Here is a 144,179-nt window from a genome sequence, read left to right as displayed (position 1 = left end):
GAATTAATCCTTCGGTTTCCTGATATTGAATTGTTTGTGTTTGTTTACATGATTAAGGGGCCTATTCATCAACACTAAAATAATGTTTTTAAGGACATTTTCCTTAAATAACGTCATTTTGGTATTCATGTAGCCACTTAGCACAGGAGATATCACAGATATCTCCTTGATAAGTTCCCCTGCATTAATTTCCACACTCCCCATACATAGCATGGGGATGTGGAAATTATGGTATTCATCAAATTCCGAAAATTATCAATTTTCGGAATTTGATGCAGTTACTATTCGCCACTGTGAGGTGGAGAATAGCAGGTGAAACTTACCTGTATCCGCGTGTGCAGGTCCCCCGACGAGTCCCTCCGGCGCTCTGCTCCGTCCTCAGGCTCCGGAGGCTGGTCGGACATGTGTGCTCCCCAGCAGAGCACAAGAAAGTTCAGACAAAAAAAAAAAAGTTTTTTTTTTTTTCTAATCTGTCATGTGGTCTGCAGGGAAACCACATGACAGACCAGCAGGACGGAGCCGGAGGCTGCTGCGCGGACAGGTAAGTCGGGGGGGGGGGGGGGGGGAAGGTGAGCGGAGGGGTGTGGGGAGGGGATCGGGGGGGGTACGAAACTTAACGCATCTGTAGGCAGTGCTGCACATGCGCTGGTTTTACAGATGTAACAGCGCATGCGCAGCACTGTTTCCAGATGCGATAAGGTAGTGTAGGCAGGGAAAAGTATCTATTTCCCAAAAAGCTGTCATCGCAAAAATGACAGCTTTTCGTAATAGATACTTATGGAGAGGTGGAATGATGAATTCCACCTATAATTAGCTAGAACTCCATGAGAGTTCTAAAGCTAATTATCTCCAGAGAATTTTAATGTTTAATGAATAGGCCCCTAAGACAAGTAAAGAACATTGATGATATTTAATTGTTTTGGTTTTGGTATATGATTAAGACAAGAGAAAGAACATATATGAGCATAACTCAATTGCTTCTACAGATTTTTTTTTTTTTAACTGGAAGCTACAGTAGCTTACACAAGCCATATACATGGGGAATGGCCACAGAAAATATTAACTCAGAGCTGTAGAGACATCAGCAGGGCCCAGGTTTTGAGGGGAGAGTGACAATCCCTACCAAAAACCCCCTTAATCTAAGGTACTTTGCGTGGCTCCGTGTAGCTGCGCCGTGTGCTGCAAAGGGGCATATTCTTTCCCCTCGCCAGCTGGCCCTGGCCTGGTAAGCAGTACCTGCATCCCCCCTCTATGCGCCCCTGTAGCTCAGCACAGGTGGGTGTATGAACAGTAAAGTAAATGACTGAATTAGATAGCTGCTACATAAGTATTCTTCAATTGGTAATGTGGAGCCTGTGGCATAGGGAGTTGATTGATATAAGAAAAAAATAAGGAAGAGAATTCCTTACTTATTTAGGAATACAGCTCTGTGCTTAACAGCCTGGAGCTGTGTTCTAGTATTACAGGCGGACCCCATGCTGTGGGTTCCCCAATTATAGTGTGGCTAGCCCAGCCAGACATAGCCTGGTGCTCGCTGTGACTTTTGCAGAGGAACCCCGTTCTCTTTACATTAGTGGCAACCGGAAGCGGTATGAAATACCGCCGGCCGCATGGCCGGGAGTTCGAATCCCGGCAGCGGCAGGCAGACAAATGAAGAGCGCTGGAAATCCCGATCGTCCGTAGGTGAGTACTTACTAACCTAACCCCCCTAACCCTAATCCCCCCTCTAAGTGCCTAAACCTAACCCCCCCTTCCCCGCTGCCTAAACCTAAGTCCCCGGGGTGGTGCCTAACCCTAACCTCCCCCCGGGGGTGCCTAACCCTCCCTCCTCCTAGCCTAACCCACTCAGGGGGTCCCTAACCCTAAGTCACCCCTGGGAGCCCTAAAGCTATCCCTCCCCCCCCCCCCGTAGCCTAACCCTAACCCACTTGGGGGGGTCCCTAACCCTAAGTGCCCCCCGGGAGCCCTAAAGTTAATCCTCCCTCCCTCTAGCCTAACCCTAACCCACTCGGGGGGGTGCCTAACCCTAAGTCCCCCCCGCGGCTGTCCGCTCGCGGCGCCTGGTATCCCTTCGATCGGGATGCCGGGCTCCCGGCGTCGGTAAAATGACAGGCGTCTAGATTTAGACGCCTGTCATTTAACCCTCGCCGGGATACAGCAGTCCGGAAGCGGGCTGTCGGGCTTACCTCTGCCGACTTCCCGATTGCATCCCGTGGCAACCAGCCAGGCTATGTGTGTTAGCGCTTAATTCACTTTTTTTTTTAGGGGGGGGGGGTGGGTACCTTTTTTTTAAGAAACAAAAAAAATGAAATCTTTATTTACATGTTTTTCATTACACTTCTAAGGGACCAGGAATAGAGCACCTGAAACTGATGCATGTCCTGACAGGCATATCTATGGCTGTGTCCACCTCTAACTATATAACAAATATGTGAACAGAGGCGCTGCAAGGGTACTAATTACCTGGACCCAGGTTTTTTAAGGGGCCTGGGGGGGGGGATGCAGCAATATGAGCTGTGGCTGTATACTGTTCACTAGAATTGAGTGTCTATTGTATCCTTACCAGCAAAATGGCTCTTACTGGCTGTCAGATTATGTGGTTTTGGATGGTATATTACACTACACCTGTTTCCACTGCGTGCAGGAGGGAATATAACTCTCTATTTCCTGTATATCAGCACAAACGCTCTTCCTAGAGTATTATTAACCTCAAAAATATTCTTTTCCAGTCATTTACAGTCAATTTAGACCACCTCACAGTTTAAATTATAGTTTTCACCATTATTGGCCAAAGGTTGCAGTGAGCTGACTGGTTACCAAGCGACAAAGCAGCGGCACAGACACCACAGTTTAAAGCACATCAATGATACATTGCCACACAGCAGTGGCAGAAATTAAAAGTAGTGCACCCACCCAGTGGGGTACGGCCAGCAGAATCACAGTACTTGTTTACAAAGTGGGCTACGGCCCTAGGAGTCACAGTGCACAATCTTATTCACATTACACCGCACATAGGACCGATCGTTGCGGCCGCACGGTCGAACGCCACCGATGTTCGCTAAACTGTGCATGCGTAAAATTCGCAATGAGCGTGCGCAAACTAGCTATTATGATCAGAAGTTTCTCTCTCCTTCAATTTGGCCAGGTCGTTAGTTTGAGTGACAGGATGAGGCGTTTGTGGGTGGTAACAGGGGAAGGTGCTTGTGAACGGGGGAGTGGAGATCCGAACGCAGGCGTGCCTGACTATGCAAATGGCGTTTTATGGGAGTGCATAATTAACTAAGTAGTGTCATGGCACATGTGACATGGAAGTTTTTACACTGACTTGATCGTAGTGCTTAAGAGAGGGTATGGTCAACCTTAAGCTCTACGACCAGCTCCGATGGTTACCGATGGTCTCGATTAATCCTTATATGCCCGGAGATGACGTGTAATGCAAGCGAGAAGGGAGCGTATTTTTAGTCTTACGGCCGCATCCTCCCCTCGCTCGTCCAGCTAACGATCCCATCTTAACGACGCAACTTGCGAGCGCTTCATTTGCATATCCGGCCCCTTTTACCTTACGACCGTGCGGCCACAACGACCGACTCTGAATGAGGTCCATATTGTCCCTGATTCACATTACACCATAAAGTAGTGTCTCTTATTTATGTTACGACACACAGTAGTGACCCTTTTACACAATGCCCACAGTAGTGACCCTTATACACAAAGTCCACAGTAGTAATGCCCCTTATACAATGCCCCCAGCAGTGGTGTCCTTTACACAATGCCCCCAGTAGTGGTGCCCCCTAAGGCAGTCCCCTTAGTAGTAGGGCCCCCTATGCAGTGCTCCCAGTAGTAGTATGCCCCCCAGTAGCAGTGCCCCCATTAGCAGGCCCCCAGTAGTAGTGCCCCCATTAGCAGTGCCCCCATTAGCAGGCCCCCAGTAAGTAGTGCCCCCAGTAGTATGCCCCCCAGTAGCAGTGCCCCCAGCAGCATGCCCCCCAGTAGTAGTGCCCCCATTAGCAGGCCCCCAGTAGTATGCCCCCAGTAGAAGTATGCCCCCCATAGCAGGCCCCCAGTAGTAGTGCCCCCAGTAGCAATGCCCCCAGTAGTATGCCCCCCAGTAGTAGTGCCCCCATAAGCATGCCCCCAGTAGTAGTATACCCCCAGTAGCAGGCCCTCGGTAGTAGTGCCCCCATTAGCAGGCCCCCAGTAGTAGTGCCCCCATTAGCAGGCCCCCAGTAGCATGCCCCCAGTAGCGCCCCCTTACAAACACACACATAAAAAAATAAAAATAAAAAACTTACCTGAATCCCCGTTCCTGCCGCCGTCTGTTCTGCTGTATTACGTGCGAGGAGGGAGCCGGAAGACGGATATCATGAGTGAGCTCCAACCGGCTCCCTCCGTGCAACAGCCAATGAGAGTCTGCCTGACTCTCATTGGCTGCTGTTACAAACACACAGCGGCAGCTGTGTGTTTGTTTCTGTGTAGAGCACTGCCCTACACTAGAGGAGCCCTGACGTTGGATTCTCTCACGAGAATCCGACATCCGGAGGCCGCCGTTCGGCCCCGAACGGGGACCCGAGTCAGGCGGGGAGTTCGGGTGGACTCGGATCCCCTATGTTTGGAGCGGTTCGGATTCCACAGAATACAAACCACTCATCTCTAGTTTTTCAGAGCATCCACCAACCTGCAAACCTAATTGCTAATATACAGTAAGTAACATTAGGGATGTGGCAAAGACCATGAAGTAGGCGCTCTGTATTGTAGTCTGTAAATCTTGCAGGTCGTAAATGATGTTCAATTTGCTTAGTACAGGAAAAGAGCTGCCTTTACCAACTACTTTTATTAAAATGTGTCTAAATTTAGTAAAGTTCAGCAAACTATGAGCTATCCTATGGCTATTTAAATGACAGATTTAGTAGAAATAGAACATCTGGACCTCTACAAGTTTTGGTGATTATAGTGCATGTGCTCAGGTATATTTTTTCTATCTTTCATTATTTTATTTGTGCACCGTAGCAAGAGCCGTTTATTTATTAACTCCCTGGCCAATAAGGTTGAAATCAATATGGCTGCATAAAGCCTGTTTCAGCTGTTAATGCTCTTTGAGGTTGGATGACATGAAAGAACACATCAGAAGAACGAGTCCCTGAGGACACACTCTGACATCTGGCTTATAATAAAGGGTGGGTGAGTGCTGGAAGTACTTACAATTGGCAAACATGGGAATAATAAAAGTAAAGCTCTATGTTGCTAATTAGAGAACTATCTGCAAGAATAAATGGTAATAGTGCAATGCTCATTGAATATAATAGGATGATGCAAGTTGTACAAAACTTATTTTGTTTTATAACCATTGACCTCTTCCCTTATCTACTATCTTCTGTAACCAAGTGTCTCCCTGCTGTCTCCACATGTATGTCCCAACGCTACCTAAAGCTAAAGTCAGGGCCGGCTCTAGGGGTGTTCGACCAGTGCGGTTGCACAGGGACGCCACCCATAGAGGGAGCACCCCTCCCCAACATCCTGATTTCAGCGGGACAGTACTGTCCCGCTGTTCCGCCCGTGGGCCGAAGTGGCCCGCGGGTGGTCATATCGGGAGGTTGGGGACCTCCACCGCCGCAGCTGTGCGACGGTGCGGACCCTCAGAGTTTGGATGTATGTAGCGCGGCGTATGCGCGCGGCATCCATTCACTGGCGGGAGAGGGCTGGGGGAAGCCCAGCCAGTGACGGAGGGCTGGGGTCTACCCCCAGCCTGACGTTATAACGCCACTTAGGGGGCGTGGCCTATGGTAATGAGGCTATGCCCCCAATTTCCGGTCCGTTACTATGCGCCGCGTGCGATTACAGGGCGCATAGTAATGGGCCGGCACAGGGTGCTCGGACCCCTGGAGCCGGCCTTGGCTAAAGATGTCCAAAGCCTTATCACATTTCCTCCTCCCAAAGCCACCACCTCCCCTCTAATCTCCCTCACTCTCAATAACACCACCATTTCTTCAGTCTCCCAAGCCCACTGTCCAGCCTGCTGAACATACAGGTATGTGTGTAAAACGAACAATACTGTCCACTTGATGTGTTAAAGTCACGCATGCTGAATGTATTCCAACACCCAGAAAAAGGTGCTGTTTGTTAATTTTCTCCCAATCACCACTTACTCCCACACTTGGGCCCTCATTCAGAGCCGCTCGCTATTTGCGGTCGTTCGTTCTAAAACAAGGGGTGGCTATGCAAATGTACCGTTCGCTAATTGCGGGCTGTTCACGCCTCTAAGTCTGAACGAGCGAGCAAAACTTGCGGTTGTGATTTTGAAAAATACGCCCCCTTGCCGCTCGCACCATACGTCATGTCCGCTATTTATTAGATTAATCGAGTACATCGAACAGCGTATGAACTGCTCGCTATTCTTGTGGCTGGTTTTTTCAACCGCTATTTTGCGAGCAGTTCTGAGTAAACAAAAACCAAGTGGCGTGGTCAATGACGCTGCTGTATTAATTATGCACTCCCTTAAAACACCCGTTTTGACCTTTAAGCACGCCTGCGTTCGAATTCCACACCCCCGTTTTCAAGCACCTTCCCCTGTTACCACCCACATACGCCTCATTCTGTCACTCAAAATAGCAGGCATTCGCTATATAGCGAACAAACGATTTTCGGCCGCACTGACTGGTTCGCGCATGCGTATTAAAATCCGTACGCATGCGCAGATGTGCGAACATCGGTCAGAACGAACGAGTGGCTGCTTACGAGCGGCTCTGAATCAGGGCCTTGAGCTTTGCAGTGCAGACTGGCAGTCACTGGATATGCTCCCCTACACTCCAGCAGTCATGATAAAATACCTAATGCTGGGTACACACTTGCCTATATGTACCTGGGCGATGTCGGCCCGATGGGCCAACATACTGTACATCAGGTACACATTGGACAATGTAATGAAGACCCCTCCTTCATTACCTGCAACAGCATCACATGCGATATCGTCCGGTTGGCCATGCAGCATGGCCGACCGGACAATATCACATGTGACCACGGGAGCACACATATAGTCCGTACACACTATGTGATCCGCACGATCGATCTGGCTTAATTGATAGGACTGTCAGGCTTTTACATCAAGATGGATCCAACTAAGGGGTCTATTTACTAAGTTTTACTAGAAGATAAAGTGAACAAAGGTAAGCTGGGCATCCACTATAGAATTTTCTGTCAGATATCTGTCCAATCTGGCTGGTTGGTATGAAAACCTGGTAATGTATGGGACAAATAACAGTTGATCATATGGTTTTAAACACTGAAAAAAGGACAAAAAAAATTGTTCAAATTGGTTAAATTTGTGTGTTTTAATTTTAACCAATTTGTCTGAACGACCATTTTTGGCTATTTTCAATGTTTGTGAGCAAATGGACGATTGTCATTGGCTCCCATACATTACCAGATTTTCATTCCAACCAGCCAGATTGGACAGATATCTGACAGAAAATTCTATAGTGGATGCCCAGCTGTAAGGTACCAGCCAATCAGCTCCTAACTGCCACTTTTCAAACACAGCCTGTGACATGGCAATTAGGAGCTGATTGGCTGGTACCTTATCACCTCTCACTTTATCTCCTAACAATGCTTAGTAAATAGAACCCTAAATCTGGACAGTTGGGATATATGCCCTATCTATTCTTAGAGAAAAATGTAATATTTTACCCAATGAAATAGATGTCACAACAATGTGAATTTAGGTGTAACCAGAAAAAAACCCCGATAAATCCTGTGGTCATTAAGGATCTGATTTAGGAGGTAGGGCCCCATTTACAAATGAAATATAACCCCTTTAGCGCTCGCGAAAGGGGTTATACCATCTTGCTGTATTTAGTATACAGCGGTAATCTTAGATTACCGCTGTTTGTACAGCATCGCTCTCGCCATCTAAAAGATGGCGAGAGCAATGCGGGCCCCATTGCCGGCAATGGAGACCCGGCGGTGCCTTTCCGGCTTCAACAAAGCCTTCCAGACACTGCCGGGTCTCCCTGTCATGCACATGCGCAGACGGACCGTCGCGCATGCACATGACCCTGGAGCACCGTCGCTGGCAGCGTTAGGCTGCCAGCAGCCCAGCAGAGGACCTCTTCGAGGACGAGTATTCCGCTGGACTTCGCGGGACCTCGCCGGAGGGGTAAGTATTACTAAATACCAGTGGAATTTTCGTTTGCATCACAGTGATACTAAACTAAAATTCCCGCTGGTATTTCCCTTCGTTTGTAAATGGGGCCCGTACTCCTCTACCAACCGATTACTTTCCAATACAGGATGGAGACCACATGGAAAGATTTTACTTCCCTTCTGGACATCGATGAACTGTGGTGAACAGTGGTTTGGGAAGATTATTCAAAGAAGCAGCATAGGTAGTGTCTCACAGCACAAAGAAAGGTCTCTAATGTTTGGTCTGCTGTTTGTTAGACCCTTCCTCTGAAGGGTTTGTTTTACATTTGAGGAATAAGGGTACCTACTATATGTGTTTGTGATTAAGGAGTTGCGGTCTGGTGTATCCTTTTATATTACTAGACATTTATTATTGTGTAGAGCACATATTGAGTGACTTTGGACTTGATTCCAAGGGGCTATAAGGTTGGATATTATTTCACCTATTCTGAAAGATTTGCTGTATGCATTGGGAGAGTACGGTAGTTTAGTTTAAGTCAGGCTTTTTGGTTGCAATTTTTCTATGCTCCTCTCTTGACCAAATTAAACTTTCAAGCAAAGTGTTATGATGGAGGTGATTAGTGAAAGGTAGACAGGTTGCGGTATTGTTTTTTTGTTTTGTGATGAGGTAATCCAAGGTAGATTAATCAAGTAAGAGGCCTATGCTGGGCTCTCTTTATGAGGAAGATGGTGCGGGAGCTCACAGGTTGTAATGACTTCAATCTTGTCAAAAACATACAGCAAAGATTTAGCGGTGTCTATCTGCTGGGCTAACCATCAGCATTGTTTGGCTTACAGCACATAATGTTTAGTGTTGAGAGTGAAATGAAAGGTTGAACTGGTGGATGGCAAACTACGTTAGAATGGTTGTGTGTATGTAATATTACGAATCTAAAGTATATGTCCCTTATATGGATTATGGTGAGCATTTAACTGAAATCAGATAAGAGCTGATCAATTTTTCTCCTCAAGGGACATTGGAGAGGATTCAGTTGTTGGCGCAGTGAGCAAGTGCAATTCAATTATTATAATTCCCAGGCCATGGTGGTGAAGTGTAAGGTGGAGCAGAGTGAGCTTTACCAACTTCTTTGTGCAGGAGGAGGTCCAGGTGAAAGAGGCAAGTGTTCGGTGATGCGAATCGTGTCATCATAGCCCCAGCTTCTGCAACGTGTTGCTGCAATTTTCCCCATTACATTACACTGGGCAAAGTCATCAGGACAATTCTGGAAAGTGGGTGGGATGAGGGAGGGCTGTCTATGCTCATGGGAGCTGGAAGAACTTAGCCAAATTCTGGTGGAGAGTAGGCAAGTAGGTGTTAAGGAGCAGGGCCGGTTCTGTTCGATGTGGAGCCCAGGGCAACTCACAGCATGCAGTAAATAGTTTCACCTCAAGACATAACCTGCAACTCTATGTAATAGTATATAACATTCATTAACATAGATACACACTGTTATCTTTTACAAATACCATACTATATATACCACTCCCCCCCTCCCAGTCCTCATCTGGAAATTAATGAAAATTGCGGATCCATCCTGGAGACTGAGCATCTCACACACAACACACTGCTGTCAGTCGCAACAGCAGGCTGACACCTGCTGAATCTCCTGTTGGCCGAGCCCCAGCCTGCTTTCAATTGACAGTACGCCAAAGTGGCTGAAGTTGACAAGGGCTTAAGAACGTGGTGGCTAGCACTGTTGCCAACTCTGAAATGAGAAACAAGCAACTCTTGAGTGAAAAACAAGCCCAAAACAAGCCCAACCCAATCTGATAAAACCCAAAACATAATCCCAATGTAATATGGTGGTACTGGGGTGGGGGTAATTTAATGAAAACCACAAAGTTGTTGTTCATTTTATTAAAATACATATAAATATTTGCAAAACACGGCTTTTCCCTGCTCTACGAATAGACTACACTGTGCGAAGTAAAGCGCAGGGCACTCGGGGCCTGATTCGGCATAGGATGGAATTGCAAAGCCGCACACAAGCAGCTTTGTAGTTCTGTCCTTCCTAAAATGCAAATACAGCAGAAGGTGCCTGAAATCTCCTTGTTGCATCTGTGATCCCAAGGTTGCAGTCTGGGATCACCATTGCAACCATCGATCGTGATGGTTGCACGTTTGGTCAGGCTGCGGTAGCTGAAGCTGGCCGTGTTCGGTCATCCTGCAAGGCCAGGAAGTCTGCGTCCATGGAAGCAGATCCTAGCCTTGCCACTCCCGGAAAACGGGGACTATATGCCCCCGTTTCCGGGAATGCAGAAAACAGAGGCAACATGCCCCCGTTTCCAGGAACGTAGGCCATCTCTGCCCCACAAACAGGTGCCTGTGTGATATAGCAGGACCCATTCTGCACATGCACAGAATGGGTCCTGCGCAGATTCCCAAGCAACTAGTGTGCACTGTTGAATCAGGCCCTCTGTGTGTGGTAAAGTACAGGACAAAAGAGTCATTTAAACAAACACGTCAAAACAAAATAACTGACATATGGGAAAATGTAACTTCTATAGATCGTTTAAACGAGTCATTCTAGTTAACCAAATCTATATAACTACATATACAGAGAGATATACATACAGACAGAGAGCTAAACGTAAATGGATTGCTGAAGGAGCTATATAACATTTGCTCACCTTAGTAGTGGGACCTGGCTATCAAGCCCAAAAACAAGCTACTGTACCTAAAAAAAAAAAAAAAAAAAGCCCCAAAACAAGCAGCAAGCAATCATACAAAAAAACAAGCAACTGGGGAAAAAAAACAAGCCCAATTCCGCTTGTTATAAGCGGACTTGGCAACTATGGTGGCTACGGCCGAGTGGCTCCTCTCTTACCACGCTCCTTATGAATGTCAGGCGTGGCATCATCAAATTCTGGGGGGAGAGAAGTCCAAACCAGACTTTTATATCCCAGCGGTGGCAGGCATGAACTTAGCAGTCAATGATTGCGCTAGTCAGTGCAACTGAATTCACCCGGCTACCAGACTAGACAGCGGCGGTGGGGTGACTGCTGCTGCACCGCCAGGTCACATCACCCAGGACAAAAGCCCTGCTATTCCGGCTCTTTCCCACATATAGTCATATCCAGGGAGAGATTGGCCGGACGACTAACAGGGCTTTGTGGAGGTCGCAGACACTCTTTTTCCTGGTGGCTAGTCCCACCACAGGTAATGGCCACATACATATTGAGCACATCCCCATCTGAGTCTGGGAGGAACCCAGCTTATCATATGAATGATAACTTAGGTTCCATATTCTGTATATATGGGACCTCACAAATTATTTGCCCTGGGGCCACCAAAAACCTTAATCCAACCAAGCTAAACTCCTTGTCTACCAGTGAGCTTGGAAAAACACCAGGGTTTACGTCCCTATGTTCTGTTGTGTTCAGTTATTTGAACACTAACATAATAGCATCAATGTAGAGTTACTAAGCAATAACAAATACCTATTAAAAACTAAATAGCAAAGGACTGAAATCAACACAACATGTATGTATGTCATCTGTTTGGAAAAGATGGCACTGAGGGCCTGATTCAGCAGTGATTGCAGATCTCCGATGTTCGGTAATCTGCCTGCGCAGGTGCCAGACCCATTCTGCGAATGTGCAGAACAGGTCTGCGAGGCCACACGCAAACTGGCAGCAGACTGTCAGTGATTGATAGTCTGCTGCCGTTTGTGGGCGGGGAGGGGGTGGCGATGCCCTCCACTTCCCGAAACGGAGGCATGAGGCCGCTGTTGCTGGGGAGGAAAAAAGTCTCGGGTGACGGAGATTCCTAGCCTCTTCCTGTAAACTGTGGCGGCCAGCTGCGGGACCCCATGGGTCACCGCAGGCGGCCGATGGTACGCAGATTTACCGATGCTGCGTTGTACAACACAGCTCGGTTAAGTAATGCACAGGAGGCGTGATGCCTCCTGCTGCTATACCATATCTGCAAAGGATCGCAATTGCAAAGCTGCCTGCGTGCATACATCATATATCTATAGCCTGCGTGCAGCTTTGCAATTACAATCCTTACAGAATCTGGCCCTGTGTTCTTTCTTAATGGTCTCATAATAACATATTAGCACTACGTTTGCTTACATTCATATGTCTGATTGCAATGTAAGCAGATGGAAGAATGTCTTTGTGTCCAGCACTATGCTAGACTGTGGGCCTAATTCAGAGATGTACGGAACTGTGATGTTCACATAGATCTTGATGATTTGAGATCTGCACGTGCTCAGAAGTCGCACTGCGCACAGGCAAATCTCGTCTTGCACCGTCGCTCGCAGTGCCCTGGACACTGCAAATTGATTGACAGGCTGCAGGCGTTTGGGGGTGGTGGTGGGAACAGTTTCCCAAAACGGAGGCATGTCGGATCTGAGATGCCGGCAGTCAGTGGTGTGGCGGATTCAGAGGGGGGGAGGCACCCAGGCATGTGCCCCCCATCGTTTAGGAGTGTTTGTTTTTACTTTTATTGCAGCTGCATGGCCGCCATGAGGATGAGGCTGTTGCTGTCAGCCCTCCCTGGGCCTTGCAGCTCCTAGGATTGTCGATATGCGCGCCCGCCGGCGGTGTGCAATAAAGTTGTTGTTTTTTTACCTGGCGTGCGTGACGTCCTGATGTCGCACCACTGAAGAGAGGACTCAAGAGGAGCCACGTGAGCAGCAGCAAGGTAAGTGTGGGGGATATACAGAAGGGGGGCTGCTGGGGCTGGCTCTGGATACAGAAGGGGGGCTGCTGGAGCTGGCTGGGGACATAGAAGGGGGGCTGCTGGCTCTGGACATAGAAGGGGCGCTGCTGGGGACACAGAAAAGGGGCTGTTGGGGCTGGCTCTGGATACAGAAGGGGGCTGCTGGAGCTGGCTGGGGACACAGAAAGGGGGCTGTTGGGGCTACAGAAGGGGGGGCTGTTGGGGCTTGGGACACAGAAGGGGGACTGCTGGGCCCCTGCTAAACACCAGACCTGTGCCGCCCACGGCTTCTGCTACTGAAGGTTAGCTAGGTCAGTCATCTGTGAGGGGCAAGTGTTTTATTTTTTCCTGTGAGGGGCAATGGGTTTGTTTTTCTTTCCCTTGGAAGCCATTGTGTGTGTTTTTTTTATATTAAAAATTGTAAAAGTATTAATTATGGATATAGTTCGATTAGAGGGCTCAAAAATGTCTCATACAGGGTGCTAGTGGGGCGTGATGTGAGGTGGACATTGGATGGGCCGAGGGGGTGCTGTGAGGTGGTTGTCAAAGGGGCTGGGGGGTGCTGTGCGGTGGACAATGAAAGGGACAGTGAGTTCTGTGAGGGAGCCAGTGAGTGCTCTTGGTGCTGTTAGGGGGCAGTGAGGGAGTCAATGAGTGAACTGTGAGGGGTCAGTGATATATGGAAGGAACTGGCAGTGAGACAGCTATGGAGGGGGCAATCTCCCTGATAAACACCGGCATTGTCATTGATTTTATTTTCCATACAGTAGTTATGAATGATATTTAACTCAATTTACTAATCATCCCTTATACAAGTATCTGTAGCTCATCTCTGGCATCAATAGCTCTGTGCATAAACAGACTGCAAAATGCAAAAATAGGACATAGGACGGTGGAAAGTACAAACCCTTCCTTGCCCCAATAATGTGAATCAGATAATTCCCTGGATCAATTTCACCCATAATGTGCACACAGAAATTATTTTCATAATAAAAGTAATAAGCTGTATACTATAGTGTATGTTAATAACTCTTGATACTTGAAATAGGAATTCTTTTTAAAAGCTCAAACACACAGCTGCTGCAATTTGCAACATGCTGTCAATGGGATGCAGTTATCAGACCGACGGATGGCATGCTGCCGGTCTGAATCCCGACACGGGACTTAAGATAGGCGTCAAAATACAGACACCTATCTTAATTCTGACGCTGGAATCCATAAGGATGCCAGCCCGAACGTGGTTATTCTAGCATGTTACAGTACCCAGATAAATGATTTCAATAAGGAAAAATATTTTTTGAGAGGAGGTATAGTTTAAAAATTGCAATATTGTCAGAGTTAAGGATTATTGAGTGTAAAGGTGCCCACAGACATTTCCCCTGAACTCTCCTCGGGAGCTCCCTGGCAGTCGTGGTCACGTTTTGGTCAAAAAAGCTGCCAATTTGATTCACGATCGTGAGATCGTGAATGATAAATTGTGAGGTTACCAAAACACCACAAGAGGCTCTTCACGATTGTTGGGAAATTTAAATAATAATGACAATGGGAGGGGCTAGCCAGGAGGTATAAAAAGCAGGCACCATTTTAAACCTGTACACATTCTGCTCTGCTACTAGTGAGGCTAGGTGTATACCTGCTGAACCCTGTACATTGCTACTGTGCTTTTTATATTTGGCTCGCCTTTTACAAAGTGTCTTCTACCTGCAAGTGTGTGCTACCTGCATTCTATCCTGTTCCTGAATTCTGTGCTGATGGATCCCTATCGGTATAAAGTGTTGGTCGTCCAGGCTGGGGTCAAGGTGATCCAGGAGAGTTCCCAGTGAAGGAGGAGGAGAACATGCTGGACCAAGGAGTGGCTGCAGCAAAGGAATACTCGCTCTCACATGTCCCTGCTGATGGAAATCAAGGATAACAACTCGGACGACTACCGCAACTACCTGCACATGGATGATGCCACCTTCCAGGAGTTGCTGCATCTGTTGACCCCCCACATCCGGAGGCAAGACACAAGGTGGCGGAGGGCAATCCCTGCTGAAGAGAGGCTGGTGGCTGCCATGAGGTACCTGGCTACCGGAAGGTCATTTGAAGACCTGAAGTTTGGGACACTCATCTCACCTCAGTCCATGGGCGTCATCATCCCGGAGACCTGCAAGGCTATCGTTAAAGTGCTGCAGTACCAGTATTGCAAGGTAAGAAAAAACAACAACATACACATTTGTTATTTGTCAAAGAAAAAAAAGTTTATTTTTTTTCATTTTTTTTTTTTTTTTAATTTAACTCTTTATAATAACTGTGAAAGCCAATAAGGCTGCATTAACAAGACTGTGCTGCATAGCAGTCATTAACAATTGTGTGGCAACAACACTACACTACGTTATTTGTAATATATAAAATAAACATGTATATAAATTGTACAAAACAGCATTATCACCAAATTTTATCAATCCCAATAGGTAGGTTGCTGTATGTTGTACGGTGGGTCAGACACCAGATTGAACAGGCCAATACACACATGGCACAAGTACAGATTGTGGCTCCGGTTTCCAGCAATCTGTACTTGCGCCATGTGTGTAGTGACTTTGTCCAGTTAGTGTCATCACCACCGTATAGCATACAGCCAGCACCTATAGGGAGTGATAAAATTTGGTGATAGTACAGGCAAGAAGAAGAAAAAATAAATAAAAATTAAGAGTAATGCGGCAAATGTTCCTCTGACTCCAGCAGGGCATTATAAATGGTTTGGCTTGTGGTTGGGGTGCTGGGTGGGGGAGTAATCTCCAACTGGGCTGGGGGGGCCTGACATAGGCGGTTGGGGCAGGCGAATAAAGCAGTGGGTCAGTAATATAAGTGGAGTTGTGTAAATTGCTGTTCAGTGACCTACTTAAAAGCTCATAGGTGAGCCTGTGGAAATTTATCCTAGTTAGCTCATCCATTTTTCTCATGCGACTGTTAATATGTGCAGTAAAATCGTCAATATCATCTGGCGGTTTCTGAAGGATGCGTTCAGCATGTTGGACTGTTCTGTGTGCTGCTGCTTTCTACCCTGTTTTTTTTTTTTTGGGGTGGTACCGAAGAAGATGATGGTCCTGGTAGAATGGGTGTTGGAACTGGAGTCAAATTATCTACCTTGCTGTCCCCGAGCAAACTTTGGTCTGGTGTGGACGACACATCAGGCTCTTGGGTGGGAGTCTTTTTATATATATATATATATATATATATATATATAAATATATATACATTATTGTCATGTTTTAACCCATTTTTTACTATTTTTCCAGTTTCCTAACACCGTGGATGAGTGGAAGAGCATCGCTGAAAAGTTTGAACAACGTTGGAATTTCCCTAACTGCGGAGGAACCATTGATGGAAAACACATCCGCATCAACCCACCTGCCAACACCGGATCATATTACTACAACTACAAAGGCTTCTTCAGCATCGTTCTCATGGCAGTGGTGAATGCAAACTACAAATTTTTGTTTGTGGATTTCGCCAAGAATAGCCATGCTTCAGATGGTGGATCCTTCAAACAGACGGCTTTCTACCAGAGACTCACCAACAAAACCCTCAACTTGCCGTCACTGGATGAGACAAAGCATGGCCTAAATTATGTTTTCATCGCAGACGAGGCTTTTGCATTACATGAACATGTGATGAAGCCATTTGCACAGAGGGGCCTGACCAGAGAGAAGAGGATCTACAACTATCGTCTATCTCGGGCACGGCGCATTGTGGAAAATTCGTTTGGAATACTCAGCAACCGGTTCCGCATTTTTCACACCACCATAAACCTACGTGTGGAGAAGATAGACTGGGTCGTGATGGCGTGCTGTGTGCTGCATAACTTTCTGCAAAGGAAAACTACACAACGAGGACCAGTCCCAGCTAGACCAGAAGATGTAGGACATCTGTAGATTGCCCAGTTTACATCAGTGTCTGCACCACCAATTCCTACAACATGACAGCACGTGCCAAAGAAGTGAGGGAGAAGTATATGGCCTATTTCAACGGACCAGGTGCAGTGCCATAGCAGGAGGACTGTCTGTGAGATAAATGACTATAGTGGACAATTGGGATTGAGCTGCAAAAACAATAAAAGGTTTTGGTTTATGAACTGTCTACTTACCAAAATTTCCTCAGACGTCCACTCACTTCTGCCGCCTCCTCTTATCGCTTGGCCATCAGGACAACTGACTGGCGTTGTGGCTCCTGTTCGCTGATGAAGCTTATCAGGTGACGGTACCACAGTGTTGGCTGGTGTCGGTGCCTGCTCCGGACCTTTTTGAATCGACCAGTTTTTTCTTCTCCTTTATGTAGACGGTGCGCAGGTTCTGGATTTTGTGTCACACTGTTTTAAGGTCAGCAGTCGCAATGAACTTTTTGGTGTAGTCCAACAACACCCCCAAAGCTGCCAATTTCTGAGACTTGTTGTGGTATTGTCTACAGGATATCCGCCATAGACACTCCTTTGATTGTAGGATCTTGAGGAATCCAGTCACAAACTCACGTTCACTATCCATAACATTGCTAGGAAGAAAACATAATAAGGACATTTTATTAAGCTACAATTGTAAATTGTTTTGTACATTTTTAATGTTTTTTTCTACAGTTTTTTTTAAGATTTTTTTTACATTTCTTTTTTTCCAGGATTTAATTATGTTTTTATTTGTATGTTTTAACGCTTTATTTTTTATTTTTAAATGTATTGTAATATGTTTTTTTTCAGGATTTGAATGTATTTTTATTGTATAGTAATGTTTTTTTTTCAGGAATGTAATGTGTTTTTAAAAGTATTGTAATATATTTTTTTGTTGTTGTTGCAATGTATTTGTTTATGGTGGTATATTCAAACATCATAAACAAATGTATCACAAGAACAAATACAAATTTAATATATGTATTGATATTGTTGTAATGTTTTATCCTTTGTTGTTGAACTAAATTTTGTTTTTGGCATTTTATTATATTTTGAGTGTTTTATGATTTTGAAGGTATTTATTAGGTTGTCTGTGACATTAGTGGCCAGGTGGGTGGCACACATTGGTGGTCAGTGGGAGGTTAATGCATGACCCAGCCACCGCCCGCCTCATTTCGGCGGGCGGTGGCTGGGTCATGCATTTATAGGTGGGAGGCACACATTGGTGGGCAGTGGGGTAGCATTAATACAGTACAAATATACTTACCAAACTGCAGAAGTCAAGATGTGCAGGCTCTATCGTGCGTCCGTCTCCTTCTATCCACGATGCTGCACAAGATGGCAATTGGGCATGTACAGGATCCTGTCAGTCAAAATACGCGATGTACGATGAATCATGAGTAAAAAGTACTCACGATCTGCATCACATCGTGTCCCAGATTGGCAAATCTGCCCTACAGCACTGCAGATCTGAAGATGTGATGTACGACGTGCGGGGACGCGCATCGGCATCGTGATCATGAGTAGAAACTCACGATTTGAACATATTTTACACAATTTGTCTTCACGCTTCGTCGAAATCGCCCAAATCGGGTAAAATATCGCTATGTGTGTGGGCAGCTTTAAACTTTTGGAGAGATCTTTTATGAAGAATTTAAGAACGTAACAGGATATGTTTTTTACTACTAATATGGATGGTGGAAAACGTAAAAGAATTGTACTTGTCTTTTATATGTAAGTAACGGTGGCTATACAAAATCAATTTTACGTATCTTTTAAGGTCACTGTGACACAATAATATAACAGGCATTGTCTTTTCATCAAAAATATCCCAGTCATTTATTTTATACAAGCAGGATGCCGACACCCATATTTTAGCCTAACTGTAATCCAATTGCAGCCTAGCCCTAATGCTGGCCATACACGGGACAATTGATCACACGATTTGGGCAGTTTCTACAGGTTGGACAGACCAATCATTTGAAAATATTTATATTTTGAGTCTTCTGCGACCCCGATGCGCGTCCCCGCCGTCGTCTAGTTGGATCGCAGATCAGATGGTTTTGCAGAGAGATCTCAACTGATCGTGTACGAATTGACACACATTACGTGATGTGATTGATCAAATCGTATGGTCTTATGTGAAATAGTTGCATTTTAAATCCTGTATCTGAAGGGAAGAAGTTTCAAGGGAAATCGTACAACTGATCTGATCAACTTTTGAATCTCACTGGGTATGGCCACTTTAATCCTATAAAATGGGCACACACTTAACGATTAACAATTTCTAACAGATTGGAACGACAAATCGTTTAAATCGTGCAGTGTGTACCTAGTTGCTGTTGCGCGCTCCGGTGGGGTCGTCAGCTGCATCATCAGGTCATCCCTACATGCAGCTCAATCTGACGATGCGGCTGACGACCCCATGCAGTGGGATGCGGCAGGGGCTGACATATCGGGCGGTCAGGCACTGGATAGTCTAATGTGTACTGGCCACCCGATATGTCGGTCCTTCGGCGGGGAGGTGACCCATTGAATCACTGGGTACACACATCGTTTCAATTCGCCTATGAATAGGTGTCGAAAAAAAGTGCAGAATTGGGGTTTTGGGGTGCAAACTTTGGAAAAAAACCCTGAACCTTGGGACAGTCCCCCAAAGGTAAACTGCATCAAAAAAAAGCTTTTTACTTTAGATCACCTCAAAACAGTACTTTCATTTTGGGGGCGAAGAAGTCCAAAGTTGGGGGATAAATTTAAAAACTAGCGAAATAGACTCCAGGGGGGTCCCCAAGGATGCCCCAGATGTTTTTAAGTTTGCAGGTGGTTGCGGCAGGTGGTTTTTTTTAAAACTTCACTTTAACAACTTTAAAATATGCTAACACCCATTTTCATGTACTCCAAATTTGCTGGGACTACTTATTTTCTGCAAAAAAACCCCTGCTAAATGTTATTCTTCACCACTTCTGCAAAGACGCTAATTAGCAGCTATTGAGAGCATTTAAGTACCCAAAATACCTTCAGCAGGCCTATTCGGGGGGGATTTATAGTGATCCTCAATGTCAGTGCATCTTTTGGGGGGTGTCAGGCTGATTTCCCCAAATCTGACAGTACTTTTCGCCAGGTTCGAATTCGCAGGGTCCTGGTTTCGCCAATTTGTAACTGAATACGGGGATAAGCGTGGACAAGCGCGATACTTTTTCGCATGGAAAACCAGCCATGTTGGCAAAAAGTCCAGCATGCGAAAAGTACGGGACTTTTTGCGTCTAATTGAATATGCCCCTTACGGGTAAATTTACTAAAGTGAAAGTTTTTAGAAGTGAAGATGTTGCCCATAGTAACCAGATTCTAGCTATTATCTAGAAGGTGCTAGATAAATGTTAAGTAGAATCTGATTGGTTGCTCTGGGCAACATCTCCACTTCTAAAAACGTTCATGTTAGTAAGTTTACCCTCTAGAATATTCGAGTGTCTCATCTTGAAGAATATTCCAATAGATTTCCATATGCACGCATTATGGCTAAGTTCCCTATTACTTGAGGGTATAGAGCCATTTTGAAAAATAGAATCAGGTGTCCTCACTTCTACTGCGCATCAAGTAGGACCCCACAGCCTATGAATCCAGGTTGCCTAACCAGATTTTAGTTTAAACTGAGATATGCTGCTAAGATGGTACTGCCACTACAGTGCAGCTCCCAATTTATCTGCTGTGCGACTGCCAGACCAACGCTGATACTAACAGGCTGCCTTATCCAGAATGGAGACCAGACAGTGATATGTTGCCAAGCCGGCGCTGATACTACACATAGCACGCCCTTTGATTGATCTGCCAAGTAGCCATAAGGCTGACGCTGACATCACTACACAGGAGAGAGCCTATGGATATCCCTTTTGTGATCGCCGAGCCAGCATGGACAACACATATACAGTATATTGTATAATGGCTTTGAAGTGTCATCAGAACGGCACCCCAGGTAGTACTTTTGTGCGCACATGTGAAATCCTGTTAAAACTGTGAACTGCACCCCCTACAGTATTTAACAGTATCTCCAGCCAGGACTGTTCTCAACTCTGCATTTAAAATTATACCAATTGGTTTAAGCTATTGCTCTAATGTAACTTTTCAACCCAAGGGGATCATTTTACACTGACTACTAAAACCCATGTGTAAGTTTATAACTGATTTCAATTCAATCATTATATTGGGCTGCATTTCAGTGGATTATATCATCAGAATATCTGGAGACAACTACTATTTCTACAGATTTCACACACAACTAATTACGGTTACTATTGGCAACCACTCGTTTGCATCAATCTTTTTTTACAAGCAATTAGAGCCCTGTAAGGCTCCTTTTTATATGCAACTTTACTAATACCTTAAGGCAACTGAAAGTTTTACTCCCAAGTCAGACTGTGTTATATTGTTACGTTTTGTATTTAGGGATTTATGACAAGCGTCAAGATACAGACGCCTGTCATAATCCCGACGCCGGATTGCAGAACGGCGCGGGCCCGAATGAGGTAAGTACGGGCGCCCGTCCTCTTAGCCACGGGGGGGTGGGGAGTTAGGGTTAGGCACCCCCCCGGGGAGGGTTAGGCTAGAGGAAGGGGGAGGTTAGGTTTAGGCACCACTAAAGGAGGGCTAGAGGTGCGAGGGAGAGGGGAGGGTTAGCTGTACTTACCTCCGCTGTCAGGGTTTCTTCACTTCAGCCAGCCGCCGGAAATACAATCCCATTCCATTTTTATATGCATTTCGTAATTTTCATATTTTTTGCATTTGCATTTATTAAACAGATATTTAATCTGATTACGCTCCCAGTAGTTCTTTCTCTTGTCCCCAATTTGAAAAAAACTTTCGTTTTTGAAACGGCGAAAAACAAAATACCCTAAATTCTTTCAAATATCCTTGGCAACTGAACTGAATTGGGCTGTGTAATCACGTTGCTGTCATCACTGCACATGATCTTGTTTTTGGCTGTCCCCCAAGACCAAGGCTTATCTGCAATAATAATGGACATAGGGCCTGATTCAGAGTTGTGCGCAACGATTATCAGTGGTCTGCGAATATGTCACAGCCGCAATGTGCACGTGCGAAGACTGAATTGCGATTACGGTTGCAGTGAGGATTCAATTGCAAGTGATTGACTGGAAGCAAATGTATTGTGGGAGCAATGGCTAAAAATATGGAATATTCTGGCTCTGAATCAGGCCTATAGAGAAGAATGGATGCTTTGGGGCCATATGTAGGGGGTTGTAGCTTAAAGCACATTTTATACCTGATGTTGAGCAACAAAGAAAAACAGATGAGATTTGCTGATATTTAAATGATCTAAAAGAGATGACGACCTTGCAAAGTTGGGGATGTGCTCTTTATGTGCACATAGTAGTCTAGAACATGATCAAACTGGAGTTTTACAGCTGGTACTGCTGTGCCATTAACATGGTCTTTCAATAGCAAGCTGTTTGCATTCTTTTGGGCATGCATCATACAGGGTGTTTCACTCAGTATGCAGATGGCATCACCGTTCAGAATACCGGCGCCGGAATCCCGACCACTGGCATCCCGATAGTATTAGAGTTAAGTTTAGGTTAGGCACAAGGGGGAGGGGGCTGAGGGAGGGTTAGGCTGCAGGAAAGATTGGTTAGGGTTTAGATACTTACCTAATTCTGTTGGGATGCTGTTGTCGGTATTCTGACCTCCGGCATCCCAACCGGCGGGATCCCGTACCCAACCATTTCACTCGTAGGAGGTCCTTGAACCGAGACCTAACCACACATGCAATATACAAACAAGAATGTTGCAGCTACAGGAGTACTGACATTGATAGATGCATGTTTAAAAGCGTAATGGCTCCGCCATAGCTCATCTGCTTGGCACCAACTTCAGACATTATGTTCCCCACACTCTTATAAGCACAGTTCTCAGTTTGGGGCCTCCTACGAGTGAAAAATCCTGTATCTTACTTGGCCGCACTGAAAAGTAATATAAGTAAAGGATTAAAACTAGAATGCAGCAAATTAAACACAACACATCCATAACAATCAACAACATGTTTAAAACGGTCAGATATATCTTAATTTAAAGTACCTACAACTGTATTTAAACATGAACTCTGGGTTCCACATGTAGCAATATATGTTTAGGTGGCCAAATACAAAATAATTTTTAATTGTCCAGGGCTAAACTTATCAAAAATTGGCCATACTTAAATAAGTTGCACATATACTGAAGTGGCAAAAGTCATGGTATAGCAGAATTTAAAAGTAATAGGTGGCGTCATCGTACTGTGACATCTTCGAAATACCTAGACCTGCATCAGTTGTAATTTGTCATCTTGTGAATCAGTTTGAACACCAGCTAGGCTGCTCATGGCAAAGTAATGTCAATTATCGTAGTTCGAACGGAGCATGATAGTGAGTGCGGACGAATAGGACATTCCATTTCCGGAGTTGTGCGGACATTCAACATTCCTCAATCTACGATGTTACATGTACACCGGGAATACCTCACGGAAGCCTTTACCACCCACCGTGGACAGTGCAGTGGCCGACCACGGGTGCTTAATGATCATGACCAACGTTGTCTAGCCATAATTGTCCGTGGTAAAAGACAAGTGACACTGGCTCAAATCACGTCCACATTCAATGCAGCATGCACCAGACGCATGTCTAGCAGGTCAAGCGTTCTCTAGCTTCCAACGGATATGGGAGAAGATCCGCCAGAGTGCTCCTGTTAACACTACGATGTCACGCTAGTGTTTGTTTGTGGAACCGGACTGTAGTTGTTGGCTGGAATGGGTTTTAGATCACGAGTGAGGAAACTGGATGGTCTTATATAGTTGCGGCTCATGGAATAGGGTGTGAAGTTAGAAGAGAATGATCCATATTTGGGAAATTGGCCCTAGCAAAGATGCGGAGTCTAACACACCGGTGGTTTTCACCAGGGACCCCGCATTGGGAGTTTGGGCTTAGCTGCGCCTGACGTGCAGGTTGCATCCCTCTACTCAGGATTCCCTGTGCTTGCAGCTGACTACTGAATATCCTGGAGTGGATTGGACTGGATAGCACCAGAAAGGCACTGGATTGCGTAGCACTGTAATGGAACGGGACTGGATAGCCAGGGATAGAACTGGACTACTGGAGCCAGTGGTGCAGCGCGACCATAAACTGCACTGAAAGTATAATGCTGGAATAACCGCATCACACTACTGTGTGATATTAAATGATATTACACAGCAGGGATGAGGACAACATTGCACTAGCAACTGGCTTAGTGCTGGAAGCACCCAGGGCTTGGGTGTTGGAATCAGGTGACAGCAGATTTAATCCCTATTGGCTGTAGAGGAGTCACCTAACGAGATCCAATCTGGCTGCGTCCAGCTACTGAAGCTGTCAGAAGAATGCCCACGTGGGACGCCGGGTAGTCAGCAGCGCGGCCGTCAGCAGAGAGATGCTCGCCGTTGTCACAGAAGGTGCAGGGAGCAGCATATGACCCTGCCGCCATAGTCGCTTGTAACTGGCGGCGAGACAGAACATCAGGTCCCGCAGCAGCAGCAGAGAGGAGATAGACACTCCGGGAGCCCCCGACAGCTGGAACAACCTCCAAACAAATAAATGACAGGGTCTGATCCTGGGGTCTCTGGATCAGAACAGGACATACGACACTAGGCACAGCGCCTCACCTGAGCTAATTGGACCCTGGAGGCCAGGAACATGCGGTGTGGTTGGATGAGTCATGGTTATAGTTGTTGCGGGCTGATGGTATAGTTCAGGTGTGGTGCAGACCCCAGGTGAACATTGAGCCCAGTTGTCAACAAGGCACCATGCAGGCTGATGGTGGTTCCATAATGGTTTGGTGTTCACGTGGCATGGGTTGGGTTTACCTGGAGACATCATTAACTGGTAACCGCTACGTTACATTGCTTGATGACCATTTGCAGCCCTTCATGAACTTCATGTACTCCCTCAACGATTAAATATTCCTGCAGGATAATGCACCATGTCATCGGTCCCAAGTTGTTCAGAATTGGTTCGAGGAGAGTTCTGATGAGTGTTGTGGCCCCGTTTGCTTGAAATTAACCAAATCGAGCATTTATGAGAAGTGGTGGAGAGGTCCATTAATACCCAAGATCCTGCACTTACAAATATCAGGGAGCTGTGGGAAGCTATTCAGATGGCATGGGTCAACATCTCTCTTGAGGTCTTCTGTCCACTTGTGAAATCGATGCCACGTTGAGTTGCTGCACCTAGCCAGGCTAGAGGGGGTCCTAAGCATTATTAGGCATCTATCCCATGACTTTTGGCACTTCAGTATATAACAAATACAATTAATGGGGAAATGCTGCAAAAAGGTTTAGCATTCGGCTGTGATTATATGGAAGGCTGATTTATATACAGAGGGGGCATTTATGTACTGCTCACTGTGGTGGTTATACGCACATTGTGAATTGGTTTATATCTGTGGAATAATGCAATATACACATGTCTACTCTGAACTGCACTATGAGTTTGTGTGCCTATATTAACTGTGTCTATCAAGAGTTAAGGCTGTGGTGTAGGGAACACTGCATATAGAACATATTGATTATGTATGCTGGGACAGATATGCTGTATCCGTGGGCTGTACAAAGTGTGTTATGTTTAAAAGTTATAATATAGAATGTGATCAGTTATTGTAGTACTGTGCAGAATGAGAAGTATAGCTGAGATAGGAATTATACTACAAATATGATAGGAAGATAGATGGTTTATGAAAACTATGCATTAATACCAACAATATTTTCTGTGTATGGCTATAGTTGTGGTACTGTATACTGTGGTTAGCTTGATGGAGTGTTACACAATATGGTATAGTTAATAGTGTGTCTCAGGGTTCAATCCTAGTAGCCTTAAGTCGCCTTACGGCACGAGTAAGGGCAGCTATTTTTCGCCCCACAAAGCTGCATACAAAAATCTCTGAGTCTGGGGTGACATCGGGCCATGAGAGGGGCAAGTTGCATTGCTGTTAATGGCATTTGCACGCCGCTCAATGGCACTTCACCCCCCCTCCCGCTCTTAATAGGATTGACCTCTGACTATTAGGATAAAATAAAGTCTAGAGTAATAATGGTAGTGTATATGTTGGAGTCTGAGACATTCCCTCTCTATATCACATGCTGGGGTACATCAAATCATACACAACAGAAAGCAGCTTGAAACACAACACACACTAAAGTAGCAAAGGATATACAGTACAAAATAACAAAGAACATAAATATTGGGATACAACCATAAACACAATAGACTACGACACATTCCCCCAATAACACACATACACGACAGTAAGAAAAGATATATTGTATTTCCATATATATATCATATGTAATAAATACAGTATATGTCATGGATTGTTATTTAGCATTTTCATGTGAAAACAATATATTTTATATAAAATGATGGGGGAGATGTATCAAGCAATGGAGAGAGATTAAGTGGAAAGAGATAAGGTACCAACCAATCAGATCCTAACTGTTAAGCTGCGATAGAAAAATGACACTTAGGAGTTGATTGGTTGCTACTTTCTCTCTCTCTCCAAGGCTTGATACATTTCCCCCTATATCTGTGGGAAATCTTTGATATGGACTTCATTGTTTCTGTGAATTTAGAGCAGTTTAGTATTTGCGAGTCGTCAAATAATGATAAACATAAATATGAAATGGTCATCAGCATATTTGCCAAACTATTAGAACCCTTATTCCTCAACTTTAAATATTAGGTTTCAACAATAGAAAACAATTTTAATTATATGTCAAGTGTCAACGCACACTTTAGCACTTGCTCCAGTCTATTACAAATGACCTCCAGGGCTAAATTTGGCATTTTCATTGGATTGCATCCTGCAGATTTAAACTCATTCCTCAGGCATTACGTGTAGCATTACGTGCAGCAATTGGCTTCTGACACAGTGAGGGAGCCGGCACTTTGAAACAGACATGTCCCCGGGGGCAGCCTGCATCTCCCGGACCCGGAGTGACTTAAACCCTATCCCGCGAGGCCATGCCCCCTTCTTTCCAACCATCCCTGCCCCTACTCGCACCGGGTGTCACCTCATGGAGGGACGCCACTGACTAATACCCCTTTTCCACCTAAATTCCGGGTCTGACCAGGAGTTGGAACAAAGTTCCTATCCGGATCAGACCCGGAATTTTGCCGGCGCCGACTCGGGATATTCCCGATCAGCGCCGCTCACACCGCAGTCAGGTCTGCATAGACCCGGCTTTTGCGGAGTGAAAGTGGTCGCTTAGAGATGACGTCATCTCCAAGCGCCACTGAAGCCGGACCAATCGGCCGGCTAGCAGCGCACTGCAGGTCATCGTGACCCGGAGTGCGCTGTTCTCACAGCAGGGTTTCACGGGCTACGCCCGTGTTAAACCCTGCTAGTTACCTGGGTTGGATTGCTGGGTCACTCGACCCGGCGATCCAACTCTCTCCCCTTTTACACCAGGGAGCTGCCCGGGTTAACCCTTCAAAAACCCGGGTTTTAGCTCCGGTGTAAAGGGGTATAACAGTGCATGTTTTCCAGGTCTCCTCATAGAATCACAAGTGAAATAATTAGCTCCGCCTGTGGATCTTTTAAAATGTGTCAGCCAGTAATGAATACACCTTTGCACCAACTAGGAAACCATGCACTGTTAGTGCTCCCTGAAGAATGAGTTTGGGAAACATTGCTCTAGAACAAAAGGAAGGGGCCAGACCTCCACCACACAATTAAGAGGGGCTGCATAAGTGAGGACATTACATTTTACAGGGCTCCTTAAAAATTCACAGGTGATGTCATTGGTGCACTGTGCCAGTATTTATCCTTCAGTCTCACACATAAGAAAGTCCCTTATAAAATAAAACCCTTTTTCGGCTACATACTGAAAGGCTTGAGATGAAGTCATAATATTCAGCATTTGTAAATATTTACACTATTACTTGCTGTCTTTAAAACAGTTTTAATGAAGGTAACCATTTATAGTTGCTAAATACTACTGCTCTATATCTGTACAGTCTTAAAAAGCATGTTTTGTCTAAAAAGAATGCTTCTATTAAAAAAGGATATGTATACAGTTTTATATATCCAGGTTTATTGGTTTCATTCTTCACATTCCAATAATTCTCAGTGTGTAGACAGATTTCTGCATCTGAAAGTGAGTAACATCACAGTTTAAATTTTCAATGTTGATTAGGCTTCATTCACAGCGCAGTACCGTGATTAAGGGCCTTTTGCATAGGTGCACGCAATGTCCGTCGCTGCTGCGGTCCAGTAAGCAGCTTACTTGAGAAAATGTGCGAATGACTCTGCTGCTGTCTTGTGTGCAGAGACTCACACCTCTGGTGTCTCAGATCTGCCGCTTGCACACAAAACAGGAAATATTGTTGGCACACCGAACCTCTGAGCAATCCTATGCTGTCTCAGAACGTCCGTCTAACCTAAGATGCCTCTCCAGCTGTGCACGACTTTGCGGAGGCTCACTAGTTCATGCCTAGTAAACTGTTCTGACACGCCTGCGTTTATGTAGTCACTCCCCGTTACCTCCCCTAAACGCTGTCCAGTTGGGTAAAATGAAAAGTTTAAATGGCAAAACTATATAAGTAACAAATATGATGTGATAGTACAAAAGATTATCATTTGTGTAGTGAAAACTATGCATTTCAATACATCTGTAGTTGAGCTATATTTACCAAAAAACAACCACCAAAATTTAACCTATAAAAAATTAATTAATTTAAATAGATGTCTATGGAACTATGGGAAGAATTCAATTAGATTCCGATAAGCCCAATTTGTGCGATAAATTATCGTTTTCGCAATAATTTAAAAATCGCTCAATTCAGTTATCGCATGTGCTATAATTGCATAGACAGAAACCGCCGATAAGTTTTCACCATCTCAGAACAGTTGAAAAAAAAAAATGCAAAATGCTAATTTTTTGCTAAAAATGTGGGGATTTGTTTCAGAACCCTTTGGACACTCCCCATAATGTAAGTAAAGCCATTTTGCCAGTTAAGGGTAGTTCTCAAGGAGGCTTCTTATTAAACCAAATCAAAGTCAACATAAAATAAATAGTAATCAACTGTAAATTGTGTCAGTTTGTAAATAGCACACAGGCAATTGTGTTATAGCTGTTTGCAGAATAAAATCAGATCTGCATAATAAAGGAAAAAAAAAAAAAAAAAAGGAGGTAAGAGTTTCTCACATTGATCACCTATCATGTAGTGTTCATTCTAGCACCCTGCACCTGTCACAACCCGTGCAGTTCCTCTTTCCTGCCTGGGGTGTTGTGCTTTGCTCTGGTGCTTCTAGCACACTGGTCTGTATTTCAGCAGTTTGTTGCATTAGCTGAGTGTGCTCAAGGCAGCAGATCAGAGCGCAACACCCCAGGCAGTAAAGAGGAACTGCACGGGCTGTGACAGGTGTCACTAGAATGAACACTATATCATGTGGTCTACAAAAGTCCAGGTGATCTACACAATAAATCCACTGATTAAGTTTAACCACAGACATTGCTGTCACTCACTACCTATATCAGTGTTGGCTAACCTTGACACTCCAGCTGTTATGGAACTACATAACCCAGCATGCACTGCTACAGTTTTGCTATTAGGGCATGCTAAAACTGTGGCAGGGCATGCTGGGATATATAGTTCCACAACAGCTGGAGTGTCAAGGTTAGCCAACACTGACCTATATAGTGTTCATTCCAGCACCCTGCACCTGTCACAATCCATGCAGTTCCTCTTTCCTGCCTGGGGTGTCGCTCTCTGCTCTGGTGCTTCTAGCTCACTCAACTGATGCCACTAACTGCTGAGATACAGACCATATTGTGCTAGAAGCTCCAGAGCAGAGAGCAACACCCCAGGCAGGAAAGAGGAACTGCACAGGTTGCAACAGGCGCAGGGTGCTAGAATGAACACTACCTATACTTAATAAAAATATGTAGATTATAGGTCTGATCCAGAGGTGCACACAGATAATGTGCAGCTGCGATTTCTCACGGATTATCAAGTGTAAAAACATGCAAATGGGAGTTTAAACATTCCCCTTGCACACTACCATGCGATGGGCTTTGCAAGGCCTGAGATGCCCACTCTGCATATATGAGCAATGTTCAAGTGCGCTGGTGGATCAGATCTCTCCACCATCGATCGCAACGTTGACTTCTGTGGAGCAGAGTCTCCCTTGCAACATTCTTAAGATATGGCCACTGCAGCTGAGGTGTTTTGCGAATGACATCGCAGATGCATGCTGAAACACACCCATGACACCTCCTCTTTTTGCGAAGCCTTTAAATCACATCCCAGTCTCCACACTGAGCCGGAGAAGCCGCCTCGTGTGTTTTCTGCACTTGCACAGTAAGGATTTTTTTTGGACTGCACATGCGCTGTTAGCTTATCGCTACTAACGTCTGATCTCTCATCTGCATCCACATCTGAATCAGGCCCTATATCACTAAGTATCAGTTCTAAGGAATATTCTAATGTTTAATGTTAGACATAACCTTTAAATGCAAAATGTTGTATCTTGGGTTCAGTAATTCACACACAGCATATTACACTGTTTAGAGGAAAGCATTTTTAAGTGTTTTTCCTTTTTAAAATGAAGTCTTTACTTACAATATGTGACTGGCAGGACCCTGCTGAATAGTGAATGGTGGAGTTTCCAATGTGGCGCTTCCATTCAAAGTAAAAATCCCCATTAATTGTAATATACTGTTACGGAACAGCCCATCATTAATATCAAACTGACGATCCTCACCATAAAGTATACTATGTTTTGAGTATTCAAATTTTCAACATTATTCACATCTGCAAATGTTCTGGATACTAATCGATATCAATAGCTATTCCAGATATTCCTAAATATGTGGCTTTAATTTTTATGGCAGTCAAAGACTGTTGTTTTGTCAGATCTGAAGAGACTATACACTTACAGCTTATAGTGTATTCACATTCTGGAGAATAATCTGGATATTATACACAAGGGGCAGCATATGCATAAATGCCGGCATAACAATGCCATCATTTCAGCATTAAGAACGTGTGCATTACAAAGGATAACATACTCCCTTTTGTTTATTAAGAGCAGGATTCAATTAGCTGCGGTAATTGGTTAGCAGGAGCTAATCAATACAGTGCGCGGCAGCCCACAGGCTACATTTCTCGCGGATTTCTGTTCGAGTCGGCCCTAAATTGAACAGTCTTTCTGCATTGCTTGTTTAAAAAAACAATAAAAATTACAGAACATAATCATAGGCGAAACTAGACATTTGGTAATGGGTGGTCCCAGTTCCAATTCTTCGCCAGAACTTGTGTTACCTTGGAAGTAGTGTTCATTGTAGTTCCAGCGCTGGACCTAGAAAGAGGGATTCCTGTGCGTGCGCCGCCAAAATAAGGGGCGTGTCTCTGAGGCACATCCCCTTTTCTTCGCTCTTGGGGGCGTGCCTGGCACTTATGTACCTGCCCGGTTGCCCATGAGCACTGCTGTGCGTCCGGCATCCATACACTGGCGTTGACCGCGGCACCGCTATTTTCCCCCACCTGCGGGACACTGCAGAATGCAGCACCCGCAGGCTGTTTTAGTGGGGTGCCGCTAAAACAGCCTGCGGGGCGGAGAGCAGGGGCAGAGAACATTCTGCCCTTTAGAAATCGGGCAGGGCGCGGCTCCCCACTAAAGCAGTCTACCAGGAACGCTATTGGAGGTATGGCACTTTGTTTCGTGACCATTGGTTAGGCAGCAAAGAGATGAGTCTGTTTAGTGGTGGAGGGGGGTTTAGTCTGTGTAGGGGCAGGGGTGGAAAGATGTCTGTGTAGTGGTGGAGAGCAGTACAGTGTAGGGGCAGTTCCTGTGTAAGGGCAGAGAGATGTGTCTGTGTAGTGGTGGAGAGGGGTACAATGTGCTTGTGTAGGGACAGAGGGGGGGGGGAGGGGGAGTGATGTGTCTGTGTAGTGGTAAAGAGGTACAGTGTGCCTGTGTAGGGACAGAGGGGGGAAAGATGTCTGTGTAGTGGTGGAGAGCGGTACAGTGTGCCTGTGTAGGGGCGGAGGGGGATAAATGTCTGTGTAGTAGTGAAGGGGGGACAGTGTGCCTGTGCAGGGGCGGAGGGTGAAGAGTGTGTGGTGGTAGGAAGGATATGTGATTGTAGTGGTGGAAGGGGTACAGTTTGCCTGTGTGTGTATGGGGGGGGTGGGGGATGTGTATGTGTAGTAGTATTGAGGTGAGTATAATGTGTCTGGGGACAGAAGGGTATAATGTGTGTATGGGGATCTATAATCTATTAGTGGAAGGGAGGTGTATAATTTGTGTATGGGGGTGTATAATGTGTGTATGGTTTGGGGGAGGAGGTCTATAATGTGTGTATGTGGGGGGGAGGGGGTATAATGTGTGTATGAGTGGAGGGAGGGGTGTATAATGTATGTTTGGGCGGGGGAAGGGGGTATAGTGTGTGTATGAGTGGAGGGAGGGGGGTATAATGTATGTATGGGCGGGGGAAGGGGGTATAATGTGTATATGGGTGGGGGAAAGGAGGTGTATAATGTGTGTATGGATGGGGGGGAAGGGGGTATAATGTGTGTATGGGTGGGAGAGGGGGGGTATAATGGATGCTGGGGGTGTTTGGATCAGTGTACTGTGTCACCAGGGTCTTGCTGTTCCTCCCACCTGACTCTCTCACACCAGGCCCCACCTCCCCAATTCTCCTCACCACTCACATATTACCTGTCTCTGTCTGTGCCGTGTGTGGAGGTGAGAGGGAGCCGGCTGCTGCTCTGCTACTGCAGCCCCAGTAAGTCCCCTTCACTGCAAGCTGCAGCGTTGGTAAGGCAGCAGGGATTGGATCCTCCTCCAGGTGTAGGGCAAGATAGCTCCTCACTAGACCGCTCAGCGCATGGCCCAATGTCATGACGATACCGCGCGCTGCCGCAAGAACAAATTAATTTATTGGTTCGGACACAGGGGAGGCGGAGCTGCAGAATATGTCCACCCGGTCAGGTGAGCGCTGTGTGTAGAGCAGACTGAGCAGCGTTAATGCCTTTCTGACCGGGAGAGGACTAATTACATTTAAAAAAAATAGCGATTTGGCGGCATAGGTTAATCTGGTGCACCCCCGGACCACCCCCTAGTTTCGCCTATGAACATAATACCAAAACTATTACATTACTGTATTAAAATGAATAAAACTCCAGTCTGAATTTTCCAATATATACACTATAATATGGTAACTGAAGAACCTTGCATTTGCAATGACAGATATAAATGGTTGATAAATAGCACACAAAGTAATACTACAGTATTCAAATAAAAACATTGTTCAAATTATTATTAAGATTGTCTAAAATAACTTAACATATAAATGCTTCACATCAGTCACGATAGCAAATATACTCACACTCTGTACATTTCTATATCAAAACATATAGTAATACATTTACTGTTCAGTGTATGCATAATATAGTCACCATTTCTTTTTACTATAGCATGTTATTTTCATTATGGTAAACTAGCCTAACAGTACATGTAACTGGACTGCAGTTTTGCTTATATAATGTAGAAATGTGTAATTTTTTTCAAAAGATAGAAACCTGATCTGCCACTGGTGCCAATAACCCTGCCAGTGGTGCAATACCTTGTGCTCCTTCGGTGGTGGATCCAGAGTTGTCCTAGTAGTAGATGGGAATAAATAAAAGGTAATAATGTTTATTATGTTATGTTTTACATACTAAAACTTCTGCAAAGGGTCCAAGAAGTGTTTTATTAAAGATGCAACGGATCCACACCAAATAGGTTGTTGATGGTTTAATGTTTTCAGAAAATGTGTGGTTCTGGAAAGATAATATATAAGGCATATAAGTGTTTTCGCCTTGTTCCTGTATCCATACTTCATATTTTACGTCTCTGACTTTCAAATATTTAAGATTCCAGGGTATTTGCCACGATACAGACAGCTTGGTTACACTTGCACCCGGGGCAGAAGCTTGGCATCTGGATTCCCTTACCTTCCCAGGGTACAACCCATTTGCCCACTTCTGCTTCCTAGAACCAGGCTTAGTTTTTACAACATTTCTTATACCTTGGATAAGGGATGAGACATCTACCCTTGTGTCCTGGTATACACGGAAAAGCCACTCTGGGTTTCGGCAGCACAGGTGACGTGGCACTTCTTTGCTTTTCATTATACGTTCCTGCTCAACTACATCCAGGTGTACAAGCCCACCTTGTTCCCATGGCCTCTCAGGGTATGTAATTGTGTTCACTTCCTTCATGTTCTGCCAAGCAACATACTGGAGTTCCATGCCAGGAAGATTTGCTAGAGTTTTGTATGGCGTGTAGTGATCTGGATTTATGGCATATGGAAAAAGCTCTACCACAACTGCACCCTTTGGCAGAAAAAGAGACATAACTAACTGTGCTCCATGCATACTGACAAGCATTGAAGCATTGCTGATCAAACGCACAATATCGGCAAAAGAGTGATCTTCCAGAGAGACAGTGATCGTTTTCATTTGGAATTCCTGAGCAAGAGCCAGGAGTAATTCTGCCTCATTTACAATGAGTCGGTTCATTGTTCGACTGAATAACACTATGTAATCTTCTGTGGTACTTTGAGCAGAACTAATGTTTAGCTTTCCCAATATAAATTTTGAAAAGTGTCTTATTTCGTTCCCGGAAACCAGTATATTTGCCTTTGGACCCTGTGGTTGAACAAAACCGTACTGATACCATGTTGTGATTTTTGTTAGCCCGACGTAAGACTTGGTAAAGCAGAGAAGTCTACCCAGAGTCTTTAACTGTTCTCTCATGAGAGGCTGCTTATTGCTCATAAGCTTGTACAGGTCAAAGTGAGAGCCTTCACTCCAGCCTTCCATAAAGAAGAGACGAGATTCCAAGTCTAAATCTGGGAACTGCTGCATGGTATAAAATATGGGTAGAAGGTCATCATGAAGCACATGCATTAGGTTGTCTGGGTTAAACCTGTTCATTATCAGTGCAACATCTGGAACAAAGACTGGCTTGGGCATAAATTTCAGTGCAGCAGCTGGAAGCTCTACAAAGTTGAAATATTGTGTATTGTGGTCATCCACTGAAGACAAGTCTAACAGTGCAGGTTGGAAGCGCCTTGAGCCAAGGTTTGGCAGCAGGATTGATGAGTTGCTATGAAAAAAGACAAACTCTTCAGCTTCAGAAGAGTAACACAGTGACTCAAAGCGACACACGCGATCTGTATGCATCCTGCCTGTACAAACCATTTTAGTGCCATCTTCCACAAGTGCGTATAAAGCAGCTTGATAGTCTATGTGTACTTGTGACAGCTCCTGGGACTGACGAGTGAGGTCCAGCTCCTCCTCAATAACAGAGTACTGCTCCCATAACTTGACATATTTCCACAGCACTGCCGCCAGAATGGATACAAGCAAAGCATTAAATATTGCGGATATGTTCATTCTGTAGCTGTATGAGATAAATATATCCAAAAGGGAGTCTAGCGAGAATGACTGTCATCATTAGACAGACTTAACATAGTAGAAGAGATCTAGTGAAGAAAAAAAATAAGAAAACAAAATAAGCAAAAAATAAACATCCATATATCATTATGCACATTTTACGGTAATGTGGAAACATCTTTAAAAAATGTTAATTTAGTATTTTGTAGAGTACAGTGAGTAGTACAGAACTGGCATACTTTTCCATGACACCATACTTAGTTCTAATGTCATCCCACAAAATTTAGAAATAAATACATTGCATCAATGAACTGTCGTGTTTGAAGCTTTGTATGAGTTTTAGCAGACTTTTATTATTGTACCTGCTTGCATACAATATTATCATTTGTGCCTGGTGGAGTGATCCAGTGAACTCCACAGCATGAACACACTGGATCAGGCTGCTCTAATCCTGTGGCTCCAATACACTCTCATCAAGGTGTAGTTAGACATGAACAGCACGCGATTGACGTTCTGAGAGTCAGGTGCTCACTCTCAACGTTTGTCTAATTTCAACATGATCCATCTGAATTTTCTACTGAGACTTATTTTACACAGGACTCATTGCTCTGGGCCAAGATATCTGATGTGAAAATATGTTTTTTTTTTTTTACATTGAAGTAAAATACATATACGCAGAAATATCTGTCAACATTGATAAGAGTCACATTGAGAAACCTTTGTCTATGGACAGTACCATGCTATTCAAGAGATATCATGATGTTAGCCCCATTAGTGAAACTGAAACGTAGAACTGATGTGCCTGTACAGATGCAGTATCTCTCACTTTCAATGAACCCTATTACAAAAGCTTTGGGGTTTAGCATCCATGTATATCTAGGCGTTCCCATATGAATAGGTTGTACATGTACAACACAAAATTAAGCAGTATTGATACTGTCCCAAATCATGACCCCCATTGGTATTACTCCATGCCATATCCTCCCCTGTATTGATACTTCCTCATGTCATGCCCCTTACTGTATTGATACTACCCCATATCACTCCTCCCCTTCCCATATTGACCTGATTATCCTACAGATCATTGTTTTCTCTATCAGCGCCAGCTTCTTTATTTCCCAGGACCAATTCACACTCTGGGCAAAACTCCTAGTCACATGAGGAACGGTTATGCGCCTGTCCCTTGTGGGCCAGTTCCATGACTATGGAAGAAATGTATCAAACCTTCTAAAGAGAACAAGTGCCCATAGCAACCAGTCAGCTTCTAGCTAGCATTTATCAAGTGAATTCTATAAAATGACAAATAATAATTAGTTGCTATGGGCAACTTCTCCACACTTTAGGTTTGATAAATCACCTCCTTTGCACTATCCCTGGGGTTTAAAGCTGGTGTCGGGTTTGGTACTGACAAGTGAAAGATATACCTATATGGTAACATTCACAACAGAGCCAGAGTCTTAAATTAGATGAAAGGGAAACTGAAAGAAGGTCCCTAATATAGGGAGGATGAACCTGTCTCAGGGCAGCGGATACAACGCTAGAATAAAGCATGCATGCCATTTTAAATACACTTGAAAACATTGGGGTTTGCAGCTTTATAATCTAATGGGGTGATTAGAGAACAAGTTGATGTATAGAGCAGCTATAGAGGTAGATGTATTATAGCGGCACTTACCTTGCCGCTATATCGCTTCCTGCTTCTCTCTTTACCAAGGCGATGCAGGAAGCACTACCGATGAGATGTATTAACATCTCATCGGCCGGAGCGGGGGAGCGATAACACCCCCCCCCCCCAGGGCTCCCCGCTAGAGACTGCAGCCTAGTTCTGATGCGCTGCCTCTCAGTCCCGGCCGGCTCCACTGAGCAGGCGCGGGATCTCGCAAGTATTGCAAGATCCCCGGACGCGGCCTGGAACAGGCAGCCACTGTGGCAATAACTACAGCCTGGCCCTGCCCTGTCGATAGCAACAGCTACAGCAGGCCGAAGAGTAAGGCGAGCTGACCGTTCATACATGGCCCAGGCTATCGGCACTGCTTTCTTGTAGATGGCGGCGCCAATAATGACAGGGGTCCAAAGCCCGATCATACATCAGGGAGAAGCGGTATCAGTGCACATAACGTGCGCTAATACCACTTCAGGGCTTCATACATCTCCCCCCTGAAGCGGTATCAGCACACTTTATGTGCGCTGATACCGCTTCTTCCCGATGTATGATCGGCGATTTGCCGGGAAATGACAGGGGCGCTGTCATTATCGGCGCTGCTATCTACAAGATAGGAACGCCGATAGCCTGGGCCATGTATGAACGGTCAGATCGCCTGACCGTTCGGCCCGCTGTAGCTGTCAACAGCTACAGCCTGGCGCTGCCCTATCCCCACAGTGGCTGCCGGCTCCAGGCTGCGCGCCGGGATCTCGCGATACTTACGAGATCCCGAGCATGCTCAGTGGAGCCGGCTGGGACCGGGACACAGCGCATCAGCACTAGGCTGATGCATTGTGGTCTCTAGTGGTTAACGCACTCCCGTTCCGGCCGATGAGATGTTTATACATCTCATCGTTAGTGCTTCCTGCTTCGCCTCGGTAAAGAGGCGAAGCAGGAAGTGTTATAGATACATCTACCCCACTGCCCTATCCCCACAGCTGTCCCTGCTGCGGCGGCTGCCGGCTCCAGGCTGCGCCCGGGGATCTTGCGATACTTGCGAGATCCCGCGCATGCTCAGTGGCGCCGGCCAGGACTGGGACACAGTGCATAAGCACTAGGCTGATGCGCTGTGGTCTCTAGTAGGTAGCGCCGGAGGTGGAAGGGAGGGGGGGGGTTATCGCTCACCCGCTCTGGCCGATGAGAGGTTTATACATCTCATCGGTACTGCTTCCTGCTCCGCCTCAGTAAAAAGCCAAAGCAGGAAACGATATAGCGGCACATCTACCGCAGTGTGCAATATGTACAGATAAATTGTGGCTAGGGTTAAAAGAGAAAAAAAACTAGGAGGAGGCAAGCAAAACAGTCATAATAACAAAAGCTTCTAACTCACTGGCGTTTTCAGCACGTTAAACTGAGGCAAAAGTGTGCATTGTGCATATAGATACTTTTGAATTGTGTTTTTTTTTTTTTTTTTTATAAATGCGCTTTTGTGACAAAGGAGGAAGTTGTCTCCAATCCAAATGCACATAACATGTCTTGTAATTGTATCTCATTTTGGGGTAGATGTATGATAGCGGCACTTAACGTGCCGCTATAACGCTTCCTGTTTTGTCTCTTTACCGAGGCAAAGCAGGAAGCACTACCGATGAGATGTATGAACATCTCATCGGCCGGAGAGGGTGAGCGTTGATGCGCTGTGTCAGTCCCGGCCGGCTCCACTGAGCATGCACGGGATCTCGCAAGTATCACAAGATCCCCGCATGCAGCCTGGAGCTGGCAGCCACCGCAGCAGGGACAGCGCTGTCTGACCGTTCATACATGGCCCAGGCTATCGGCGCTGCTATCTTGTAGATAGCGCTGATAATGACAGGGGCGCTGATACTGCTTCAGGGCTTCATACATCTCCCCCTATATTTTTTAATTTTACATTTCTTTATCTGCATGCATGCAATGCTGAACGCAGATTCCCGATTACTAGGAATGTGCACATGTGCAGAACGAGTCCTGCATGATCGCACACAGCCCCTTGATTGACAGGCAGTGGCATTTTTCGGGGAGGTGTGGGGACAGCTGGCATTCCCAGAAATGGGCGTGTCGTCCCCGTTTCCTTGGTGTGGCAAGGCCAGGATCTTCGTCCAGTGACGCAGTTTCCTGGCCTCACAAACCGACCAGCCTGCTTGAGCTGAGACTTAATTAGCTGGCCGATGCCATCTACATCAGTCGCGATGGTTATCCTAGCCTGCGACGTTGAACGCAGTGCTGGGATCGCAAATGTAGCAGGGGGTGTCAGATATTTGCATATTTGAGAGGACGGAATTGCAAAGCTGCTTGTGTGTGGCTTTGCAATTCTGTCTTGTGCTGAATCAGCACCTTGCCAACTGTGAGGGCAAGCCCTCTGGGAGAACCTGGAGGGGGATGTCTGAGTGTCAACAGCAAGAGACAGGGCCACGAGTCACGACTATGCAATTCCCATTTCAATGCAGAAGAGTATCGGCTGTGACAGGTAGTCTACTCCCCAAAATGTGGGAGTCTCCCAGTGTATAGATAACTTCCCTCCATTTGTCTGTGTGAGGCTAACGCAGTCACATGACTATCTAAAGCTGATGCAAACATGTCCTTGTCTTTCATGTCTATCTGCCTTCAGCAAGATGATGGAGTAGGGCAGGGGTGTATCTAGGGGTCCGAACAAATGGTGGGTACACACTGGGTGATATTACTGAGCGACTGCACGATTACGTCATCGTAATCGTGCAATAGCTCAGTAATCGTGCACAAATCGTGCACTTTTATGTCGGAAACGACCAGCGATGCGCACTCCCGCTGGTCGTTTCCGACATTGTCCATCGCCTGAACATGCAGCGCAATCTGACGACCTCGTCAGGTTGCTGCATGTTGGGGAATGGGGGAGAGAGCCCGGCGCTGAACGATATCGTTAATGATATCGTTCAGCGGCTGTGCTCAATGTCATGAACGACATTGAACACAGCCTGCCGGGGACACGCTACACGATATCGCTCAGGGAGCATATCGTGTAGTGTGTACGCACCTTAAGGGACCGCCCCCCCCCGACCCTTTTTTTATAGGAATTATTATTATATTTCAGAATTATAACTTGAATATTTGCAAATAAAAACAAAAGTAATCAGTTTTGAAATACCTAAACCTCTTTATTAAACTTTGCTACTATCTGGGGCTGCTGTGAAGAACAGACACACAGGAAATCAACTACAGCACAAACTTCTTACCCCATTGGGTTGCAGATCTCTTCCCTCTCTCTCTGGTGGGCTGGAAGACTGCTGGTTCCTGTCACTGGCAAGCAGCCTGCTGGTCTCCCTGGTTGGTGCTGGTTGTTGCTCTCCCTGGCTGGCAGGGTGCTGGTCTCCCTGGCTGGCAGGCTGCTTGCCTAATCAGATGCAGCATGCAGACTCAGCAAAGGGAAGTAGAATCCATGTGCAGGTGGAACGCATAGTTCCTTTCTACTTCCCTTCCTGTGTACACACAAGCACAAGTCCACTCACCAGTCGCCTAACCCAATACAGGCAATCATTTGTCCAGAAGCCTGTCATTTAATTGTTGTCCCACCCCCACCAAATAGACTAACCTACTTCCTGAACCTCATCCAATCAACGTGGGGTGTGGGGGACGGGTGACATAGAGGACGGAGACAGAAACAACTGAAGTACTATAATTTATCTTTTTAACACTTTGCTGCCAGCCAATGGGATGCGTTGGGGAGGAGGATTTGCTGTGTGATCTAGAAGCAGCTGCCTGTGACTGACTGTGAGAGAGCAGACGCAGCGTCTTGCCTGTCAGTGTCTGCTCTAAATCAGTGAGCTCCGCAGCAGCAGCAGTACACACACACACACACACACACACACACACAATCACACACAATACACAGAGCAGTCAAGGAGGAGGGGCTCAGGCTGCTCAGCTCCAGGACAGTGCGTCCTGTCACGCTGTAGCTACATTGTGTGTTATACACCCCCCCACCCCCGATTGGCTGGCGCCCCTGGCAAGTGCAAACCCAGCTTATGTGCGAGCCTTTTTTGTCCACCCTCTTCTTGTGTCATGTTTATTTTTGTTCCATTGTTTGCATGTGCTACAGACAATGCTTATTGTTATGATTGTCTTCTGTGGGTGTGGTATAAAAGAGCAACAGTACTAATGTCGACAGTCAATAGGTCGACACCAGATAATCGACATGTTCCAAATGTCCGCAGGTTCAAATGGTCTTCACGAAAAATGGTCAATACTTTTTTATTATTTAACCCTCACTCCTAGTGCGCGGGTGGGCAATAAGTGGCCCTCCAGCTGTTCAGGAACTACACATCCCAGCATACCTTTTAACAGTTTTAGCATGTTCAAACATCAAAACTTTGACAGTGCATGCTGGGATGTGTAGTTCTACCCTAGTGCCTAGCCCTAACCCTCCCCCTGGTGTCTACCCCTAACAATCCCATTAGTGCCTAAACCTAGCCTAACCCTAACTCTCCCCCTAGTGCCTAACCCTAAATGTACCAACCGGCAGCCTAACCCTCCCCCAGGTGCCCAACCTGAAACATTTTTTTTAAAAAAATATGAAAAATGTGTAGACCATTTGTGTCAACTATTTTAACCTGTCGACATTTTATCAATCAACATGTTGTACCTGTCAACCTTTTGTCTCTGTCAACCTATTGCATGTCAACCATCTAGGGTCGACCTATTGTCAATCTTTCTTCCGAATACCGTCTTGTGTACGGTGAATACAGCTGAGTTTTATTTCCAATTAGAGGACTTGAACATACCGATCAGTATTCTACCACCACTTTCCTATTACTGTTCTTTCATCTGCTTTGCAAAGTCGATCAAGTGCACTGCACTGACATGGCTCCACAGAGATCACTGATCTGTATGTACTGGCTTTGTTCTGGTTATGACAGAACTGAGAGGAGAGATGGCTAAATGCCCTTGTGCATCTGGGAGGAGTGAAGAAAGGAGGATGGGGGAAAGGAACAGAGTGTATGTAGCTGTGTGGAGAGGAGAGATAGATAAGCAGATGTACTGTAGCATTGTATAGAGCTTTGAAGATGAGAATTCAGATTTTGAACTAAAATCTGGCAGAAATAAGCAGCCAATACAGTAACGGGCAGAGCGCTTCAGAACTAGTAGAATGAAATAGTAAAGGTGCATACACACGTAACAATTTTTTTAACGATTTAACGGTAACGACGTTGTTATCGTTCAATCAAATCATTCACTTTCTGAGTTGCAACGATGAACGATAATCGTTCAAGCACGCTCCAATTTGTAGTTTGTAGTTCATTGTCCATTTCAGACTGTCCAACTTAACGATTTTCATTAAGGGAAGGGTCATTTTTCATTCATCATTGAAAAAATCGTTCATTACACCTCCAAAAATCGTTCACTTTTTCAAGGGAAAAACTGAATGAAAATAGTTAACAAAAATCGTTCATTAACAAAATCGTTACGTGTGTATGCAGCGGGTTATGAGGCTAGCAGCTTCATCCAAGATTGAGTAAAGCAGTGTTAGCTTAGTGATTAGTAGAGAGTATCTATAATCAAATCAAGAGATAATGAACTCTTTACTTAGTACTGAACTGTATAATGAAAACAGAGTGATAGAAAAAGTAACCAGAAATGAAGATGGTGCATTAAAAAGTATGAAGGTTAAAAGATGATTAGAGGAGGGTGGAAGGATAAAGAGAAAAAGAAGATGGGGGAGATAATGTAAGGGAAGGAAAACTGGAGAAGATTGGGGATAACAAGAAAGTAGAGGTGAAAGGAAATGCAAGACGAAAAGAGGAAGAAGGCTTTAATAGGGTAATGTGGGGGGAAATATTACAATGGTGACCTATTGACACTGGAAGGTGCCAGACACCCTCAGGGGTATATATTTTCCACTTAAATATTTAAATATGTTCTTTTTTTTTAATTTCATTTACTAAATTAAATTTAGTAGAAAGTTAGAGATCTTGGTATATAGGTATATCGGAGTGTGTGTGTATATATATATATATATATATATATATATATATGTACCAATTTTGACCCGGCACTCACTAAAATAATGAATACATTACCCCGTTGCCCTCTTCATAGCATGTGAAGCACATGTGGTTTCATAAATCAATACAAGTGGCACTCAGAAGCTTTTGAACAACATGACAGACACCAGTCTTGCGTCAACGTTTCAATGTATATCATATACATTAGGGGTGAGCGGGTTCGGATTTCTTAAATCCGAACCCCCCCGAGCCCCCCCGATCTGAGGCCGATCCGAGTCAGGCTCGACTTTTCCCGCCTGACTCGGATCTGAAATCGAGGCAAAACGTCATCATCCCGCCTTCCGGGTCTCGCGGGTTTTGGATCCTATATAAGGTACCCGCGTCGGCGACATTTTCTCACTCGGCTGTGGACAGTGAAGAGGGAGGGTGGGAGTTAGGGCTGGCTGGGCTGTGTAGTGTAGTGTAGTGTTGTAGTGTAGTGTAGTGCAGTGTAGTGTTGTGCTGTGCTGCGCTGTGCTGCTGTTGTCCATAGGGGCTGTGTCCACTACTTCAAAGTCCATAGGGCTGGCTGGACTGTGTTGTGCAGTCAGTTGTCCATAGGGGCTGTGTCCACTCCAAAGTCCTGTGCAGTGTCCCAGTCCTAAAGGGGTGCTGTAGTGTTGTCCAGGGGGTGCTCTGTCCGTCAGGGGTGCTCCCCCCAAGTGCTAAAAAAAAAAATATTTTTTCTGTGTTTGTGAATTGTGTGCACTGTGGCTGCACGTGCATCAACAAAGGAGCAGCGCCAAGCGTGCGCCTGTGTCCCATAAGTAAAAGGCCGGCTGGCTTGTCCGTTAAAGGATGCTGTAACCCCCAAAGGGCACTCCAAACAAAATAAAAAAAAATATTTTTTTGTGTTTGTGAATTGTGTGCGCAGTAGCCGAACGTGCATCAACAAAGTAGTGCCAAGCGTGCGCCTGTGTCATAAGTAAAGGGCCGGCTGGCTTGTCCGTTAAAGGGTGCTGTAACCCCCAAAGGGCACTCCAAACAAAATAAAAAAAAATATTTTTTTGTGTTTGTGAATTGCGTGCGCAGTAGGCGCACGTGCATCAACAAAGTAGTGCCAAGCGTGCGCCTGTGTCCCATAAATAAAGGGCCGGCTTGATTGACCGCTAAAGGGTGCTGTAACCCCCAAAGGGCACTCCAAACAAAATAAAAAATTTTTTTCTGTGTTTGTGAATTGTGTGCACTGTGGCTGCACGTGCATCAACGCAGGAGCAGCGCCAAGCGTGCGCCTGTGTCCCAAAAGTAAAAGGCCTGCTGGCTTGTCCGTTTAAGGGTGCTGTAACCCCCAAAGGGCACTCCAAACAAAATAAAAAAAAATATTTTTTTGTGTTTGTGAATTGTGTGCGCAGTAGCCGCACATGCATCAACAAAGTAGTGCCAAGTGTGCACCTGTGTCATAAGTAAAGGGCCGGCTGGCTTGACCGTTAAAGGGTGCTGTAACCCCCAAAGTACACTCCAAACAAAATAAAGAAATATTTTCTGTGTTTGTGAATTGTGTGCGCAGTAGCCGAACGTGCATCAACAAAGTAGTGCCAAGCGTGCGCCTGTGTCATAAGGAAAGGGCCGGCTGGCTTGTCCATTAAAGGGTGCTGTAACCCCCAAAGGGCACTCCAAACAAAATAAAAAAATATATTTTTTTGTGTTTGTGAATTGCGTGCGCAGTAGGCGCACGTGCATCAACAAAGTAGTGCCAAGCGTGCGCCTGTGTCCCATAAATAAAGGGCCGGCTTGATTGACCGCTAAAGGGTGCTGTAACCCCCAAAGGGCACTCTAAACAAAATAAAAAAAAAATTTCTGTGTTTGTGAATTGTGTGCACTGTGGCTGCACGTGCATCAACAAAGGAGCAGCGCCAAGCGTGCGCCTGTGTCCCATAAGTAAAGGGCCGGCTGGCTCATTTCTTAAAGGGTGGTGTAACCCACAAAGTGCACTAGTCTCCAACAAAAATAAAAAATTATTTTTTGTGTTTGTGTGCGCCTTAGCCGCACGTATATATCAATATAACATAAATGGAGGACCAAACTTTCTCCGATAAAAATAAAATAGGGAAAGATCAAGAACCACTTCCTCCTAGTGCTGTTGCTGCTGCTACCACTAGTCATGATATAGACGATAACATGCCATCAACGTCGTCTGCCAAGGCCGATGCCCAATGTCATAGTAGAGGGCACATACAATCCCAAATGACAAAGTTCAGGAAAATGACCTTGAAAAAAACATTTAAATCATCTGAAGAGAAACGTAAACTTGCCAATATGCCATTTACGACACGGAGTGGCAAGGAACGACTAAGGTCTTTCCCTATGTTCATGACTAGTGGTTCAGCTTCACATGACGATGGAAGCCCTCCTTCCGCTAAAAAAATCAAACGAGTTAAGCTGGCAAAAGCACAGCGAAGAACTGTGCGTTCTAAGAAGATATCACAAATCCCCAAGGAGAGTCCAAGTATGGTGGCGGTTGCGATGCCTGACCTTCCCAGCACTGGACGGGAAGAGGTGGCTCTTTCCACCATTTGCACGCCCCCTGAAAGTGCTGAAAGGAGCACCAACAGTCCACTTGCTGATATGCAAATTGAAGATGTCACTGTTGAAGTACAACAGGATGAGGATACTGGTGTACCTGGCAGTGAGGAGGAAGTTGGCGAGGAAGATTCTGATGGTGATGTGGTTTGTTTAAATCAGGCTCCGGGGGAGACAGTTGTTGTCCGTGGGATGAAAAAGCCCATCACGGTCATGCCTGGGCAGAAGACCAAACATTCCACCTCTTTGGTCTGGCAATATTTCTATCCAAATCCGGACAACAACTGTCTTGCCATATGTACCATATGTAAAGGTGAAATAAGTAGGGGTAGGGACGTTAACCACCTAGGAACATCCTCCCTTATACGGCACCTGCAGCGCGTTCATAAAAAGTTACTGTCAAGTTCAGAAACTTTGGCTAAGACCGTAAGTAGTCCAGGGACACCTAAATCCCTTTTTCCTGTTTTATCCAAGGGATCGGTGGATGAGGAGCATGAGGACGACATCTTGCCTCCGTAGAGCCAGTTTGTGCAGGGACACATTAATTGCCAGCTTGTTTTGTGGGGGCCCAAACGAACCAATCATTTCAGCCACAGTCATGTGGCAGACCCTGGCGCTGAAATGATTGGTTTGTTAAAGTGTGCATGTCCTATTTATACAACATAAGGGTGGGTGGGAGGGCCCAAGGACAATTCCATCTTGCACCTCTTTTTTTTCTTTGCAGTATGTACTGTTTGGGGCCTAGTTTTTCAAACTGCCATCCTGTCTGCCACTGCAGTGTCACTCCTAGATGGGCCACGTGTTTGTGCCGCCCACTCGTGTCGCTTAGCATAGTCATCCAGCTACCTCGGTGCAATCTTTTGGCCATAAAAACAATATTGTGAGGTGTTCAGAATAGACTGGAAATGAGTGGAAATGAAGGTTATTGAGGTTAATAATTGCATAGGAGCAGAAAAACCCACAAATTCTGTGATTTAAGCTGTTTTTATGCTTTTTTTCCAAAAAATACAGATCCAAAACACAAAACCCAGAACCCAAAACACGGAAGGGTGGTTTTGGCAAAACCAATCCAGATCCAAAACACGAAGAAAGATCCAGATCCAAAACCAAAACACGAAAAGTGGCCGGTGCACACCCCTAATATACATATACACACACATTCTCAAGTGCCAAAAGTCATGGGATAGATCCATAGTATCATGTAGGATCTCCTCTAGCCTGGCGAAGTGCAGCAACTAGACGTGGCATTGATTCACCAAGTGGACGGAAGATCTCTGGAGAGATGTTGACCCATGCTGTCTAGATAGCTTTCCACAGCTCCCTGATATTTGGTGCGGGATTTTGGTTGTGAATGGACCTCTCCACCATGTCCCATAAATGCTCGATTGGATTCATGTCGGGAGAATATGGTGGCCGCATCATTTGTCAGAACTCTCCACAGGGCCATAGCTAGGGTAGTGCGGCCGGTGCCATTGAACAGGGCACCACAGGTCAGGGGGCGCTTTTTTGGCCTGCCAAATTTCTGTTTATTATCATTCTTAATTGTAGCTTCCTCTTATTTCATCCCCAGTTTCTCCTGGCCTCTCCTATCTCTTCCCTGGCCCTTCCCCATGAAGCCATGGCCCTTTTTTGGGTGCATTATGTCCCTTTGAAAAATGAGGGGGGCACCAATGCTCTTTCTGGCACAGGGCACCAAAAAGTCTAGTTACGGCTCTGACTCTCCAGACTGTATCTTGAACCAATTCTGGACAATTTGGAACTGATGACACAATGCATTATCTTGCTGGAATATTTAATCTTTGTGGGGGTACATGAAGTCCATGAAGGGCTGCAAATGGTCATCAAGCAATGCAATGTATCAGTTACTAGTCAATGATGTGTTCAGGTGGACCAGCAGAACCAACCTATGCTACGTGAGTACACCCTCAACCACCTCCAGCCTGCACAGTGCCTTGTTGTCAACTGGGGTCCACGGCCTCATGGGGACTGCATCACCCCAAACCCTATCATCAGCCCGAAACACCTGGAACCGTGACTCAGCGGATGACGTCACATGTTTCCAGTCCTCCAGGGTCCAATTAACAATGTCACGAGCCCAGATGAGGTGCTGTGTCCGGTGTCGCAGTGTTAACAGGGGCACATCTGCTCCCATATCCCATGGAAGCTAAACAATGCTGCACTAACCTGCTGGTTATGCGTCTGGAACCTCATGCATTGAAAGTGGATATCATTTGAGCATTTTGTTTACCATGGCCAATTCTTGCAGACGCCACTAGTCATGATCATTAACCACCCATGGTCAGCCACTGCGCTGTTCACAATGGGTGGTAATGCCTTCCATGAGGTATTCCCGGTACACACTTGACACCATAGATTGAGGAATGTTGAATTTCCGCACATTGGAAATTGAATGTCCCATCTGTCAGGCAACCAATATCATGCCCTGTTCGAACTCCGATAATTCACGTCACCTTGCCTTGAGCAGCCTAGCCAGTGTTTAAACTAATTTACAAGATGTCAGCTTACAACTGATGCAGATCTGGGCATTTCCAAGATGGAACATACAGTGACGCCACCTACCATTCACTTTACATACTGCTATCCCATGACTTTTGTCACTTCAGTGTATATACATACACCCATATATTTATACAGTATATATTTATACCAATTCAATTAAGTGCGAGATCCACTGAGTTTTAACCCATATAAAACATCACTTATTTTTGCTTGCACAGCAGTATCATCCTGCAGAGTCATCATGTGAGGCTCCTATAGGATTGAATTGCCTTCCTTGAATTCTTTCAGAGATTGCCTCTAGACATATCCTTGATCTATGAGTTCTGACTGAGCCAGATAGCTAAATTGAAGATGTCTCTATTATCTATAGTAATGCATATTTTCTATGTAATGTTAGCTTCTATTGATAATCTCCAAAATGCTGGGCATGAAAAGATTGATCTTTTCTTATAAAAGGGAAGGAAATCATCCAAGATTACAAAGGGGTTTTACTTACTTACAGTCAAACTGGCACGGGGCTCCATGAATGTACAGGGTTTGACTTAATTTGTAAGTATTTTAGAATCATCATTCCCAGGGCCGGACTGGGACTAAAAATAGGCCCTGGCATTTTAACCACTTAACTGACTAATTCTTTTTCCAAAAACCACTCCAAAATTTTCGGTTTCTTTTATGATTGAATTAGGTCACGAACATAATTTTAAACTTATCCATCACTATTTTATTTGAAAAAAATATTTTTTTAAAACACAGTATACCATAAAAATAGCAATTTTTATATTATACTGTAGTGATGGCCATTGATGGCTGTACCATCGATGGTTCAACCATCATTAGAAGCCATCAATTGTTTTGCGATTGGTCGAGGAGATCTGTGTACACCACAACTGCCGATGTTTCCTAAACATCGATTGAGGGTTGCCATCGATGGTGCAAAATTGATGGCCACCAGCAATGGCAAACCACTTGGTTTCAGCCAGACCATCGATGGTTTGCAAACCATCGATGGTCAGTTGCCATCCCTAATCAGAGGCTCTGCGATATCCATCGATCGATATATATATATATCGATCGAACATTATATATATATATATATATATATATATATATATATAGCGTCCAAAGGGAGAGATCAGCACTCACAGGATCAAATCATCCAAAAAGCAAAGTTTATTGCATAAACATGCAGTCTATGTCACGTTTCAGGGCCTTAGCCCCTTCGTCAGGACCCACTCGCAATAAGACAGACAAACACAGACTAAACTTACCCACCATAAATACCCGCTTCCAGCCTGACTGCTCACGCTACTCACTTCCGGCCGCGGGTGCACCGGCGTCTTCAGTCGCCTTACTTCCGGGATCTACAAGCCTCTGTTGCCTAGCAACCACACGGCTTGCGTCCCAGATAGATCGGGCAGCCAACAGATGCCCCCACACCACATCAGCGCGGGCGGACAGAGAGTCCAGTCAGAGCAAATACATAGTACAAAACAATCCCCACACATATTACATATAAGTTATACATCAATACAAAAGATGGAAAAGAAACAAAAACATAATAAGAGAAAAAATAAAAATTTAACCAAGATAACAAGAGACAGCCAAAATTACCAGCAATACCTAGCAGGAAGTATCCGACTATAAATCAACAGCAGATTACATCAAACTGTTCCAATTAATTTTTCATTTAGCCCCCTGGGCCACACAGTATCAAGCCGAAAGATCCAACGAGCTTCTGAAATAAGAAGTTTTTTTATTCTGTCACCCCCTCTACATGACTCAGGAATGTGATCAATAATTTGATATTTGAGATCAGACAACGGATGATGACTATTCTTAAAGTGTTTTGCTACAGGCTGGTCAATATCCCTTCCTGTCGTGGCCAGATTAATGGCTGATCTATGTAACGCCATCCTGTCACGGAATTTCCGTGACGTCTGGCCCACATAGTATAAGCCACATGGACACCAAATAATATACACAACAAAAACTGACATACACGCTAACACATAACGAATGTCAAAGTACTTATCAAGATGAGGATGCTTAAATCTTCGAGCTGTCACCAGATACCTGCAAGTCGTGCAGTTATAACAAGAGTAACATCCAGGAGGTTTCACATAAACATTAGGGGGGGGGAGGGAACTCCTCTACCTGTTATGTCTGTAATCATAAGTCGGTCCTTAAAATTACGTCCTCTACGAAAGGCAGCCACCGGTCTCGCATTCTTGAACACAGGTAGATCAGGGTCGGAAGACACTATAGGCCAAAGTGCTTTAGTGGCATGTCTGATAATCGGACTAGCCACAGAAAAGTCACTTGACCACGGAATAATCCTATCACTATCCCTAATTTTAGGCTGTAACAATTAATCTCTAGGGATAGATAACACCTTCTTTTTCTGTTCTTGCAGTGTGTCATAATCATAACCCCTCGCTATAAATTTAGCAATCAACTCATCTAATTTAGATGAAATCTTAGATCTATCACTTACAATCCTAGACACTCTCATCATCTGAGAGAGTGGAAGGCCTTTCTTAAGAGCAGGTGGATGGTGACTACCGGCCATGAGAAAGGTATTACGATCAACATCCTTACAGAAAACATCCGTAATAATCGTACCGTTAACAATCTTAAGTTGTACATCTAGAAAAGATGCTACATCAGTACTATAGACATATGTGAACTTTATAGAGGAATCCAAGCCATTAATCTCATTAAGCAATCGTTCAACACCACCCGTCCACAATAAAAACACATCATCTATATATCTAGTGTAAACAGGGATGTAACATTTCACATCCGGTCTATCCAAAAACATCTTATTCTCCTGATCAAACATAAAAATGTTCGCATATGAGGGGGCCACCAATGACCCCATAGCGCATCCGCGCAATTGCAAATAATAGTCACCATCGTAGAGAAACTAATTTTTAAACAGAATAAGTTCAAGCAAGGACATAAATAACTCTATGACCAATAAGTTAGGATCTAGCCACTGTGTCAAAAATGTCTTCATGGCATCCAGGCCCTCTGCATGTGGAATAGAAGTGTAGAGACTACAAATATCCAGACAACATAATAAAGTACCATCAGGAACTTCTTTAATCTCCAACAAGAACTTCAAAAAGCTAGTGGTATCTTTAAGAAAAGAGGCTTGTAGAGGTAATAGAGGTTGAAGTAAAAAATCCAAAAATTTCGCCACAGGTTGTAACAGTGAGTCTTTGGCTGATATGATCAGTCTACCAGGCAGTTTGATACTATCCTTGTGTAATTTAGGCAACGTATAGAGCACCGGAACCTTGGGATGTTCATTGAAAATTGCTTTCATCAACTTTGGTGACAATTTATGTTGAGAGACCGCTTGATCCAAGATCGTCTTGAGTTCTAGTTGATATTGCCTAGTGGGGTCACAACGACGTTTTTTATAAACCTCAACATCATTGAGTTGTTTCACAATCTCATCCCTATAGTCTTGGATATCCTGCACCACGATTGCCCCGCCTTTATCGGCGGGCCTGATAATAATATCTTGATATGAGATCATATCAAGATATTATTATCAGATGATCTTGCATCAAACTTCAACCTCTATTACCTCTACAAGCCTCTTTTCTTAAAGATACCACTAGCTTTTTGAAGCTCTTGTTGGAGATTAAAGAAGTTCCTGATGGTACTTTATTATGTTGTCTGGATATTTGTAGTCTCTACACTTCTATTCCACATGCAGAGGGCCTGGATGCCATGAAGAAATTTTTGACCCAGTGGCTAGATACTAACTTATTGGACATAGAGTTATTTATGTCCTTGCTTGAACTTATTCTGTTTAAAAATTATTTTCTCTACGATGGCGACTATTATTTGCAATTGAGCTTTTTGAAGCTCTTGTTGGAGATTAAAGAAGTTCCTGATGGTACTTTATTATGTTGTCTGGATATTTGTAGTCTCTACACTTTTATTCCACATGCAGAGGGCCTGGATGCCATGAAGAATTTATGTCCTTGCTTGAACTTATTCTGTTTAAAAATTATTTTCTCTACGATGGCGACTATTATTTGCAATTGAGCGGATGCGCTATGGGGTCATCGGTGGCCCCCTCATATGTGAAAATTTTTATGTTTGATCAGGAGAATAAGATGTTTTTGGATAGACCGGATGTGAAATGTTACATCCCTGTTTACACTAGATATATAGATGATGTGTTTTTATTGTGGACGGGTGGGGTTGAACGATTTGTTTCATTGCTTAATGAGATTAATGGCTTGGATTCCTCTATAAAGTTCACATATGTCCAGAAGGCCCCTCTGATGTAGGCGGCTGTGGGAAGATTAGCTTCCCACAGCCGCCTAGTGGGCATTTCTGACTGGTCGTATCAGATACGACCATGTCAGGGAAAGCCCAGCCTGGTGCGGTCGTATCTGATACGACCGTGCCAGGCAAGTGGTTAAAGCACACAGGCCCACCTCGCGTCAGCACCTGGCTCCTGGCATAGACTCCTCCCCTTACTAATCCTGACTCCTCCCACATCTTAGTCTATGCGCTTACACATATAATTAATATTAGAACATAAAAGTGTACATCATTCTCTGTATTAAAATACACACAAAAGAGCACATCCTGCAGGGGATTCATACATGTGCCATATTAAACATTTGGTTAGTTCTGTTAGGTAAAGCTGGCGCTACGTTGGTATATGTCACACACAATGTAAAGGAAAGGCATTTTCCAATTGACCAAGGCCTAGCCTAGCAGTTGTAGAGGATTAGATGGTGTTCAATGTAGGAATTTTTTAGGGCAGGGGAGCTGAGCAGGGGAGGACACGTCTGTGCCACCAAAGCAGAGCCGTTACTACACATTTTGATGCCCTGTAGACATAAAGAGCTTTGGTTTCCCCCCGACACAAAAGAATATGGTAGTATGCGCACCGTAGGTGCGCATCAAAAATAAACAGTGTGTTCGCTGAGAAGGGGCGTGAGCACACAATAGTACCCCCAATTCAAACTATTCCATACCATAGTGCCCCTTTGTCACATTACACTGCAGAGTAGTGCCCCTCATTCAAGTTACACACAGTAATGCCCCTTACACCCAGTGATCGCGCTAAATTAAAAAAAGTGTGGGTCCATGGGACCCCTCACTTTAAAAAAAATGGGGTCCTACTCCATACTGTCTGGGTCCTATGACAATTTATGCCTCACTGCATGTAGCACATAAAAAAAGCACAGAAGGGGTACAGACATGAGGAGAATAGGGGGCACTTAGTACACAGAAGAGCAGAAGGGGTAAAGACATGAGGAGAGGGGAACAGGGGTCACAGAGGTGGGAGGGCAGAGTATACGGGAGAGCAGAAGGGGTACAGACATGGGGAGAGGGGAACAGGGGGCACAGAGGTGGGAGGGCAGAGTACACGGGAGAGCATAAGGGGTACAGACATGGGGAGAGGGGAACAGGGGGCACAAAGGTGGGAGGGCAGAGTACACGGGAGAGCAGGATATGTAGAGACATCGGGAGAGGGGAATAGGGGGCACAGGTGGGAGGGCAGAGTACACGGGAGAGCAGAACTTGTACAGGCATGGGGAGAGGGGAACAGGGGGCACAGGTGGGAGGGCAGTGTACACAGGAGAGCAGAACATGTACAGATATGGGGAGAGGGGAACAGGGGGCACAGGTGGGAGGGGAGAGCAGAACATGTACAGACATGGGGAGAGGGGAACAGGGGGCATAATGGAGCTGGAGAGCAGAATGAGTATAGAAATAGGGGGGGTTAGGTTTAGGTACGAAGGGTGGAGGGTTAGGTCTAGGCACGAAGGGGGGGAGGGGTTAGGTTTAGGCACTAATGGGGAGGGTTAGGGGGAGAAGGGGGAGGGTAAGTATGAAAAGCTCAGTATTTAACAAACAAAAAAATTTGGTGAAAAGTGAGAAAAAAATGGGAAACAATGTGTGTATATTAGGGGTGTGCACCGGTCACTTTTCGTGTTTTGTGTTTTGGATCTGGATCTTTCTTAGTGTTTTGGATCTGGATTGGTTTTGCCAAAACCACCCTTCCGTGTTTTGTGTTTTGGATCTGTATTTTTTTTAAAAACAGCTAAAAATAACAGAATTTGAGGGTTTTTCTGCTCCTATGCAATTATTAACCTCAATAACCTTAATTTTCACTCATTTCCAGTCTATTCTGAACACCTCACACCTCACAATAGTGTTTTTATGTCCAAAAGGTTGCACCGAGGTAGCTGGATGACTATGTTAAGCGACACGAGTGGGCGGCACAAACACGTGGCCCATCTAGGAGTGACACTGCAGTGGCAGACAGGATGGCCGTTTGAAAAACTAGGCCCCAAACAGTACATAATGTAAAGAAAAAAAGAGGTGCAAGATGGAATTGTCCTTGGGCCCTCCCACCCACCCTTATGTTGTATAAACAGAACACGCACACTTTAACAAACCAATCATTTCAGCGCCAGGGTCTGCCACACGACTGTGGGTGAAATGATTGGTTCGTTTGGGCCCGCACAAAACAAGCTGGCAATTAATGTGTCCCTGCACAAACTGGCTCTACGGAGGCAAGATGTCGTCCTCATCCTCCTCATCCACCGATTCCTCACCCTCTTCAGTGTTGTGTACATCCTCATCCTAACAGAGTATTAATTCGTCCCCGCTGGAATCCACCACCATAGGTCCCTCTGTACGTTCTGGAGGCTGGTCTCCCTGGAAGAGTTGATAATTAATTTTTATGAACGTCATCTTCTCCACATTTTGTGGAAGCAACCTCCTACGCCTTTCGCTGACAAGGTTCCCGGCTGCACTAAACACTCTTTCGGAGTACACACTGGAGGGGAGGCAACTCAGGTAAAATAGAGCCAGTTTGTACAGGGGCCTCCAAATTGCCTCTTTTTCCTGCCAGTACAGGTACGGACTGTCTGACCTGCCTACTTGGATGCTGTCACCGATGTAATCCTCCACCATTCTGTCAGTGGTGACAGTATCATATGCAGTGACAGTAGACATGTCAGAAATTGTTGGCACATCCTTCAGTCCGGACCAGATGTCCAAACCGGCCCTTGACTTATGACACGTGCGGCTACTGCGCATACATTTCGCACACAAACACAGAAAAAAAAGAATTGTTTATTTTTTGTGGAGCGCACTTTGGGGGTTACACCACCCTTTAACAGACTTATGGGACACAGGCGCACGCTTGGTGCTGCTCCTTTGTTGATGCACGTACAGTGCACACAATTCACAAAGACAGAAAAAAAAGACAAATTTTTTATTTTTTGTGGAGCGCACTTTGGGGGTTACACCACCCTTTAACAGACAGACGCACGCTTGGCGCTGCTGCTTTGAGGATGCACGTACAGTGCACACAATTCACAAACACAGAAAATAATTTTTTATTTTGTTTGGAGTGCACTTTGAGGGTTACAGCACCCTTTAACGAACAAGCCAGCGGGCCCTTTACTTATGACACAGGCGCATGCTTGGCGCTGCTCCTTTGTTGATGCACATGCAGCCACAGCACACACAATTCACAAACACAGAAAATAATTTTTTATTTTGTTTGGAGTGCACTTTGAGGGTTACAGCACCCTTTAACGGACAAGCCAGCCGGCCCTTTACTTATGACACAGGCCCTTTATATAGAGCTCCCGGTAGTGGTGCAGTGATCCCAGTGGTAGTCTCCCCCCTATGCAGTGCCCCTAGTAGTAGTCCCCTCCCCTTGTAGTGCCCCTAGTAGTAGTCCCCTCCCCTTGTAGTGCCCCTAGTAGTAGTCCCCGCTTGTAGCCCTTGTGGTGCCCCTATTAGTAGTCCCCCCCTTGTAGTGCCCCTATTAGTAGTCCCCCCATATGCAGTACCCCCAGTAGTGGTCCCCCGATGCAGTGCCCCTATTAGTAGCCCCCCCTTGTAGTAGTAGTTCCCCTAGTAGTAATCCCCCCACAATAGCACCCCTAGTAGTTGTCCCCTCCCTTGAAATAGTAGTTACCCTAGTAGTAATCCCCCCACAGTAGTACCACCCCTGATGCAGTGTCCCTAGTAGTTGTCCCCCCTTGTAGTAGTAGTAATCCCCCCACAGTAGTGCCAGCCCCCAGTAGACACACACATAATGAGAAAAATAAAAAAAAACACTTACCTGAAAGGCAGGGGAGGCAGCATGCAGGTCTTGCCCGGGATTTTTCCGAACTAGCTGCTCCCTGTTACTAGAGGTACAGCTGGTCCTCTAGCGCCTGGCAGCAGAACATGGCAAATGAAGACCTCTCAAATGTCAATGTGCTACGATGTCTCCTATGAGGCAGTGACCATTTTGGGAGAGACAATTTCAATAGTACTGTTTCCATGTAGACGGACAGACCGGCCCACGCAGCCATCGGCCCTTCTGGTATTTGCAAGAAGTGCCCGATGGTCAGTCCTGCCCTGATCATTCCCCAGGTCACTAGCTAGTGTGGCTGCCATATAGCCTTCTGTCTCTAAATATTATCTCCAGCTTCAAGGACCCCCTGTGTGTCTCCAGCCTCATGCCCTCTTTATCTTTCCATATTCATGCCCCCTGTGTCTCACCGGCCCCATCCCTGAATGTTCTCTCCAGTCTCATGCCCCCCTGTATCACTCTAGCTTCATGCTCCCCCCCGTATCTCTTCAGCTGCGTGCCCCCTGCATTTCTTCAACCTCATGCCTCCTTGTCTCTCTTGCCTCATGCCCTCCGTATCTCTACAGCCTCATGAGTGCAGCCTCATACTCCTCTTTCTCTTCAGCCTTATGCCTCCCCTATGTCTCTCCAGCCTCATGCTCCCTTTGATTGTGCAGCATCTTATTCCCCGTGTTTCTCCAGGCTTATGCTTCCCCTAAATCACTAAAACCTCATGCCCCTGTGTCTCTTTTTCTCTTTTATCTCTGTCCCTTTCTTTCACCCTCTCTCTCTCTGATCTCTGTTCCCACTCCCTTTTTTGGACGAGCTTGTGGGTGGGGCCACATAGGGTGTTGCGGGTCTGCCTCCCTCTCCCAACTCTATCTCTTTCATCACTGCCCCCCTTCCTGTCTTTAATCTCTTACCCTCCCTCCATTTTGTGGACAATTGTTGGGGTCCCGTGATTGTGTGTGTGTGTGTGAAGGAGGGGTAGGGGGGCGTTGGCTTCAAACACTGACAGTGCTGGCTGGGGTACAAGCGAGGCTGTCTCTAGCAGACAGCCAGTAAAAGCTGTGTAGGGGGGATGTAGTCTGGAAGCCGAGTGTCTAAATGCCGACCGCCGGCTTCCAGACTTTCTAATCCCGGCGTGGTACTAATGACAGTCGCCGAAAATTCGACGCCTGTCATTAATCATACGCCAGAAGACTGACACCCAGCATACTGAACGAAGGTAAGCCTGGCGCGGACAGCTGCCAGGGGGGGGAGGGCTAGGTTAAGGGCTCCCGGGGCACTTAGGGTTAGGCACCCCCCCGGGAGGGTTTGGTTTAGGCTAGGGGAAGGGGGGGTTAGGGTTAGGCACCCCCGGGGGGAGGTTAGGGTTAGGCACCCCCCCGGGGGGGTTTGGTTTAGGCTGCGGGGAAGGGGGGATTAGGGTTAGGCACTTTGGGGGGAGGTTAGGGTTCGGCACCCCTAAGGGAGTGTTAGGGTTAGGGGGAGAAATAGGTTAGCGATACTTACCTTAGGAACGATGGAGATCTTCACCCTTGTCGGGCTGCTGCTGTCGGAATTTGAACCGCCAGCCATGCGGTCGGCGGTAATACCTACTACACCCATGTAGGGAGCTAGGAAGCATGACCTCCCTGCAGCTCTTTACCGAGTCTGTGCTAGACTGACAACAATAATAGCATTATATAATAGATTAAATACACCTTATTAAGTTACTTATATATCTCCAGCATATTCCGTTGCTCTTTACAATTGGTGTTTTTAGTAACCAGAAACACACAACATTATAATTAGTGTTATCTGAACGCTACATACAAAATGCCACTTCCCACTGCTTGTTGGGTCATCTGTTTGCTAGTCAGAACAGAGGGGCAGAAATGCTAACCATTTGCTTTAGTACATAAATATGGTCAATCCTGATGGAGGAATCTGATTTGGCCTGGACCAATGGCTGTAATGCAAAGCAATCAGATCTTATTTATTTATTTATTTTTTCAAATATATTTTTATTATGACTCTTTAGCACATAAACAAAAATTATATATAGTTTTGCACAATAGTGTATAACATATCAGCGTACAGTACATAACATAATATTGATGCCATACAGCTATCCAACAATTTAATATATAACACATATCACTTTCAATGCAGAAACTCAAAATTGCATATAAAGTTTCCATAAATCAGATCTTATTTAAAGTATTTTCCAGTTTCCCTGGAGCCCCCCTATTCTTTTCCTCTACCACTAGTATGCAGATGTTAGCAATTGATATCACCCAGAAACATTATGAGGCTGCCCGGAGAAGGTGTGAGCCATGCAGTCTTTTACTTCTGTACCACATGATGGCTAATAACATAAATAAGGCAGTGTGTGCCCATTTTGTTTATACACCGCTCCCACCTCTGCACAAGTGAGTGCCACATGTTTTAGACTTACACTATTTCTCCAGGCAATCTTGACTACTTCCTCAACACCATGTTTGTGTGTCTTGTTTGTGTCTTTTGCTCCATTCACCTTTGTGTAACTTTCTCAACAGTAGTGTGTTCTCTCTCCCTTTGGGCTTGATTCAGAGGTGGACGCAAAGCCGATGTTTGCATAGTTGAGCGATTTTTTTTGTACTGTGCATGCGCCAAGTTTGATTACCGATGGAGTGTCAGGATGCGGCCTGGGATCGGTCATTACTTACCCCTACGCCGGCGTCGCCATGCTCTGAAGCGTGGAGATGTCAGGCCTAGAGTCCCGTTGCGGCTGAGTATTCTCCCCGAGGTCCGCTAGAATCCTCATGTGATCGTCTTAGTTACCATTAGCGTGGACATGGTTCATGTTGTTTCATATCATCTGACGGGTATCCTCCAATGGTAGTCTGTGGTCGGTCAGCTGCCTCATTCGACAAATGATCAGCTACCTAAGGGTATTTTAATCTGACTCTTGGAAAGGAAGTTGCCTGTGCAACTTTGCTTCTCATGTGATTAACTCGCTGAGACTGCGTCCCTAGCTTCCACACTTTTCAAAGTGTCTACTTCTAAGTTGCATTCCTGAGAACAACACCTCTAATCAGCGTCTGGGCATTTAGCAGTGTTAACATATCTATCCAGCGTCTGAAACCTTTCCAGTAATAACACCTCTGTTCAGCATCTGAGTATCTTCCTGGATTAACACCTTCAATCAGCGTCTGAATACTGATCAGCCATAATACCTTTGTTCAGCGTCTGGGACTCGCTGCCGGCTAACACCACATTCCTGCATCTGAGGTCGTTTCCGTCCTGCTCAGAAACCTCTGAGCTGAATCGCCCCTAATCAGAGACTGATTTCTATTTCCAGTGCTGCCATTTTCTAAGTCTGACTTACCAGTCTAGTCGCACTGCTCTGATTTCCTTGCTATTCTCAGATACCTACTCTAGGGGCCGCGACCTTGTTCACTCGGTGCCGCAAAAACCCATATCCCGCATGGACGGGTCACTGGTGAACACCACTGATTAGATTAGACTCCGCACCCTGGGCTAGGTCTCGTAAACATCTGGGAATAGCTGATGAGGATGTCCTATATACAGCCACCTCGTCAACTGTAGAGGTTTCCTTAACCAGTGTGAAATACATTTTGAGTGTCTGCCACAGAATTTACCCACTCAGAGGTCTAGAATTGCTTATATTATTTCTTTGCTCACTGGTGCCGCACTAGACTGGGTCTCACCCCTATGGGAAAGAGCAGATCCATTAGTATCTAACTATGATGAGTTCATTAAAGCTTTCAAGCGTATCTTCGACGAACCTGGAAGGTCAATATCAGCCTCTTCGGATCTCCTGCAACTCGGCCAAGGGTCTCGATCTGTGGGCCAGTATGTGGTCTCATTCCAGACGACCGCGGCCAAAGTCCAGTGGAATGATGCAGCTCTCCGAGCTGCCTTTTTGCATGGTCTGTCCGAAAGGATGAAAGACGAGTTAGCTTCCAGAGATCTTCCCGAGATGCTGAATGATCTCATCTCTCTGTGTAACAAAATCAATCTCCAACATCGGGAAAGACAAGCTAGTTTCTTCATCAGCCCGGTCCATCAATTCCTCAGCCTCTCGGGGCCCAACCTCTTCCCATCAAGATGAACCTATGCAAGTCAACTGGTCGCGATTAACTCCCGCTGAACTGAGTCGAAGAATGCAAAACCAATTTTGCCTTTATTGTGCTGGTCCAGGACACTTCTTGAGATCATGAGTAGTACGGTTAAGGGTGGCTTCCAAATCTTCTCGTGTAATAGACCCTCTTTTCCCAGTTTCCCTTTCAATCAATTCTCGCTCGAAAGATCTTTTATCTCTCATTGATTCTGGAGCAGCTGGGAACTTTGGGCCTGATTCAGAGCCGCTCGTAAGCGGCCGCTCGTTCGCTCCGAGCGATGTTCGCATAACTGCGCATGCGTATGGGTTGTAATACGCATGCGCGAACCAGTCATTGCGATCGGAAATTGTGTGCTCGCAAAATAGCAAATGCCTGCTAATTTGAGTGACAGAATGAGGCGTTTGTGGGTGGTAACAGGGGAAGGTGCTTGAAAACGGGGAGTGGTTATCCGAACGCAGGCGTGCCAAACGGTCAAAACGGGCGTTTTAAGGGTGTGCATAATTAACAAAGCAGCGTCATCGGCCGCGTCACTTGGTTGTTTCTTAGCCTGAACTGTTCGCATGATTGCGGTAGGAAAATCCAACCACAAGCACTGCGAGTAGTTCAGACGCCTTTCGATGTACTCGATTAATCAAATAAATAGCGGAGATGATGTAGGATGCGAGCGGCCAGGGGGCGTCTTTACAAAATAGCGAGCGCATATTTCATTCGCTCGCTCAGACATAGAGGCGTCAACAGACCGCAAAGAGCGAGCGCTCAATTTAAATATCCGGCCCCTTTTTCTGAACGAGTGAGCGCAAATAGCGTCCGGCTCTGAATCAGGCCCTTTATTTCCGAGTCCATTATCCGGGAACTACAAATTCCTACTATTCCTTTACAGATTTAATTGATATTGTCCGGAGTAGATGGGAATACCCTTCAGGCTGGGATCATATCTGTCAAGTCCATACCTATTGTTCTCCGTAATTGGTGCCCTGCATCGAGAAGACCTAAAATTCTTTGTTTTACCCAGTGTCTCTCATGATTTGATACTAGGGCCCTGGTTCAGAGGCGCTCGCTATTTGCAAGCGCTCGCTCTGAATCAGGGCGGGCCATTTTTCTTTTAACCTCAGCCTCGAGGCCGCTCACTAAGCTGTGGGTGACCACCCACAGCTTTAGCGGGCGGCCTAGCGATGGTCGCGATTATCGTGACCATCGGGCTTGCGATGAGACCCTTGTGGTAGGGTCTCGTCCATCGCAAGCCCCAGTGAACTTCCTGCTCTAATAGAGCAGGAAGTTCACTACTGACATCATGTGTGATGTCAGTTGGGCCGCCCACAAATGGCGGGCGTTCCTAATGGAACACCTCCATTTGTGCAGCCACCCCCCGAACCCACCTACAAAATGGGGCGAGCTGTCGATCAACATCGACAGCCGCCCCGTCTTGTAGAAAGCACCGGAGTGAGTGATTTCTCGCTTGCTCCGGGGCTCGCGCGCGTGCACTGCCCGGCATCGACACGCTTGCAAGCGTTACGCGCTCGCGAGAGGGTCTGAATCAGGCTCTAGGTCTGCCGTGATTAAAAATCCATAACCTGAACCTGGACAGGACCGATATGCAAGTATTGGCATGGGGAGTTGATTGCCATAACAAGTGTATTCCTAAGGTGTTGCCGATACACACTAGCCCAAGTTGTGTTCACAAATGAAAATCATCGATTGACTCAACGTCTACTCTTCTGCTAGAATCTTACCGTGAGTTTGAAGATATCTTTTGTGAAAAGGCCGCCAATAAACTATTACCTCATCGCAAATGAGACTGCGGTATAGATTTAATCCCTGGGAAGACACCACCTCGTGGACGCACTTATCCCCTTTCAATTCCGGAGACAGTGTCTATGTCAACTTACATAAAAGAGAACCTTGCAAAAGGGTTTATAAGACCTTTTTCTTCTCCTGCCGGGGCTAGGTTTTTCCTCGTCGAAAAAAAAGACGGAGACTTCAGACCCTGCATAGATTACCGGGGTCTCAACAATATTACTATAAAGAATCGGTACCCCCTTCCGCTCATCTCTGAATTATTCGACAAGGTACGTAGTGCCACCATCTTTACGAAACTCGACCTCTAGGTCGTTTATAACCTCATTCGAATACGAGATGGGGATGAGAGGAAGACAGCCTTCAACACCAGGGATAGGCATTTTGAATACCTGGTTATGCCTTTCGGGCTCAGCAATGCCCCAGCAGCCTTCCAGGGGTATGTTATTGACATTTTCAGGGACATTCTGTATCACTTACTTCTGGTATATCTAGATGATATCTTTTTCTAAAGACAACAAGTTCCATCGAGTACATGTCAAGGAAATTCTTCAGCAACTCCAAAAAGATCAAATATATGGAAAACTCTCCAAATGCATTTTTAAGAAATCTTCTGTACCATTCTTGGGACACATCATCTCTGGGGGGGAATCCTTACAGATGGATGCAGAGAAACTAAACGCCATCAAGGAATGGCCCCAGCCAAATTCATTAAAAGGCATTCAACGATTTCTAGGATTCTCAAAAACTACAGGAGATTTATGCATAATTTCTCAACTATAGTTGCTCCAATCACTGCCCTCAATAAGAAAGGTGCAAACCCTGCTCTTTGGCCTCCTCCTGCAGTGTTGGCTTTTCAAATGCTTAAAGAAGCCTTTGGGCCCAATTCAGACCCGGACGCTAAGCCTTGGATACACGCTATGGGCATTCGTCATTGCGATCAGGAATTGAGTGCTCTTAACACAAAGACTGAGCGCTACTTTGAGTGCCGTTTGTGGGTGGTAACACAGGAAGGTGCTTGTGAACGGGGGAGTGGTGCTACGAACGCAGGCGTGTTTGGGTGTCAAAATGAGTTTTATGGGTGTGCATAATTAGCATGGAAGTGTCATTGTACACGTCACTTGGTTGTATTTCAGCCTGAATTGATTGCAGTGCTTGCGGTGGGGTAGGGTTGACCCCAAGGGCTGCGAGCAGCTCCGATGGTTCTCGATGGTGCTGGGTAATCATACACTTCCTGGAGATGACGTGTGCTAAGAAAGAAAAGTGGGCGTCTTCATACCGGCGTGCACTCACTCTGCCGTCACTCTCTAAATCATAGAGGGTGTCCTTACACCAGACAGTGCGATCGTGGAATTTGCATACCCGGCCCCTTTTGGCAACGAGAGAGCGCAGCTTACCATCCGGGTCTAAATCGACCCCTTTGTCTCTGCACAAATTCTCAATCAGCCAGATACTGAAAGGCCCTTTACGGTAGAGGTTGATACGTCTTCAATCGGAGTGGGGGCAGTTTTATCTCAAGTTGCCACCAATGGTAGGAATCATCCTTGTGGATTCTTTTCTCGTAAGTATTTTCTTCTGCAGAAAGAAATTATACGATCAGGGATCAGGAGCTTTTAGCTATGAAACTGGCCTTAGAGGAATGGAGGCACCTTCTGGAGGGAGACAAATTTCCAGTAACCATCATCTCTGATCACAAGAATCTTCATTACTTAAAAACTGCTGTTAGATTAAATCCCAGACAAGCAAGAAGGTCTTTGTTTTTCTCCCTCTTCGATTTTAAGATTATATTTTGTCCTGGAAATCTTAACAGGAAGGCTGATGCACTGTCAAGGTCTTTTGATTCTTCTGATGAAAAAGAAGATCACTCTGAGTCGCCAACTATTCTTCTTCCTACAATGTTCACACAAACACAAGTGGACACTCAACCGCCAGGCAAAATTTTTGTGACTCCTGGACTCCGGGGACAACTTTTTACCTGGGCTCATGTTTCCCTGTTTTCTGGACATTAGGGTGTTTAAAAGACCTTGAAGTTGTTACAACGTGCCTACTGGTGGCCAACTATGGCTAGTGATGTCAAAGACTTTATTGCTTCCTGTAGCTGGTGTGCCCAGCACAAAACTCCTCGAAGATGTTGGGGCTCCTCCATCCCTTACCCATTCCTACTAAACCGTGGTCCCATATCTCCATGAATTTGTCACTGACCTGCCCCTTGCCCAAGGTTTCAACACAATTTGGGTGGTAGTAGACCACTTCTCCAAAATGGCGCATTTTGTCCCATTACGTGGTTTACCCTCTGCTCCCCAGTTAGCTAAAGTTTTCATTCGGGAGATCTTTTGCTTACATGGCTTACCAACCGAAATTTTATCCGATAGGGGGATACAATTTGTGACAAAATTTTGGCAGGCCCTATGTTCTTCCTGTGGAATCAAGCTAAAATTATCCTCCACATATCACCCCCAGTCCAAACAGAACGGATAAATCAGGAGCTGGAAACCTTCCTAAGGTTGTTTATATCCTCTTCTCAGGATGATTGGATGGAATTACTACCATGGGCGGAATTCGCCCATAATTTTCGATACCACACGTCCACCAACTCCACTCCGTTCTTCACTGTGTTTGGTAGGCATCCCACAATACCTGAGTTCCAGAGTTTACCTCTGCTGCCACTTTCAAAGTCTGATTAGACTCCGCACCCTGGACTAGGTCTCGTAAACATCTGGGAATAGTTTATGAGGAAGTCCTATATACAGCCACCTCGCCTCCTGCCATCAATTCACCCTAGCCCCGGCTACTGAAGACAATCCTGAAGGCAAATTATCCCTGGGTTTGACATGGAGGTTGCAGTGAGGACTTGGATGCAGAGTGACTGACAGTCAGTGAGAGTTTGTGGCAGGTAACAGGGTGTGGCAAGTCAAATGAAGGCATGTCGGGATGGTTTTGGGGGCATGACGGCTGACTTCCGACAGACAGTCTGAGCAACCACAGGATTGCTCAGAGGATTAATCGTTGACCGATGGTATATCATTGTACACAAGCAGCGGATTAGAGACACTGCCGGTTCACGTCACTGTACAAATTCTAGCACTTGCGGCATTAGCATTTTTCGCAGAAATGTCTATGTACTTTGTAAGGCGCTGCAGACCCCTTGTGGTTCCATATAAATACAGGATAATAATAATCCCTGAGGATTAGATATAGATAGATAGATATAGATAGTCTTTGGACACAGATGTATGTGAAAATTAGAGATGTGCGGGTTCGGTTTTACTCAGATTTACTCGGTTCTTTTCGCCAAAATTATCGCAAGTTCGGATTCATTTTATTGGCTATCCAAAACACGTAATAGCCAATAGTCAATAAAATGCAATTTTTGAGATCCGAGTAAAACCGATCCAGCACATCTCTAGTGAAAATATGCTAATGCTGCAAGAGGCATCTGAGGTACATAGATACCTCCTGCCGGCATCGTAGATTACAGTGCTGTGTCCTACGACACAGAATCAGATCATCTGCGAAACCATCGGCCATCTGAGTAACTCTGAGGTTATTTAGACTGGCCCTCGCAGCTCCATAGCTGAAGCTAGGAAGTCATGCCCCCATTTTCCGGAATGGATGTCGCCCTACCCCCAAACAGATACTGCCTGTCAAAAAGGCTGCGGCTCAGGAGGCACTGCGTTCGACGACACAGGACCTGTTCTGCACATGCACAGAATGGGTATTACTTATGTGCAGGCGCCCCACCATCCCGGATATACGCAAACCATCTCTGAATTAGGCCCCGTGTTGTTTAAACCTTGCCCGTTTTGTTATAAAATTATGGAGCTGCATACTGTATGTCAGATATTTCCTATTGACCCAAAAGACTCAAATGATGAGAAAAAAAAAAAGTTAAAAACATTGAAAGATCGGCTAATTTTATTTTAAAAAAATTCTAAACAAGGAAGGCAAAAGACCATAAACTATATCAAGAGACAGGAACTATGGTTTGCTGAATAATTCAGCACTAGCAATTTGAAGTCATTATATTCTTGGGTAGCAACTAACTGGAAAGCATTAATAAATGAACAAATAGTACGCAGTGTTTAAAAAAGAGTCGGTTATTGGTTATGGGATTTATGGTAGAGGAGACAATATAAAAGTTGAAGATAGGCAAATAGTTGGTAGCATGATAATATGAAGCTAAAGAAAAATATTGTAAAAATGAAAAGCGAAGGCAACGCATAATTTAAATGTCCTAGTCTGCTGAGTTGTGTGTCATTTATGTTCAATACAAAGCGGCACAATGACTGAAACACCTTCTCTTTTAAAAAACAAATTCTGTACAGCATTGCTCTACAAAACAATGTAATTCTGGTAATAGTAAAGCCACTGGTCAATAACTAGATTTAGGGGTCTAGTTACTAAGCAGTGTTAGGAGAAAGAGGTTCTGATTCAGAGCCGGACGCTATTTGCGCTCGCTCGTCCAGAAAAAGGGGCTGGCTATTTAAATTGACCGTTCGCTCTTTGCGGTCTGTTGACGCATCTATGTCTGAACGAGCGAACAAAACATGCGGACGTTTTTTTGTAAAAAACGCCCCCTGGCCACTTGCATCATACGTCATCTCCGCTATTTATTAGATTAATCGAGTACATCGAAAGGCGAATGAACTGCTCGCTATTCATGTGGTTGCATTTTCCTACCGCAATCATGCGAGCAGTTCTGGCTAAAAGACACCCAAATGACGTGGTCGATGACGCTGCTTTGCTAATCATGCACACCCTTAAAACGCCCGTTTTGACCTTTAAGCACGCCTGCGTTCTGATTTCCACTCCCCGTTTTCATGAACCTTCCCCTGTTACCACCCACAAACGCCTCATCCTGTCACTCAAATTAGCAGGCACTCGCTATTTTGCAAGCATACGATTTTCGGCCGCACTGACTGGTTTGCGCATGCGTACTAAAACCCATACGCATGCGCAGATGTGCGAACATCGCTCGGAGCGAACGAGCGGCCGCTTACGAGCGGCTCTGAATCAGGCCCAGAGTGAAAAGTGATAAGGTGCCAGCCAATCAGCTCCCAACTGTCATCTCACAGGCTGTGTTTGAAAAATGACAGTTGGGAGCTGATTGGCTGGCACCTTATCACTTTCTTATCACTTTTCACTCTCTCTCCTAACACTGCTTAGTAAATAGAACCCTTAGGCTGCTAATAATGACTAGTTTCTATTTTTACATATTTAGTGTATGATTCTGTAGCAGAAAACTGTCCATGTGCTTTAGTATAACCTGCTCTTTTCCTGCCACCCATGTGACCAGCAGAGTCATGCTAGCAGCAGTATCTGTAATCTAGAATACAATTCCTCCAAATTGTGCCTAAGCTTTGGTCTCAGTGAGCCCTTAATATGTTACATGTTTACTGACTGAACAGACAGAGGTAGAAATACTTCCCAAGATGACCCATTTTGTCAATGGTAAGAATGTCGACATTCATCACGCCGACATGGTCAGAATGTCAATATGCTACACCCCGAAGGCTACCGACATCTTCAGATGGCGATGTCGATGGAGGCATTTTCAGAGGTGAGAGAACTTGCAACCCCTCTCCTGCAGCCCCTAACATCCTCCAATGTTTATCCAAAATGTCAAAAAATGTGGGGGAGACTTTTGAAAAATTTGTGCCTGGATTAAATTTATAGGGACTGCGTTTTTCCGAAAGCACTTTCTCTGTAGAATTTTTGATACATAGTACGGATAATCATATTAAAAATAATTATTCCCGCTGTTAACAGAATCGTTAAGAATTATGGTATCTCAGTGATTATTAATACATATATCACAATCTTCATAAAATCATATAAAAAAGTGAATATTTAAGATCAGGCTGCAGAAACAACTAATACCCCATTTACACAGACCTAAAACCCGGGTTGATACGCATCAACCCGGGATTTTTGTCAGTGTAAATGGATCCACCCTGCAGTGTAAACGGCGCAATCCGGGTCATCGTGACCCGCATGCCGCCCAATTGGACGGCTTCAGTGGTGCTTGGAGATGACATCATCTCCAAGCGTCCACTCAGGGGCAGAACTATGGGAGACAATGGAGGTGCCTGCCGCCGGGCTCCAGCTCTGAAGGGGCATCTCTATTATCCACAACATATTCACCACATTTAGGGCTATAACTATGTACCCGGAGTGTATCGTCACGGTCACATGACTCCCCTTCCCGGTACCTGAGAAGCCACCATAAACTAGTGGAGTGCTCCATGTCAGACCATCAGCTGCTGCCTTCGTCTATCTATAGCCTGTCTGCATGCGAATTGTTACATTACAGTGCAACGGCTATGACAGGGGAGGTGGGCACCAAATTATAACTTGCCTCCGGGCGTCTGGGATGAATTTACGCCACTGAGTCCACTGCAACGCTGGAAGAGCCGGGTCACTGCAGACCCGGCTCCGATGTGAACGGCGCCAAGTTGGTATTTTCCTGGGTCGGCGCCTCAGTCTAAAGGGGTAAGTTCCGGGTCTGATCCGGATTGGAACCCTGTTCCAACCCCCAGGTCAGACCTGGAACTTTGGTATTAAGGTGGTATTAGTGTGCATCCCAGGTCCAAGGGCTATTTCTTCTGGGATTGATATATACTTATAATGCATGCTCATACATTGATATATACTAAAAATACATGCTCATACATTGATGCGTTCTTGATTCAGTGTATGTACAGTATTCACATCATCTAATAGTACTAATGTTGAAATTATTATATAATATGAACAGCAGTCTTTAGTTTACACAATTTCTTTTTTAAAATACTATCACAATAATACTGTATTTTGTTCGCTTATAAATTTATGAACACATTTTATGAACACATTTTATGAACACATTTTATGAACACATTTTATGAACACATTTTATGAACACATTTGCATTTGTACTTAAAATGAAGTTTCACCAAAAGAGCTCAACATTCACGTATATTACATATAGTCTTATTGAATCGATCCCTATATTACATATAGGGGTCGATTCAATAAGACTAGACCTTCGAGTCTGAGCGAATATGTCGACTTAGGGTAGCTTGGGACTTGCTGACTTTTGTTCACAGCCCCATAGGGCTGCCTACAAAAATCTGTGATTCCGGGGAGACACCTGCTACTAGGGGGGCGAGATAAGGTGCAGTTGCCAGTGTTTTCACGCCATTGAATTGGCAACTCAACCTCCTCATATCTAATTGAATCAGTCCCAAAGCTAGAATTTTGAAACATTTTGGCAAACCTTTCCCATAAATAAAATCCTTCTTACAGGTGGCCACATATATTATCAGACACATTTGTGCTGCTTGCTAGTGCAATGCTCAAAGCAGGGCCAGATTAAGGCCTGTGGGGGCCCCTGGGCAACAAGCTTGTGTGGGCCCCTATGAAACTGAGATATATATATATATATATATATATATATATATAGTCCAAACCCCAAGTGGATGGATGGTTAGATATATTTATACACATACATACACACACACAGTATATATATATATATATATATATATATATATACACACACAAGCTATATATACTGTACATGTGTGTATATATATATATATATATATATATATATACACACACACTGTGTGTGTATGTATATATAAACACACAGTATATTTAAATGATATATATACACTGTATGTATGTGTATGTATATATATATATATATATATATTACACACACACAGGATATGTGCTTATATATATATATTATATTGCTATATATAGTGTGTGTATATATATATATATATATATATAAATAAAAATAGTGAGCTATCTGCCTGTCAGCTCTGTAGCTCAGCTCACGATAACTGCACCGCTGAGTCTGAGCTGTATCACGTGGGAAGGCTTAGAACAAAGGAGCCACTGGCACTGAGAATCTTCTCTATGCTGCAGCCTCAGCTTCTGTCAGCCAAACTCTCGCGAGACTTGACGTCATCTGTCAGAGCTGACGCTGCAGCACATAGAGAAGATTTTCAGTGGCTGGCTCTGACTATTGAAGCTCCTCGGCGGCTGCTGTTTAGGGAACAGCTGAGCCGCCGGAGAGGATCAGAGCGGAGACAGCTACATGCTGTTCTCCATTACAATATTTGTAACAGTGGCATGTCTGGGGACAGTGTGCAGTGATTGCGCTGAGCGGAAAAAACTGTGGGTCTTATGGATCCCTCGCTTTAAAAAATTGGGGTCCTACGCCACAGTTTCTGGGTCCCATCACATATTATGGGGGGTGAGGGCAGGCATCATTTGAGACAGTGCTGGGGGCAGGTAGCAGTTGGAGTAGAGGGGCTTAAGAGCAAGCAGCAGTTGGGGTAGAGCTGGGGGTAAGGCAGGGAGAAGTTGGGGTAGAGCTGGGGGTAGACGGCAGTAAGGGCAGGCAGTGCTGGGGGTAGTAAGTTTGTAAGGGTAGATATCAACTGGCGCAGTATTGGGGCAAGGATGTGGGTAGGGACAGGCAGTGCTGGGGGTAGGTAGGAAGGGTAGATAGCAGCTGGGGCAAGGAGGAGGATGGGAGCCGGCAGTGTTGGGGGTACGGAGGGTGTAAGGGTAGATGGCATCTGGTGCAGTACTGGGGGGCGAGGAGGGGGTTAGGGGTAGACAGTACTGGGGGTAGGCAGGGGGCAAGGCTAGATAGCAACTGGGGCAGTACTGGGGTGGGGCAAAGAGGTGGTAAGGTGTAGGCAGTGTTGGGGGTAGGGAGGGTGTGAGGGTCACCCAATGAATCGGTGACCATCAATGACCGCCAGTTGGCATTTCCGATTGGTGAATCAGTGTTTCCAATCCAATCGGGGGAACGGGCAATCTGTCAGTAGATACATGGGCCCCATAAGGTACATCAAGTGGCAGGAAATTATGCCTATATTCACCAATATGCAGAGCTACGCATATCTTGCAAGGCATCTGCCCACCATGTGTACTCTTGGTTTGCAAATAAATATCATCCGCCTATCCTACATGGCAGGGGGATCCAACATGCGGCCTTCCGGCTGCTATGGACTAAACCCACAGCATGCCCTGCCACAGTTTTGCTATTAGGGCATGTTAAAGCTGTGGCAGGGCATACTGGTATATGTAGTTCCACAGCAGCTGGAGGGTCGCTTGTTTAATACCCTGCTATACAGGAAACATACGAGTTGTTCGAATTTCATAATGTCAACAAGCAGAAGATCGACAGCAATATGCAGACACAGTTAAAATGCTGCTTAAACCATTTTAATGGCATTGATAGTATAAGAGTAAACATGCTAGTAATGTGTGGATTATGGATTCACCTACACTAAAAATACCATTGTTTTTTTTTCTTTGTATAATAGCAGCAGCAAGTTATATAGAACCACATGTCAAAATAAGACATATCAATCTTGTGTACAAAAAGATATCTTTTGCTACTGAAGCTAGGTTTAGTGCTTATAAGTTTGGTTAAACACAGGGAAAATATATTGTTATGCTGTAGAGGAATTGTACATGTTTATTTCTACATTATGAACTTTTTCAAAGTCAAAATAACCATTTACTGAAATATTTAGGTGTTGTCAAGTGCAGGCTGTCAGTTTTCTGTGCCAGCCCATGACGAACATACCTTACAGCCTGTTTATCACAGTTGAACCATCAGAGTGGTCACTGCTTGCAGTCTACAGAACAGATACACAGCCTGACACTTGTCATCATGGCACTCCATCAGAAAAAGAGACACATTAGACCCTATTTAATTTAGTATATATTAATTATTAACCTTTAGATAAAAGAAAGAATAGACCTAAGGTATATATAATTTGAGTGACCACAATTTTGTTTAATCCCACTTTGCGGCAGGATAAATGGCAACTGATAAATCAGAGGTAAGAGATTAGGGGCCCATTTATCAAAGTGAATTTGAGGTAAATTCCCCGAAAACACCTTTTTTCGGGGGTTTACCTCAAATACTAAGTATCCCCCGGATGTATGAAGGAGGGACCGCAGCAGGCATCTCCGATACCTGCTGCGATCCCTCCATTGCCGTCCGCAGCCGCCTCCCCCATAGGTTTCTATGAGGGATGCGATGCTGCAAAATGTATCAATATCGGGAATGCGAAGTATTCCCGATATTGGCCCCAGCAGCTAACGCTATCTGAAGATAGCGTTAGCCACTGTAGTCTATGGGGACTTACCGCATTTCTGCCGGCTGAGGGATCCCCCAGATCCCTCCGCTGGCAACGGGCGCGGCTCATGTGCAGTCTGCGGGACTGCGCATGCGCAGAAGCCCCTACTGCCATCCGGAGACATCGCAGGGACGGGCTCTTTTCGGAGCCCGTCTCCCTGCATGTCCCGGATAATACATCCGGCAGATATGATCGCATTTTGCAATGCGATCAGCGACGGTACTGCATGCCCTGATCGCATTGCAAAATGCGATCATTAATAAATGGGCCCCTAACTCCTATTTCCATAGTGTTATGAGACAGTGTACATTCCACAGACTATGAAAAGCCTGCCCAATAAATCCTCACGCTGCAATTCATCCACCAACTGAAATGTTCTCTGTATGAGAGGAATGAGCCAACCACTTGCACCGGAAAAGCCCCAGAGACACAAAAGCTTGTATTACACCACAGCAACTAAAGCTCCCACCAGTACTCAGCGGTTTAATCAACTTGACCAAAAGAAGTGCACTCCCAAGCAACTGAACCAAACACTAATGATTACTACAAGTCCCTCTCACCATGTTACCACTTACAGCCCCATGTGTCTGTATGCTCACTGTTTCTTTGCATAGCATCCCAGATTACAAAGCACCTCGGGTATGGAATCCTCTTGATTCCTTTCTGTAATGTAGCCCCAACTGCAAACACCTGATGTCATGCAGCTCCAGCGGACAGTGCCTCCAGAAGCTGCAGTTAATGCCTTGTAAGCCCTTGTGACAGAAGAGGGTGTTGGACCTGCCCTCACGCCGAGTGCCGGGTAAGTTCTACCGCCTGGGGGCCGGACCTGCCCTCATGCTGGGGCCAGCCTCCCGCCGAGTGCCGGACCTGCCCTCCCGCCAGATGCCGGGGAAGTCCACCCGCTTGGGGGCAGGACCTGCCGTCCCGTCGGGTGCCGGGGAAGTCCTACCGTCTGGGGGCTAGATCTACCCTCAAGCAGGGTGGCGGGCCATCCTCCCGCCGGGTACTGGGGCCGCCTGGCCTCTCTGTAGTGCCGGGCGCTGTAGCATGCAGCACAGACGCTAAGGTATAGTCCTCCCTGGCGGGCCAGGGAGACATCAATCATTTAAGCAGAAGCCAAGATATTGGCCGCGATAGAGAGCGTCCCCAGGGACCCACTCACTCCGCAAAAGTGAGTCTCTGGTCCTCATTTTCGGTTAAATACGCGCTATAGCGCGTATTTGCGATCACTGAGTGTGGGGGCCCCCTATGTGTGGGGGCCCCTGGACGACCGCCCCTAACGCCCCGCCTATAATCCGGCCCTGGCTCAAAGTGATTGTGTTGTATTGAGTATGATACACTATTAGAAGTTTGCAGTGCTGTAATGCATTACCGAGAATATTGTTAAGCTTTTTTCCCTGTCGGGAGGCCTGCTATTCGAACAGTATGTCACCTCCAACGCTGTGTGAATGAGGGGTTTCACACAGTATGCACTTAGTGCTCACTTTAATCATATAACTGAGATGTAGTAATTCTATATTAATAATATCAACAATAACAGAACACGCAAAGGATAAAAACACAGTTCTTAATGATCAGTCTCTCTATTTTGTAAATCATTATTGTGCTTCTTAAAGAAATATAAAGCAAGATGCAATTCCCGACGATGCATCATTAAAATGTGAACTACTGTACCTTACAGCAATAAGGGTTGCTATAAATAGGACACATACGAACGCGATTTGGTGAAATGAAATTATGAGTCCTATTGCAATGATTAAAAGCTATCATTAACACTCACCATAAGACCATGCTGTTTATGACTCCAGTACAGCTGCAAGCTTGTGATTCTGAGGCTGCAGAGAATGGGAGATCACCACTTCAGTCCAAGCATACAGTGCATAGCTCACATTGCTAAGAATAGAATTGGGAAAACAAAAGACATTGTTATTTGGAGTTCCCTCGTCTTCCCGTCTGCAGAGTAAAAAATGGATGAAGGGGGATCTTATGGCTGATTGGAGAATTATAAACAAATCTCGGCAAGCCTGTTTCATTCATGTGATAATACCTGTTTTCAGTGCACCATCTGCAGACTGAACTGTCATTTGCTGCTCTCCCCCATTTCAGTTCTGAGCATGCTCTGTCTGTCGCTAATGTCCTATTGCTCTAGCTGGCTCACCTCAATTTGTTAGCTTCCCAGAGGTCAGCGCTGCATGCAGGATGATTTGCTGCAGTGCTTCTGAAAATCCCCACAGGGCAGGAAAGGACCAGAAGACGTAGTAATATAGAAGTGTAAAGTGCAGCGTAGCTGAAAAAGGAGAATGCATATTGTCCAAAGCTGTACTAAAATTGTTCATATATAGAAATGGTATAAACTGCAAATCAAACTGTACTATTATTACATTTTATTTATAGGACGCCACAAGAGATCCGCAGCGCCATAAATACAGTAAAGGGTACACAGAACATTACATTACAATACAGTAACCAAAATATAAATACAGCACAAGTAACAATTAGCAACACAATTCTCCATACACAATACAGCTGGGAAGGTGAAGGCTGTCATAGAAGTGCTAGAGAAGAAGGCTGTGAGACAGTGGGGAGGAGGACCCTGCTCCTAGGAGCTTACAATCAAAATACAAAAGAATATTCATATTCAGTATAATCAGAAATTTCTGTACCAAAGGAATTTCGAATAGTACAGTGATGTGCTTTAAATCTATTTCTGAAAAACATTATTAATACGTTTCCAACAATGAATTAACCATTTCTGACTTCATTACTTAACATGCTTTAGTGAGCACAATATGATCTGTTATATAATTTTACCAACAGATGGTCAAAAAGTTAATTATTTCCATCACTTTTTAATTATTGTTTTAAGCAGAATTTCCACAGTGATGCCTAGAATGAAATCACAGGAAAGAACCATCTGCTTCTGTCTAATCCTGTGTACTTAAGGTTCACAATTATTTTATTTCTTGAGACAGCCACATCTTTCCTGATCTCCTTTTTAACTTTATATGTGGATCGTTTTAAAAGAATTTTCTTTGAATTGTCTCAAAACAAAATAACCTGATAGCAATAGGAATATGGTTTAATATTCTCTGAAGGAATTAAGAAAGCTAATGTCCCCAGCAGAAACCAAGGAACCTTTTTAACTTTAATAAAAAAAACCCATAAAGACAAATAATACTCACTTTATTATTATTATTATTATTATTAGGATATTTTTATTATACCTCCCAAAAATGTAGAAGTTTTGCGTTGGATAATGGGGGTAGTGTTAGGGCATGGCCACGCTTTTGGGAAAAAATATTTTTATTGCCACACGAGGGAGTGGCAGGGGAGATACCTTGGTGAATCACACAAAATCTGGATTAATGTGCCACCATCAGGGGGTCCCCTAATAGGGGGCGCTGATGATCCTGGTGGCAAGATGATCCTGGCAGCATCGGTGCTGATGATCCTGGCAACAAGCTGCCTCTGATTCATAATCTGTGAATCAGAGACAGATTGTGGCTGGGATTATCGGTGCTGCTGCAGCCAGATAAGGAGGTTCACAGGGTATGTTGTCAGGACCCCTCTCTCCGGGACGGGTGAAGGTCCCCTCTTGCCAGCTGTGTACCTTCACCCACCTCTACTTCCCCTCTTCTCCCCATCTCTTCCATGGTTTCCTCCATTAAAGCAGACAGTAAAACCACCTACTTGCCTTGGCTTTCCCTTTCCTCAGTGCCCACTCCTGAGTCCATTTTCCTGTACATGTTGTTTTCTCCTTTTGTGTAAGCTTCTCCTGCCCATGTATGCCTTTGCTACCCATGTCCATCTGTGTCCTTACCCTCCAGACCCATGTGTGCCTCTGCCCCTATGTGTGCTCCTGTCTTCTTGGCTATAATTGTCTCTGCCCCCTGGCCCATATGTGTTTCTGCCCCCCTGTAGCCATGCTTGTCTCTGTCCCCATGCTCAAGTGTGTATCTTCCCCTCATGCACGTGTGGTGCTTCTATTGTATTGTATTGTATTTATTGTTGTCATCAGCAAAACAAGTTTGACAGACGAAATTACATTGCACTTTTTTAAAACAGTGAATAGCAATCCATGGTAAAGGTTATCACAAACAATTTCACAAAAATAATAAAATTAAAATTAACTAAAGAGATACAATCATAGCATTCAACATGCGCACAGCAGATGGAAGAAAACTAACCCTCAAGCGACTCGTACGTGCCCGAAGTACTCTAAACCGCTTTAAAGATGGGAGCTTATCAAAAAATTCATGAAATGGATGGCTTGGATCCGATATGATACCCTTGGTTCTCTTTAGAACCCTAAGCCCATAAACATCATGAATAGTTGGCAACTGCACGCCAATGATTTTGCTGGCGGTCCTAACAACCCGTTCCAGTGCACCTCTTTCACTCGCTGTGCAGTTGCCATACCAGATAATGATACCAAACGTCAGAATGCTCTCAATTGAGCATCTGTAAAAGTTTAGCATAGTTACTTTGCTAACTCCCGAGGCCCTCAAACGTCTTAGGAAAAACAAACGCTGTTGCGCCTTTTTAATTAGGGACAGTGTATTTAAAGACCATGTCAAATCTGCCGCAACCTGGATACCCAGAAATTTAAAAGACTCAACTATATCAACATCCTGGTTGTTAATAGACACTGGCAATTTCTGCTCTAAACATCTCCTACGAAAATCAATTACCAGTTCTTTTGTCTTGTCACCATTTAGGAGCAAGTGATTATCACCACTCCAAGAAACCAAATTTTTGATCTCTTTCCTATAATGGGACTCATCATTCCTGCTAATTAACCCAACGACTGCAATATCATCAGCAAATTTGATGATTTTCACAGAATCAGAAGTCGACACGCAGTCGTGGGTAAATAGCGAGTATAATAGGGGGCTGAGAACACAACCCTGGGGAACACCAGTCTTAATCAACACTTCCCCCGACACAGCACCTCCAATTCTAACTACTTGTGGTCTATCAGTTAAAAAGTTTAAAACCCAGTTACAAATAGACCCACTTAACCCAAAGTCAAACAACTTAGATGTTAGTGAGACGGGAATAACCGTATTAAAAGCAGAACTAAAATCAACAAAGAGTATCCGAACATAAGAATCCCTCACTTCCAAATGAGCTAAAATAGAGTGAAGTGCTGTAAGTACCGCATCATCAGTGCAACGATTTTTCCTATATGCAAACTGAAAAGGATCAAAATCTACTGGGAAAAAAGATTGAATATGTCCTAATACCAGCCTTTCAAAGCATATCATTATCAATGAAGTTAGTGCAATTGGGCGATAATCATTAAGGCATTTTACTACCCCCTTTTTTGGAACTGGAACAATATTTGCCTTCTTAAAACATCTCGGCACTACACAATTAAAAAGGGACAAATTAAATAAGACCGTTAATATCCAACTTAACTGGTCTGCACACCCCTTGAGGACTTTACCGCTAATCCCATCCGGGCCGGCTGATTTACACAAATCAACCCGACGTAGACATTTAATCACATCATACTCCTCCAACATAAGAGGAGACTCCCCCACCCGGGGAATTTGGGGCGTAACAGAAAAACTATTCTCTTGATCAAACCTAGAGTAGACCCCAGGCTCATGTATGCCTCTCCCATCCATGCCCATGTGTGCCTCTGGCGCCTTACCAATGTGTGCTGATGCAACCCATGCTCATGTATGCCTCTGCCTCCCCTACCCTTGTATGCATCTGACTCCACTCAACAATTGTCTCTACTCCTCTCAGCATGTGCACCATGGGGCCACCCTCTTGCATGTGTTCATCTCTGTCTCCTTTGTGTGTATGTTTGTTGGATTTTTTCTTTCCATTTGCATGTATGTCTCCCTTTGTTCCATCAGTCCCCCCATCCCACATCTTCTCTCTCCTCCTCCCATCTGCCCGCCCCTTAATCAATTCCTTCTTACGCCATACCTTCGCTCCCCTCAACTACTTCATGCTGATCAAAGTAACATGGAAGAACAGAGACACACGTGTTTAACACCAAAAGGTGGAACATAAGGATAGTAGGCAAGTACAATTTCAGGGTGTTACAGCAGATAACTGCTATTTTTTGCAGTAACCCCTTATTGCATTAAGGGTTATATTTACTATGGTGAGATTTTTCAGAAGTGGAGATGTTGCCCATAGCAACCCATAAGATTCTACTTAATATTTAACAAGCACCTTCTAGAAGATAATAGCTAGAGTCTGATTGGTTGCTAAGTGCAACATCTCCACTTCTAAAAAATCTTACTTTAGTAAAAGTACCACTCAGACTGCCTTTTCATCGGGAGACCTATTTAAGTATCACGGAAGTACTTGGTAATTGTACCATTGCATTTCCTGAAAAGAATATATATTTTAAATGCTTTATTCTTTATATATGTACCCCAGTCCCCCAAAGCCTTAATTCAGCTGGTAGTCAGTGACACTGTGTAGCGCAATCTCTATCTGTAAGTGTTGACAATCAGTCTGGTGCCAAGCGGAGAGGTCTTACAGCAAGTGGGGAGATATAGGGGGCACATTGGGATGTCTGGGGGTCATATGGCACATTTCAGCACTGTGGGGAGGTCAACATATCATGCGTTTGCTCCAGGCACCAGGGCTATGCGCTACACCTCTGCCTCCACAAGGCCAATGGGAGAAGTGAACCAAAGAGGAGAAGGCCCAACCTGTTTTATTTATGCTGGCCCCACAATTTCTGATGGCAGCACTCAAATTAGGACAGTTGGAAGGATGTTTTTATTAAAGTGTGTCCCCTACTATGACCCACAGAGTGATCATTTTAAAATGTATAATAAGCTTTTTTCTCAAATTATTAAAATGTATGTTATGGACATGTATTGATAATCTACCACAATTTATATTTGAGTACAGCAGAGCATTTATCTCCTTATCCATGAAAATTGTTGTACAGTATGTTTCAAAATAGAAAATCTGATTTAGTTTGTGGTCTGAAAGCCTACTGATTTCCATGGTGCTGATACTTCACTTCTGAGAGATGCATCATCAAATAGGCAATATAAGACATATAATGGTGCAAATCACATTTACAGGGGCTAATACAGAGTTCGCAGTATATGAGCGTAAATTACAAATATTACACAGAGCCACCCATAGCATAGATAAAAAATAGATAAGTCTGTATCCAGATTAGAAAAATAGTTTTACTAGCAGCTGCACTTAACACCAGTAAGAGTTTACAACATCCCTTAGACATACGTTGGCTCTGCGGTAAAATTCCCAGTATGGCCCATTCAGGATCTAAAGACAGAAAATTAACCAATTAATCCAGGGCTTCTCTACGAACCTGGAGACAGAAAACTCTGACAAGGGGATAAGACCATAAGTAATGAAACAAGTCAGCATTACTTTTCTGACATTGGAGACACGTGCGAGGAAGAGGATCCCATTAAAAAATGACAATGTGGGCTAATATATGTTCTGTGGTATATATATTCAGGAATAGCTCTCGGTAAGAGCTAGCAGGAATAAAGCGACATGAGTCATACAGATTTTTAAGTAATCCTTCTACAGTGAGGTTGGAAAAGTGGCACAGCCATTAGGGCAGGGCAGTCTGAAGAGTACCATAATCTAATTTGCTATTTAGGAACAAGTAATGACTCGAAACTGACCCATGTACAGGTGGCTTAGAAGCCAGGAGCGTATCTAGAGTATTATCCCAGTCCTAGTTGGAGAATTTACGAACAATTTGGCTCACATAATGCTGTGCCTGGTAATAAGCAAAAGGGAATGGGGATGAAAACTCATGTTTCTCAACTGGCCGGTGGAACATGAGGGGCCTTCAAGATCTCAGGGCCTGATTCAGAGCCGGACGCTATTTGCGCTCGCTCGTTCAGAAAAAGGGTCTGGCTATTTAAATTGAGCGCTCGCTCTTTGCGGTCTGTTGACGCCTCTATGTCTGAGCGAACGAAACATGCGCTCGCTATTTTGTAAAGACGCCCCCTGGCCGCTCGCATCATACGTCATCTCCGCTATTTATTAGATTAATCGAGTACATCGAAAGGCGTCTGAACTGCTCGCAGTGCTTGTGGTTGGATTTTCCTACCGCAATCATGCGAACAGTTCAGGCTAAGAAACAACCAAGTGACGTGATCGATGACGCTGCTTTGTTAATTATGCACACCCTTAAAACGCCCGTTTTGACCGTTTGGCACGCCTGTGTTCGGATCTCCACTCCCCGTTTTCAAGCACCTTCCCCTGTTACCACCCACAAACGCCTCATCCTGTCACTCAAATTAGCAGGCACTAGCTATTTTGCAAACACACGTTTTCCGACCGCACTGACTGTTTGGCGCATGTGTATTACGACCCATACGCATGCGCAGATGTGCGAACATCGCTCGGAGCGAACGAGCGGCCGCTTACGAGTGGCTCTGAATCAGGCCCTCTGTCCGCTAACCATTCAACGGAGTGTATATCCCTTGCTGCCCACATTAGGAAATGATTCGTACCTAAACCATGTTGAAACTCTGGGTTTCGTATTAATGGAAGAAACAGAGTTTTATGCGCATTTAAGCCCTGTGTATAACGTAGCACATGCCACAACTGATACGTCGATTCTCCAGCAGATCTGTGGGTATCTCTTGATCCTGGAGATGTAAAAAGGAAACTACATTACAATCTGTTAGAAAATTCTCCTCTAGGCCCGAGTCCATGTTAATATCTGTACCATGTAACCAATCACGTAAATGCCGCAAAAGCGCTGCATGATTGTAATGTTAGGAAAATGTATTCCCCCATTATATTTAGTCTGTTGAAGTTGAATTAAGTCCTATTTTATGTCGTTTATGGTTCCAAATAAATTTAACAAAGACCGAATTAAGCTTTTTAGTATCCTCCAATGAGAGAAATAAAGGCAGTGACTGGAATAAATCAATCAATCTTTGGAATATAATAATTTTGAGCAAGCTAGCCCTACCCAAATAGCTGGAGACAACGCCACCCATTCAGATCCCTAACCAAATCCGTGATAGCCTTAGAGATATTCATACGGTATAAAGAAGAGGGTTTTTTAGTGATCTGCACACCTAAATATGAAAATCTCCCCTTAGCCCAGGCAAAGGTTACTCTAGCATTCCAGTGAGGCCAATTGAAGCCCAGATGCAGATACAAGGCAATAGACTTTTCTGAGTTAACATGAAGTCCCGAAATATCTCCAAAATCTCCAAGTAAAGACAGCAGATGGGGTATTGAGGTATTGGGATGAGATAAATACAGTAACACGACGTCTGCAAATGCTGTGGCCTTAATTTCCCTTGAACCCACCTGTATTTCCTGAATGTTAGAGTCTTGTTGGATCAATCGTAAAGTGGATCTAGTGATAAATTAAAGAGAAGGGGGATAGTGGACATCCCTGTCAGGTGCCCCTAAACATCTTAACTTCCCCCCCTTTCAGTCTATTCAGTAAAAGAGTCGTACATGGGGAGGTGTAGAAATAGCGCACCAGGCCAATAAAGTCCTGACCAAAAGATCTGCGTGATAGGATTTCATATAGATGTGGCCAGAGGACAGTATCAAAAGCCTGGTGGCTAAGTAACAAGTTGGAGGAAGAGGTATCTTTGGATGATGTAGCTGCGACGGCCAATCGAATTCCTTTAACCAAGTGGTGGCCTTTTACAAAGCCAAGTTGATGAGGTGTCAAAAGGTCTGGAAGAATAGCTTGTAATCTATTAGCAACAATTTTTGCAAGAATTTTAAAGTCTAAATTAAGTAAAGTTATTGGTCGGTACAAGACTACTAATTGTTGGTGTTTGTTGGGTTTGGGTAGAAAAAGAGTGTGAGAAGAATTAAAAGAGGGATAGCTAGGAGCCTGTCTATGTTAGATGATACAAATCCAATAAAATTGAGGACATGTCCTGACCTATTATTTTTGAAATAATCACTACTAAATCAATAAACCATTTATTTAATGTGCAATAAAGGCATTTGCTGTTAGCATTAATTAAACAACAAAAACATATCTAGTACAGCAGAAATTACTCCCCATCTACAGAAGAAAATAAATTGCTTAAACACAGCCACAAAAGCATAACTTGTGCAAAAGTGATTTAAAAATAAGCACCGATCTCTATCATGGAAGGGTTAACGAACAAGCAATTCACTAGAGCGGGTGACTGTTGTTATTATCATCATAGAGTATATTATATCATATATCATCATTTATTTGCAAAGTGTACTGCATATTAGGTAACCTAATCATTGTTGCAGAACATCTAATTTTGAATTATTTGCAAAGTGAATAGATTACTAGACCTAGTTCTTCTTAGCTTTGTGGTATTCCCTGTTTGTTTATTTTAGGACATGTATTGCTAGCCATATTAGTGGGAGGATATTGGGAGTTGATTAGATTAATTGCATACACATGCAAGCACTGACTATTTAAGTTTCATAGGAAGGCTGCAGGCTCTTGGGATGTGTAGGGCATAATTATTATAAGTGCATAATTTGTAAAAGTGCATTTCTTACCAAATTCGGCATTATACCGGCATTATACCGAAGTTAAACTGAAGGAGACCACTCTAACCTTAAACCATTCTTTAACAAGAACATAATGACAAAGTATAATCAAGAAATGTAAGTTCACAATATCTACACTACAAGCAACTGCTGTCTGCATCACCTGGACAATCAATACTGGCCTCTGGCCCTGATTCAGAGCCGGTCGCTCTGACAGAGCGCTCGCTCTGAATCAGGGCTGGTCTTTTTTTTTCTTAGAACGGCCTCCTGGCCACTCGCATAGCTGTGGGTGACCACCCACAGCTATAGCGAGCGGCCAGGAAGATGGTCGTGATGGTCAAGACCATCGCGACCATCGGGCTTGCGACGAGAACCTTGTGGTAGGGTCTCGTTGCCGCAAGCCCCAGAGAGATTTCGGCTCTAACAGACCCGAAATCTCTCCCACTGACATCACTCGTGATGTCAGTGGGGCCGGCCCCAAACGGAGACGTTCACATGGGAACGCCTCCATTTGGGCAGCCACTCTCACGGCCCGCCCACCAAAGGGGGCGTGCTGTCACTCAACATCGACAGCACGCCCCCTTTGGTACAAGACCCGGAGCGATGGATTGCCCGTCGCTGTCCTGGTCTCGCGCATGCGCACGACGGAGCCGGCTCCATCGTGCGCATGCGCTCTGGGCCACCATCGACCTGGTTGCGAGCGCTCAGCGCTTGCGACCGGGTCTGAATCAGGCACTCTGTTTGCTCACTCTAAGAACTTACACTTGCTAATATTTGTACTGACTTGCTCATTTCACAAACAACTCATAGCTTACTGTATTCAGTGCCAATCTCAGTTTATTTCTTAGAAATAATGTCTTCCCACCTCTTTTCTCTGTCCCTAGCCTGTCATCTGTCTTCTAATTCAGTTTACTTTAATATTCCATTTATCCTCTTCTCCTCTGCTCAATAATAGTTTGGAAATTTTGCAGGCACATTTTCCTCCATTGTACTATTACTTGCTTCTCTGCAAATCTCTTGTACTGACTGTAACTCTCATACTTTATTCCTACATTTAGTTTTCCTGCCCCTATTCAACTCATCCACACCATTATCATGTGTACTTCCCCCTCCACTCATTGTCTACCTAATCCTCTGCTCTACCCCCTTTTTCCACCTACCGGTATATCATTTCCCCCTTGTCTCCTCCACCTCCTCCTTCCTTAATCTCACCTCCTCTGTCTGCCGTCCTCCCTCTCCTCTCCCACTACTACACTCTCATTCTCTTCTACCCCTCCTATGTCCTACTACCCCACTGATAATCCCTCCTCCAAACCTCATCTCCATGTCACCCCACCCCCATCATATTAAACTCCCTCCCTGCCAACCACCTACAGGTTCTCTTCCAAGGACTGGTCCCCGTTTAATCTCTCCACTACATTCATCTCGGCCACCCATATTTAACTCACCTTCTCGCTACAGCAACCCAAATAATCTAATTCACATCTCTCCCACAAACACTGTCCCTCTATCCTGTGCCCTCTGGAATGCCAGATCAGTATGTAACAAACTCGTACCCACCCACGACCTTTTCATCCCTAAAAACTTGCATCTCCTAGCCATTACTGAAACCTGGATTTTACCCTCTGACACCACTTCCCATGCTTCTCTCTCCTCTGGGGGCCTCATCTTCTCTCATACCCATCGGCCTGGGGATTGCCATGGTGGTGGGGTAGGGGTCCTTCTATCCCCCGGTTACTCCTACCAACTCATACCCTCTGAACCATCTCTTTCTCTACATTTGAGGTTCAAGCTATACGCCTCTTCCAACCAGTTCACTTTAGAGTAGCTGTCATTTACCGTCCCCCTGGCCCTCCTTCCAAATTAATTGACAACTTTGCTTCCTGGCTCCCTCACTTTCTCTCCTCTGACCTTCCCTCTATTATCCTAGGTGACTTCAATATTCCTATTGATATCCCCACAGAAGCCTCTGCCTCCTCTTACCCTCACGTTTTCATTTGGTCCCTCCCAATGGTCCTCCTCACTCTCCCATGTGAGTGGGCATTAGCTTGCCCTAGTCTTCACTCACCATTGTGATATTTCTGATTACTAAGGGCACCATCACTAAGCGTAACATTGAGGCTATTGACACCATTTATTTTTCTTCTTAGCTTGACTCAATTCTCTCCCCTATCCTGTCTCTCTCCTGCCCTGAACAAGCCATTTCCCTACACAATACCTCCCTTACTTCTGCTCTGGACTCTGTTGCTCCGGCGATCACTATTATTTACACCTCAACCCTGGCATTGCAAATGCACCAGATACCTTCAAAAGTGTTTGTGAACTGCCGAGCGACAGTGGAGAAGATCACGCTCTAAGGCTGATTTTCGATTTTCTCCATTTCAAATTTATGCTCTCATCATACAGTGCCGCCCTTTCCCTCTCTAAACAGTCATATTTCAAGAACCTCATGTCTTCTCAGTCCTCAAATTCTCAACATCTCTTCACCACCTTCAACTCCCTCCTCTGCCCACCCGCTCCTCGCCTCCCCTCCTCGCTCTCTGCCCTTGACTTTGCTACCTACTTTATATCTAAAATTGACTCCATACGTCAGGACATCATATCCCACCAGTCCCCCTGCTATCCACCTACTCCTTTCCCAGATCACCCCTCTCCTTCCATTTTACCAACTATAACTTTCTTCTCCCCTGTATCTGGAGAGGAACTAATGCCCTCATCCAGTCCTCCCCCCTTCCACCTCCCCCCTTGACCCTATCCCTTCATGTCTCCTCCTCTACCTCTCTCCTTCTGCCTGCTCCCATCTTGCCCACCTCCTTAATCTCTCCCTATCATCAGGCACTGTCCTGTCTGCATTCAAACATGCCCTTGTCTCCCCCATACTAAAAAACCTACCCTTGATTCTAACACTCTCTCCAACTACCGTCCCATCTCTCTCCTCCCTTTTGCCTCCAAGCTCCTTGAGCATGTTGTTTACAACCGCCTTACCACCTTTCTTTCCTCCCACTCCCTCCTTGACCCTTTTCAGTCTGGCTTCCATTCTCTTCACTCCACTGAAACTGCCCTCACAAAAGTCAGCAATGACCTCCTTGCTGCTAAATCCATGGGCCACTACTCTCTACTCATTTTCCTTGACCTCTCTGCTGCTTTCGACACTGTGGACCACCCTCTCTATGTGACACTGCCCTCTCCTGGCTATCTTCCTACCTCTCTGACCGATCCTTCTCTGTCTCCTCTTCTCCCCCACAGCCTCTTGCAGTAGGTGTTCCCCAAGGTTCTGTTCTTGGACCCTTCCTTTTCTCACTCTATACATCCTCATTAGGACCTCCAATATCATCTCTATGCGGATGATACTCAGATCTACCTTTCCTCCCCTGACCTCTTTCCCTCTCTCCTCATTCGTGTCTCCAACTGTCTCTCTGCCATCCCTTCCTGAATGTCCCAGCGATTTCTTAAACTTAATATGTCTAAGACTGAGCTAGACTGAGCTAATCATCTTCCCACCCCCTACATAACCACACTTCCCACCATTTCTTTATCAATTGATGGCACAACTATCTCCTATTATCAAAGTGCGCTGTCTTGGAGTTATCCTGGACTCCTCCCTCTCCTTCAAACAACATATCCAGAATCTCTCACAGTCCTGTCATTTTCATCTTAAAAAAATTTCCAAGATTAGACCCTTTCTTACCCAGGATGCCACTAAAACCCTCATACACTCATTGGTCATCTCCAGATTGGACTACTGTAACCTCCTCCTATCTGGCCACCCCAACTCCCTTCTCTCCACTCTCCAGTCTGTCCTCAATGCTGCTGCTCGGCTCATCTTCCTCTCAAAATGCTCTGCATCTGCCTCCCCTCTACTACAAGTCTCCACTGGCTCCCCTTCCCTTTAGAACCCAATTTAAGGTTCTCACACTCACTTACAAAACCCTCAGCCATTCCTCTCCCATTTACATCTCTGATCACATCTCCCTTCACTCTCCTGTCCGCCCTCTTCGTTCAACAAATGCACGCCGCATCTCAAGCCAATTGATTACTTCCTCCCACTCCCGCCTCCAAGATTTTGCCCGCGCTGCTCCACACCTTTGGAACTCTCTCCCACTTTCCATCAGACTCTCCACCTCTCTTCAATCCTTCAAATGGGCTATCAAGACCCACTATTTCATCAAAGCCTTCCAGTTCTCAGCTTAACTTGCTGCTACATACTCCTTCCTCCCTGCCTACCCCACTGTGTCACCCCTGTTTGTCTGTCCCTCCACTTTAGAATGTAAGCTCCTATGAGCAGGGCCCTCTACCCTCTTGTGCTTCTCCTTACTCTACCTTCATCTACTTCTTACTCTCTACCAGGGCACCTAACATTTGGTTGCTTTGCATTGTTGCTTATCTGGGTGTTATGATCGCAAATTTAGCAATGTATATTATCCATGTCCTGTATTGTATTGTACTGTACTGTAAGTCACTGTAAATCAACCTATTTCATTATGTACTTTGTAAGGTTCTGCGGAACCCTTGTGGCACCATATAAATAAACAATAATAATAATAATAATCATCATCCAGTGCACAGGTCAAATGGCCCTAGAGACATTATTCATATGTTTAAGGAGGGACTGCTTATTATAACAAGACACAGGTATTTCTGAATATTAAAGCAACCAAAATGCCAGACCTCTAGACTGGAGACCACAGGATCTCTTCTTCCAAATCCTTTAGCAGCAACCAGAAGTGGCAATAAGAGGGCACTCCCACCAACCATGGTAGAATGAACCTACAGCTCCATGATATCTTCAGAAGTGATGTGATACAATCTTAGAATATTTTTGGATTATATCTGGGCATCTTTACCATGTAGTTAATACATTACATGTCATCTCAAGCAACTCAAGGCTAGGAGAACAAGCATTGATATACTGGAAAACTTATCCTATACTACACTGTCCCCACTGGAGGCCAGGTCCTTATTGCAAGTTGTAGTATAAGAAGGAAGAATATGATAGGTATCCTGTATTCTAAGTTTACAGGTTTTGAAAATCATATGTGTAGGGGCTGTCTATTGGGAACAGAGTTTCAAAAGGATACAAATTTCTACCAATCATGGCTATGCCACCAATAGAGGTCATAAAATGTCAAAACTGCTTACCAACCCCCCCCCCCTTCCCCCAGGATAAGGAGTACTTGTTTAATTGGTCAGTGAAAGTCCCTCCCCTTAACCAACTGGCCTAGACTTGTGAATTATGCCGATATCCAGGATTTGAAATCCATCAATGTCTATCCATGGGGAAGAGGGGGTTGCAGGGAAAGGAAGTAAGAGGTGCCATTTCCATGATGATGATGGTTCTACACCTACATTTACACCAGGTGGCCAGGGTGGGGCCAATGGTAGGATGGGAAGATTTGAAACTTCCATTGCACCAGGGAAGAAACCGTAAGGCCGCCAAAGAGGTTGCATTCTCTATGGCAATCCACTGCTTCCCTTCATCATTTCTAGACCAGTCTAGTGAGGGCTATTGCTTGATGGTAAGTGGAAATTGATGGATGTTTTCCACCTTGGTGTTTAGTGAGTGTCAAAAAGCTGTAGATAATTCAACTGGAATAGTCTGAAGGATGTATAAAATCCTGAGAAGAACATTCATTTTAATAATTTTGAGCCTTCAAACCAGGAAAATCTGTGACTGGACCACAAATACAGTTTTTACAGAGGAGAGGAATGTAATTAAAAGTAAAAAGCTGCAGAGTGGCCTTCAGTAAAAGAATGCCCAGACATTTCATGTGTGAAGCCTGCCACTGAAATGGAAACAACTGTCTTAGGGCATCTACAACTAGGGGAGGGAGAGAAATGTTAAGAGCAGAAGATTTTGTGTAGTTAATTTTAAAATTGTAAAGGTGGCTAAATCTATTAAATTCACTCATCAGTTTAGGGAGAGAGATCTGGGGGGTTGTAATTCTGACTAGCAGATTATCCACAGTCTGTATGACGCACATAAACTCCTGACATATCTGAATTTAATATAATTGCCTTTGCCAGTAATTCAGTGCAGAGAACAAATACTAACAAAGATAAAGGCACCACTGCCTGGTAACATTGGCAATAGTGACTGAGCCTGATAGTACCCCATTGGCCCTCACATAGGCTGTAGGAGATGCATAGAGTGCTAGAATTATATGAAGACACTTATCCCCAGTCCAATATTCTCCAAACCCATTAAACCCATATTCTCCAACTCATTAAACACCAATCCAGTTGATCTAACACCCGTTTCTGCATCAGTAGATGGAAGCATAGCTGGTACTGTATGAAATTTTTGGTAGCATGGTGAATTAAGTAGGTGTTATCTCTTGTCTCCCGATCTGGGACAAAGCCCACCTGATCAGAACGGACCAAGTCGGGAAGGAGAGGCTTAAAACGAGCCATTAATTTAGCAATGAGTTTAACGCCGATGTTAAGTAGCGAAATAGGGCATTAACTGGAGCACATGGTGGGATCCTTACCCTCCTTTGAAAGTACCATGATATGAGCTTTAAGACTGGATTCAGTAAATGGGTGAGAATTAGATCCATTAAAGTCTTAGAATAAATGGCAGGGACTCCATCAGGCCCTGGGATTTTGCCAACAGGGAATAATTAAATAGCAATAGACAGCTCCTGCTCCATGAAGGGGGCCTCAGGAGACTCCATAATGTCATCTGCCAGGATGGGAAAATCTACAGCTTCTAGATATTTGTGTATGTTACACATTCAAGACTCTGCATCTCCAGATTGTGGTGTTGAGGACAAGTTACATAATTTGGTGTAAAGTGCTATAAATGATTTGCCATATGGCATTCGTAAAGCTGAAGATTACCACTAGCATCCTTGATGTTAGAGATATATGTGAGAGCTCTCTGAGTCCTAACTGCCTTAACCACTTCTCTTTCTGGTTTATTGCCCCATTGGAAGTATTTAAACCGTGTTTTGTTTTCTCATTTGAAAGTTTGTTCAACACCAACCTAGCATTTTGTAACTTCAGAAAGACATCGGGAATAGAGACAATTTATGAGCAACCTCCAGAGCACGTATTTTAGATAGAAGAGTGTCCCCACATTCAGTCTTCTGCTTCTTAAGGAAAGAGCCCAACCGAAGGCACTTATACCTTAGAACACATTTGTTTTTCTCCAAGGACAGTGACTGGGGAAGTGTCACCATTAGCATAAAAAAAAAATAGTTACTGACTAACTCTTCAAGTTGCGATTTGCAATATATGTCTTGGAGAAGTTGCTCACTAAGCTGCCACTGCCTGTCAGGCATGGCTAAGAGGAGGTAGTCTATAAGAGACTATGGGCCGGATTCAGATTTGGAAATAGAGTAAGATAGAGCAAGTAACTATGTACCTGGACAAACCATGTTGCAATGCATGGGGTGCAAATACATAAATTTTTTGCATGTAGCCCACAAATGCTGACAGGTTTATTTTATCTAAATCTCTCTGTACATTTTACATCTGCTCCACCTGCAGCGCAACATGGTTTTACCAAGATGCACAATTACTTGCTCTTTCTTACTCTGTTCCCAAACCTGAATTAGGCCCTATGCATTGTGGGAAGAGGAGTAAAAGGTAAATTCTCTCTCAGAGGGGTGAAGAAAGTACCAGGTATCTATTAGCTGGTAACTATGTAGGGTATTTACCCCTCATGACTAGGATCACTGAAAGTTGTCCTCAATACTAATCAACTAAGGGCTGGATTCAATTAGCCGTGAAAAGCTTTTGGCGAAAACTTATAGCAGGTGCGAAATTTTTGCTCAAAAATGCGTATCGTGCAATCCTGTTGCCGAAGTTTTCGCATGTGCGAATACTCCATAGACAAAAAAACGGCGAACTGTTTTCACCATCTCAGGGCAGATGAAAAGTTGTGCAGAATCCCTATTTTTGTTTAAAAATATAGGAACTTGGGCCCTCATTCAGAGCCGCTCGTTAACAGCAGTACGCTCGTTGCGTTCCGATGTTGACTAACCGCGCATGCGTCGGTGTTACACTGCGCATGTGCGTACGGCAGATTGCGAGCTTTTTTTGACTCGTTCCTAAAATAGCGTACAGGAAGTGACATGTCAAATGTGATTGACAGAACAGGGCGTTTTAGGGTGTTGACGGGGGTGGAGATGGAAAAACGCAGGCGTGGCGAGGCGTTTTTGGGGCGTACATACATTAGCAGATGCGAGCGTAAAATGTGTTCGGACCGACTCATACGTCACTGGATGATCCTCTTTCACTTCAAAATGCTCGCACAGCTTAGGGTCTGGATTACTCGACCACATTGGCGATGGCCTTCTCCTCCGTCCCGGGACTCCACGATGTTGTTGCGATTAATCGCGGGAGGGCAGAAAAGCAATTAGTGTTGGATTGAGAACCGGCTTGGTATGTGTTTTGAAATCAGTTTTTTGGGATAGCACAAAACCGTACGCAGGTGGAACTCAGAGCTGCTAATGTCAGGATGACACAATCAATTTGCGTACATTTGTGGGGGTTTATTTTGCCCTCAATTTGGTGGTTAGGGCCTATTGTAACAATAATGTCATCATGTTTTAATTTTCGCACCATTTTATTTGTGCCTCTTGAATTTGCCTCGTTATATGAATTTTTAAACGTTCCTTAAAGAGCCCATTTTTTTTTGTTTTTTGTTTTTTATTTTGGGCCAGTTTTTGCCTTTTGGTCCAGGATTAAATGTAACCCATTTGTACAATAATTTCACAATCCAATGTCAGATTTTTTGTTTCAATTTATTGCTCAAACAAAAAAAAAAAAAAATATTAGGGACATCTTTTTTGGCCAAAGATATGTTCCAAAATCAAAGAAATTGGCCCAACATAACTGTTGACATAAACATACAACAAAAAAATAAAAACATTTCACAAGAAAGGAGAGGGAAGTTTTGACCAGAAAGGAATATGAGCCAAGCACAGAAGGATTGTGGGAAAAGTCACCATTGCTGTCACCGTTTTTTCACCCGTTTGGATGGGGGAGGGAGGGCGCCAGACCGGGTCCGGGATGTCATCGGGCTGGCCTGTCCAGAGGCAGATGTTGTGGCCTCTGGACTAGGCACAGGGCTAGGCACATTTGGAGGATTGGCTGATGTTGTGCCCGAGGTGGAGGATCCTGATGTTCCGGCAGGAAGGGAGGTCGGCTCCACCATGTGCTGGCGAACGAGCTGCTCCAGGGCATTGGCGATGCGGATGTTGGCCCTGGTATTTTCCGCCAGGGCCTGACCAATGGTCACGTTGGCCGCAGCATTTTGCTCCAGGGCCTCAGCCACCCATACCAGACTGGCGTCCATCCTCTGCAGAATCTCCATATGGAAATCCGATTTGAAATTGAGTTCTGTGAGGAGGGACACTGCCTGCGAGGGGGATTGCCCTGGACTGGCTTCTGCAGGGTCCTCAGCCGGATGTACTGGTTCCTCCCCTGCCGAGCCAGCAGAAATTCGGCGGCCAAGGCTCCCCTCTGGAGCAGACTCATCCGCCTGTGTCTCTGTTAGGAAAAAAGAGAAAAGCCTCACATTAGAATCTACATATTGGCACAATAACATTTCTAATTTGATGACATCAAAAGATTTACCTGGGACAACATGAGGAGCCGCAAAGTCTGGCATGTCCGTATCCATGTTGGACACGCCAAACACCTCCACAGGCTGCACACACCCCTGTGCCAGCTCTTCTAAATCGGTCAACTCCAATGACACAGGGGTGGGACCCCCACCTGTCCCCCTTGCATGCCTAGCCCTGTCCGCGAGTTTTTGCTTTAGGCGATATTTGAAGTTGCCCCATCTGTGGGAAAAAATGGAAGCCATTATCCTTTGGTTTAAAATGGTGTTTGTTTTTAGGGGGGGCAAGTGTTTACTTACCGCCGTTTGAAATCCCGGGCTAGACGGACATAATCACCCACCCTATTGACAGCAACGGCTACCTCTTCCCACATTCTCCCCTTCTGGCTTAGACTCATATTCCTGTCTGCCTGTGGCAGGATGTCCACACACTTCTGTATCAAAACCTCCATCTCCTTTCTTGTGAAATATGGCTGCCTTTTTTTTTTGGCAGCTTTGGCCGGAATACTGGGCCCAGCGGCCTCTTCCATGTCATCCTCCTCACCTATTTGTGTAAATATTCAGATTTCACAAAATCACAACTTGCCCAATCTTATGTTTCAAATTAATCATTGATACAAAATGCATGAAAGACTTACCGCCTGACTCTTGGGCATTGTTTCCCTGGTCTGTCGCCATGTCTGAGGTCCAAACAAGAAATACACCAGAATTTAAATGTGTTTTCGTGACGTATTTATACATGCGTCCTTATTTTGCGGCCGCATCATTGATTGTGCGTTCCTATGATCCCTCCTTAATTTGTGCGGGAAACGAAACACTATTTATGGCTTGGTGTGTCTCGAGTCGAGGTGGCGTTTTTGGATTGTTGGAGGTTATCTTGGCTGGAGTTTATTGATTGCGTATAAAGGAGTTGGCGGGTGTAGATTATTTTGTTTGGTAGCTTTGCGTTTTTATTTTCCGTTCTCTTTGTTGGTTTATATTTTTTGGACCTCGTTTCTTGATTTGGTAAGTTTTGTGAAGTCTAACTTTTGATCAATTGTTGTTTCATTGTGTTTTTTTTTTTTTTTTTATTTTGGATCCATAATTTCATCTATTTTAGTTTTTGATTAATTTCGGACCAAAAGACCTTTTGATTTGGACTCTTATATATTTGCTCTTGGTAAGTCCATTTTTTATCTTGTATTTGCGAACTAATTAGCGCATTTTTACTACTTACTATTGTGACTTGTATTTGCGAACTAAATAGCGCATTTTTACTACTTACTATTGTGACTTGTATTTGCGAACTAATTAGCGCATTTTTACTACTTACTATTGTGACTTGTATTTGCGAACTAATTAGCGCATTTTAAAATGCTTATTAATCATTTTAAGTTTTTTGAGGTTGCCCTTTCGCTTTTTGTGCAAACATTTCAACCCATTTTGATGTACTGTGTGCAATGTCGTTTTGCTGTTTTGCCAAATGTGTGTTTCGCATATTTTAAGTTTGGTCTAGCACAAAATTTAGAAACAAAAATGCACAGAGTGAAATTTGGCAAATAATTTTTTGGATTAATTTCAGTTTGGACGTATCATGACAATACCCCGGCATGTAAGCAGCAATGGATGGTATCATCAAGCTAAGTTGTTTTAATTCACTTTTGGGGTGGGTCAAAAGCCTTACATTGAAATCTTTGAATTTCAGGTAGATCTGGGGCGGATTGTTCTGGCCATGCTCCCGGAAGCCGATCAACCTCAATCTCGTCCCAGGCGTAGGCATCGTAGGCATGCAAGGCCCCAGATATTTCGAACACGTGTCACCCTTTTTGGAATGCCCGATGATGAGGTTTTAAGACGCTACCATCTACCTCCCAAAATCATCATAGACACTCTCTCATTAATAGAAAGTGATCTTGAGCGGCAAATTGACAGTCCAACAGCAATACCACCACTTACGCAATTTATGGCGGTGTTACATTTCTGTGCCTCAGAATCGTTTCAAACAACGGTGGGAATAGTGGCGGGCATCTCCCAATCCTCCTTTTCCCGGATCCTGAGGGCAGTGATGGAGGCACTTTTCAAGCACCTCCATCATTTTATTCAAATGCCTTTGGATATGGGTGCCCTTAGTGTGGCCAAGGCCAATTTTTACCAAATAGCTGGCTTCCCACACATCATAGGGGTTGTGGATGGTACTCACATACCACTTCAGCCTCCAGCACGGCTGGAGGCCATATTTCAAAACAGGAAACACTATCACTCCCTGAATGTAATGGTGGTATGTGATGCCTCCCTCCAGATCCTGTCCCTGAATGCTAAATTACCAGGAAGTGCACATGACTCCTTCGTCATCCGGCAATCAGGGATATGGCACAAATTAAACAACCTACAAGCTGGTGATGCGTGGCTTCTGGGTAAGTGGAGACCTTTAGTACATAACAATGTTAAGCTTGATACACAGTGTTCCTGATTGTCTATTCTTTTTCACAGGAGACAGTGGATATCCTTGCATGTCCTGGCTGCTCACTCCTTATTTGGCTCCCACACCAGGCCCACAAAGTGCGTATAATTCCGCACTTACAGCCACCAGGCAAGTGGTGGAGCACTGTATCGGCCTTTTAAAAGGCCGATTCCGATGCCTCCACCGCTCTGGTGGCGAGCTCATGTATTTGCCGGATATGGTGTCGAAAATTGTGGTCCTGTGTGGGATATTTCACAACATCGCCATAAGGAGTGGTTTCCCAATGCAGCCAGAGGATGCCTTACCTGAGGATGGCCCCCCCCGAGGTTGGTCGGAGGTCAGTATGTGGGGGGGCCATACGCGATGATGTGGTGGCCATATTTTTTAGGTAAGTTTTCACAAAACAACAGTGTTTATACCTAATATGTTTGGGTTTGTTGGCGAACATCTAATTTTATTTTGTCTTTTGCACCATCTTCTGTTTGTTCACATAATCTTTGGCACTCCAACGCTCACTACTTCCTGCTACCCTTACCAAACCTGGATCTGGACATTTTGGGAATATATTCTGGAACCCATATCGCGACGCCATGTTTGTGGAATCATGTTGGCATGGTCCTTCGTCAACCAGTTCTTGATTTGTTGTTTTTGGTTTGTTTTTGTTTGGTATGTGTTGTATTTGAGATTATCACTGTGTGTTTTTTTTGTGAGTGACCACTTTGATTTATCAGTTATGTTGTGAATAAATGTTTGTAGAGTGAAATTTTCTTCCTTTTTTTGGACGTTACCAGCAAGTGTAACCAGGTTCACACACGTTACATTTGACTAAGGGGTAATCCAGTACTGACGCCAGTTGAGCTAAAATGAAATATGTTTTCAGGTTCCAAACCCACACCAAAAGGAAGCCTGTACAATCATTTGGCTTTGTAAGATTGGCCTAAGCAGCTTGCACACCAACTACGAACCTGTAAAATGTAGAAATATCTAATTGACACTACACCCAAAAAGGGAAATGACATTGTGACTGTTATGTGTTTCTTGTGGCTGTTTTACATACAAATACAAAACACAATCTTACTTTAAAAAAATGGAAATCCTTGCAGGAACAGTCTACTTATGTCAGGGTAAACAATCTTTGGTTTTGAAAAAACTAATGAGCCAGAACGTATGTTCGAAAAAAACAATTTATTTGGAAAAATAAAAACCAAAAATAAAACTACTGATGAAGGATGCCAGACAGACGGTCAAGGGCCACGAGCACCCCAATTATATGTTGGCGCATCTGGCCCACACAGTCTTGGACTTCTTGCCGACGCCTCTGTTCCTCTGTGGGTGAGAAAAGTGTGTGGATTAATACAACAATAGGGAAACCACATTAAAATTTCATAAACACAACGAAATCACTCAAAAAAAAACAAACAAAAAAAAACATTAAAATAAAAAAAAAAACACGGAAATGGGGGCTGCAAAAAATACAAGGCCTATGTACAAATTCCCACAGGTGTGATATGTGTATTTTGAAATCAGCAGGAACAGGTAAAGGCAATCTGCTAAATCACCAAAAGTCTAGCCAAAAACCCCGAATAAAGGAACGACACATGATTACATACTAACAGTTTGTGGTTTAAAAAAAGGCTAAAGAAAAACATACCGGTAGACAAAACGGCAGCTCCGGAAGTCCCACCATCGTCCTCCTCGGAGGAGCCTCCATTCCCCAAAGATCGGGGCGGGGTTATTACGGACTCCGGGGAGGGGGTAATTGGAAGAGGGGTGGTTGGAGGAGAGGGGGAAGTGGGACGGAGGGGAAGGAGGCCCGACATTTCCGGGAGAGGGTCTTGGAAGGCTGGGGAGGAGTGGGGAATAGGGGAATTATTGGGGGTGGAGTGTTGGCTGGGGGTTGGGGAGAGTGGGCGTGACCGCCGTCTGGCCGGACGGTGACGGCGTAGTCTTGGCTGTCCCCCTACAAGATGTAAAACAAATTGTGGTTAGTTTCAGCACAAATCCTGGCCAAAAAACAAATTAAAATCACCCCCCACCAACAAAAAACATGCAAATATGAGGAGAATGAAAAAATATGAAATAGAGGGAAAACATGGCCATGCAAATATGAGTAGAATGAATAATTATGAAATAGAGGGAAAACATGGCTATGCAGATATGAGTATAATGAATAAATAGGACAGACATGAAAACATGCACACGCAGTTTGGGCCACAAAGACAAACATGAAAACCACAATACATAAAACTTACTTTCTGAGATCTGCATGCAAAAGCATGCCAGCAAGCGGGGCGTTCGCCGTTGCAGGTCCGACCACCTGCGCTCCAGCTGGCCGATGTTGCGGCGTGAGCCGAAGGAGCGCAGGCGGGCCCGTGCCTCCGCATATGTGGAACGCTTCTGCCGGTTGGTGATGGGTGGAGGCTGGCTGGTGATACACCTATCCATCACCTCCGTTAGCACCAGCAGCTCGCGCCTGGTGAATGCGGAGGCTCTCATGATGGCAATGGTGTTTTTCTTAAAAATCATTTTTGATAAAGTGGCCAAAAAATTTCTGATTGGCTAATGTATTTGGGAAATTAACAGGAGCAATTCTATTGGTTAGTGTATGAGTCATGTGTTCGACAGGGCCAGAAATCTCTGGAGAGTTATGATAGGCTTGATGCAGTGACATGCGTAAGCAAATTTAAATAAAGAAATGAACCCCGGGAAATATGCGGGGATCCAAAGCAATAGAACAATTGTTTAATTGTGGGTAACATGTTTTTTGAGCAATAAAAGCGAATGTTTAAGCCGTACGTATTCTGCGGGAAAACACAAACACGGACAAGAGTAAAGTTTCTTGCATTGTGTTGAAAAAAAAACAACAATTAAGCTAATTGATACATTGATTGGCATGATACGATTGATGGAGGTAGGCAGAATAAAGGAGCAGGTAATCGACATCTGACAAGGCCACTTCCGGTTTATACTAGTGCGTGCGTTCCCTTCAAGCCATTTCGGGGATGTACGCTCGCTATTTCGCACGCTCGTTAGTTAGAGGAGGGGTCGTCTGAGTTTGGGGAGGATTTTTAGATGCGTTCGAAAATACGAGCGAGCCCTTGAATTTAAATATTTTTGTACGTACGCCTAACGTACGTTCGCCCGCTTGCGAGTGGGTCTGAATCAGGCCCTTGGTTCAGAACCCCTTGGATACTCCCCCTAATGATACATTAGGCAAAAAGATTTTTTTAATGACCTTAATTTGGCCAATAATTACATGTTATTTTTGGGGTGAAAAAAATAAGTCTTGGAAAATGGGTCAGGTATTTTGAGAGCTGTATGGATGGGACATGTGTTTTAAACATTGCAGGTGGCTGCACCAGGTGTATTTTTAAAAGTGCACTTTTTTGACGCAAAAATATGCTTGCACCCATTTTACTGTTCCCCCAATTTTGCAGCATTTTGTAATAAAAATATAGCTTTTTATAATTTTTCCACACTTATGCAAATATGCATATAACAGCTATATATATTAGGGCCACTAATACACTTCTAAATTGATTTCCAATGTCAGTTAGCCTGTTTTTGGGGTACAGACAGATTTTCCCAAATGCACCAGTACTATTTGCTGGTTACTCCAAGAACAGTTTTCGTGCAAATGCATTACCATGAAAATAGCAAATTTTTATGCTGTATTCTACATGAACTTTAAACACTTTTAAACTATTCAGGATAATTGTCCATACTTAATATTCTTGATCGATAAGGGATCACCATAATCAAAATGATCCTGGAAATGAGCTTTTATATTAACACCGATACCAAAAAATATTGCTTTTTCTGATATATTGGAACAATATATGGATATTGATAATTGGAACAATTAGGTGAGGCCAGGGCTCTGCTATGGTTATATGTCCCTGCAACTGCAGGAAATACACTGGGGGCTAGGTGCTGTGTGCAGCCACCAGATGGGGGGTTCAGACAGAGATTGGTATTCACCCACGGGGTCCAAGGGTGTAGAGGGGCCAGGAGGTCCCCCTGAGGATTAGCAGCTGATGAAAGAGTAGCTTCCGGCAGCCACCCAGTGAGTGTTTTTGACTGGTCGCATCAGATATAACCATGTTAGGGAAAGCCCAGCTTGGTGTGGTCACATGTAACGCGACCATGCCAGGCAAGTGGTTAAGAAGGTGGCTTGACCGTGATTATGTGCATATAGGTTGACAAAAGAGAACTGCTGGGGGTAAATTTACTAAAGTGAGAGATGTTGCCCATAGCAACCAATCAGATTCTACTTAACATTTTACTAGCACCTTCTAGAACATAATATCTATAATCTGATTGGTTGCTATGGGCAACATCTCCATTTCTAAAAACTCATACTTTAGTAAATTTACCCCCTGGTGTTCAATGGTGGCCATATCCAAACTAATAATCCTTCTGGTAGGAGTCCAACTTTACATGCACTTTATATGCACTATATGTACGCACTCTAGTCAGCTATCCCTTGTTTTTGTTCAAATAAAACGATTTTACACTATTATATTCCCTTTTATTTATTACATGATGGGAAGAATACTCCCTAAGAAGGAAGAATAGTAGAAGTATTGTTGGGACATACGATTAGTCGATTACATGAACAAACGGGAGTGATTTGCGGCTAGTCGCCATTTATTGATCTTCTTTGAGGAAAACACAGAAGGAATCATCTATCAAAGGACATACAGACACATACTTTGCTGAGACGTGAGCACCTATAATGTAACACCCCAACAGATTGGGCAAAGTGAGTGGTGAGAATTCTCTACTCTTGGTTCTCTTTATTACTTCAGAGAGGTAAGGAGGGGAACAGGCATCAATATGCATTAGTTTAGTTTCATACACAAATCTTAATTTATTGAACAGACAATATCACACAATGGGTAACAACTAGCATATGACAATTTAGAATATCCTTCTAATCCATACACTAGAAAGTCACGTCGTAAGCACACTGAAGGTTTTATTTTGCTGGAACACTTTAACAGTAAGTGGAAAAACTGTGGAATTGTAGTGGGTCAGTAAAACAAGCACATACCGTTAAATCAGTATCATACAGCAATATAAGAAAGAATATAGATATTGCAACAATATATAAAACAATTCACAAAATAATTTACCTTTTGAATATATTCAAAACTCAATTTTCCCTAACTAACTATATTTACGGTTTACAATAATGTCTGAGCTCTTTCTTGAAGGTGGTGCACATTAATGGATGGTCTTTTTGCTCATTTAAATCCCACTTTGTGAAGAATATTATATATTTGCTCTGGGATAATATACTGCTGGCTGTTGCCCGGGTTATTTTAGAGGAAGAAGCTGTCCGTTCCACTATAGCACTTTAAGAGGGGTATTCAATATGAAAGGTTAACTTCCCTGGCGAAGTTAACGTTTCATATCGGAGTTTTTTTCTGCGTAAAGGTATGGTGCGCGCTCCCGCTTATCCCCGTATTCAATATCAAATTAACGAAAACGGGAAACTCCAAAGTTGGATTTGCGTAAAGTTACGAATATTTCCTTAAAATAATTGTAAGACACCCCCCTAAAGTTGTAAAAACATGGGGGATCACTATGGGTACCCCCGTTTTAGCCTTTAATTGAAAGTCGGGGATTTAAATAGCCGCAGCAGGTGCTTTTTTTCCCGACATTGAAGAAGTGATGCAGAAGAGCACTTAGGTTATTTTTTTCATTTTTTTAAGTGGTCCCATCAAATTTGGGGTACATGAAAATGGGTACTAGCATATTTTGATGTCCCTAAAGTAAGTTTTTAAAAATTCTGCATTTGTGCACCTGCCGCTATAAATCTATTCTAGAAAACACCTGCCGCATACTTGCAGAATAGCCCTGAACCTATTTCCCTATTGTTTAACAATTTTTTCCCATTTTTTTTTTTTGCACCCCAATTTTTAAATTAATTTTTTGGGGTGTCCCTATTTTTTTTTTTTTACTTTTTTTGACACAGTTCTTTTTTAAATGTCAATCTCAGAGGTGCAGGCTATTTTTTGTAAGCCTGCACCCCTAAACCCCAATTCTGCACTTTTTTTCGACACCTATTCAATGGTGAAAAGTTATCACCGTTTTTTTATCAAAGACTTTTCAAAACTGCGATAAGTCTTTGAAATTGAATACGGTGTAAAACTAAAACCAGTGATATTAACGCAAAAAACGATGTTATTGCACCCATATGAATACCCCTATTAGAGGCAATGTGAGGCACGGATTTACTGTAGTCCCATTATGTCCTGCACATTACTTAAAGGAGTCTTATTGCTGTTAGTCTCTTCTGTGATTACTCTATCAGCTTTTATTTCCCAGCTGGAGACCTATCTCTGTATAGTGTGACTGACGTTTGCGCTGCCTGCAGTGATGTGATACCTGCTTTATACTGTAGTCTGTGCACAGCTGGGAGGTACTAAGGGCATTCCCTCTGTGTTAGCCTTCCTGAGGAGACTGTGGTAAGCTAAAGACACAGATCTGCCTGTGGCTGTATTAGTCCTATAGTAGTTAGTCTGTGACTGAACTATGCAGGCATACATGGAATAGCCCGGCACAAAAGGGCTCTATAATGAGAATGACTGGGGCAGGCACCGGGACTGTATGTATCCTGCTCACTGTCACTTATATCTCTGCTATCTCCTTAGACTGTAGCTGGATGTATGAGTGAGGGAACGGTGAGTGGTGCATGGTGTACAGACCTCACTCCGGACTGCCTGCATTCACTGAGGGGAATCCAGGGGGGATGATGCTGACATCTTCGGGGTCGCCTCCTTCTTCACCTTCCCCAACTGCAGTCAGTCAGACTCTTGAGGGGCGGGGAATCTCACAGGAAAGCAGCTCCATTACTGCCGCTGGTTCCTCGTTGCTGACAGCCGATCAGCTCCTATTGGTGGTACATGCTTCCTGCAGCACAGGTCTCCTCTCTTAGCATGCTCCTTCCGGACTCACTAACTGTCCGTTACCTCAGGAGAGGCCTCTGCAACTGTCATAATTGTCCCCCTCAGCCACCTGCAGATGGTTCCAGCACGAGTCATGTGACCTGCTGCTGACTCACCACATACTCCCTGTGTACCAGAACATATATTTTGTTTTTATAGGGGTTTTAAATACATTAGTGATACCCACCATAGGCTTAAACACAGTGTTTTGGTGGGGTATCACAATATGAATTACACTCATTTAACTTTTAACAAAAACAGAACAAGGGTATCTAACCCCCACCCCAGAAGGTGAAAATTAACACCTATAATATTTTTTCAAGCACCCTTTTGAGCACACAAGAGGAAGAGCCAACACCTCCTCATTGATTTTTTGCACCACCACATTGTCATTAGCACTATGTAAATTTAGTGTTCATTCTAGCACCCTGAACCTAATCAGTGAGGAGGGCACATTTAAATTTTTAAGGGCAACATTTTATACGTGATGTATCACTACAGTAGCTGTAGCAATACATCATGTCTAATATTCTTCCCTACAAACTTAAAATATTCCCTCCTCACTGATTAGGGCAGTTTACTATAAACGAACACTACAGATTCTCATCATTATGTAGATTTACATTGTCATTAATAGAAGGAAAATTCAGATATTCATTAGTATTATGCAAATCCACATTATCATTAGCAATAAGCAGATTCACATTGTCATTAATATCACCATCACTAGCATAAGTACACTATGTAGACAAAAGTGATTGGACACTGACAGCAAATAGATCAATGAGATTTTATTGATGTCAGTACTTTGTAGATCCGCCATGAATAGTGATTACTGCAGACACCCTTCTTGAAAAACTGTCCACAATTTCCTGGACAACAGCAGGCAGTAAGTTTTGCCAATCCACCTTAAGTACAGTGACCAACTATGACACTGAAGAAGGTTAAGTCGGCCTAGAATGCACCTGTCGCTCCAATTCGTCCCAGAGGTTTATAATAGGGTTAAGATCTGGACTCTGAGCTGGCCAGTCCATTCTGGGTTACCAAATATTCTGTATACCAGTCCAGCGTGACCCTGGAAACATGACAGGTGACATTGTCGCCCTGATAAAAACATTTGTTGTTTCTCCCTACGAAGTGTTCTTGTCGAAACTGCCACATTAGTGGCCATTTGGAACTCATGTGCAATGGTATTCATTTAGCTTGCATGGGGGTGTCCAATCACTTTTGTCTACATAGTGTATAATGGCTCCAAGGTGTGCAGGTCACACGGGCCCCTGTTTTTAACAAAACTAGAGTACTGCCATAGCCAAAGTTCACTATACTTTAACCTCTTTTTTTTCAATTTGAATGAGTACCTGTATCACTGGCAAGCCTGCATCCATGGCAGGGAACACCTCCTAAAAATAATAATCCATCTATGAACAGGTGGTGTCTGTATGTCCTCATTCTCCAAAAGTTTTAAGATCTCTTTCTTTAATTGGGACATAAAAGCGGAGACAGATCTGGGCTCTGGCCATTAGGACTGCTGACAGGCTTATGTTTGTCCTGGACATCATGGGGTAAACCCTCTTTAAGCTACTCCAGCCCATGGACATCCTTACGTTCAAGGGATTGTGAAGTAGATGGTTGAGGTCAGATTAGGCATTTAGAAGTCTGGTGAAGCAGAGAGTGGGCTTCAATCTCTCTGCCATTGCTGACTATCCTGACACAAATGCCAGTAATCAAGCTGAAAATTATTCAGATCAGGCAAATATTGCCGTAACCTGACTCTAGTACTCGCTGCCAAGGCATTCTCCACCAGCCAGACTCTCAGTCCTATGGATGCAGACCCAGCATGCTAAGCACTGTAGCATACAGCAATTAATTAAACTTTTCCAGCGCAAAAGCCTTTATTATGTGGCCAGGCATATAGCCATTAGTCCGCATTGTCCAGCAATATTTGAGCTAGTCTGACAGCTGGATCATAGCATTCAGAACCGCTGTTTATAAGTCTCAGTATCAAGTGCAAGGTCATAACAAATAGCATATTTCAATAGCCGATGCCAACTGAACTTCCTCCTTGAACAGTGGGACAATCTGCATGGTCAATGACTCCTTGGGCCGCTTCTGAGAATCTGTCATCACTCACATTCATCCTCTGAATTAAGGAGGTCACTGGATAATTATTGTCAGTCGCTTCTACCCCAGCTTTCAAGCTTCTCACTGCCTTCTTATCTGCAGCCTTCTTATGAGCAAACTAGGGGTGAGCGGGTTCGGATTTCTGAAATCCGAACCCCCCCCGAGACCCCCCGATCCGAGGCCGATCTGAGTCAGGCTCGACTTTTCCCGCCTGACTCGGATCTGAAATCGAGGCAAAATGTCATCATCCCGCCTTCCGGGTCTCGCGGGTTTTGGATTCTATATAAAGGTACCCGCGTCGGCGCCATTTTCTCACTCGGCTGTGGACAGTGAAGAGGAAGGGTGGGAGTTAGGGCTGGCTGGGCTGTGTAGTGTTGTGCTGTGCTGTGCTGCTGTTTTCCATAGGGGCTGTGTCCACTCCTCCAAAGTCCATAGGGGCTGGCTGTGTTGTGCTGTGCTGCTGTTGTCCATAGGGGCTGTGTCCATTCCTCCAAAGTCCATAGGGGCTGGCTGTGTTGTGCTGTGCTGCTGTTGTCCATAGGGGCTGTGTCCACTCCTCCAAAGTCCATAGAGGCTGGCTGTGTTGTGCTGTGCTGCTGTTGTCCATAGGGGCTGTGTTCACTCCTCCAAAGTTCATAGGGGCTGGCTGGGCTGTGTTGTGCAGTCAGTTGTCCATAGGGGCTGTGTCCACGCCAAAGTCCTGTGCAGTGTCCCAGTCCTAAAAGGGTGCTGTAGTGTTGTCCAGGGGGTGCTCTGTCCATCAGGGGTGCTCCCCCCAAGTTTAAAAAAAATACATATTTTCTGTGTTTGTGAACTGTGTGCACAGTAGCCGCACGTGCATCAACAAAGTAGCGCCAAGCGTGCGCCTGTGTCATAAGTAAAGGGCCGGCTGGCTCATCTGTTAAAGGGTGCTGTAACCACCAAAGTGCACTCCAAATAATATATTTTTTTTTCTGTATTTGTGAATTGTGTGCGCAGTAGCCGCATGTGCATCAACAAAGTAGCGCCAAGGGTGCGTCTGTCTGTCATAAGTAAAGGGCCGGCTAGCTTGTCCTTTAAAAGTGCGCTCCACAAAAAATAAAAAATTCTTCTTTTTTTTTCTGTCTTTGTGAATTGTGTGGGCTGTAGCCGCACCTGCATCCTCAAAGCAGCAGCAACAAGCGTGCGTCTGTCTGTTAAAGGATTACATCGGTGACAGCATCCAAGTAGGCATGTCAGACAGTCCGTACCTGTACTGGCAGGAAAAAGAGGCAATTTGGAGGTCCCTGTACAAACTGGCTCTATTTTACCTGAGTTGCCCCCCCTCCAGTGTGTACTCCGAAAGAGTGTTTAGTGCAGCCGGGAACCTTGTCAGCGAAAGGCGTGGGAGGTTGCTTCCACAAAATGTGGAGAAGATGATGTTCATAAAATTAATTATCAACTCTTCCAGGGAGACCAGCCTCCAGAACGTACAGAGGGACCTGTGGTTGTGGATTTCAGCGGGGAAGAATTAATACTCTGTGAGGATGAGGATGTACACAACACTGAAGAGGGTGAGGAATCGGTGGATGAGGAGGATGAGGATGACATCTTGCCTCCGTAGAGCCAGTTTGTGCAGGGACAGATTAATTGCCAGCTTGTTTTGTGGGGGCCCAAACGAACTAATCATTTCAGCCACAGTCGTGTGGCAGACCCTGGCGCTGAAATGATTGGTTTGCTAAAGTGTGCATGTCCTGTTTATACCACATAAGTGTGGGTGGGAGAGCCCAAGGACAATTCCATCTTGCACCTCTTTTTTTTCTTTGCATTATGTACTGTTTGGGGCCTAGTTTTTCAAACTGCCATCCTGTTTGCCACTGCAGTGTCACTCCTAGATGGGCCACGTGTTTGTGCTGCCCACTCGTGTCGCTTAGCATAGTCATCCAGCTACCTTGGTGCAAACTTTTGGACATAAAAACACTATTGTGTGGTGTGAGGTGTTCAGAATAGACTGGAAATGAGTGGAAATTAAGGTTATTGAGGTTAATAATAGCATAGGAGCTGAAAAATCCACAAATTCGGTGATTCTAGCTGTTTTTATGCTTTTTAAAAAAAAAATACAGATCCAAAACACAAAACCCAGAACCCAAAACACGGAAGGGTGGTTTTGGCAAAACCAATCCAGATCCAAAATGAAAACACAAAAAGTGGCCGGTGCACACCCCTAGAGCAAACCCTCTGAATGTTTTTTTATTTGTGCCACAAACTTCTGCATAACTGGCTCCATAGTGACTCCAAAAAAAGAAAAAAACCCTTAGGAACAAGGGCCCTCATTCAGACCCACTCGCAAGCGGGCGCACGTACGTTAGGCGTACGTACAAAAATATTTAAATTCAATGGCTCGCTCGTATTTTCGTTCGCATCTAAAATTCCTCCCTAAACTCTGACGACCCCTCCTCTAACTAACGAGCGTACGAAATAGCGAGCGTACATCCCCGAAATGGCTTGAAAGGAACGCACGCACAAGTATAAACAGGAAGTGGCCTTGTCAGATGTCGATTACCTGCTCCTTTATTCTGCCTACCTCCATCAATCGTATCATGCCAATCAATGTATCAATTAGCTTAATTGTTTTTTTTTTTTCAACACAATGCAAGAAACTTTACTCTTGTCCGTGTTTGTGTTTACCCGCAGAATACGTACGGATGAAACATTCGCTTTTATTGTTCAAAAAACATGTGAACCACAATTAAACAATTGTTCTATTGCTGTGGATCCCCGCATATTTCTCTGGGTTCATTTCTTTATTTAAATTTGCTTACGCATGTCACTGCATCAAGCCTATCATAACTCTCCAGAGATTTCTGGCCCTGTCGAACACATGACTCATACACTAACCAATAAAATTGCTCATGTTAATTTCCAAAATACATTAGCCAATCAGAAAATTTTTACACACTTTATCAAAAATGTTTTTTAAGAAAAACACCATTGCCATCATGAGAGCCTCCGCATTCACCAGGCGCGAGCTGCTGGTGCTTACGGAGGTCATGGATCGCCGGATCACCAGCCAACCTCAACCCATGACCAACCGGCAGAAGCGCTCCGCGTATGCGGAGGCACGGTCCCGCCTGCGGTCCTTCGGCTCACGCCGCAACATCGGGCAGCTGGAGCGCAGGTGGTCCGACCTGCAACGGCGAACGCCCCGCTTGCTGGCATGCTTTCGCATGCAGATCCTGGAAAGTAAGTGTTATGTATTGTGGTTTTAATGTTTGTGTTTGTGGGTCAAACTGCGTGTGCATGTTTTCCTGTCTGTCCTATTTCTTATTTGTACTCATATCTGCGTGTGCATGTTTTCCTGTCTGTCCTATTTCTTATTTGTACTCATATCTGCGTGTGCATGTTTTCCTGTCTGTCCTATTTCTTATTTGTACTCATATCTGCGTGTGCATGTTTTCCTGTCTGTCCTATTTCTTATTTGTACTCATATCTGCGTGTGCATGTTTTCCTGTCTGTCCTATTTCTTATTTGTACTCATATCTGCGTGTGCATGTTTTCCTGTCTGTCCTATTTCTTATTTGTACTCATATCTGCGTGTGCATGTTTTCCTGTCTGTCCTATTTCTTATTTGTACTCATATCTGCGTGTGCATGTTTTCCTGTCTGTCCTATTTCTTATTTGTACTCATATCTGCGTGTGCATGTTTTCCTGTCTGTCCTATTTCTTATTTGTACTCATATCTGCGTGTGCATGTTTTCCTGTCTGTCCTATTTCTTATTTGTACTCATATCTGCGTGTGCATGTTTTCCCTCTATTTCTGATTTATTCATTCTACTCCTATTTGGCTTATTTTTGGGGTTGTTTTTTTTTTTTAGTTTTGGTCCCCGGATTTGTCCATAAACTAACCGCAATTTCTTTGACATATTTTAGGGGGACAGCCAAGACTCCGCCGTCACCGTCCGTCCAGACGGCGTTCCCGGCCACTATCCCCAACCCCCAGCCAACACTCCACCCCAAATCTTTCCCCTATTCCCCACTCCTCCCCATCCTTCCCAGACCCTCTCCCGGAAATGTCGGGCCTCCTTCCCCTCCGTCCCACTTCCCCCTCTCCTCCACCCACCCCTCTTCCAATTACCCCCTCCCCGGAGTCCATCATAACTCCTCCCCATTCTTTGGGGAATGACGGATCCTCCGAGGAGGATCATGGAGGCATTTCCGGAGCTCCCGTTTTGGCTCCCGGTATGTTTTTATTTTGTTTTTTTTTAAAGCACAAACTGTTTGTATGTAATCATGTGTCGTGCCTTTCTTCGTGTTTTTGTGGCTTGACTTTTGGTGATTTTGCAGTTTGCCTTTACCTCTTCCTGGTGATTTCAACATACACATATCACACCTGTGGGAATTTGTACATAGGCCTTGTATTTTTGGCAGCACCCCCCTTTTTTTTTTTTTTTAGGTTTCGGAGTGATTTCGTTGTGTTTTTGTTTTTTTAATGTGGATTCCCTATTGTTGTATTAACCCACACACTTTTCTCACCCACAGAGGAACAGAGGCGTCGGCAAGAGGTGGCGGATTGTGTTGGCCAGATGCGGCAACATGTAATTGGCATTCTGGTGGCCCTCGACCGGCTGTCTGGCCTCCTTCGGCAGTAGTTTTTTTATTTTTGTTAACGTTTCAAAATAAATTTATTCAGACAAATATACGTTCTGGCTCATTTTTTAAATCCAAAACCAAGATAGTTTAGCATGACATAAGTAGACTGTTCCTGCAAGGATTTCCCTTTTTTAAAAGTTAGATTGTGTTTTGTCTTTGTATGTCAAACAGACACAAGAAACACATAACAGTAACAATGTCATTTCCCTTTTTGGGTGTAGTGTCAATTACATATTTCTACATTTTACAGGTTCCTAGTTGGTGCGCAAGCTGCTTAGGCCAATCTTACAAATCCCAAGGTTGGGCCAGGCTTCCTTTTGGTGTGGGTTGGGAAGCTGAAAACATATTTCAGTTTAGCTCAACTGGCGTCAGTACTGGATTACCCCTTAGTCAAATGTAACTTGTGTTAACCTGGTTACACTTGCTGTTAACGTCCCAAAAAAGGAAGACCATTTCACTCTCCAAACATTTATTCACAACATAACAGAGAAAACAAAGTGGTCACTCCCAAAAAAAGAGCACAGTGATAAATTCAAATACAACACATACAAAGAAATAATTAAATAAAAACAAAAAATCAAGAACTGGTTGACGAAGGACCATGCCAACATGATTCCACAAACATGGCGTTGCAATATGGGTTCCAGAATATATGCCCAAAAGGACCAGATCCAGGTTTGGTAAGGGTAGCAGGAAGTAGTGAGCGTTGGAGTGCCAAAGATTATGTGAACAAACAGAAGATGGTGAGAAAAAAAACACAAACTTAGATGTTCGCAAACAAACACAAACACATTAGGTATAAACACTGTAGTTTTGTTACAACTTACCTAAAAAATCTGGCCACCACATCATCGCGTATGGCCCCCCCACATACTGACCTCCGACCAACCTCGGGGGGGCCATCCTCAGGTAAGGCATCCTCTGGCTGCATTGGGACACCACTCCTTATGGCAATGTTGTGAAATATCCCACACAGGACCACAATTTTAGACACCATATCCGGCACATACATGAGCTCGCCACCAGAGCGGTGGAGGCATCTGAATCGGCCTTTTAAAAGGCCGATACAGCGCTCCACCACTTGCCTGGTGGCTGTAAGTGCGAAATTATACGCACTTTGTGGCCCTGGTGTGGGAGCCAAATAAGGAGTGAGCAGCCAGGACATGCAAGGATATCCACTGTCTCCTGTGAAAAAAAATAGACAACATCAGGAACACTGTGTATCAAGCTTAACGTTGTTATGTACTAAAGGTCTCCACTTACCCAGAAGCCACGCATCACCAGCTTGTAGGGTGGTTAATTTCTGCCATATCCCTGATTGCCGGATGACGAAGGAGTCATGAGCACTTCCTGGTAATTTAGCATTCAGGGACAGGATCTGGAGGGAGGCATCACATACCACCATTACATTCAGGGAGTGATAGTGTTTCCTGTTTTGAAATATGGCCTCCAGCCGTGCTGGAGGCTGAAGTGGTATGTGAGTACCATCCACAACCCCTATGATGTGTGGGAAGCCAGCTATTTGGTAAAAATTGGCCTTGGCCACACTAAGGGCACCCATATCCAAAGGCATTTTAATAAAATGATGGAGGTGCTTGAAAAGTGCCTCCATCACTGCCCTCAGGATCCGGGAAAAGGAGGATTGGGAGATGCCCGCCACTATTCCCACCGTTGTTTGAAACGATCCTGAGGCACAGAAATGTAACACCGCCATAAATTGCGTCAGTGGTGGTATTGCTGTTGGACTGTCAATTTGCCGCTCAAGATCACTTTCTATTAATGAGAGAGTGTCTATGATGATTTTGGGAGGTAGACGGTAGCGTCTTAAAACCTCATCATCGGGCATTCCAAAAAGGGTGACACGTGTTCGAAATATCTGGGGCCTTGCATGCCTACGATGCCTACGCCTGGGACGAGTTTGAGGTTGGTCGTCTTCCGGGAGCAGGGACAGAACAATTCGCCCCAGATCTACCTGAAATTCAAAGTTTACAATGTAAGGCTTTTGAGCCACCCCAAAAGTAACATAAAACAACTTAGCTTTATGATACCATCCATAGCTGCTTACATGCCGGGGTATTGTCATGATACGTATAAACTGTAAAAAAGCCAAAAATGAGACATCAAAAATTTAGAGGGTGATTTTATGTTTGTCAAATTGGTGCAAGCCAACACATAAAATAGGCGAAACACACATTTGGCCATCGATGAAAACGACATTGCACACCGTACATCAAATAGGGGTCAAATGGACCCCAAAAATGGAAAAGGGAAAAGCAAAACTGGTTTACATGATGAATAAGCCTCGAAAAATGCGTTAATTAGTTCGCAAATGCAAGTCACTACACCAACAGTCAAAAATGCGTTAATTAGTTCGCAAATGCAAGAAAAATAATGGACTTACCAAACTCGAATATATAAGATTTCCAACAAAAAGGTCTTTGGGTCCGAAAGCCAAAACAAACTAAAATAGATGAAATTAGTGTAAAAAAAAATATATAAAACCAAAAACCAGAAGTAGACACCAATTGGCCACAAATTAGACTGCACAAAACTTACCAAATCAGGAAACGATGGAAAAAAATAAACCAAAAAAATGCGAACGGAAAACCAAAACAACGGTAGCAAAACAAAAAAAAAACAAACTCCGCCAAATCCTCCAACCGCAAACAACCAAATCCAACCAACTTAACCGCCAACAATCCAACCTCGACTCCACACACACCAAGCCATAAATAGTGTTTATTTTCCCGCACAAATTAAGGATGAATCATAGGGACGCACAATCAATGATGCGGCCGCAAACTAAGGACGCATGTATAAATACGTCACGAAATCACATTTAATTTCTGGTTGATTTCATTCTGGAAGCAGAGACATGGCTTCAGACCAGGGAAACAATGGCCAAAAATCTGGCGGTAAGGCCTTCATGCATTTTGTCTCAATGATTCTTTTAAAACATAATATTTTGCAAGTTGTGAAGTGGCTAAATCTGCATATTTACCCAAATAGGTGAGGAGGATGACATGGAAGAGACTGCTGGCCCCAGTCAACCCGCCAAAGCTGCAAAAAAAAAAAAAGGCAGCCACATTTCACAAGCAAGGAGATGGAGGTTTTGATCCAGAAGTGCGTTGACATCCTGCCCCAGGCAGCCAGGAATATGAGCCAAAGCCAGAAGTGGAGAATGTGGGAGGAGGTCGCCGTTGCTGTCAATAGGGTGGGTGATTATGTCCGTCTAGCCCGGGATGTCAAACGGCGGTAAGTAAACACTTTCCCATCCTATAAACAAACCCCATTGTAAAACAAAGGATAATGGTTCCAATTTCATTCCACAGATGGGCAGACTTCAAATATCGTCTCAAGCAAAAACTTGCCGACAGGGCTAGGCATGCAAGGGGGACAGGTGGGGGTCCCACCCCTGTGTCATTGGAGTTGACAGACTTAGAAGAGCTGGCACAGGGGTGTGTGCAGGCTGTGGAGGTGTTTGGCGTGTCCAACATGGATACGGACATGCCAGACTTTGCGGCTCCTCATGTTGGCCAAGGTAAGTCTTGTGATGTCACCAACTCTGAAATGCTATTGTGCCAATATGTAGATTCTAATGTGAGTCTTTGCGCATTTTTCCTAACAGAGACAGAGGCGGATGAGTCTGCTCCAGAGGGGAGCCTTGGCCGCAGAATTTCTGCTGGCTCTGCAGGGGAGGAACCAGTACATCCGGCTGAGGACCCTGCAGAAGCCAGTCCAGGGCGTGCCCCCTCGCAGGCAGTGGGCCTCCTCACAGAACTCAATTTTAAATCGGATTTCCATACGGAGATTCTGCAGAGGATGGACGCCAGTCTGATACGGGTGGCTGAGGCCCTGGAGCAAAATGCTGCGGCCAACGTGACCATTGCTCAGGCCCTGGCGGAAAATACCAGGGCCAACATCCGCATCGCCGATGCCCTGGAACAGCTCGTTCGCCAGCACATGGTGGAGCCGACCTCCCTTCCTGCCGGAACATCCGGATCCTCCACCTCTGGCACAACATCAGCCAATCCTCCAAATGTGCCTAGCCCTGTGCCTAGTCCAGAGGCCACAACATCTGCCTCTGGACAGGCCAGCCCGATGGCATCCCGGACCCGGTCTGGCGCCCACCCTCACCCAGCCAAACGGGCGAGAAAACGGTGACAGCAATGGCGACTTTTCCCACACTCCTTCTGTGCTTGGCTCATATTCCTTTCTGGTCAAAACTTCCCTCTCCTTTCTTGTGAAATTTTTTAAAATTTGGTATTTACGTTTATGTTACCAGTTATGGCTTTTTTTTTTATTTTAACAAATATCTTTGCCACAAAAAAAAGGCCAAAAAATATTAGGCCAATTTGTTTGTGTTTAAACAATAAATTTAAAACAAAAAACTGAGATTGTATTGTGACATTATTGTACAAATGGGTTACATTTAATCCTGGCCCTAAAGGCAAAAACTGACCCTCTTAAAAAAAAAAAAAAGGCCTCTTTAAGGAACGTTTAAAAAAGCACATAGCGATGCAAATTCCACAGTAAACCAAAAAAAAGGGGAGCTAATTAAAACATGATGACATTATTGTTACAATAGGCCATAACCAACAAATTGTGGCCAAAATAAAACACCCAAAATGTACGCTAATTGATTGTGTAATCATGACATTAGAAGCTCTGATTTCCACCTGCGTACGCTTTTGTGCTATCCCAATAAACTGCTTTCCAAACACATACCAAGCCGGTTTTCAATCCAACACTAATTACTTTACTGACCAGCCGCGATTAATCGCAGCACCATCGTTGAGTCCCGGGACGGAGGAGAAGGCCATCGCCAATGTGGTCGAGTAATCCTGACCCTAAGCTGTGCGAGCATTTTGAAGGGAAAGCGGATGTTCCAGTGACGTATGAGACGGTCCGAACACATTTGACGTTCGCATCTGCTAATGTATGTACGCCCCAAAAACGCCTCGCCACGCCTGCGTTTTTTCATCTCCACCCCCGTCAACACCCAAAAACGCCCTGTTCTGTCAATCACATTTGACATGTCACTTCCTGTATGCTATTTTAGGAACGAGAGAAAAAAAAAACGCAATCTGCCGTACGCACATGCGCAGTGTAACACCGACGCATGCGCGGTTAGTCAACATCGGAACGCAACGAGCGTACTGTTGTTAACGTGCGGCTCTGAATGAGGGCCAAGGTTTTTAAATATCCCACTTCTGTGCGCACAGTGTCATGGGCCCTTCCCTTCACCTTGTATCTTGTTCTATTATTCAGTAGTAGAAACAGACAATTACATCCCTCTGATTACTGTACACTAGAAAGGCAAATGTTGCTTAGAAAGAATGAGTTAATGGAATCTGAGTCAATGTAACATGTTCTTACATTCTAGTATTCGTATACTAATTGTCGCTTACATTTCTAAAATAGGTCACAAAACCTTCCATCAAGAAAATGTTTACCCAGCTATACTGAAATAGGGAAGAACTCATAATACACTGATTCGTTTCTTTCATCTCTAAAAGTTCATAATCAAGACAGAGAAGAAAAATATATTTTTAAAAGAAGTGAATTACAGACATATTTCAGGGGAAGCACTAATTCAGTTTGTAAATTCCCCCTGCTTTAAGGACTTGGCTAAATAAAATAGTAAATTAACATAACAACAAAAGAAAGCATGCATGCTTTAAAAACTGTCAAAAAATGCATTTAAAAATAAGAAAAATTTTATCAATACATTTTAATGTTTTTCAAGATGATTGATATCATTCCATTGCTACTATGTGCTTGTAAATCCCATAAGTGTGTAATTCCAGAACCAGCATTAATTATATTCTCCTAGTGCACAGCTGTCTTCTTGTCTGATTAACTCCTTGCACAGCCCTTTCTACCGTCCCTAATGAATGGCATGGCAGATATTTAAATATCTTGAAGTGACTGAATAACAAAACCCTTCCATATGTACTTTGTAAAGAGGCATCTATCAGGTGTCAGTTAATTGAATGCATGTTGCCAGCACTTGCTCCAAGCTATGAAAAAAGGGCATTTTATCAGAGGAGGGTGCCTGTGTGCAATCTATGTGCACTCTCCCCTCTCCTTGTGTGGTTCATGCACAGAAAATACTCTACTGCATGTGGGCATATCTCTGAGAAAATTAAGCTGAGATTTTTTCATCCCTTTTCTTACCACAAGTTAAGTATATTCATGAGTGAAGGATACGCAGTGTGGTCTTTCCTTGAATCAGATGCACATATACACCGCACAGTTGTCACCATTATAGATACACCAGTGCTATTGCAAGTGAGGAGCGTAGTGTGATGGCTTTTTTTTTTATGTATTCACGAGTCATGACAACTCTTAAGGGATATATTTACTACAGTGTGGATTTTTAGAAATGGAGCTGTTGCCCATAGCAACCAATCAGGTTCTAGCCATTATTAATCCAGAACTAATTCCTTGTATATTTATGTATGTATGTATGTATGTATGTATGTATGTATGTATACTTGGTCAATAAAGATGAATCGAATCTTCTAGTAGCTGCTAGATAAAAGTTAAGTAGAATCTGATTGGTTGCTATGTTCAACAACTCCACTTATAAAAAAAAACACACTTTAGTAAATATACTCCTAAAGGTGCCTACACAATTGGCGATTTTTTTTACACGATTTGCCCGATTTCGACGAATCGTAATGACAAATCATGTAAAATATGCCCAAATCATCAGTGTCCACTCATGATCACAATGCCGAAACGCATCCCCGCTCGTCGTACATCGCAACTTCAGATCTGCCATGCTGTAGGGCAGATATGCTAATCTGGGACACGAATCGTGAGTACTTTTTACTCACGATCCATCGCACGATTCATCGTACGCCGCATATTTTGAATGACAGGACCCTGTACACGCCCAATCGCCATCTTGTGCAGCATCGTGGATTGAAGGAGAAGGACACGATTGCACAACTGTGAAGTTTGCTATTCTGGTTTTGGTGAGTATTGCAACTGCAACTCCATTGCCCACCAATGTGTGCTACCCACCTATAAATGCATGACCCGGCCACCGAAATGAGGTGGGCGGTGGCTGGGTCATGCATTATACTCCATACCCACCAATGTGTGCCACCCACCTACCCACCAATGTCGGCGACCCACCTATAAATGCATGACCCAGCCACCGCCTGCCGAAATTAGGTGGACGGTGGCTGGGTCATGCATTATATTCCACTGCCTACCAATGTGTGCCACCCACCTATCCACCAATGTCAGTCACCCACCTATAAATGCATGACCCAGCCACCGCCCACTGAAATGAGGCAGACGGTGGCTGGGTCATTGATTATACTCCACTGCCCACCAATGTGTGCCACCCACCTACCCACCAATGTCAGCCACCCACCTATAAATGCATGACCCAGCCACCGCCTGCCAAAATTAGGTGGACGGTGGCTGGGTCATGCATTATATTCCACTGCCTACCAATGTGTGCCACCCACCTACCCACCAATGTCAGTCACCCACCTATAAATGCATGACCCAGCCACCGCCCGCTGAAATGAGGCAGACGGTGGCTGAGTCATGGATTATACTCCACTGCCCACCAATGTGTGCCACCCATTTACCCACACACTGCCCACCAATGTCATGGGCCACCTAATAAATAGCTAGAAAATATGAAAACACTCCAAATATATTAAAATGCCATAAACAAATATATTTAAAACAGCAAAAACAAATATATTTCTACAACATAAACAAATACATTTCAACAACATAAACAAATATATATTTGTTTATGTTGCCACAGTATATCTGTCCATGACGCTGACATCTCTCCCATCCGTGCAACCGAAGAGCCGGGACTTGCGTCAGGAGCGGGGATTCAGGTAAGTTTTTTTTGTGTGCGTGTGGGGGCAGCACTGTCACTGCATAGGGGGGAGCGCTACAGGCGTCCCTGTATAGGGAGGCCACTTCATGAGGGCACTGTATAGAGGGGGTATGCTACTAGGGGCAATGCAATGGTGGTGGGGCTACTACTGGGGGCACTGTTTCCCGGGGGACTACTACTGGGGGCAGAGCATGGGGGACTACTAGTGGGGGCTCTGTATAGGGGGGGACTACTACTGGGGGTACTATATAGGGGGGGACTACTACTGGGGGCAGAGTATGGGGGGCTACTACTGGGGGCACTGTATAGGGGGGGACTACTACTGGGGGCACTGTATAGGGGACTACTACTACTGAGCGCAATGCTTTCGGGGGAATACTACTGGGGGCACTATATAAAGGACACTGCATAGGGGAGATTACTACTGGGGGCACTGTATAGGGGTGGACTACTACTGGGGGCACTGCATATGAGGGACCTACTACTAAGGGCAATGCATTGGGGGAACTACTACTGAGGGCAATGCATAGGGAGGACAACTACTGGGGGCACTGTATAGGGGGGCTACTACTGTGGGCATTATATAAGGGGCACTGCATAGGGAAGACCAATACTGGGGGCAGTGCATAAGGGGCACTACTACAGGGGGCACTGCATAGGGAGGACTACTACAAGGGGCACTGCTTAGGGAGGACTACTACAGGGGTCACTGCATAGGGAGGACTACTACAGGGGGCACTGCATAAGGAGCACTGCATAGGGGGGACCATTACTGGGTACATTGCATAAGGGGCACTTTTACAGTGGGCATTGCAAGTGGGGCATTAAGGTGAATAGAAAGTAAAAAAATCCTAGGGTGACGAGAAACGGTGGTATATAGGGGCCCCCACAAGTTTGTTGCCCAGGGGCCCCCACAGACCTTAATCCGGCCCTGGTCATACGTGAGGGCTCCCAGTTTGTGGGAATATAATTTGTCTATAGTACTCAAAGCTTGCTTGTGTCTCAACTTATTAGCTAAAAGAGTGTAAATTTTATCAGCTTTATCATAGAACCGTTGGTGTAGTTTCTGTAAAATAGCTGCGGCCTGATGGAATATTCAGTTGCCCTTTCAGGCATTCTATCTGAGAAAGAAGAGAAGCCCTGGGGGAGCATTTATGTTGGGCCAAAAGAGTGGAGAATTGGGACTCTAAAGACAATATTTCTTGGGTTGCCTTTTGGCGAATTGCAGAAGCCTTTGCCATTAGCTGGCCTCGAATGATAGCCTTATGGGCCTCCCATATTATACCAGGTGTGAGATCAGTGGATGCATTTTCCTCAAAATAATGCAACAAAGAATTTTTAGTTTCCAAAAGAGTTGAGGGATGTAAAAAAGAGAATCGTCTAAACACCATTTACGAGTCCCCCGTGGAACCCTATATATATCTATCAAAATATAAACCCCCGCATGGTCGGTCCATGTAAATGGAATAATACCAGCATTACGAACTAGAGTCGAAATTGATTGAGAAATGTGAATCATATCAATGCGGGAGTAGTGTTGGTGTGGTGCAGAAAAATGGGTATAATCACTAGTGGAAGAGTGGCAAAGGCGCCAAGAGTCACACAAATTGAGCGGTTTGAGGGAGAATGTGAGGTAGAGAGATGCGCTAGATGGTGTTGCTTCCTTCTTGTTTTTAGGGGAACCAGATTTATCACAAACAAACATATTTCAACAGCAAAAACAAACACATTTCAACAACATAAACAAATATATATTTGTTTATGTTGCCGCAATATATCTGTCCATGATGTTGTAATATTACACCATAAACAAATATATCACAGCAACACAAACATATTTCAACAGCATAAGCAAATATTAAAAATCTGTAAAAAACACATATTAAAATACCATTATAAACATATAAAATCCTGTTAAAAAAATATTAAAATACCATTATAAACATATTAAAATCCTGTAAACAAAAAACATATTAAAACATTAAACATTTAACGACACTAAAATACTAAACACTAAAAATCACAAAACAATTTACAGTTCTAGCTAAAAATGTCTATGTCCATATTTTTCTTTTTCCTAGGAAGGTCTATGGATAGCGAGCGAGAGTTTGTGACTGGTTTCCTGGAGATCCTACAGTCCAAAGAATGTCTATAGCGGATAGGCTGTACACAATACCATAATAAGTCTCAACAATTGGCAGCTATGGAGGTGTTGTTGGAGTACACCAAAAATTTTATTGCAGATGCTAACCTGAAAACCGTCCGCCTGAAAATCCAGAACTTGCGCACGGTCTACGTCAAGGAGAAGAAAAAAGTGGATGATTCCAAAAGGTCCAGAGTGGGCACCGACGACATGTATCATCCAATGCTGTGGTACTATAACTTGATAAGCTTCATCAGCAATCAGGAGCCACAATGCCAGTTTGTTGTCCTGATGGCCGAGCGAGAGGAAGAAGAGGAGGCAGAAGTGAGTAGACCATCTGAGGAAGTTTTGGTAAGTAGAGACACAGTTCATAAACCAAAACCTTTTCTTTTTTTAAACAAAATATTTTACATTAATCTCATTTGTCCACTATAGTCAGTTATATCACAGACAGTCCTCCTGCCACACCGCACCTGGTCCGTTGAAATAGGCCATATACTCCTCACTCATTTCTTTGGCACACGCTGTTGATGTTGTTTGAATTGGTGGTGCAGACACTGATGTAAACTGGGCAATCTCCTCCGGATGTCCTGCATCTTCTGGTCTAGTTGTGACTGGTCCTCGTTGTGTAGTTTTTCTTCGCAGAAAGTTATGCAGCACACAGCATGTCATCACGACCCAGTCTATCTTGTCCACATGTAAGTTTATGGTGGTGTGGAAAATGCGGAACCGGTTGCTGAGTATTCCAAACGCGTTTTCCACAATGCGCCGCGCCCGGGATAGACGATAGTTGTAGATCCTCTTCTCTCTGGTCAGGCCCCTCTATGCAAATGGCTTCATCACATGTTCATGTAAAGCAAAAGCCTTGTCTGCGACGAAAATGTAATTTAGGCCGTGTTTTGTCTCGTCCAGTGACGGCAAGTTGAGGGTTTTGTTAGTGAGTTTCTGGTAGAATGCCATCTGTTTGAAGGACCCACCATCCAAAGCATGGCCATTCTTTCCAACATCCACAAACAAAAATTCGTAGTTGGCATTCACCACTGCTATGAGAACGATGCTGAAGAAGCCTTTATAGTTGTAGTAATATGATCCGGTGTTGGCAGGTGGGTTGATGTGAATATGTTTCCCATCGATGGCTCCTCCGCAGTTAGAGAAATTCCAACGTTGTTCAAACTATTCAGCGATGCTCTTCCACGGTGTTTGGAAACTAGAAAAATAGTAAAAAATGGGTTAAAACATGACAAATAATAATTTTTCTAAATTTTTTTCCTATATAGACTCCCACCCAAGAGCCTGATATGTCCTCAAAGCTGGACATCAGTGTGATCGGGGACAGTGAGGTGGATACTTCATTCCCATTGCCAACAACCATTCAACCCCCCATCATCTTCCATACCTCCCCAAAGGAAAAAGAAAAGGCAGGGGAAAAAGCAGCAGCACTACACAGAGCAGGAGGACATATTCCTGCAACAAGCGGAACGCATCCTGCAAAAACAGCCAGAGGACATTGATGATTTCACAGCTCATATCAATAGCACAATGCGTAAAATGGATGACCCAACAAAGAGGAATTTCCTGAATCTGGTCTATAAGCTCTTAATAAGGTCACTAAATTCAAATTTTCATGGGTCAACATACATACCAGATCCACTTCTGTATTCACCTGCCCCAACTGCCTCTATGAGGCACCCCCAGCCCGTTTGGAGGCTACTCCCCCACCCAGTACCCCATCCACAAGTAAGACTATCTATACTGCTCTGCTGGAGGCAGATGATGCTTTGTCCCATTATTAGCAATTGTAATCTCTTTTTTTTTTATTATTGTTACCTGTACTATCACCAAATTTTATCACTCCCAATAGGTACTGTATGGTATACAGTGGTGATGACGCTGATTGGACAAGGTCACTACACACATGGTGCAAGTACAGATTGATGGAAGCCGGGGTCACAATCTGTACTTGTGCCATGTGTGTATTGGCCTGTTCAATCTGGTGTCTGACCCACCATACAACATGCAGCAGCACCAATTGGGATTAATTTAAAATTTATATATTAAAAAAAAAAAAAACACAAAAAATTGATTTACTACTGTGCAGTGTTGTTGGCACAGTGTTGTTAATGCAGCCTTATTGGCTGACAGCACAGTTATATAAAGAGTTAAAAAAAAAAACACCAACAAATTAAAACTTTTTTCTTTCACAAGAAACAAATGTGTAGTGTGTTTTTCTTTTCTTACCTTGCAATACTGGTACTGCAGCACTTTAACAATAGCCTTGCAGGTCTCCAAGATGATGACACCCAAGGACTGAGGGGAGATGAGGGTCCCAAACTTCAGATCTTCCAGTGACCTTCCTGTAGCCAGGTACTTCAGGGTAGCCACCAGCCTCTCCTCAGCAGGGATTGCCCTCCGCAGCCTTGTGTCCTGCCCCAGGATGTGGGGGATCATCATACTCAGCAACTCCTGGAAGGTGTTGTCATCAATGCGCAAGTAGTTGCGGTAGTCGTCCGGGTTGTTCTCCTTGATCTCCATCAGCAGGGACATGTGAGAGCGAGTATCCCTTTGCAGCAGCCACTCCTTGGTCCAGCATGCTCTTCTCCTCCTCCGCTGGGCCCTCTCCTGGATTACCTTAACCCCAGCTTGGACAACCAACACTTTATACTGATAGGGATGCATCAGCACAGAATTCAGGAACAGGATAGAATGCAGGTAGCACACACTTGCAGGTAGAACACTTTGTAAAATACAAATATAAAGCAGAGCACAGTAACAATGTACAGGGTTCAGCAGGTATACACCTAGCCTCACTAGTAGCAGAACAGAATGTGCACAGGGTTAAAATGGTGCCTGCTTTTTATACCCCCTAGCTAGCCCCGCCCATTATTGAAATATCCAGCCAATCGTGAAGATCATTGTGTGTTGTTTGGTAAACTCACGATCTATCGTGCATGATCTAATGATTTGGACTTCCGACATGATGCACAATAGATCGGGAGATCGTGTGTAAAATTGGCAGCTTTTCAGTCCAAATCATGCTCACGACAGCCGGGGAGCTCCCGGGGAGAGTTCAGGGGAAATCGTACATGATGTCGGATCATGAGCACATCGCCAAGTGTGTGCTCATGTGTGTGTGCTTAACTGTGCTACTTGGAATGGATCATGGCAGTCTTGAAGATGAAGAAGAGGAACCTCCTCCACAACCGCAAAAGAAGACACAGCCTGAGCCTATGGCAGAAGATCTCCCTGAAAAAAAAACAAAAAACACAGGCTCAGGAAAAAAGATTTTGGTGTCATAACAAGAGTTTGTGACTCAAAGCAGAACTTGTCATATAAGAATATTTTTATTTAACATAAACTTATTTATATGGACAGTACTGATTAGCGTGTACCATGGCTATTAAAATAATCTTTCAGATTTAGTAATTGAATTGTTCACTAAACAAAAAGAAGCTTACTTTCTATCACAGAGCTGTTGGCAATAGTTACATTCTTTCTATATATCTATTTATACAGGGCAGGATAAGGGTCACAATGGATTATCTGGGACTGAAAGTTATTAAGGGCCTGCTTTGAAAAGCAGTGGATGTGGTTCCAGTGGTGTATGGGAGTGTTTAGTACTGTGTGGGTGTGACCAGTGACACCTATATCTCCCCTGCATATCACCTATGGTTCAGGAAGAATGTAAGGAAAGTGAAAAGTGGGAAATAGATCCTACACAGAAGTGGGAAGATGCGTTCACACGTAGGCAGACTACAGTCAGCTTTTATTGATGCACTTAAGATACCCACTTGTCATAAAAATTGCCCCACAAGCATCAGATACCACATGTGCTTAAAGACTACCCCACCCATATGCCACTCTGAACTCCCCACATGCGTTCCCACATCCCCCATGCCTCAGGCCAAATACTCTAAAACCTTCCCATTCTTCCAAAAATATCCCCATACTTCTCCATATGCCACAGACCTCCCCATTTGCCTCGCACACCTTTCAGTATGACTTGCAAATGACAAAATCAAATATACATTTGAATTAAATCACTCACGGTGAAAAAGTATACAACAGTGCACAGAGGTTATAGCACATATAGGTGGACAGGGGTCAGAGTATAATCTACAATAGTGTAGACCTGGTCACTGTAGAGTGCCTATGTGTTGATCCCTGAATCTCTCAGCCATCCTTCACTCAGTTGTTTGAATCCATCTGATTTAGCAAACTTGGCCATTTTCCAACATTTTGGAGCAAATGCCCGATTGTTATTTGCCCCCATACATTACAACTATTTGACTGGTTGGAATGATCATCTTTAGATGTGTGGCCAGCTTTATTTATAATAGCCTCTGTACATGTAAGTCTCAAATGTATACCCTCATGGTTGGATTAAACATTTAGCAAAATAAGCACATACTTAGGGCATCAAGGGAAGGATGTCACCACAGAAATTTTCCATTGCCAGAATTACCATGGACCATATGGTGCAAATGGTACTGCTGAACCAGGTTCCACAAAAAGGAACTTTATACTGTACAATAATAGAAATAATAAAATAGTAATAATAGAGTTTAATTAAATACATTAATCTTGGGAAAACAACAACATTAGAATCTGGTAACTGGTAAACTGCCCCACGGTCTGTCGAGGCTCACGTGACCGTTCAGGTCTTGGTCATGTCGGGTGTCCGGTTCAGTCGTCCACTGAGAGCGAGTGCAGCGGCACTCAGTACAGTGTTGCCAGATAGGAAGTTTCTCCAAATTTGAAGGTTTTTAAAGGCCTTGGCGAGAATTTTGGCGATAACTTTTCTTTGTATTTTTTTTAGGGGGGAGCAAAATAAATACGGGGCACCAAAATCTTTTAAGTGCTTAGGTCCTTCAAAGGTTGTAATCCGGTCCTGCATACCCTTCAAGATGGTCCCTTCCACCAGGTACGAAATGCTCTAATCCTGAACTTCACACTTAATTTATGATTGCAGTCACCAGATAGTCTCCAAAGTGAAGTACTGAGCGTCTGAGTATGTAAAGTCTTCAGTGCCTCCAACACTCCCATAAGACGGACCATCTTTGTGCATTTATTTATCTACCCCCCAGTCACTGTCCGGGAACACCAAAGTATCTCTGATACCGCAACAGTAGCAAAAAACTCGCTGAACATAGGCATTGTGTGTGGTTGTGAATCAGCCCCGTAATGAGAAATTCATTTAGGTTGCTTGGATGATGAAGACTGGAAGAAGGACCTGGAGGCCCCCAAAATATTATATCTTATCTATAGTATATGCATAAGGTTGAAATGTGTCAAACCTTGGAGAGAAATAAAGTGAAGAGTGATAACAAACTAATCTGCTTCTAACTGCTATTTTACAGGCTGTGTTTGAAAATGGACAGGAGCTGATTGGTTGGTACTTAACCACCCTCCTCTTTATCTCTCTTAAAGATTTCATACTGTACCTTTAAATTATATTTCCCCACCCCTTAAACATTATCTATTATCTTAATGACTGGTACCTTGAATGTCATACTGCCTCAGATTTGTTTTATCACTTAATTAGTATGGTTGTCCCAAATTAGAAGGATTATGGTACATATCTTACTTTTCTTAAATAATAATATGGGTACTCATGTATGATATGAACCTAGAAACTGCTATACTTCAAGTCTGATTATTAAAGATCACCTCAAATCTTCTGTTCCAGTTCACAAAATCACTGCTAGAACCAGTGGTGTCTCTATCTCTGATGACACCCAGTGCGGCCAGGCTTGTAGTAAGTGACAACAAAAAAGGGGCGTGGCCTTGCGTCTAGGGGGCGTGGGCCAAACCCCTGTTTTAGTCACTCTAGGTGTCCCGGAGATGCAGACTGCCCCCTGGGACCACTCTTTTTGCAGTGTCAGCTCCCTCACTGCGTTAGGATCTGAGTGCTGCACGTAATACATTAATCTTGGGAAAACAAGAGGAGGAATCGGCACTTTGGTGTCACCCCACAGCAGATAACAACTAGGTATGGCCCACACCCCCCTTGTGATGCCACTGACTAGAACTTGGCTTAATTTAAAAACCCTAAAGCTACATGTACAGGACCAGATTTAGGAGCCCATTTATCAACAAGTTTTATCATACGCAACAGGTTTTAAAACTAGTTATGTAGGATACTGGTTCTCCAGCCAATCAGCTCCTACCTGTCATCTGTTTGAAAAATGACAGTTGGGAGCGGATTGCCTGGAGTACCATTATCAGTTTTAAAACTTGTTGCGTATGATAAAACTTGTTGATAAATAGGACCCTAAGGGCCAAATGGGCCTGGGGCTAAAAATTATCAAGGGCCTATTGTCAGATGCGGAGGAGCTGTAAGCAGTTAGCGTTCCCGCTAGGCTGTTTTAGCGGGGCACGGCGCCCTGCCCTCCTTCTGGATGCCGGGTACGCCCCCAAGTGTGACGAAAAGGGGACGCGTCTTATAGACACGCCCCTTTTCATGGCCATGCCCCTTTTTCAGACACGCACGCGCACAAAGTTGCCCTCTCTAGCTTTGGCGCCCTGCCTGCCGCCGGAGCTAGAGTGAACACTAAGCAGTGCTGTGTGGGTGTGACCAGTGCCATGTCCCCATATACACCCCATACACTAAGCCCCATAGTCTCCCTAAATATGTAAAAGTGGGAAAAATGCAAATTTTATAAAGAAAATATGCCTGATAAGTAGCTAGCTGTGCATTATCATGCTGTCATGAAGATGGGCCTATTTTTATGTGGAGGTCTGGAGCTGTAGTCCCATCTGCCCCATTGCTAATCTGTCCATGCCCCATTGCTTATCTGACCCTGTGCATGTACAACATTTTCCAGCATTTCTCATTTATTTTCTCTTGGCTTATGCTGCTCTATTTGCTTGTACGCGAGAAACTTTTATATATTGAAGTAAATTTCATGTTTATACAGCAATGATAGGCTGTCTAATCTGTACTAAAATGCACCAGAAAAGATTTTGCTTCTGTTCTTCCTCTTCTGTCGTTTTCCCTTCTTAGTAAGAAAGTAATCCTAACACCCTACTCAGACTGTGTGGCTGTGCAATGGAACTTACCACTGGATAAAGATATTAGAACCAGTGGGCAGATGACATATCTATGACGCATGACTGGAGAGTTCAAAACTATTCAGTTGGTACCATGAAAAAGTTATCATTGTGCATCAAGTAAAACTAGTCTAGCAGAGTACATACACCGGGAGAGGCGTCACCGGGTACTGGTGCGCACTGTAAATGCCCCCGTGTGTCCATCCAAAAAGGAGTGTGGCCTACCAGAAAGGGGTGTGGCCTCATGGGAACTCCTGATCGCATCACTACGGGGGTGTGCCCAGCATCCCCGGTGATGCTGGTCCTTCCCCCAAGACCTGTGCCTGCACTGTCGGCCCCTCCTTTGTGACAGGAGCTGAGTGCTACAGGAGAATGTCACACTGCAGTACCCTGCTCCTGTCACTGAGGACGAGCTGACATATTGGCCCTCTCCAGTGCGCCCTATCTTCGCACGTGACCGAAAATGGGGGCGTAGCCTAATTACCATAGGCCACGCACCCTGCGTGCCCGCCTCCAAATAACATCAGGCTGGGGGGAGCCTCACTAGCTGGGCTTCCCCCAGCCCCTCTCCCGTCACCAAATGCATGTCGGGGTCTCTGATTTGACCACCCACGAGCCACTTCGGTCCACGGATGGAACAGTACTGTCCCACTGAAATCGGGATGTTGGGGAGGTGTGCGCCCTCTATGGGTGGCGCCCCTGTGCGACCGCACAGGTTGAACACTCCTAGAGCCGGCCCTGAGTGTTACCCTCCCGGTGCGGCCTGCACCCCCATAGTGACACCACTGTATTATTTTGATCCTGTTAACTTTAAGCTAGGTTATAGATGGACATGAGCAAATGAAACCAATTAGCACAAAAGAACAGGGAGTAATTCATGTGAATAGATGTTTCTTGCCTGGTTGAGGGCACCTTTTTCCCATCATGGCCTTTACGTTAATGCTATAGGCATGACGTTTATTTATTTATTTTTGAATTATGAAATTATTTATTATTCTTCATCTAATTTTATTTTCCTCTTACAGTAAGATCATGTGTTCTACTTTTTCTCTTTTAACGCAGATAGTAAAATGCCTGGAGACCAATCATTTAGCAGGACTATTTGTGCTTTATTATTTAAGAAATAAAAGTGTATCATGGGTATTTGCAGTTTAATTACTATCAGCCAAAAACTGTTGTTTTGTTTAATAGCAAGAAGGTATGGGCAGATTTGAAGAAGCCATCCCATTGACATTGTAACCCAGTATTTATTTTGTTTTCATGTGCAGTAATCTCTGACAGCTTAGAAAAGCTACATCTCTGTTGGATCAATTAAAATGCTAATGCAGTTCTGAAATATTAATTTATCTCTGCCTGCCAGCTTGCAGAAGCATGTATTTCTAAGAGATAGCAATAACACCATCGTGCCTACCACAAACATCTTAGTATTTTTCCATTGTATGCATAACAATGCACCCAGCTTATTGTATTTATTGGGAGCACTTTACCACTTTCAGAGGCAAAGCTATACACTGTAGCAGGTGTGTGAAATCTGCCCTTGGTAGACAATTTGGATTATACCAGGAAATATGCACCATCTTGGTGGTACACACATAAATGTTTGACTCCATTACTATTCTATTAGACAAAGAGACACAGGAAACACTGGTATACTACGGATCATTGATTCTTTTAAGGAATAATGTAATTATTTTATTCCTGCAACCTCATTCATTCTGGGTAATGTGAAGATGATATACCATTTTTATCATAGGGTTCTATAGTCCCTATCAATCCCTGGGGGTAGATTCACTGACCTGCGGATTGTCAAAGCCACCAATGATTAGTGGCTTTGACAGATGGATTTAAAGCAGCAACAGAAATAAATTCTAAACCAGCCTGGTTTAGAATTTATTGATGTTGACATTTTAAAACTATCAGTCAAAGCTGCTGATCATCTATTGGTCTAGCCACTAGCCTATACCAATTTTCTCTGTGCTTTCCCTACATCTGTCAGTTAAAACAATGGATGCAGATTGGGCAGATTAAAACCAATTAACCTTAAAGGTATACATGTAATGCACAGTCAGGTGAATATGGCCATTTATACATAGTACACTGTGCAGGGCCATAATTAGAACTTTATGGGTCCTATAGCAACACACTTTAAGTGGCCCCTTACCTCTTCCATAGAGATACCTTTCACCACAGCATTTGTTTATTTTATGCACCATAGTAGTGCTCTAGTTCATTTTATAAGCTATAGTAGTGCCCTAGTTCACATTATACACACAGTGGACCTCAATCAGAGCTGGTCGCACAGAGCGTGCGGTCAGTCTGAATGAAGGGAGGACCTCTTGAATTTTCAAGACGTCCTCCTTTGCGGTGGTAAGGCTGTGGGTTAACACCCACAGCCTTACGACCGCCTAAGGTGATGGTCGCGATGGTCAAGACCATCGGGGCTTACGACAAGACCCTAGGGTAGGGTCTCCCTTGTCGTAAGCCCCGGAGAGCTTTCGGCTCTGTCTGAGCCGGAAGCTCTACACTGAACGGTAGGCGTTCCCATGGGAACGCTCCCGTTTGGGCTGCCACCCCCCCGGCCCGCCTTCCAAACGGGGCGAGCTGTCAATCAACATCGACAGCTCACCCCCTTTGGATCGAGACCCGCTACGACCGGCGCTGTCGGTCGTAGCGGGTCTCACGCATGCGCACGACGGCGCCGGCGCCGTCATGCGCATGCTCTGTGGGGGGCCATCGACCCGATCCGAGCGCATCGGCGCTGAATGACCCCCAGTGTCCCCACTTCATATTGTCACATTGTAGTACCCCAAAGTCAACAATGTCACATTGAACTGTCTCCAGTACACATGTCTCACAGTTCCCCCAGTTCACATTATACCACACCGCATTTAAAGGGCAATTCTTGGAATCTGGTAGACACATATATGACTTATGTGTATCTGAGTCAGGCCGCAGAGGTGGACACCTTATCCTCTAAGCGTTATAACAATGGCACTCCCTGCATCCACTATAGCTACGCCCATGGTATCTGCTGATATGACATCTCACAGTGTAAGGAATGCTTATTTTAATCTAAATGTTATATGAAAATGATAGATAGATAGATAGAAGTAGAAGTAGTGAAAAGGAGGTAGAATGTGATTTATAACCTCCATAGGCTGATTGCGCTACTTGCAATAGAACTGACAGCTATGAACTATGGCCCTGATTCAGAGCCGGACGCAAGTGGCTGCTCGTTCGCTCCGAGCAATGTTTGCCCAACTGCGCATGCGTACGGATCGTAATACGCATGCGCGAACCACTCAGTGCGGCCGAAATTCATGTGCTCGCAAAATAGCGAATGCCTGATAATTTGAGTGACAGAAAGAGGCGTATGTGGGTGGTAACAGGGGAAGGTGCTTGAAAACGGGGAGTGGAGATCCGATCGCAGGCGTGCTTAAAGGTCAAAACGGGCGTTTTATGGGTGTGCATAGTTAAAACAGCAGCGTCATTGACCACGTCACTGGGTTATTTTATAGCCAGAACTGCTCGCAAAATTGTGGTAGCAAAGACCAACCACAAGAATAGCGAGCAGTTCATACCCTGGTCGATGTACTCGATTAATCTAATAAATAGCGGACATGACGTAGGATGCGAGCGGCCAGGGGGCGTATTTTTCCAAAAAACGGACGCAAGTTTTGTTCGCTCGTTCAGACCTAGAGGCGTGAACAGACCGCAAACAGCGAACGGTTCATTTGAATAGCCACCCCTTGTTTTAGAACGAACGACTGCAAATAGCGAGTGGCTCTGAATGAGGGCCTATATCTGCTGATATGACATCTCACATTGTAAGATTTTTAACCTAAATGTTATATGAAAATTATATAAAGATGCAGGTAGGATGTGATTTATAACCTTAATATGCTGACCATGTGAATTGCTATAGAACTGTCAGTTATCAGCTATGTCTTCTGATCGTGCAATGTAAGCTTATTTTAACCTAAATGATAGATAAATGCACAGAGGTATGCATTCGGCATCCCGGTGGTCAGGAGGGTGACGCTTACATTATAGAATACCAACAACGGTCAGAATCCCGGCGCTGACATCCCGACCGCCGGGATGCTGGCGGTAAGCAACGGGGTTGGGGGGAGGGTTCGGGTTAGGCACAAAGGTGGGAGGGTTAGGTTTAGGGTGCGGGGAGGTTAAGTTAAGGCACTAGGGGGGAGGTTAGGGTTAGGCACCAAAGAGGGAGGGTTAGGGTAGGAAGAGGGGGAGGGTTAGCATACCGACCAACAAGTGTCTGTATGTTAACCCTGTCGGGGTCCCGGCGTCGGGATTCTGACTGCTTGGATCATTAACAGCCTTTGTGATTTCACTCAACTTTGGTAGAGAGGTCACTGTTTTGTAGAGAACTGACAGTTATCAACTGTATATGCTGCTATGACATCTCGCAATGTGAGGTATGCTTATTTTAATCTAAATGTTATATGAAAATAATGATAGATAGATAGATAGATAGCAGAGGTGAAATGCATGTAGGATATGATTTATAACCTCAATAGTCTGATCTGCGACGGATCGTCACAATGTAGCGATGGGATCAGAAACGGTTGGAAATGCTGACTGGCGGCCATCGATGTTCTGCGATCCGTCGCAGGATTGGTGAAATTCTATATGTTAAATTTCACCGATCTGCCAATCACAATCATTTTTTGATCGTGATGGGCATATCTGTGAAATCTGACATGTTGGATTTCAGCGATCATGCGATGCTGGGTTGCAGGATTGCTACATCGTGACACAGATGTATAGGGGCCTTAACTTGCTGTAGAGCTGTTAGTTATCAGCTGTACTATATCTGCTAATATGTCTTCTGACTGTGCAATGTAAGCTTATTTTAACCTAAATGTTAGAAGATAGTTTATAAATAGATAGATAGCAATGGTAAAATGCAGACAGGATGTGATTTTTCTCCACAGTATGCTGATCATGTGACTTGCTTAGATCATAAACAGCCTTTGTGATGTCACTCAGCTTTGGTAGAAAGGTCACTTTAGTAGTAAAGTAGTGCCCTAGTTCACATTATACACACAGTGCCCCCAGTTGATATTATGTCCCATTGTACTGCCTCCAGTACACATACCAAACAGTTCCCAGAGTTCAAATTATACCACACAGTGTTTAATGGGCAATTCCCGGCACCTGGTATACAGGTTTATGAGTTATGTGCATCTGACTTAGACCCCAGAGGTGGGCCTCCTAAGACTCTAGGCCATACTTGCCGATATTCAGCTCCCTCCTTCCGGGAGGGAGCTGAATGCAAGCATAGAGGGGGAGGCGTGGCCGGCTATGACAACGTTTTGGGGGCGGGGCCAGGGGCGTGTCCACACGAATGCGTCATCGTGGCCCCGCCTCCTCTTCACGATGCCAAAAATAAAGGCATTGTAAAGTGGGGGGCGGAGCCACAATGACGCGATTCAGCGCGAATCGCGTCATCGGGCATCCCCGCTGCGGGGGTTTCAAGTAGTTGTGCGGGGGGCAGGCGGCAGCCGGGAGGCTTGCCTGCCTTTCCGGGGGGTCGGGAGCGGCACCCGATATTCGGGAGGCTCCCGACCAAATCGGGAGGGTAGGCAAGCCTACTCTAGGCCCAATAGGAATGGCACTTTCTGCACCCACTATAGCTATGCCCATGCCCAGAGCTATTTGCCCATGGGACAGGTTTCACAGAAATACTGCCTTGCATTTCCTACACTGCTGGGACTACCCTGTTCTTAATACACATCAATCCACTGCACCAATTCCACAAGTTGAAGCAAAGTACCTACTTGCGTGCATGTTGCCATGCACACTGTACTTTCTATATGATCACACTAGCTGGAGTACACGGCGTTGCCCGGGATTTTAAGAATGTTTGTTTACACATAATCCTCCAACAAACCTCTCCTTAAGCAGGCCTCATGAAAAGTGCCAAACGGTTTTACCCTTCAGGGGCTGACAAAGGAATGAACTGGAAGTAGCCTCTGTGCGTTCCATAGTGTGGTCCAGCAACCAAGGAGGTAGACAAAAAAGTTTGGTCGGCACTGTTGACACCATCTAGTTGGGTAAGCTGATGCATGAGCAAGTATAAATAAAAATTCATGCTGCAGAGCTGCATTTTTGCATCTCAGTGTAGTTGCCATCTTTAAGGGCCTGACTGTAAATCAGATGGATCTCTCCTCATGGATACAGATATGAATTTTGACCATATTCAGACTCATAATAAGCCTGGCTTAATATCAATAGTGGTTCCTCAGTGCAGGTTTGCTGACTGTGTCGGCAGTGCAGGGGTGTTCTCAATGCAGGGTCCCGGCAATGTCGGCAGTGCAGGGGTGCCCGCGGTGTCCTCAGTGCATGTGTGCTGACAGTGTCGGCAGTGCAGGGGTGCTGGTGGTGTCCTCAGTGTGGTAGTGCCGGCAGTGTGGGGATCACTAAGGGCATTCTGAGTATGTGGGGCAGCATTGCAGGGGATGCTGTCAGTGGAGGTGCCGGCGGTGTCGGCAGAGGGGGGTGCCGGCGGTGTCAGGCAGTGCGGGATGGCGTGCGCCATCTTCTTTTGCTTCCTGTGTGCATATTAAATGGTCTTAACGCTGATTGGCTGAGAGCCGTGACAGATGGCTCTCTCAGCCAATCAGCGTTAAGCCCGCTCAATACAAAACCTTGCGACCCGACAGTGGCATCGCAAGGTTTTGCCTCAGGTGAGGGATCCGGGGCAGGCAGGGAGATCCGAGCTTGGCTCGGATCGCCCCGGATACCCGAAATTCGGGTGTGTTCGGTTATCTGAGAACTGAACCCGCTCATCCCTAATAAATTCATACAGCATTTAAAAAGGTACTGTAAACTCCATGCGAGACCCATAGTAAATGATGTTCAGAGACTTAGATTATATGCTACAGAATAAAATTCCATAATTCCTTAGTATGTAGCAAAATGCATGTTATAAAATCAGATTATGAAATGAAACAAAAATAAAATTTTTATATTTTTATTATTGACCTTGCAGATGGCCCAAGAAGAATGGTGTCCAAATCTGCATCTAACAATAAACCAAACAGGACAATGCTTTTATTCTTCTTTGGTGTTTTAGGTGTAGAACCATGAGAGATCTTGGCTTGTAAACTGTGGGCTAAATCCTTTTCTAATTCTGGACCTGACTTGTAGAGGGCGAATGCTATGCAAACATTGTGGTTTTTAATTAATTAAAAATGAACAGTAATTAATTTCGATTTCAAATTTTTTTAGTTGCCTCCGCTGTGTTTTAATATGCTCGTATGTAAATTTTCACGACCTTGGCTTGTAAACTGTGGATTTGTATAGAAAGACAGAAGGACATATTTTCGCTTTTATATAGTAGATAGACCTTTTCCTGACACTAACTCAACAGGGAATACATTCACTATTATTGCTATTCTCACAATGCAAGGGTTCACCTATCACTGCTACATTGCTGTGTGTGTTTCATATTGCCATTGTTTTGTCAGTATTCTCTCAATTGTGTATGCAAGTTTAGTTTGTAAATTAGTATAAGTTCAACAGTACTTCAAGTAGGGCCAGGCTGGCCTTATGGCACTTCGGGCAAATGGAAAGGATTGGGAAGCAGTACCAATGGATGGGGGGTGAGGAGTGGCAGGGGATAAAGTGGGGAAAACAGGGTCCATTGTATTGGGAGGTGGAAGTAGTTCCGCCTCCACTGTGGCCCTTTACAGTCACAGCCAACTGCCTATCAAGAATGCTCCTCCTTTCAGAGGAGTCACAGAGTGCTCACTTCTGCACCGCCCAGCAAAATAGAAGAGCGGTTGGGGGACTGGTGTTATTTTTTTAATTTTTTGACAAAATATTCTAAAATGTCAAAGAATATAGCCTATAAATACATATAAATATGGAATATAAAATAAAATCAACCACCCCACATGCCACTCTGACATCACCACATGCCGTTCTGACATCACCACATACAATTTAGGCCATCCCACATGTCACTCTGGCCTCCACATATCATTCAGACTACCCTGCATGCTTGCACATATCACTCAGACCCTCCCCCACTTTGACGTTCCTACATTTTTCAACATTCTACTCAGACCACGTCACATGCCGCTGTGGTATCATTACATACCACCTCACATACCACACTGACATGCCTACATGGCTCTACATACCATTGAGACAACCCGCCATGCCATTCTGACCTCCCCACGAGCATCCACATACCACCCTACTTTCCACTCTGACCATAATCAATAATATGACCCCAATCACTCTCTTTCAAATTAATGTTTTTTTAATAGTAAGGTTGATTCACTTGTCATAGGTTTCAGCCACTCACCTCCAATGGGCACTATGCTGTCCTCAGATTATGCATGTGCTGGGCTCCTGCTAGCCTGCTCAGCAGAGCCATAACTAGACATTTTGGTGCCCTGTGCCAGAAAGAGCTTTGGCGCCCCCCCATTTTTCAAATAGGGAGATTACACATGGGGAATGGCCTCATGGGGAAGGACCAGGGAAGAGATAGGGGAGGCCAGGAGATGCTGGGGATGAAATAAGAAGAAGCTACAAGTGAGAATGATAATAAATAGAAAATTGACAGGCCCAAACAGCACCCCCTGTCCTGTGGTTTCCTGTACCATGGCAAAGGCAGCATTACCCTAGTTACGGCTCTGCTGCTCAGATTCGATCATCCTCAAGCTCCACCCTCTTCTTTCCAATGTACTCCGCATAGCCATATTCAACACGCTAAGCATGGAAAGATTCTTATCTTCAGCTCATGTCACATCGCAGAACACCGGATGTTATATTTGTACTTGTGCTGCATAGTTCAGCAAGAACACCACTATGGATGAAGTCATTGTTAATGATAACCACTAGAATGGTATCCGATCACAATGTCGACAGTTAGAATGGACATAAGGTGACAAATGCCAACATGTGAATAACATCAACATTTAACATGTCAACAGTACATTTTTTGTGTTATTTTTAGGGTGGGGTTAGGTTTAGGTTTAGGCTATAATATGTAAAAAAAATGTGCATGTCGACCTTCTGGTGTTGGCATGTTAAAGTAGACATTATGAACATGTGAATGTCGACCTCTTGTCGACAGTCAGAACCTGTTAACATTCTGGGATCTGCATTCTGAATGTCGACTCTTCATACTACACCCCCTAGAACAGAATTCCTGTATGGCCTGCTAAAAATTAGTACTGGTCCCAACAATCATATAACCATTAACAATATTAAAAAGATAATTGTGGTACTAGTCGCAACTATATTAATGGGCAAAAATGTGTGCAAAAGAGGAGAGGTGAAGTAGTGCTAGTATCTGACAAAGGGTTTCTGAAAGATCTTACACCGCTTATCTTTTATGTCATGAGGACCTTGCTATTGGCATGCAGCAGACTCCATCTGACTTCACACTTCTTTTCTGAGATGGTGCTGCTACTCTGCTAACAAAGAGTTGTCATGCAACTGGATACCACCTATGCCCAGGCCTAGGAGGTAAAGAAGTGCATTATCTACATAGTGATTACAATTGCATTTTTCTTCATCTTGATTGATCATATTATCTTTGTGCAGACTAGATCTAGAAGTCTATCCTAGATCTAGAAGTATCGAATACTCCTTTCACACCAAAATCTTTAGTCCGACCCAGGATTTTAAGCACGGATTTCAGTCCCGGATGAGACCCAGGTCAGACCCCGTTTACACTGCACCTTCGACCCCGGTTATTCACGGATAGGCCCAGTTCATGCTGAACCCTTGTCTGCCCTGTTAAATTTGCAAGGTCATAAAAAGTGGGTAGTGACTGCTCCACGGCCGCCAATCAGCTCAGTTTAGGCATGACCCGTGTCGGACCGTTCACACTACATCGTGACCCTGGTCGTTCCCATGTCCAACCCTGGTTGACCCGGGTCGGACCGGTCACACTGCACCATGACACTGGTTGTTCCCATGTTCAACCAGGGTTGGATTCCCAGGTTATACTTCATGGAGCCTTTCACAGGTTGACCTGGCAATAACCTATGTTATTTTGGCAGTGTGAAAGGGTGTTAATGACCAGCTGCTCGCAATTATTTAGAAACATCGGAGTCTTGTTACCTATGTATGTAACAGAGCTTCCGATGAGCACACATTGCCAGTTTATTTGAACTAGCTTCTATAGACTAGCGGTCCTGGTACAATATTCTTCTGATTGATTTTTGTATACACTTTGGATGACAATCCTTTTAGATCTTTAACCCTTTTGCACAAGACAATAACCTTTCTGGCTCCGACTCCAGATCAGACTATTTATACAATCCTACTGTAGACCTTGTAGCAGATTCTACATACAATCTATATGTACACACTTGTCCAATTTTGCAGCAGATCTCCAATCTACTGAAAGGATTGTATCACCGTACACACTCTTCCAATCTTTGGCAGACCGGCTGCCACTCTTTGGGTTGAATTGGGAGAAGAAAGGGACAAACCAGTCACAGGAGTGACAAGACCAGACAACCAAGATTAGATGAAACCATAGGTCTTGTGAGGGCACACACTCTACCAATGTCTGACCAACTGTTTGGTCTGAGGATGGATTGGATGAGAATTGGATAAGTGTGTACCCAGCTTTACAGCTGAAAAAAAAGTTAACTGCAGCAGACTTTTCTATACCACAGGTGCACCGGTGTAATATCTTGGTGCTCTGATATGTATATGTGTACCATCTGAGATTGCCAAATAATTATGTTTTGTCACTAGTATTCACCAGTAACTAATACCGCTTTTACACCTAAATTCTGGGTCTGACCCGGAGGTTGGAACAGGGTTCCAAACTGGATCAGACCCAGAATTTAGCCGTCCATTAGATTGTCCTGAGTCGGCGCCGTTCACACCAGAGCCAAGTCTGCAGTGAGCCAGCTCTTCCGGCGTGGAATTATGTTCATCCAACAGATACATATACAGGTGACTCCCATGCAGGAAAAACTAGACAAGCTGCATATCACTAGTACTGTATATAGGAAAAGAAACTCTGCTTTTCAGAATAGATTCAATTTAATTATATATATATATATATATATATATATATATATATACACACACACACACATACACATACATACAACAACACAGAGCTGGTGTGACAATACAAAATTTAAAACAATTTATCATAATAAACCTACATCTAAAATAAAGTTGTTAATTTTAACACATTAAACGCTAGTTTAAATCACAAGAGCAGTCCTTATAAATCACTGCAGGTTGGTATGTAATTGAAACAAATGTCCATAAGCAGACCGATAATTAATTAAGAGTCTCTGATGCAACTTTGATAGTAATTAGATTGTAAGTTCAGCATGCTGTTAGTTTGTGTATTCTCTGTATCAATGGGGTATAATGTTACTTACATCCATTAAATTTCATTCAGTCCTGGTCATAGATAAATCGAAACTGCAGGATAACTTCAAAGGTTTTTCTCAGTATAGGTTTACTTAGCTGATATTAGCAGCAGTAGTCCTTAAGTTCCACTTGTTATTGCAGTCAAATTGTAATTTACCTCTTGGCTGCTGGTGCTTTTCCTATAATGCAGCCTGCAGGAGGGATCTAATAGTTTCACGCTGACTCTGCTGTAGTATCCAGACAGGTAAGACAACCCAGCTTGTCGCTGGAGTAATCTCCTTTACGTGTTTCCCCGCCTCTCCAGCTGCTTCCTCAGAGGGTTAGATATAAGTAACATTGTTATTATACCCCACTGATACGGACTATACAAACTAACGACATGCTGAATTAACAAGCTAATTACTAATAAAGTTACATCCAAGGGGTCTATGTACTAATAAACAAGGCCACGATTATTATATATCCATATCACAGGGGATATTTTAATTTTTAATGAAAATTTCCCCGCTATGTACAATGGGGAACTAGCAGGAACAACGGTTGCAGTAACTGCTGTCCCTGCAAGTTATATCCCCAACAAATTGTAGAAGTCTTTCACAGAAGTGAAAGATTCCTCCTGTGGAAGCTGACACTGCGCATGCACACAGCGTCCGCTCCCGAAGCTGGCCGGAAGCTGCAAGAGAAAAGGTGCGTATCCGCTAGGCGACTAAACAGGCCGATTGAACGATAACAACATCGTTATCGTTCAATCGCTTGCTAATTGTCCGCAAATCGACCATGTAAATGTAAAATAACGGCCAGCGATGCGTGTGCCCGCTGGTCGTTTTTGACATCTATCATCGCCCGTACATGCTGGTCAGCCTGACGATCATGTCAGGTTCAGCATGTACGGCAGTGATTCCCAACGACAGTCCTCAAGGCACACGAACAGTCCTGGTTTTAGTGATATCTATGCTTAAGCACAGATGGTTAAATGAAAATAACTGAGGTACTAATTAAGTCATCTGTGCCCAGCTATGGCTAGTCTTAAAACCTGGACTGTTAGTGTGCTTTGAGGACCGTGGTTGGGAACCCCTGATGTACGGGGATGATGGATGTGCCTACACTGAACGACTGAACGTTCAGTGTAGGCACATCACAGACTGTGAAACGACAGAACAATTACAATGTCGTAATCGTGCTCTCGTTTCACAGTCGGGAAGTGAATATTAAATACATTTATTCTGACAACCACTGCTTTTTTTTCTATATTCTGGTTGTTTTTATTGGAGGATTCAGTAATCCCTCAATTAGAAGCTACAGACTGTTGGATATATACACAATATACATTTATTTCTAGATTAGCACCTGGATTTTTGAGGGATTTTCGTTCATCGTTGCAGTCACACATGTCAGATTTTCTTTCAGATATGTACGATTGAACGATTTTTACAATCGTTATCGTTCAGATCTGACAGAAAATCTGACCGTGTGTATGCACTATTAGAAATATCCATGGTTGAGCACAGGTGGTCAAATCAAATTGACTGAGGTACTAATTAAGTCACCTGTGCTCAACCATGGATATCTCTAAAACCTGAATGGCGGATCCTTGATGACCGCATTTAGGAACCTCTGGGATATGATATCCTTAGATTGCTAGAACATGAGTCTTCATTTGCTATGCCTGAAAAATTTGTTGGGAAGCCTGGGCAATACTGCCAGTTTTTTGCCCAATGTTGGTAACTGTTTATGATGCACAAATTCAATCCTTAATTCAGTACCCCATTTTTTTCAAGCTTCTCCAACAGCTTTTTTTGATGCTCACCAGATGAAGCTATGATAATCTAGTTACAAAAATAATCTAGGTCTGTGACTGTAGATGGATAGATGCACTGGCATCACTAGGGGGGTGCGGGCCGCACTGGGTGACACCATCCGAGGGGGTGGCACCAAAATAGCAGAGCTGTCTGCTATTTTGGTGTCATCCCTTTGGATGGTGTCACCGAGTAGAGAGAGGCAGGGGAGAGGCTGTGGGCTGCCCCCAGCAGCTGCTGAAGCACTGGGTAAGGTAAGCCCACTGTGTGTGGCTGTACCGAGAACGGGGTGTGTGACATGTGGTCATGCCCCCAAGATTTGCACACATAAGGAGGCGTGGCTTTGTGGAGCGAGGCCACACACCCCTGTGCACGTGTGCCTTCGGCACGTGCAAAGAGTCCTGCAGTGTAAGCCTCACCGGGTGTCACCATAGTAAGGGACGCCGCGGGAATACTACAGTCAGGCCTAATTAATTTCACTCTTGTCTCAAAGATTAGGGATGAACTGGCATGCATGATTCGGCGGAGGAAATTTATTTCTCAGTAGGGATGGACATCTGAAGCTGTTGGTTAGCAACCATCAATGTTTCCAATTTGATGGAAGTATTTTTTCCATCGAATAGTGGGAATACGATGGTTGCCAGCCATCAGATGCAGCTCTCCGATGCCCATCTGATGACTGACTGTGAGGGGGAGCACACACCACTACTCTGCATCTATTCACTATGTTAGGTGGAGCCTGGGGCAGCCCAGCATCTCGGAGAGTGCTGGGCACGCCCTCACAGTGACGGCAATGAGGGTGTTGTGAGGCTCTGCCCCGTTCACAGTGGCTCCGCCCCTTTTCAGCCTTAAGTGCTCATGCGCAAAGCTATATATGCTTCTGCACATGCGCACAGTATAACCATCACAATGGTTATGTTAGGATCTGTGTTTGTTGTGGACCCAGGGTGGTGACAGGAGCAGACAGTGGAACAGATTTAAAGTGAAAAGTAGGTTGTTTAATGTAAGTACTAGTAGACGTGTACAAGGATAATACTGATTAACATCTGTGACTGAAGGAACAATAGTGATGCAATGAATGAATGTCCAGATGAGTGACAGAACTAAAATAAGTCTTGGTAAACTGAGGTAACTATGGAGCTGAAGGAAAAGTCCAGTAAGTCAGTGGTAATAGCATGGTAGGGAATCCGGGAATACTGTGATAATAGCTGAAAGGGAAATCAGGTAATGCTGAGACAATAGCTGAACAGGGTTACCCAAAAATACTGTAATAGTTGCTGAAAGGGAAAGCAGGTAATGCTGAGATGATGGCTAAACAGGGTAATCTGGAAATGCTGTAATAGTTGCTGAAAGGGAAAGTAGGTAATGCTGAGATGATGGCTAAACAGGATAATCCGGAAATGCTGTAATAGTTGCTGAAAACTCAAGTGCAGGCTGGAGTAGGTAATTGGAAACTACAGGTTCAGGAAGGAATGGGTAGGTTTGGGAACTTCAGGTTCAAGGAGGAGTGGGTAGGTAGAAGGAGCAGGACTTGATCCACAGCAGGGAGCAAGGCAGGGTAGAGTGGTGCAGGTTTGCAGGGAGCCAGGGACCGGCAAGGAGCTGAGGCAACACTGGAGCTATGGTCTGGTTCAGGAACGCAGAGAACTCTCTCATAGCTGATGCTGAAACACTTTGCAGTGGCAACTACAGGGAGCTCTAAACCACCTTAAGTACCCATCAGCAGAGCCTGAGTGGCTGGAGAGATCACCTGACGCATCCGGATAGGCCCACTATGTCACCTGACCTGAGGCAAGATGGCCGCGCCCATGTACCTGTGGTGCTGAGTTGCTGCTAGACTTACCCTTGCCAGGATGGCCCAACGCTGGCAGACCCCTCCGCATCTCTGGTATGCAGTCGGGAAGCCGGCGGATCTAATCCCGACAGGCGGCTTCCCGACTGTCATATCCCGGCAAGTGTCTAAAGACAGGCGTCGATATGCCGATGCCTGTCATTAGACATACGCCGGGAGCCCGACGCCCGGCATCCCGATCGAAGGGACGTCGAGCGCGGATAGCCGTGGAGGGTAAAGTTTAGGGTTCCCGGGGGGACCTGGGGATAGGCACCCCCACGGGAGGTTAGGTTTAGGCTAGGGGAAGGGGGGTTAGGGTTAGGCACTTCCGGGGGGGGGGGGCTTAGGGTTAGGCACCCCCTCGAGGTTTAAGCAGCAGGGAAGGGGGGTTAGGTTTAGGCACTTAGAGGGGGGATTAGGGTTAGGCATTATAGATACACCCCTGAAGTGCACCCTCTGGAGCTTAACATGCAGGTTAGCGACCCTTAATTGAATAGCTCAGGACGGAGCTTTGGCTGAAGGGTAAACACTGCAGCTAATTGAACCTGACCCATACTGAAGCTATAACAAAAAAAATGTTTTTTTTGTGAACGGGTATGCACTGTATACTCTGCCTTTTCTTGAGTGCTAGAATAGTTTAGATTAAAAAAAAATCTAAAATTGCTATCTTTTTATTGTCATATTTCTATTAGTATTCATCCCACATCCTTAGCCAATGCTATAAAATAATAAATTAATACGCACAGTAGTCAAACACACAAGTCATGAACTTCCGCTGTTTCTGTGCTCATACTTTGTGAGCAATGGGCAGGTGGTCACTGGTCAGCGTTGGCAGCATGGGCGTTGGAATGGGGGAGGCAAGGGGGCAGCTCACTCCCCCCAAAACATTTGAAAGGCATGGCAGCCGAGGACTGTCAGGGACTGTGCTTTATACAGTAGCAATAGGCTGCATGGCCCCTGCACCACATGGAGGAGGTGTAATGGTGTAATGTGCGGTCTTTAAGTTAAAGCACTGCACATTACACCTCCTCCTCCATTTGCTGCAGGGGCTGTGCAGCCTACAGCATCTTTCCACCGGGCGTCAGAATGATTTTATGTTGTCTCCCCAACATAAAATCGCTGTGATGCCCCTGGTTGGTGGCCTGGGCTCTACATATATATGCACATACATATATATAGACAAATATGCATATACATATAGACATAGATATACATGTATAGACAAATATATACATATATATATATATATATATTTATAAAAAATATACCAAGGTCCCGCACTGCCGATAATGAGTAATGTCCTGCAGGGGTAAATAAAAGACTGAAGGTGCGGCACTCCCCCCTGGGCTCTGTGTGTTTTTTTTGAGGGGAGTGCCGCACCTGCAGTCTTATATATATATATATATATATTAGGGGTGTGCACCGGCCACTTTTCGTGTTTTGGATCTGGATCTTTCTTCGTGTTTTGGATCTGGATTGGTTTTGCCAAAACCACCCTTCCGTGTTCTGGGTTCTGGGTTTTGTGTTTTGGATCTGTATTTTTTTTTTAAAAAGCCTAAAAACAGCTAAAATAACAGAATTTGTGTGTTTTTCTGCTCCTATGCTATTATTAACCTCAATAACCTTAATTTCCACTCATTTCCAGTCTATTCTGAACACCTCACACCTCACAATAGTGTTTTTATGTCCAAAAGGTTGCACCGAGGTAGCTGGATGACTATGCTAAGCGACACGAGTGGGCGGCACAAACACGTGACCCATCTAGGAGTGACACTGCAGTGGCAGACAGGATGGCAGTTTGAAAAACTAGGCCCCAAACAGTACATAATTCAAAGAAAAAAAAGAGGTGCAAGATGGAATTGTCCTTGGGCCCTCCCACCCAGCCTTATGTTGTATAAACAGGACATGCAAACTTTAATAAACCAAACATTTCAGCGCCAGGGTCTGCCACACGACTGTGGCTGAAATGATTGGTTCGTTTGGGCCCCCACAAAACAAGCTGGCAATTAATCTGTCCCTGCACAAACTGGCTCTACGGAGGCAAGATGTCATCCTCATCCTCCTCATCCACCGATTCCTCACCCTCTTCAGTGTTGTGTACATCCTCATCCTCACAGAGTATTAATTCTTCCCCGCTGAAATCCACAACCACAGGTCCCTCTGTACGTTCTGGAGGCTGGTCTCCCTTGAAGAGTTGATAATTAATTTTATGAACATCATCTTCTCCACATTTTGTGGAAGCAACCTCCCACGCCTTTCGCTGACAAGGTTCCCGGCTGCACTAAACACTCTTTCGGAGTACACACTGGAGGGGGGGCAACTCAGGTAAAATAGAGCCAGTTTGTACAGGGACCTCCAAATTGCCTCTTTTTCCTGCCAGTACAGGTACGGACTGTCTGACATGCCTACTTGGATGCTGTCACCGATGTAATCCTTTAACAGACAGACGCATGCTTGTTGCTGCTGCTTTGAGGATGCAGGTGCGGCTACAGCCCACACAATTCACAAAGACAGAAAAAAAAGAAGAATGTTTTATTTTTTGTGGAGCGCACTTTGAGGGTTACACCACCCTTTAACAGACAGATGCACGCTTTTTGCTGCTGCTTTGAGGATGCAGGTGCGGCTACTGCGCATACATTTCACACACAAACACAGAAAAAAAGAAGATTATTTTATTTTGTTGGAGCGCACTTTTGGGGTAACACCACCCTTTAACAGACAGACACACGCTTGTTGCTGCTGCTTTGAGGATGCAGGTGCAGCTACAGCCCACACAATTCACAAAGACAGAAAAAAAAGAAGAATTTTTTATTGTTTGTGGAGCGCACTTTGAGGGTTACACCACCCTTTAACAGACAGACGCACGCTTGTCGCTGCTGCTTTAAGGATGCACGTGCAGCTACAGCCCACACAATTCACAAAGACAGAAAAAGAAGAAGAATTTTTTTATTGTTTGTGGAGCGCACTTTGAGGGTTACACCACCCTTTAACAGACAGACGCACGCTTGTCACTGCTGCTTTAAGGATGCAGGTGCGGCTACAGCCCACACATTTCACAAAGACAGGAAAAAAAGGAAGAATATTTTTATTGTTTGTGGAGCGCACTTTGAGGGTTACACCACCCTTTAACAGACAGACGCACGCTTGTCGCTGCTGCTTTGAGGATGCAGGTGGAATCTAGACAGGATTTGGAACCGGGGACACACTACCTCCATCAATTGTCTAAATCCCACTGCACTAATGGCGGATACCGGACGCACGTCTAACACCAACATAGCAGTCAAGGCCTCAGTTATACGTTTTGCTTCAGGATGACTGCTGTCATATTTTATCCTCCTCGCTAAGGACTGTTGGAGGGTCAATTGTTTAGTTAAAGTAGTGGTGTTCCTACTTCCTCTCTGGGATGATGAACAACTCCCAGCAGCAGCAACAGCACTAGGAGGAAGTGGTTCTTGATCTTTCCCTATTTTATTTTTATCGGAGAAAGTTTGGTCCTCCATTTATGTTATATTGATATATACGTGCGGCTAAGGCGCACACAAACGCAGAAAATATTTTTTTATTTTTGCTGGAGAGTAGTGCACTTTGTGGGTTACACCACCCTTTAAGAAATGAGCCAGCCGGCCCTTTACTTATGGGACACAGGCGCACGCTTGACGCTGCTCCTTTGTTGATGCACGTGCAGCCACAGTACACACAATTCACAAACACAGAAATTTTTTTTTTATTTTGTTTGGAGTGCCCTTTGGGGC

The 144,179-nt window shown here is 44.6% G+C and overlaps 1 protein-coding gene across 4 annotated transcripts; it reads right to left on the bottom strand.

The window, feature by feature from the left end:
* Positions 1–32,971: 32,971 nt before the first annotated feature.
* Positions 32,972–137,044, bottom strand: POMGNT2 (protein O-linked mannose N-acetylglucosaminyltransferase 2 (beta 1,4-)). 4 transcript variants are annotated; one of them, XM_088463695.1, is made up of 5 exons: positions 136,958–137,044; positions 121,493–121,596; positions 74,300–74,428; positions 73,922–74,034; positions 32,972–35,310 (listed from the first exon to the last, which is right to left on the bottom strand). In XM_088463695.1, exon 5 carries the CDS (start codon positions 35,219–35,221, stop codon positions 33,485–33,487), a length of 1,737 nt encoding a protein of 578 aa, XP_088319821.1. In that variant the 5' UTR covers positions 35,222–35,310; positions 73,922–74,034; positions 74,300–74,428; positions 121,493–121,596; positions 136,958–137,044; the 3' UTR covers positions 32,972–33,484. The 4 variants fall into 4 exon arrangements, with proteins under 4 accessions (XP_088319821.1, XP_088319828.1, XP_088319837.1 ...); XM_088463702.1 differs by lacking the exons at positions 121,493–121,596; positions 136,958–137,044 and adding an exon at positions 121,290–121,329; XM_088463711.1 differs by lacking the exons at positions 74,300–74,428; positions 121,493–121,596; positions 136,958–137,044 and adding an exon at positions 74,189–74,234.
* Positions 137,045–144,179: the final 7,135 nt, after the last annotated feature.

The sequence above is a fragment of the Taudactylus pleione genome, unplaced genomic scaffold (genome assembly GCF_031769625.1).
Source record: "Taudactylus pleione unplaced genomic scaffold, aTauple2 ptg000053l, whole genome shotgun sequence".
Classification (NCBI taxonomy): domain Eukaryota; kingdom Metazoa; phylum Chordata; class Amphibia; order Anura; family Myobatrachidae; genus Taudactylus; species Taudactylus pleione.
The sequence above is the reverse complement of the archived record's forward strand: the minus strand, read 5'-3'. Positions and strand labels throughout refer to the sequence as shown.

What these genes read in the sequence shown, in the direction of transcription:
- POMGNT2 (XM_088463695.1), bottom strand. Translation starts at nt 35,221, where the DNA reads ATGAACATATCCGCAATATTTAATGCTTTGCTTGTATCCATTCTGGCG.